Source organism: Fistularia commersonii, chromosome 20, assembly GCF_037954325.1.
Source record: "Fistularia commersonii isolate RoL2024-O1a breed Wild chromosome 20, RoL_Fcom_v1.0, whole genome shotgun sequence".
In the NCBI taxonomy this organism is placed as follows: Eukaryota; Metazoa; Chordata; class Actinopteri; order Syngnathiformes; family Fistulariidae; genus Fistularia; species Fistularia commersonii.
Window position 1 is genome coordinate 7,624,334 of NC_141303.1, and position 132,293 is coordinate 7,756,626.

General features: G+C 38.7%; 4 protein-coding genes and 1 long non-coding RNA gene across 13 annotated transcripts; 3 read left to right on the top strand and 2 right to left on the bottom strand.

Moving 5' to 3' along the window:
- Positions 1–2,451: 2,451 nt before the first annotated feature.
- acbd3 (acyl-Coenzyme A binding domain containing 3) lies at positions 2,452–10,804 on the top strand. The gene is made up of 8 exons (XM_086167213.1): positions 2,452–2,716; positions 4,347–4,488; positions 4,666–4,806; positions 4,996–5,154; positions 5,560–5,734; positions 7,159–7,399; positions 7,644–7,931; positions 8,575–10,804. The coding sequence occupies exons 1-8, from the start codon at positions 2,452–2,454 to the stop codon at positions 8,787–8,789; spliced, it is 1,626 nt and encodes a 541-aa protein (XP_086023339.1). The 3' UTR covers positions 8,790–10,804.
- Positions 10,805–12,400: 1,596 nt separating this feature from the next.
- On the top strand, positions 12,401–99,660 carry nhsl1b (NHS-like 1b). Of its 6 annotated transcripts, none has more exons than XM_086166931.1 (8): positions 12,401–12,915; positions 79,281–79,433; positions 82,099–82,223; positions 85,227–85,431; positions 87,893–88,024; positions 89,714–92,971; positions 93,920–94,052; positions 96,422–99,660. In XM_086166931.1, the coding sequence occupies exons 1-8, from the start codon at positions 12,597–12,599 to the stop codon at positions 97,095–97,097; spliced, it is 5,001 nt and encodes a 1,666-aa protein (XP_086023057.1). In that variant the 5' UTR covers positions 12,401–12,596; the 3' UTR covers positions 97,098–99,660. The 6 variants fall into 6 exon arrangements, with proteins under 6 accessions (XP_086023057.1, XP_086023060.1, XP_086023062.1 ...); XM_086166936.1 differs by lacking the exon at positions 12,401–12,915 and adding an exon at positions 54,736–54,965; XM_086166932.1 differs by lacking the exon at positions 12,401–12,915 and adding an exon at positions 60,833–61,145.
- A 1,566-nt stretch (positions 99,661–101,226) lies between these two features.
- On the bottom strand, positions 101,227–105,939 carry hebp2 (heme binding protein 2). The gene is made up of 4 exons (XM_086166938.1): positions 105,760–105,939; positions 105,073–105,208; positions 103,533–103,713; positions 101,227–102,840 (listed from the first exon to the last, which is right to left on the bottom strand). Exons 1-4 carry the CDS (start codon positions 105,832–105,834, stop codon positions 102,630–102,632), a joined length of 603 nt encoding a protein of 200 aa, XP_086023064.1. The 5' UTR covers positions 105,835–105,939; the 3' UTR covers positions 101,227–102,629.
- Positions 105,940–109,612: 3,673 nt separating this feature from the next.
- Positions 109,613–120,087, bottom strand: cmtr1 (cap methyltransferase 1). 4 transcript variants are annotated; one of them, XM_086167097.1, is made up of 25 exons: positions 119,939–119,955; positions 119,245–119,324; positions 118,824–118,919; positions 118,020–118,168; positions 117,667–117,825; positions 117,476–117,568; positions 117,309–117,380; positions 116,114–116,208; positions 115,695–115,767; positions 115,413–115,611; positions 115,229–115,347; positions 115,024–115,120; positions 114,673–114,805; positions 114,223–114,402; positions 114,088–114,144; positions 113,935–113,992; positions 113,759–113,827; positions 113,414–113,545; positions 113,017–113,139; positions 112,647–112,738; positions 111,919–111,987; positions 111,605–111,652; positions 111,395–111,507; positions 110,717–110,825; positions 109,613–110,589 (listed from the first exon to the last, which is right to left on the bottom strand). In XM_086167097.1, the coding sequence occupies exons 3-25, from the start codon at positions 118,912–118,914 to the stop codon at positions 110,454–110,456; spliced, it is 2,466 nt and encodes an 821-aa protein (XP_086023223.1). In that variant the 5' UTR covers positions 118,915–118,919; positions 119,245–119,324; positions 119,939–119,955; the 3' UTR covers positions 109,613–110,453. The 4 variants fall into 4 exon arrangements, with proteins under 4 accessions (XP_086023223.1, XP_086023221.1, XP_086023222.1 ...); XM_086167095.1 differs by lacking the exon at positions 119,245–119,324 and having other exon boundaries at positions 119,737–120,087; XM_086167096.1 differs by lacking the exon at positions 119,245–119,324 and having other exon boundaries at positions 119,939–120,073.
- Positions 120,088–122,426: 2,339 nt separating this feature from the next.
- LOC147222789 (uncharacterized) lies at positions 122,427–124,005 on the top strand. The gene is made up of 2 exons (XR_015107709.1): positions 122,427–122,643; positions 123,771–124,005. It is a non-coding gene; the product is annotated as an uncharacterized LOC147222789 (long non-coding RNA).
- Positions 124,006–132,293: the final 8,288 nt, after the last annotated feature.

The window sequence follows — 132,293 nt, forward strand, 5'->3', positions numbered from 1 at the left end:
TAAAAATGTGAGTTTTCTTGCCAAAACTGGCCCTGTGCAGGAAAGGGCACTTCCTCTCCCCAGTAGGGGACAACAACGTTGATCGCAATACACAAACCACAAAGTAGTTCAAAACTACAGAGGAATGGGCACTTGTCATTGAATGAGCAGCCCTTGGTTAATTCATGGAGGTTTGTGTCAAAATGTATGGAATACATAGGCAAACTCATTTGGCTTTGCCTATTTGCTCAATATTTTGTGGAATGATTTAAATACAAAATAATAAATCACATCTGTGCCTGTCTTGGATTTCATGTGATGACACAATTGCGAATAGAAAACATGAATTACTTTAACAATTCCAAGAGGGTGCAGAAACCTATTCTTTGCATGAATGAGATATAGATTAAACTGGTTTTTACCTTTTTTTTTCTGTGAGTGGCTTTAAAAGTCAAAGTTAAATTATTGTTCAGCCTGTCCTCCTGACAGGATTGCATAAGGAACCAAAACTTATAGGAAAACTTATATGGCTACTAACTGGTAGAAGGCTGTCTGTTGCCTGTAATGACTTGTCTTCTCAAAAACATTACTTTCCTTTGTTTTTGTTGTTGCTGTTATTATTCTCATGAATATGTGTTATTACTTTTTTCATTTTTGATTTATTACATTTTGGACTCTTAAAAGTGATCTGCAGCATGCCAACTGGGTATCTATAGTACATTTATAATTTATCCCTATATGGAAAAATTACATTGCAATGGTGTCAAGTCACATTCCTATTAGCTTATACTGTAGTAAAACTGCACTCACTGATGCATTTATGATGTGTTGTGAAAGTCCTCCACAGGTTGCTGTATCTGTTGGCTCAGACCAGACTGGAGTGTCATGCAAAAATCATGCTTGTGAAGTTTATTAAATAATCTGAAAAAAAAAACAAACAACTCTTATTTATGCCACAACACCCTTCAGTTAATGGTACATATATAACATGATTTTTTTTCATTTTACAATTACGAAAATGAATGAATTAAAATGAATTAATCGTCATCGATGCGGACAAAGAGGCCGAGAAAGTAACAGCTCAAAAACACCTTTGTTTCGCAACCTTTAATCCAGGAAAGGGGAGCACTTGTGTCATGTCATGAAAAAGCTAAATCCAAAACCACGGTCAATTTTTTTTCTCATCAGAATGTACCATTCTAATATTTCCCAGCTACATCTTCAGCCATTGCCAACGAAAACAATAAATTCAGCCTTGTGCAAACATTAGTTCACCATCTTTGGATTAACCGGCTTGTGACAGAGAATAAGTGTTTTGTTAAGATTAAATTAAGACAGTCCTAAGCTGATTAATGCAGATATCGTACCCTGGCTCTGCTGTCAAACATCAAACAGTGAAAGGCACTTGGGATTTTGTACGAGCCGTCTCCGGTGGGAAGCAGAAGACACAAACATAAACACATTGACACCTCTAAAGACTAACCACCATTTCACCTACAGTTTGACTTGACCAGTATACATTTGACTGACAGACAGGTAAATTATCCTCACAGGTTTGCAGGGATATGTTAAGTTCAAGCGTCTGCTTAGTTTAATTTATTCTTTGTGTATTACCCTAAAGCCTCACTGACCCACAGAAAAGAAGAGTGTATAAAGCCAAAGAAGTGTTAAAGCAAAACATATTTGAGCCTGACGATCAGCATATCTTATAAAACACAGCGGTGAAAGTACCTGCAAGTAGTGCAGGATAGTGAGGAAGAATTGGTCAGTCAGAGATTCCCTTTCCAAGACAGCAGCAGTGTCACTGTGGCAAAGCTTTGTCTAAAATATTGTGCTGTTCAAAGTAAACAATGTTGAGGCTTGCCCCGATTCGCAGAGAAATACAAAAATAATGATAGCTGCACATGCTTTTTTTGCTATAGATATTTTATTCAAGTATTTAAATTGATTTTTTTTCTAAACATTATGGGATGCACTATTTTCGTTGCTTGGGAGAACAACATATAAATAGGGCAATGAGTTTAAAATGGTTGAATTGCTCTATCCTATATTGCCTTTGAATTATAAATCTGGGGTACAATCCTGAAATAAGGAAATTTGCAATTTGCTGTAATGTTATCCCTGGAAATGAATCGGAAGAGGTGAAAATATTATGTTATTTGTCTATTCTGACTGTCTACTGAGTAAATAAGTGTTTACACAACACAGAACAATATGAAAATGATATCTATTGCTGAGCCCTTTTAAAAGTGTTTTTATAAACGATTTAACGGCATGCTGTCAAGAAATGGGAAGGGTGAGATATAATAATTTACGAGTTTTATTTAACATTTATCAAACAGATAGAGTTGGCGTGCACTCCCTCTTGGATACTACAACGTACGTCATTATTTACATGAAAAAAAGGTCTCCCGGAACTTCCGGTAAATCTAAACGGAAGTAGGTACGTGGCTGCTTCAGCTGACAGACTACATGATGGCGACAGAGGTTCAGAGCGGCGACCTCGACAGCGCTCCTTCCAGCCGGCTCGAAGTTTCCATCGATGGCCTCACCCTCAGTCCCGACCCGGAGGGCGAGCAGGCTCAAGTTGCGGAGCCGGAACCCGAAACCGAGGCACTGGACCCCGATACACGGGGTGTCTCTGAAGGCGATGGAGAGACTGACAAATCTGCCATAGAGAGGAAATGGGGCTTTCCTCTCCAGGAGCTCTACGGAATGGCCCTTAAATTTTTCAAAGGTATTATTGAATGGCTTTACCTCTACTGCGTTTACACAGAATATTCGCTGCCGGCTAGACACGTTCTGCATTTTTAAGGCGTCTTAGTCGCTGGCCGAAGCTAGCAGCTAGCTAACCCTAGCAGCTAGCTGTCACCTCGGGCCAACCGCAACATGGCTTTAGCCACATAGCTCATGAGTAGCCGAGACTGCTAACAAGCTTTGGCCACCGATAAGTCGCCAATGTTAGGTCTTTGTTTGCCATTTCCTGGTCATAACGCGTTTCCAACGAGCTGACAAGGGCAGCGTGTCATGTCTTGACGTCGTGCGTCTGCTTCATCATCCATCAATGTGCAACGATGGCTACCGACGTTGCTCCATAATGCCTGGTGCCGAAAGGGTCAAACACGCCCTGGTCTGGCGCTGCGGTGACTGAGGAAAGTTTGAGCGTGAAATGCAAGATGTATTTTTCTCTCTCGTTGACCTGCTGTGCGGGCGTAACTAGTTAAGTCCCTCCACTAAAGGATACCAACCTCTGCCCAAGCCTCTTGACAGGGGGACACTGACACGTTTTATACATGAACTACCTCAAAAAACCAGCAGTGATCCCCTTTGATTTGCGTCTATTCACATTTATACATTTGGTGATATCGAGTTAGAGGCCTCAGCTCTGAGAAACCTGACTTCATATTTGGTCAGTAATTCTTGACTGAAAAATCTACACAATATCACAGTCTAATATATTCAATCTGGACTGGGACCTGGGACTTAGTGTGAGCTTAAAGAAATATGATGTTTCGTTCAGAATTATTGTCACTGAAGCCAGAGTGTATCTTAATGGTCATTCAACTTTGCAGTGTGTCACATTTTCTCACAAAAAAGTTCAGTCTTGTAAGATCAGCACTTAAATCTGTGATCATACAGGGCATGGCTGGCTGTCAGAAATCTGTTTTGTATCGTTTGTTGTTAGGGTTGGGTTTAATGGCTTAACATGTTAACATAAATCTGCTTCATGAGTCACTGACTCCAACTCAGTCTAAGTCCTGCTACATAAGATTGTGTTGTCTTAATTCCTCTTAGTGAAATTCAAACTTGGTTAAAGCCAGGCGGAATGAGCACAGTAGTCAAGGTCTGGCTTTCTGTTTGAAAAAAGTTGAATTTAAGTCAAGATGCTGCATTTGAACAGTTATCGCAAACAAGATATTGAAGTGAATAACTGAGTGTCCTGAGCACAGAAAATGCCAAGTGTTATACTTTACATTCAGGTACAGATGAGTAGTCAGCCAGACATGTCCCTCAGTGGGTCATGTCTTGTTCAGGGAACAAGCTTGTTATTCAAGAAATTTAACAATGTAAAACATCTAAAGAAATGTGCTGATGAATAATGTAAGTCATTTGAGATATTTCTTTTAGTGGAATTTATATTTTCCCTCAACATTAGTTATGAAGTCATACAATGTCAGTAGTTTTAGAAGAACATTTTTCATTTCCATTGTTAATGGACTGGAACTAAAAATTGATATTCGGTATGCCACATCTGTTACAGCTACCACATCGTTCTCATACTCAGGCAAAAAGCCGAGGTGAAGTACTGGCAGGCGTCTTTGACTGCAAGACCTCTAACCAGACTATTTCTACATTGCTGTTTTCAGATAAAGATGGAAAGGCTTTCCACCCAACCTACGAGGAGAAGCTCCGGCTTGTGGCTCTGCACAAACAGGTCTTACTTGGTCCTTATAATCCCGATGCTTCTCCAGAGGTTGGCTTCTTTGATGTCCTAGGGAATGACCGCAGGTGACTTCTTTGACCGCGGGAGTGTGTGTATATGTGTGTGCCAGTTACATGTGACCTTTGAATGCTTGTTTGTTGTTGATGTATTAATGCTACAGGTAAAAAATTCTGTTATGATGAAACAATACACTATTTGTAAAAATAATCCTTTTGTGATGTCTTCATTTACTCTGTGCACAGGAAAGAGTGGGCCTCTTTAGGTAATATGGAGAGGGAGGAGGCCATGGTGGACTTCGTCAAAATGCTCAACAAATGCTGTAACCTCTTTGCACCATACATCACCTCACATAAGATAGAAAGAGAGGAACAGGAGAGGAAAAGGTATGGTGCTTGATGTAATGTTCAACAACTGGAATCCCTCACCCACAGTCTACTAATACAGACTTTGGTTGTATTTTCCCTATTTACTGCTTGAAATGCCATATCTAATTCTAATTTTTGCTTTATGATTATCCATCATAAATCTGTCAGGGTAAAAGGAAATATTCACTTTAATTTTGTATTATACAGGAAAGAAGAAGAGGAGCGTCAGCGACAAGAGGAGGAAGAAAGGGAGCGACAGCGACAAGAGGAGGAAAGACGTAGGCTTGAGGAGGAGGAACGACTGAGGAGGGAAGAAGAGGAAAGGAGACAGGCAGAGGAAGAAAGGCTACGAGTTGAACAGCAGAAGTTGGTTTGCATAACATATTCTGCCTGCAACATATTAATTTGGATTCAGAATTTATATATATATATATATATATGGGCACACGCAAATGAACTTTATACTGCAAACTTTCATTAATACTTTTTGTTAACTTCCAAACATGGATCGTTGTTTGGTTTAAATACGCTATTTGTTTTAAGATTTACATTGGTTTGCTCATTTTGTAAATGTAGCAGATAGCTGATGATCTCTTTTTGTCACTAAATTCACATGGTTGTCTCTTATCATAGTAGAAAAACAATAGGTTACTTTACTGAAACCTGGTTATAATCAAATTGAGTGACTTTTTTCCACACAGCTTTCCTGTGTCTCTTTTCCATTTCCTGTATTTGCATCCTCACTAAGTACATGTCTTTTCCACTTTCCAGACAACAGATAATGGCAGCCTTGAATGCCCAGACAGCCGTTCAGTTCCAACAGTATGCTGCCCAGCAGTACCCTAACAGCCCAGAGCAACAGATGGGCCTCATCCGTCAGCTCCAGGAGCAACACTATCAGCAGTACATGCAGCAGCTCTACCAGGTCCAGCTGGCCCAGCAACAGGTGGGCCGATCTTAGTGTCAGGGCGTTAGACATTTATGCCTGATGGGCTAAACGCACACACGCATGCACACACACGCACACGCAGAGCTTTCCTTGGAAGATGAACAGTAAATTAAAAATTCTAAGGCTATGAATGACTGTAAAGTGTCCTAGGGTAATTTATCAAAAAGATTTAGCTGCTCAAAATAGTTACTCTTTTCTAGCATTGTACATGTGATGATACATTGGTGGCCAACACAAATTAAAAAAATAGCTCGAATTGCATAAATCTGTTCTCAAACTGTTTGATTGTGTTCCCATTAAAACCCTTGGCATAACAAAATAGGTATTTGCAAGTTGCAAATACAAAACCTAGTTTCCTTAACAATACTGAGGGATTGTCCATTGTGGTGTAGCCTAGAATTGGAAATAAATAAAAGAATGCTACCCAGATTACTGTAATTTAGGAGAACCAAATCTTCTATCTTCAAAGTTACTGTTACTAGAGTATGCCCTGTTTATTTTGCTTCTCTCAATCCTAATTTGCTGTTGAATAAGCCTACAATTTAGTTTAACAGGGTCACACCAGATCACATCTGCCAGAGCAAATAAAATATGAGCTCTTACAGTTAACCTATAATTTGTCTTTTATCCAAACCTTTCATCTTCATTCTTATGACTAATAAGGCTAGAGGACAAATCCAGATTGCTGCGTTTGTTGTTTGCAGAGAACTCAGACAAGTTTAATGTACTTCTATGTTCCATAGAGGATCTTGTGTTTTGACAAAATTACTTTTTTCACTGTTGTTTTCTTAATTTCATGCGTTGATCAATTATCGTGTCGCAGATAAATGACAATCGATATGTCGTACATGGATATCCTTCTTAATTTTTTAATTGTATGTAACATCAAGACAAACTGATTACTGAATTGTTTTTTTTTTAAAGAGGGTGTTTTTCATTTCCTGTTTTGCATCAATCCACATCGGTCTAATAATACAGAAATAATAATAATTAATGTAACCGTATATAACGGCATCCATCAAAAGGACGGTACAAATAAGAGGAATTAAGAGTAGGACACAATTAATTCATTTATTATCTAATCCACCTGTCCTGTAGTCTATAACATGTTAAAGTTAGAATTATCAAATTAACCTATCTCACTGGGTTTGGGATGGTGGGATGAAACTCATACACATATGGAGAAAGGGTTCCTGTCATAATTGAACCAGGACCCTTCTTTTTGTGATGCGGGAATGCAAACCACTGCTTCTCTGTGTTGCCTAAGGAAAAAGAAACGTTTACCATAATTAGACAAGACTCAACAACACAACTTTTCTGAACCTGACTCAAGCTATGCACATCCTAATAGAAGCAGAATATTACTGGATCAGACATTCGGTGTGGGACACAATATCAAATAAATCTTTCTGTCTTTTCAGGCAGCTCTGCAGAAGCAGCAGCAGGCTGACTCTCTGCATGCCACCCTGGAAGCCGGTGGTTTCAACAGCAGCGAGCCCATTCCTGCCTCAGCAGCTGGACCAGTGTGTGCTGCCTCATCACCTGCTGGTGAGGAGGTCCCTACGGTTAATGGAGGCCACTCAGATTCACACTCGGAGGGCATTGACCGAGAGCCAGAATCTGAGCCTGCAGAGGAAGTCTCAGAGAATGGGCCTTTATTAGGTTTGTTGTCTATGTATATTTTTCTCATGTTACAAAATCCAACATAACAGAAAATCTATACTTTTCTACTTCTTCATTATCCAACTCTGTTGTCATATAACTAATAGATAAAGACAGCAGTAGAAAGTTTTTGAAGAAACGTTTAGACCAGGCTTGAAATCTGAATCTTGCCTGGTTTGTTCTTGTTATTTTCACCTTGAAGATGGGGAGGATTGCAAAATTTTGTCTTGTCCTTTGGTAACAGCTGACTCTCCGCCAGTCATAGCTGCACCCTCCATGTGGACACGTCCACAGATAAAGGACTTCAAGGAGAAAATCCGTCAGGATGCGGACAGTGTGATCACAGTAGGGCGTGGAGAGGTGGTGACCGTACGCGTCCCCACTCACGAGGAAGGCTCTTACCTATTCTGGGAATTTGCCACAGACTATTATGACATCGGTTTTGGCGTCTTCTTTGAATGGACAGATGCAGCCTCCGCTTCAGTCAGTGTTCATGTGTCAGAGTCTAGTGATGAAGATGAGGATGATGAAGGTGAGTTGTTACTGGAGGGTGTACCATAAAGTTCTTTCTTCTTTGGAAATATTGTAGGGTGTGACAGTAATACAGTAATACTGTCACACCCTGTGCTCTTTAAAGACGTTCCACTGGTTTTAAACCTGAATCTGTTTCGCTAACTTACATTTAGTTATGCAGTGGCAGTGATTCAGGACAGGCAAGGTGTTGAGACGTGCGTAAAAAAATGTATACAGGAGCACTTTGAAGATGTCCGCGCTTAATTGTACATGTAGAAAACTATGAACCATCCAATTGGATCACAAATATACAATTTATCGCAGGAAGTCTAAAAATGTATTAAATACCCAGTGCCCATTACTCGCATGCAAGGAAGATGTTACACATTCATTCAGTTTAGGTTGTTGTATAAGATTATCCAGAAATTGAGACATTAGCCTTGAGTATACAGCCAAGCCTTAAATGTCTCTCGAAAAGGGTCAAAAATGTTGCAGAGGAATGTGGACAGAATCAATAGAGTAATTCAACTCTCATAGCCTAGGAGGAATTAATTTTAGAGGTGATTGTAAATCTGACAAAAGCAGCTCAGAATGTATGCTGTTCAGATTGTGAATCTCATTGCTGCTGCTTTCTTTCAAATCTGGAATATTTGTGCATGCAGGCGATCCTCCCAATGAAGAGGAGAAGGCAAAGAAGGATGCAGGGAAGCCCCAGGTGGATGAGATTGTGCCGGTCTATCGGCGGGACTGTCATGAGGAGGTGTATGCTGGCAGCCACCAGTACCCCGGTCGTGGGGTCTACCTTCTAAAGTTTGACAACTCGTATTCACTTTGGCGTTCCAAGAGTGTTTACTACAGAGTCTACTACACCAGATAAGCCTAAATACAGACACAGGGGGGGGAGTTTGTAAGTCCAAATGTGTGCTTGTGAAGGCAGAGATTTGTGTGACATCAGTCTGTCTTTTTGAAGAAGGTGATAAAGGAGCTGTTCTGGAAACAACCACCAGAGGGAGACAAATCAACACTTATAAGGCCCTGGTCTGGAAACCGGACCTGTGAATGGAATTTGTGTGTATGTGTTTCCCACCATACACCCATGCTAAATCTTGCTGCCCTTGTACGAAAAGCATCTATTTCTGTTGTATAGTTCCCACCTGTCCTGGATACAGTCACATTGAACCAGGCTTTGGACTCTGTTCGCAACCTGTATTGTACCATCTTTCACCATCTCCTGTCATCGGCCAGCCCTACAATGTCCGGTGTAGCCTTGAGGCTGCTTCTTCCCTGAAAGACACTTTAATAACCATGAACAGAAATATGGAGAGTCTACTACACCAAACTAGTGTTTTTTTCTTTGGTGTTAATGTTTGTTGATTGCAGGAGGTCACTGATAACATTGAAAATCAAGGTAAACATACATTACTCTATGCCTTTGTTCCATAAAGAGCCTTTGATTTTCCTTCAGGTGTTACACAGAAAAAGAAGTATAGCAAGTCTTAATCTTCCTTCCTCAGATTGAAAGAGCCAGGTTTAAACTAGTGATATTTTTACTACTGGAAGAACATGAAGAAAGAAAGTCATTCCATAATGTCGAGTAAACTCAAAGTGATATCATGGGTATTAAGGCAGCATGCAAACTAACATACACATGGAAAGTATAACTGGAGGCCACTCAATTGCAAGCAGTAACAGTAAATTATTTATGGATTATAAAAAGCAATTGTGGCAAAAATAGTATTAATTTCTCCCAACAGAAAAGTGAATGTCATTCTTTGTTAACTTAATAATTTCAAGCAGCTACATCAGCTCCTCTCAACAATTTCATTAGATACAATTCACAGCAGGTCAAAGCTAAACATCGATGGTCCTGAACTTTATCTCAGCATTGCTGAAGTCCTCATTAAGACTGATAAGGAGAATTAATTTGTTTGGACAGATCAAATAGAAGGGAAGCCCCAAGTCATAACATTCTGTTACATATCTTCGGCCCTCAGACTTTGCAAATGCTTAATCCAAAACATTTTGATGCTGTTATTTTTTTTAAAACCATTTTTGTGTTCTTCCAAATTATCTCAGCCATAGCATAGTAAAAATACACGGAGCTTTTTTTCTGTGTCAAGGATGATGCTGTTGCACTATATTGTGTAAAGGTTTAAAAAGATCCTTTAGTTTAAAACATGAGTTTATTGGTTGCAACACTTAAGATTTCTCTTGTTCTGTGACACTTTGCTTTTCAAATGATTATCTGGTGATTGACCAACCCATAATCACCAGCAGCATATGAATTGTGGTCTGTGTGTGTTTGTTTCTGCGGAACATAGATGTCAAGCATTGGGTTTCACCTATCGTCTGTATGTGTACATTTTATTTGTATATGCAAACAAACATAACATTTAAAAATTGTCCAATTATTTAATTAGAGGTTGCTCCTACCTCCTACCCAATGATTTGTGCAAAGAAATGTCACTATCTTTGCCATGACAAGGCCATAAACTTCAAGAAAGTTCCCATTTCTTCTAATGCGTGAGATTATTGTATTTGTTTTTCTGAAGTTTCTAATTCTTTTTTTTCCACAAATGGTTTCATTTGACTTGTTCGAGCCTTGTCTGTAAATAATTCTATAAATGAGTTTATGTATGGGTTTTTAGATGTGGAAGAAGGATTTTGGAAATGAATGCACTGTAAAAATGGTGAAAGAGATATGTATACATTTTACCCCTAATGAAAGTCCAAAAACTCATCGGAGGTATAAAGCTGTAAGAATCTTGACATGACAGAAACAGAAAGCCAGATCTTTTTGTATTGTTTTGACTCGTTTGGATCTCTTTATGAGTTGGAAGATGTTCTTGGGCATATATTTAATCTTGATTAAACTTATGTTCATCTCTAAAATTGGAGTGTGACTTCACCTTCGTTGTTATTTTAATTTATTATCTCCTGGTTTGAATAAATTGTGTTTCAGATGAGCTCCCATAAATTTTGAATTAGCATATTACAACAGGAAGGAAATTGCTGGGGCAACTCCCTCAATGTCACAACAGGAATGGGTAGTTTGGTGTTAATAATTCCATATATTCCTAAACAAACACAGAAAAATGGCCTTGGACAATGGAACCAGTGGAGAATTTGTCATCCTCTTGCAGCTTTCCTGTTGAACACATTTTATGCTGAGGGAGGGGAAAAATGCGGATGTTACTCAAGTGCAGCAGGACAATCCACTTAATCTGTTGTTTTTCATTTTGCTCTGTAGATGTTGCAAAGTTCAGAGTAAAGGAACAACAGCTTGCATATCCAACGGACAGCTGTTCTCAGCCTACTGCTATCCACTACTGACCAAACATTGCTGCAGAGAACATGACAAGGTCAGGCTAATGTAAATGCAGGAGAAAACAGACGAGATGTTGCAATTATCCTGTTGTGCACGCTCGAGGACACCAGGGGGCATGTGAAATACAATACAGTATTGCAATTTTACTATTACAAAATAGTCCTGTACATAATTTATTGCAGATATTACGAACAAAATGTGGTTTGCATACTTCAGACTTCAGCAGACAGGATGAACGATATGCAATGGATGGGAGTTAACTGTGGAATTCAAAGAGAAACTGTGGAAATATAAAGGAGTGGACTGGACTCAGGCCCTGGACAAACGTACTACACACACGCTGGAAGCTCACTGCGTCGTGATATTTAAGTGCGAATATATTTACAAAATTTAAAAAAAAAAAGTTTCTTTTCAACTAAAAACACACCAATTGATCCTCTTTAATCGTTAGAATTCCTCTGGTATTTCACGAGTCACCAAATACAAATGTCAAACAAATTCAGACCTACTACTAGTAGCTAAATGAAATGCATGTTTTAGCGCCTGACCTGATTGAATCTGCGCTATATTGTTAGTTAGCTAATAGCTAACAATAAGCTAATTTAACGTCCCTGCTGCCGAGGAACCGACGATAACCCCAAACGGTAACCATTTATTAGACTATCAAAACAAACATTCGAACTTATTCCATAAAAACAATGTGGGCAAATGTTATATATTTACCGATTGGGATTGGGTAAAAATAATACTGTTGGCTTTTCTCAGAGGTCAGTCAAGAAGTATTTGTTGGTAAAATGCAATTTTACTACAATCTGTTGTTTTTCCTGATTTGTTTTTTTTCAAGGTTACTTTTCTCATAAACACACTGGGGTCGACACAAATTGTGCAAAACTGCCATTTTTAAACGGGAATCCCTGCCTTCGGGAGGGTTAATCCCCCGTTCCAGAGCTGAGGAAAATCCGGTCCTTGTTTTTGACGTCCCACTAAACCGTCTCATCGCGGAGGGAGGCAGGTAAACTTGTGTGTTTGGCTCCGGTTCCAGTTGCCACAGGTGGCTGTAGTATTTTCCGGGTTTTTAATTATACTTTTCCGTGTGTGTGTGTGTTTTTTCCCCTTTCGGTCAGCCTGCTCAGTTTAGCTGAATTTGAATAGACTTTGGGATGTAACGTCTGCAGTGTACAGCAGCACAAAGTCCCATGCTTTGAAAGACAAAAATATGGCGGGATGGAAGGATTGTCTTGACTCTCAAATAACCCCAGCCGCCGGGAGTTCATGCGTCTAAAGTTTGTTTTAAAGCCGTTTTTTTGGCGTGAACTGTTTTTTCTGTTCCGCTTAGGTCGTTTTTATTAGATAAACATGCCCTTTCATCAGAGGAGCATCGAGCCGCGGCGTGTTAGTAGGTTATCGGCGAGGGAGAGTTGGACGCCGAAGGAAGAAGCCGGCAGGCGTAGACTGCGAAAACACGTTTTATTCTCGTCTTTGGATGAAGTTAGCTGTCACACACTGACCAGCTTGATTCACCAACTCTCGGACCTCTCCCAACATGCCAGCGACATATTCCTGGGGATCGAGATGGAGGCAGGGATGGTGTTCAGGAGATCCTGCAGGATTCAGGGACGGCTGCAGGGTCTTCTGGGTGAAGTACATGAGCTCGACCCCAAGAAAGTCCAAATACGTAAGTCTAAATTGCATTACATGCTGGCAGCACTTTGCGTTTTCTCACAAGCACAACCTGTTTACGCCGGTGTTCAACCATAACCCAGTAGACGGGGATAACAGATTTGGGGAAGTTGTGATTTACTTTCAAACTTTCAAACTTGTCACATGCTTATTAAAAATGCATAAACCACAATGGACACACGGATTTTACACAGCAACACCACAAATGGATTTGGTGTTTCAGTTTTGCTCGCTTCAGATGAGATTTAATTTGATTTTAAACTTCATTGGCTGGTGTGTGTCTCACATCAGGTTATTTGTTATTGTGTTATTTCAGTCATGTCTATTTCAAGTAACAATCTCGAGGTGACACATCCTGTTTACACTCAGGATGAGCAAGGAGTGTCTCCTGAACACATGGCTGTGTTTGTCTTAATTTTGGCTTATGTTAATGGGGATGTTGTGTTGTCTGAAATGATGGATTTCCTCAACCTGCTCCCCATCAAAGGACATTGAGATAACAGAAGGCTAAGTGAACTTTATCGGCATTACCCCTTACTGTTTTCCACATACAAGATAACATAGTCAACACAGGGATAAATGGAAAATCAATTTCCCCCTTCATCACTTGTGTTGATTTGTGATTTGGTTCGCTTTCCCAAACCTCCTGTAGTTTCACAGTCGTAGTTAAATATTAACTCAGACCTTGAATCTAACTGTGGAGAGTGCCTCGCTTACTTAAAAGTTGAAAGACAGTTTTGTTGTTGTTTTTTTGTTCTCAGTTTTTGATACTGGTGCATTTCACACTTGTATCTACATGTGCCATACTAGCTCACAATGCCACTTCATACTTTTGCCTCCTAGCAGGTTATATTCCATGTAATAAAGGATAGCAAGTAAATTATCTGGCTCCATCACTTTACTTTTTTATCAAATTTTACTTATTTTTCACATCATGAAGTAAATGACAGGCCTACAGTTTTTTTCTGACTCATTGTTTTTTTTTCTTTCCCAGTCACTGCTCATTTTCCTGTCTGTTCACACTGTCGAGAGTCTGACTGTGACTCATACATACACATTCAATTCTAGTTGCAGGGAAATGATAGGAACAGCAGACAGTTGCTAGACACAGGCACATGTGATGTTTGATGAGCAAAATTGAACACACATACACAGACTGATAGACAACTAAGCAGCTCTCAAACCTTAACCAAACCCCAGTATCAGTGCATATCATAATTCATCTGCTCCTCCTAGCTCTATCTGTTGGTATTTTGATATAGTCCCGGGCGGGACTGAGTTCCTTTTTAAAGTTGTTCCAAAGAAGTGTAGCCGCCCAAGAAGACCAAGTGTGAAAGACATGTTTGGAATGCCTTGTGTTACGTATTGAGCATTTGTTAGCTCCCACATAGCCCCAAGGCCAACATGGGCTGAAAAGAAATTCTGACTTAACGTGCATTACATTAGTGTCAAATATTGATCTGGCTTAAATAATCCTGATGTTATTTTGAATTGATATACAAAGAAGTTCATGTTTAAACCCCGAACGGGCAAGCTCTTGTGCACATATAATAACATATTGTTGCCCTATTTCCTTAATTTTAGTTATTTTCTACACCTCTTCATTAACTTTGAATGAGACCACTCAAACTTTTAACTGTGTTTTATCAAATACTGATGGTAAAGATTCCTACTCTAACTGGGGCATGAACAAGGATCAGGTTGCTGTTGAGGGGGGAAAAGGGGGCCCCTGTAAGCTAAGTGACGGACATTGGGAGAGGGACATAGTAAGAGGAAGATTTTTGTCTTGATGTTTTCCTGCTCATGGAGTCAGAGGAGTCATCAGTACCAACAAGCTTGTGATAGGCAAATGAGATTCCGTCTTTGTGTGCCTTTTTATCATCACGTGCCACTGCTCCATTTGTGTGAAAGTTATGGTCATCACTCCAGAGAGCATAGGTCATTTCTTGAGCCTCAGAGGGGAACACCTGATACTCCAATAGTTTGAATAATCAATAGTTTGAATAAAGTCTAATTTGTCTAGCTTGGATTTTTACTACCAGGTAACATGGGTCTCCTCTGCACTCCATGGGTGTTCGATTCCTTTTGCCTCATTCTGGGGCACTTATAACATACACATAACTTAAAGGACAGTACACTCGTGATACAGAAGCAAGAAATGCATACAACCCACAGTCAAAGGATGCTGGAATATATGACACTTACTAACTGAATATGCAGTGGCAGGTGTTAACGATAGTTCACGTGGAAGATTAAATTCACACCACATATTTCTTCCCCAAATGAAAATTTGAAAAGGAAATAAATTACTTCCAGGAATGTTATCCACAGATTCTGTACCCAAATGGAAGCAAATGGAAGGCCTATAAGCTCTGCATTAACTACCAATGTACAAACATGAACATGCTGATATTGATGCATGTGTTTTTTAAAAACTTGAAAGAGCTCAACAGCAAGCCGAATATCGTTATTTTTACGCCATTGTTATACTTTATGTATACTACATAGAAAGGCAAACATGATGGTAGTTACTAACCAGAGCCAAAAATCAATTGAAACACATTTCGCTGTCATAAATAAGGACTCCTTTCTGGCAAATCTAGTTTGAAGTTGAACAGGGAGTATGCTATTTTAATGTTGAAAGTAGGTCAAACTTTAGTGAAGGTTAATTGGAGTTAGGGGACATAAGCCCCCCGCCCTTTCAGAAATCTAGATACGAACTAGCTACCCATGCAGACATCCATATGTACACACACACACACACACACACACACACACACACACACACAGTCACACAATCACAACAAAAATAAGACAAAAGGGAATGGACACGCGTTTCCAGTTGACTTGCTAACATCTCTATGCTGTCCATCTTTCTCTCACATATCCACACACACACAGACAAACTGCTGAAGCATTCCGACCTCTATCCTTGAGATATTTTTAGATGCATCTTTTTGCCCACTTGTCTTTTCTTTGAAGAATGTCATCATGCTCAGTCTGTGGTGACATACACATTTAGATTATCTTCTGATTATTGATGGAGTGTTTTTGAGTAACAACATTACTCAAGATACAAGTGGCATCCCTCATCACATAAAGTATAATAAAGCATAGTCATATATATATATATGACTATATATATATATATATATATATATATTACACCATTGGTGTTTATGTATTGATATTTCACACACATTTACCCTACCTTTCACCATTCACTGTGCTCACTATTCATTTAAGCCTGAAAGTGGTTCCCTTCATTCTCTCATAGAGAGCAGTCATCACACAGCCAGAATCCACAATTCTGTTCCCACATTGCTTGTTCCAACAGGAGGGCCTTGGTCTACCTCTTAAGGTTGATCTGGTCTCACAAGGGACAAAAAAGCCGGGTCAGGAGGAACAGTGAGCAAAAAGATAGAAAAGAATGGGAAGGTTAGAGTACTAGAAGAATATTACCACATATTAGGGATGCCACCCCCATATTAGGGGTGGCATGGCTGAGGGGGTTTAGAGTGGTCATCCTTGAAACCAAACATTCCTGGTTCGATTCCCGCACTCCTCCTTGCCTGTCGAAATGTTATTGAGCAAGACACTGATTCTCTGGTGCTGCTCAGTAGCTGCCTTGTACTCAAGATTTATTCATGATGGGTTTAATGCAGTGGTCACATTTTTAATTCGTATTATTAATTAGCATTATTAATTTGGGAAATTGAGAAAAACCTTTACATAAAGAAGAGCAGAAATGGCAAGAAGGGTTTTCTTTGTGAAAAAATGAAGAAAATGACTTCTGATAAATTTTGTCATCAGCAATAATTGATTCGTACAGTTTCCCACCAAAGACTTATTATGGAGTCTTCCCAAATGGTTGTGTGTAACAAGCCATCTGTTGTGTCAGGTGACCTCTCTCATGCCTCTTTGCAGACCCCTTATGTTCTAGGCACAGCTCTGAAGAGAGGCATAGTTGCTTTAGGGAGTTAAAAATATAATTGAAGAATTACCAAAGAATGCACTAGTTATTGGAAGCATAACCTCAGTATTTTGCATAATTGTACATATGCGCTACAAGCACTTGTATTTTGTTCAGTAACATGTACATTTTCTAATTGGGTAATTGTTGATCATCACTTTATTATTAGACTATAGTTGTTACTGCCTAACGAAGTTCATTGATGAATTGTGTATTTTGAAATGTGGATGTGCTAGACTGTTTATCTTTAATTCCCGTTTAGAGCAATGGTGTTGTACTGGCACAAAATGTTTGGACATCAGCGAGATCACATCAATTTGTAATTTGTGAACTGATGACCATGATATGGCAATTTGGCTGTTGTGAGTGCAGTATCAAGGAGCCATTATATTTGATCATCCATATTGTGACTACTGCTTTGAGGATATTAGGGAGACAGGGAGGGAAATCTCACTGGCTCCATTATCTGTGTTTTTATATCCTATCGGATAATGAACTGATTAGTTAAATAGATTTTTTTTGAGGAGTTGAACTAGCACTGTTCCATATTATCTCTTGACACTATTTTGCTCTACAAAGACCTACTGGTCTGGTCTTACTAAAAAAATACTCTTTTGGGCAGTTATCCTTTTCTTTGTCCATGTACACTTTAAAGGTTTGAAAACTCCTTTGTTTTCTTGTGCTTGAGTTCTCCCTTTATTCACAAAAAGTTTGATACCTGAACATTATTTCTGACAAATAACTTGGATTGTTAGATGACGATCAGTTAAGCAAAAAAGAGAAAGCCCACACCACTGACTTAATTAAGTCTTCTTTATGCCTTAAGAGGATCTGTTTGGATTAAAACGTTGTCTGCTAACTTATTAAAAGGACTTCTATCTGCAAGCTGAGACATTGTGTGGGATTATTCTTTTATCTAAAAGCTGAAAAAGCTTAAATAACCAGTGAGGGTTCAGAGTTCATGTTAGGTCGTGGATCAGATTTTACACGACTATTGTTTGGGCGGAAAAGTAAAAATAGCCAGATGTTCTCTTTCAAATGTATTTCCTTCGGAGAACTAAACACAAGCTAGACTGACAGGAGAGCTGATTCATTATTTTTGTGACTCATTTTTTGACCAGGCAAATGAAAAGTTTGCCAACAAGATGTGAGGAGGTATTTGTTCGTATTCTCCTTAAACACTTGGAAAGCTTTCACATATAGCTTGGGGATTTAACTGAATTTTCACCATCAAGCACCGATAGTCCCTCTTCTCTCTTGACTCAACTTCCCATCTCCTTCCCCTGTTTCAAAGTCTCTTCCCCCTCTGTCTCAGTCCCCATTCCTATATCTCGCACCCTCTCTGTGTTCCTGTTGATTCATATGGTTTCCAGGCCTTTTGCCTCATCTGTCCATCCTGTGCACTTTGATCTCAGTCCGTGCTGCCATGGTCACCACAACAAAGACAAGACACTCATACCCTTCATCTTTCATTCACCGTTTCTCTCTCTTCAGACCTCTCTTTTTATTCTTCAGTGAATTTGCTTTTATTATGTTTATGCATTAGGTTTTTAACATTCCCTTTTAAATGTCAGAGTAATCATTTTACAGGAGTAACACCAAGTAAAAGTGTATAAAATTTTTTAGGTCAATTTTGTTATCATATCCTGAAGGTGCATGAATGCTAACCACATATTGTATCATGCATATGACAGTTTTTAGTGTAGTGATATATTATTTCCATTCCGTTCTTATGGGAGCTGTGCTGGTCAAGGTATCATCATGTGATGGTTAAAATCACAGTTAAACCCCAGTCCTCATTATATGTGAATTTGCCCTTGAGAAGGACAATGACTGAACATGAAGTTGATCTACAGGGCAGCCTGGCATTGAACCTCGACTGTCATTGATTTTGTGTAATTATGTGTGCTTATGAAATATTTTTTCCAGTAATGTAGTGTGCAGTGTAGTGTGATTACTTGCTGTATGGAATATGTGAAAGGATAGTAGCTTCTAACTGAATGTATACATGTATATATACAGCATTGTAAGGTGTCTTACAAAGAAAATCAGAGACGATATTTGTGTCATATGCCCTTTTCCATGAAGACCTTTATGAAGAATTTCAATAATATTTTCTTTTCTAAATTCAGAACTTTATCAAAAAAATGATGGGGACCATGTCAATTCCTTTCGGACTGAAAAAAGTGAATATGCATGGCACAGCCATATTAAATTGGCATCTGAAATTAACTTTCTAAATCCCACCAAATGGGGTTCCAGGCAATAATAGCTCCTTGCCTTTTTGTGTCCTATTCATACCTGTTTCAGTGCCTTTAATTGCAATAAGAAGTTGTGATTACGTTTGTATAAACTCACAGAGGTTTTTATAAATTTAAAACAAAAGGATTTACATCGTAGATATTTTATGAACTTAATATGATATTTGATAGAACTATTAAGACATGTATGTTGCAGTGAATCCCATGAATATACAAGGCCTTGTTGGACTTTAGATGATTGAAGTCCATGCGTTTGCATCCCTTCTATGCCGTCAATAAAACATTTTTTCGCAAAAGAGCTAATCTGTAGGTGTAGGAAGACCTGATATTGCATCAACCCGATATTGTGATTTCAACTTTTAGTTATGTTTTTTTTTTTTTTACTCTCTTTCTCCTGAGAATCAAGTCAGCTATGCAACAAGAAATCAAGCTTTCTATGTAATAGTAAAGTAATGTGGATAGATTACTTGGTTATTTCAATCATGAAGATGACGTTATGTGACTGAAGCATAATTTTACAGTTACCACTTTGACATATATTTCACTTCTTGTGGTAGAGATGAATGATGTTGCAGTGAATAACAAGTTGCAGCATTTCGCAATAATAACATGCTTTGGCTGAGAATTATAACACAGGAGGGAATGCAAGCAAGCAGGCAAACAGATGTCTGTAGATATATACAGGAGCAGGTGGCAGTCAATTTTACAGGGACATAAAGGTTATTGTTGTCCTTGAACTACACCAAAGTACAATCAGGACCTACAGCCTCATGGAAAACACATGTATACTGAATTATATTAATACAGGTAAGATGTCACATCTGTCATTCTAACACTCAACCAATGACCAGATAGAAACACATAAGCAGACACGTCGTCACATGCAGTACATTTTACAGCATCCACATGAACTGCATTATGAGTCTGTGTTAGTGTCAGTGCCTTAAGGCTAGTGTGCAGCAACATACACTGAAGAAACAAGAAAACCTAAAATATAGTCCGCTGTGGACAAATGATTCCTCTTCTATGTATTTTTCTATATGTAATACATGCAACAGGCAATGAATGATTAGGAACTGAAATAGTTGTGCTAGAAAGAAGCTGTGGAAAGATGAGAATTTGGAGTGGATCTCCAGCTATATTTAGATTGGCAGATAATAACTTAGAAACAGCTGTTCCATATCAGGAATATTTTTCTTCTTGTAAACATTGGTGTTGTGCTGGATTTCCACAGCTGAACAAACTAGCTGCATATCAAGAGTTTGTTGACGGCTTTGTATTTTCACCATCCTCATTACTCATGTCATGAGGATTAGTTGCACTAATCAGTTGCACAAGTAAAGTTTATTATTATCATTGTTTGGATTTTTGAGCACTTTATTAATTTTTAACATAATTTGCTTAATGTATGTGCTTTTGCACCAAGTACTTTATGTTGAATATCAAACATATTCATTTATTGAAATGTCTTTTTGAAATGTCCCATGACAGAGCAACACTCAAGAACCAATTTCAGTGAAAAACATCTCTTTTTGGACCTTCAATGAATCTCATCTGATCCAAGTTAATTTAAAAGTCAGCAGTATACTGTTAGAGCACTGTGTATGCCTTTGCATCTCCATACAGAAGTAACTTTTAGTATGCATTGTAGATTGTATTACTGCATTAAGTAACTACTCACTGGCCACTTCATTACTGTTTGCTGATGTTAAACTGGGTAGGCCAGCCGTGTACTTTGGATTTTCAAGATAAAATAGCATATGCAGTTTGAAATCAAGCAGTGTTGTTTTTTGATAGAACTTTGATGAAACAATGGAAAACTGCCTAATTTGAGTTTGATTTAATTGTAGAAATTGTTGCTGATAAAGATGTTCACTTCCTGTCTTAGTCACTTTCCAGTCATCTGTGTCATAATGCAGAATCTGTCATCCTCAACTCCTGCCAGTCAAAGGGTCCATTGTCAGCATGTTGATTAGGCTTTTATTTATACTGTGTCTGAAAAACCCCAGTCCCTGCGGATGTCTACCACATTCTATTTAGACTTTTAGACTCCAGATACTCCTGAACAACAGGGTATGACAATTATGCAACAAACTGTTCCATGAGACAAATGTTGGGTTTTTGCATTGGATTGTCAAGACTTAACAATGTACTTTTATGGCAAATTGATGTTTGAATAATGATATACAGTGAACTACTATTTAGAGGAAGCCTTCATTGGCAACCACTTTTTTTCGATTTGATATTCACGTCTAACGATCGTAATATATTATAGTTTCAAAATGTGGATTGTCATATTTTTCATCAAGGTGTTGGTATGAGGCTGAATTTCAGTGTTTCTGTCAAGCACTCAACCAAACGGGTATTATTTTTTCCCAATTGTTTTTCTCTTGAAGCAATCATCTCTCCCCAAAATCTGCCTACTGACTACAATGTATTTTGCGTGTGTGCATGTGCGTGCAAGCAATTATATTTGTTAGTATCTCAAAAACTGAAAGATGCTGGCAATCACTATGAAGTATGACATACTCAACATAGGAATCCCTATTCACTTCTCAATCTTCTTTTGTAGCAGGTCTTTGTGTCTTTCACTCATCCATAGAAAGTCCAGTGTGTGCATCTGTGCGTGCATGTATACACATGCATTGCCATTATATGCATTAGAATTAAATTAGCCTGTTAAAGCTGAAAATTTTTCAGTTGTTATACATTTTTAGATACTTGTTATAAAAGGGGCATGTTAACTGTCCTGTCTTATGTGTAACACAATTGTTCATTGTTTGCATTTGTGCAGTGCACTTTATTTTTGTGACATAACTTTTCTCAAGTTCAACGGGTTGCTGTGGCGCAGGAGAAACAGTATGTGACCACTAATATCTGGGCTTGTAGTTCTATATTCACCCTCCTCTGTCTATTTGATGGTTGAACTGTCCTCTAACAGTGATCTGAGGCCCAGGTGTCCCTGGAGTTGCTGTCTCGCATATCACTGTAAATGTGAACAGACGATTGCAAGAGCCGTATCATAAACCACAGTCTTAGCCTTAGCCTGTAAATAATATTATGCCTTTCTTTCCCTGTTATACAGGAAGTGAAAATGTAACAGTCCCTAACAAAGAAGGTAATGCAAGATATGAAAGTAACCTGCATGGGGGTTTATTGTTGCCATACAGGGTATTAAGCAAAAAAGTAGCTTGAGGGGAAAACATCAGAAAGAAATCTGTCCAACTAACACGCATACGTACAGAAATATAAATAAATGCATACACACACATCAAACTTCTATTGTAGCATATTAATCCTTTTCCACATGAGTCATAATACATTTTACATTAATTCCATGAGGGCCAAGAGGAAACAATTTTATGACATCATATTGGACATGACATTTTGTTAAAAAGTATCTCTTTTTAAACATTGCAGCTCCTGCATGGATTACTATGCACTGCTATTAAGAAAGCTGTTATACTTTGTTGGGCTATAGGACTAGATGTTAATATCCCCAATAATCAGCACTTCCTTGATTTAAGTGGGGAATAAGTAATCCAGTTTGCAGCATGAGATGGCATGAAACATATAGGGCACAGAAGCATAGACTGTTTGCTTCATTTCAAATAGAGTTACCAAATATATTGTTCAAAGCTTTGTTAACATCAACATGGTGGTGAATGAGATCAAACCTTTCCAAAGCCAAAGCAGTTATATTGCATATAACCACTGTTAATGTGATAGACTGTATAATAGTTTCCTGTGGTATTAATACTTTGTCCCGCCCCTATTTGTGTTGGTCAAGTGTACACACATGTACTTGACTCACTAATCCTACGCATCTGTATAATTTAAGTGGTTTTCTAAATATCCAGCTGGTTTATGTCCAGATGTGGGCTTGCGTGTGTGTCATTGTATGTATTATTGTGTGTAAGTGCTTGTTTGCCTGTACGCATTTACATGTCACTGAAAAGAATAAGAGAGCACTTCTAGTGAAGCCCTGTCATACCACAAAGTAAGAGGGGATTTTTGGAGTCAGGGATGGGGATTAGGAGGAATATAATTTTATATGGCTACAGAATGGTTAATCTCCTAAATGCTGCTAAGAGTCTGCATGTCTATTCCTGCTCTTGCCCAGTAATGGAACAAGTCAAATGATGTCTCATTTGTGTATCTTTATGGGTTTAACCTGTTAGTTTATACTCAATATTGATAAAAATGTGGAATTACAGATTGTGGTAATTAAATGTTATTTCACTGTCGACATTTGAACTTTTATTTTGTAATAACTACTGAGTCATTTTAATCCACATTGTTTACAGGACAGTGTGATTGACTCTTGCTGGTCTGCAAACTCAGGTCAACACGGTTTCTGAAACATAAAACTTAATTCTTAGGACACAGATTTAACGTCACCCAATGTGCCTCACTGAATGGTATATCAACAATGCTTGTTTTGAGAGATTTGAACAACTTTTTAGGTCACAAATGTGAACGTCTACTTCAAGGCTTTTGGCGGCCTTGCCCAGGCATATTTACTGAGCTGTGCTTTTGACCTCCTTCTCTTTTTATTCTATCAGGGAGTTTATGTATATGTCCAAGTGTTAGGTGGTCTTAAGTGGTGCAGTTAGTCTAAGAGCCATCAAATTAGCTGTTTCCTCACCCCAGCTATTTGTTCACAACACGTTATGGCTCCCCAGTAATCATTCTTTATCAAATCATTCAAGACAGAGCTATGTGTACCAAGTATCTGCTGTATCCATCAATCACTTGTTGCCTTTGACACAATTGTTCAAATTCATCACCTACAGAACATTCACCATCCAAGTGCACAATTGAATTACCATTATGTGGAATTATACTTAATCAGTCTCCAATTGTCTTAATGGACTAAGTCATACATCTACTGTGTTGTATAACACTTTATTATGCTCTTAAGTAGAAAAGAAATATTTTATATGTTTAAAACAGTTTCGCTGTTTTATTGTTTTTTTTTATTTTAACAATTACATTCAAAATCTAGGGTTGCCGTCTGAGAGGTGGATGAAAAGCAACACTATGAATGAAAACCCGGTCACATCAAAGGTCCATTGTCATTCATAAAAACATAAATACATCTAAACAAAACATGCAATTACAAGAGGTGGTCTCATTTTTCCATTAATTGAGAATCTATTTTGATGAAGGGCTGTGCGAGTAAACTGATCTTATTGCCCAGGTGAATGATTATCCTCCGAAAAGAATCAGAAAGCAAGGGCTTAGGCTTCAGGATATAAAGCTGTGTCTGGCATTGTGTTACTGGGGTGTCAGGTAGCTCTTTTTGTCTGTCTGTCAGTGAGGCAAACAGGGCTGATATCACTGCATGGCAGTTTCACTGCCACTGGATCACAAACAATCTAATTCTTCATTTTGAGTGGAAGATATTTTGTCTGTGCTCAGTTTGTGTCATATTGCATTGCTTTTCTCAAGTTTCATGAATTTCAGATGGTCTTTTTGAAAATATTTTTGACCGCTTAACTCACTTGTTGTGTTGCATGTGCTGTATGGCAAGATGTTGCAGATGACGAATCTTACAAAAACACAGCTATCTCTTCAACACCTAAACCCATTAGATTCTGATTCTGAAGATGTCTTCATGTACTCAATGCACTGAACCATCATCTTAGGCAGGCGCACATGCGTGTGCGCATTCATGCTGGCACATGTGCGCACACACATATACAGACACACACAGACACATAGACGCACAACACACTCAAAAACACGCTTGCCCCCCCCCTTCTCTCTCTCCCATTCAAATTCACAAAAAAAAAACATTTGATCCGTTACCCTTATTCCTAAATGGGCAGCACCACATCAAAAGAGAAGACCCCCCCTTTCACTTAAGTGCCCTCAGTCTCAACAATATGGAGTACTGTCTGCTACAATAGTGTTGAATTCAACCCATCAACTCCCATCTCCCAATGCCTAGGCCTTACTTCCACTCTACCCCAACTGCCTTAGGCAACTACATAAACTGTCAGTCCCACAGTTCCTAGATGAAGATGAGAGTGAAACAGGTTAATAAGCCCAGTAAAGACTCTTACACTTTGGGGAATACGGCTCTTCTGGGTGCCCCCAGACTACAGAGCGTTTGGAGATTAGACTACGATTCTTTGTTCTTTGGAAGACTTTGGAACTAGTGCTCAGTCCACTTGGAAATGTCGTATCCCCTGGGGGTGGAGAGAAAAGAGAAATCCATCAATCTTGCTCTTTTATGAATAAACATCTTCTTTGTTCTGTCTCAAATTTGCCATTTGTTCTTTTCTATTTACCCCTCTTTCTCATGAGTTTCTTCAGTTTCTCCAAACATAAACATAGTTATCACTGTAAATCTAACTGAACAAGCTTGAATGGAACCTCTGCTCTTGGACCTTAGTTCTACTTTGGTATTGAACTCATTGAATCTTCTATACTCACCCATTATTTTCTTAATCTTTCCCCCTTGCCCCCTTCCTCCTCTTACTTTCTTTTTATACTTTTAGTCTGAGGTGAGTGCTGTTGAGGCTGACAAGTCAGGCAAGGCAATATACACCAGAGAGAGGAAAAAGAGGCTAATTCTTTCTGGCAGACCAGCTTAACTACACTCTTTCTCGCTCTCTCTCTCTCTCACACACACACACACACACACACACACACACACACACACACACACACAAGGAGATTCTTGGCCAGCCTTGAGCCCTCCCAGCAAGCTGACCATTATGCACCATTCACATCACACTGACTCCATAGAAAGGGTGTTTGCCAAGGAACGGAAGGAGAGGATAAGGTAGTTGAGGTGAGAGAAGGATAAAAAAGTAAGCAAGTTCTTTAAACAGCCTATAGGTGTGTATGGGTGGGATCCCTTAAATAGCTGGGTTATTCCATTTTTTATTGTACCATGACCTTAATTGATGAAGAGCGCAATGAAGTAGAAAACATACTATGTGACCATGTAATAGTGGTAAAGCCATTGCATTTGGTTTATTTTATTTATCTGTAGTTTTTATGCTTAGCACTTCAATGCTATGCATTTGTTTGAGCTCAACATTAATCATAGAAAAGGACAATCAGAACTTTCCGAATGATTTTCTTTGTTTGTGAGAGTGAGGGGATTTTTTAAGAAAAAGCATTATGTAGAGTTTCTTAAAACTGGAGGCAGAAGGTTGAGGAGAGCCCCAAAGTAAGTACATGTGTGTGTGTGCACGCGCACAGACACACACATACACATATACTCTCTGGTCTCTTCACCATATGGCAACCCAACCCAGTAGGCCTTTCATGTGGTTGTGGGCCGGGAAGAGATGGGAGGGGCGGTAATTTCAGGAGCAGGGAGATGACACAAGGTCTAAGCAGTTCTCCTCTTCCATCCTAGTTCTCTCATCCCTTTGTTTCTTGAGCAGTTCCCCAAGACTTAGTCAATTTGGGGTGCATATATTTTAAAGCATTTGAAGAAACACATGGATTTGTGGTTTTGGGTTTAACTCCGTTGATTTTCTGTTCTCTGCCAAAGTTTGGGTGGGGTGCTCTGGATGAAGTTGACTACATGTTGCCACATGTGCAGTTCAGCAATTAAAAGCTGTACCCCAATACTTTGCGGAAGCCTGATTAGTCCACACATGGAAACCAGTGATTTAATACAGTTGCATTGACTTCCATTAACCCTGGAATTACTTATGTAATGTGGATCTTGTCACTTGTCACTAATGGTCTATAGTGCTTACTCCCTGTGTCTGGCATTTTGTTTATAGACAAGAACATGAAACATAGTAATCCTGAAGTGAATCTTAATTGAGAACCAAGTAAAGCAAAATATCCAAAATTGATAATTTCAGCTATAATATCTAGATACTAATTTTGGCCTGTGATAAACATACAGTACCCACTGTATTGTATATTATAGTGCAGAATCATAGACAACACCAAAAATATGTCAGGTATTCACTGCTATATCTCTAAAATGCACAGATTGATTTTCTACTAATTTAGCATGAATTGCTCCCTTATATTTTCAAGCGTGCAGATTTAACGCACTGATTCAGTGTTTCAGCTTCAGATGACATGGAGTGTCAGAATGTTTTTCAAAAGATTTTCACAATGAAATTGTGTTCTGGTACAATATATCATTGAACCAGTGTTGCTGAATTATCTGTAAAAAATCAGAAATAAATTATAGTAAAACTGTATGCCACTTTCAACAGTACCTTAGCTACTTCAGTGGCTTGTAAACAGCTAAGTTTGTAGTGCTTAGGTATTGAACACACTAATGGCAAACTTGAAAAAATTGGTCATTATGCCCATTGTCAATATATAGATTTAAATACCCCCCCCCATTGGCCCCCCAGCTCTTCCAACCTGGAGGTCATGTCGTCTTTTAAGTTAATCTCTGAAAATTATCCTCTACGGAATTAGGTAACTATTCCTAGTTCTAGATTTCTTCTTTTTCTTTGGTGGTTTTATTCTCTCCTCCTGGGCCATGGTTTTTACATAGAAGCCCATTGTATGAGAACACCTAGACAGCTTGAAACTGCACATATATATTAAATTACACTCTGTGGGTTACTGGGAAATTCCAAATGAAATCAGGTCATATTTCAATATACACAAGTAAAAAGGTAAATGAAGGCATAGTGAATGTCTTATATTATTTCACTTTTACAGTTTACTAGCTTCCTCCCCTATCTGAGCTAAGTTTTTGACAGATGCCATGGACAATAAATGTAAACAGCAAAAAGCTTTACATTTTAGATGATACTGTAATCTGAGGTGGTGGGAGGCAGAGGAGCTAGATTCCTTAAAGTAGGAAAATGATACAGCTTCCCCTAGAAAGATGATTTTCACTCCAGAAAGTCTTTCATTGACTATTTGACACAATCACTCATCTCAATTATAGTTTTCTTAAAATTAATAGTCACATTTATGGAGTTAGTGATATGGTAATCAGTGATGTGCAGTGAGGTTCATGGTTGGTCAGGCACTGACGTCATCACAGTCAAATTCACAAACATATGAACAATATGGAGCAGCTTATTCACCATTTTACTGGCAGCAGTTGACGTGTTTTGTTTAAAATATCATATCAGCATTCTTTACACGTACTCGTAGCATAGAAAAAAAGCGCATGTAAAAAAACGTTATTATCTCTTACCTTTACTTATAAATGAAGTCCATGCGTTGCTCCTCCTGAAGCATCGATAACTTGCTTGTAGAAGTCTTCCATTTCTTTCTTCAGTTTTATAAGTCTGTCTCAATGGGAATCACTGCCAGTGAAGACAGTCATCCTTGATAGGTCCTGTTCTGACTGTATGTTTTGAGTATTTTTCCAAGTAGAATAAAACAAAACTCAGTCATATTTCATATTTATGATTGTGTGCCCACTTATTTCAGTGGTGACATTTCATGATAGAAATCATGGCTTTGTTAACTGTTACTGGGATCCCAAGATGTTTTCCAGACATATATATAATTAAATATACTCATCCACCAGGTGATAGACACAAATGTCCTCATGGTGCTATTAAACCAATTCATAATTGTTTTCCCTGCATTTCCTGCATTTTTATATATTCTATTTGTGAGCAAAAATGTGTATACCTCCATAATAGTATTTAATTTATGGCTGATTTGAAGACTTTATTTGCATGGCTCAACTTGCTATTATGTGGTTTTTGCATGAAATATTGACTTCGAGGAAAGGTCATGTCAGTTTCAACTAGAACCATTTATCTGCTCCAGGACAATCTCCTCTGCTCATTATGTATGTCATAGTGCATTTGTGTACAATTGTGTATCTTTGTATTCAAAGACATTCCATTGCATCCAGACATTGTCGTAAGCAAAAAGGTACATTTAATATTCCTGTAGATGTTGGGGCTTCTGTTTTGAAGGCTTAGTGCGATTTTTCTCTTTCTCATGTTTTTCATTTTATATTTATCAGGGGTTCTTTTCACATTTCCAAAGGAAAATATAATTTCTGCAATGTAGAAAGCCTGAAAGGAATAATAAAAATTTTCTGACAAAGGATCAACTCTAAAAGAGAAAAGATACTAGCATTTCTTAAAGTGAGGTCTTGTTGAAAGAAATTTAGTGCTCAGTACTTCTCATCTAAATTGAGAGATCTCAACAATTGTATGCCTTCATACACCTACAACACAAGTATCAAATGCATATTCAACATAAGACTTTCTGTGGTCACATAATGGTCTTTTTTAATGGAATTCAGACATGTTAGAATTAAAACTAGGAAATCTAGGGAATTGGAACTGTCTTCATTTTGTTGTGCATGTGTTTCTGTGCTGTTTTTCCCATCAGAAATTTTCTAGTAGAGGAAACTTTGGAAACGGATAGAGGAAGAAGGAAAGGAAATTCATGAGGAATGAAAAGAAGGAAATCCTTAGTCTGTGAAAGTGTGGGGAGAGTTTGTCTCCCTGCCTGCTGTTGTTCAGTTGAGTCAAAATTTTACATATACGCTTTAATTCTGACATATATTGTTATTCACTAAAGAGGAGTATTAATTTGGGTAAAAGTGTCCCTAAAAAGTCCCTATAAAAGTTGAATGTGGCAGTCATGCAATGGGTGTGTTACCTCGCAGAAGAAGTACAATGACCAGTGCAAGAATATCTTTGACGGATCATTTTCCTGATGGTAATATTTTCTTTTCAAACTGTGGGAAGTCTAATTCCCTCGAGATTTTCTTTATTGCAGGACTTGTCTATGTTATGACACACTAAGCTCATCAGCCAGACAGTTTTGATTTTTATATGAATTGGACTGAAACAGTATTAATTAGAGTATCATTTTAAAATGTCCCTGTTCCAAAGACTCCTCATCAAACAACATAGGATATCCTCACTCTCTCATTCCCCCTCTTATTGTCTTTATCATTACCAATACCTGCCTTGTGAAATTGTGGTTCAGTAAAACATTGCATCAGCATCCACTGACCTGCCTTATTGACGTCTCTGTTATTTTTGTTATTCACTGTGCTTGCATATAATGACTCATGTTGGAAAAATGTTTTTGACTAACCACACATCCACTGTGACACAACTTTTGTGTCCTTTTGTGTTGTTCATGGTTTTTGGAACTGATTTCAAGGCAGCCAATAGTACACCTTTATTCATTTTTATGTCTGATTTGACAACCATCCGTCACTTTTAATCAAAGAAGGGTCAGTCAGTTTTTCCCAGGTCTCTTGCTGAAAAACATCTTTGTGCACTTACCCATAATGGTTTTTTTTTTCTTTTGGAAAGAAGAGTTTATAAGTAAAGCCATCTCAATGACAGAGGACGAAAAAGTGGACGGCAGGAGTGTAGTATTTGAAGGCGACAATGATTTAAAACCTCATCAGAAGTATTTGACTCTACCACATTTCTGTACACACAAACATATGCATATCCATACAATTCATTTCTGAATTTGACATTCTTTTCATGTTCACATATCACACCATTTAACAAAAACCTTATCTGAGATCCAGTTCCCAGTATCCTGTAGGTGATTGCACTGTCAAATACATCCTGTTCTATATCCTGTCTGATGCCATCCTTTCTGCACCTTAGAACCTTTTCTCTACACTCAGACCTCAGAGGAAAATGATCACACTGCACAGCTGTCTCATGTAGTTGTATCCAAAAAACTTTTCTCTTTGACTGCTTCCTCAACCTATTGTATTCCCAGATGGGGATGTGACATGTATTTGTCACACTGTTGTTTCCTGCTTCATTGAAAAAAATAAAGCAGTATTGATGAATTGGCCTGTGGACAAGGGTACAAGGGTTGTCAAGTGGTTTTGCGGATGCCTTTCAAGGTATAAACCAGACAATATAAAAACATTATTGAAGCCATTTTTTTTTTGCATTTTCAATAACACAATATATAGATTTTTGTAAATATTGTAAAATTAAGGATTAGATCAAACATGTAATAATTGTTGTTCAAGCATTGTTGTTCAAGCATCCACATTGCCCAGGCAACAGCAGCCATTGGTCGATGTAGCAGTTGTATCACCATAGCAACCTTGAGGTTGGGGGGGTCACCAGTTAGGGGTCCTTTAGCATGCATCTCCCTCTTCACATACCCATCTTTTTTGGTACAGCCTTTCGATAGGCCATCGTGTGCATCGCCTTTGCATATGTACAGCAAGGCGATGCACAGTTAGGGGATGTGACTGTCAGTATATGAGGTGTTGTGATGTTAAAACTGCTATGGTCTTGTGTTAGGGCCACACTGCATTCTTCTTTTGTGACAGTAGTGAGGTGATCAGATAACATCATGCCAGTTAAAGACACAAGTATTTGGAGACTGGCGCAAAGGAGAAACCCCTATACAAGTAAGTGTGCTGATGTGTGTGTTCTTTTGTGTGATTGACACCAAAATTGAGTTTAAATTAAAGTTAAACTTTAAATTAGCCCTTTGACAGACTGATCTAAAAATGCAAAGGATTATATCATAGCTCCCAACACAGAAGCCAAATAAGAGGAAATAAACAATAACATCATCTGAAAAATGAGAATGGTGTGACCTTTTTGTAAAAGTGAATCATGTCAGGGTGAGAGCTGGAGCTAAAAGTTTGAATTAAGAAAAGGGGCAGGGGGTAATAGGCATACAAAGCATGTGCTTATCAGCAAATAGTCCAGTGCAGCCTGTGAGTGTGCAAGCTTTGTCAAAGCTGTTGAATTAGTGATGACTTGGTTAACGGCAGCAGAAGCCTAGGACTCAAAACTGAAGTGAATGTTGGTCAGGGGAGTGGATGGAAATTAACAGATAAATAAACAGTTGTTTCTGAGCAGGTAGATTTTTTTATCACTTTTATGTTTGATAGTGTGTGTGTGTGTGTGTGTGTGTGTGTGTGTGTGTGTGTGTGTGTGTGCGTGCGTGCGTGCATGTGTGTGTGTGTGTGTGTGTGTGTGTGTGCGTGCGTGCGTGCATGTGTGTGTGTGTGTGTGTGTGTGTGTGTGTGTGTGCGTGCGCGCGCTAACATGTCCTGTCTCCTCCAACTGAATTCTTGTTTTACTGCTGTTGACTTTCATATGAAGAAATAATTTACGATGGTGTTTGTCAGTACTGCGCAAGACAAAATAAAGTATGGAATAAATAAAAATTGGTGGTAATAGACTTGAAAATTCCATGGTTTGATCTATAGTCAGGTCAGTAACATATCATATATATCTACTATTTTTTTTGTAATTGTGTTATAGATAGACATATAGATGAAATGTCTGAACAAAGGTATTATAATTGGAACTATTACTGTTAAACACACACACACACACACACACACACACACACACAAACCATGAACAGTGACACAAGTTATGTTATTTTAGTTGTTTATGAAAACGTGTTGAGTATACAACTATCATCAATAAGGGCTTAAGTTGCAGACTCTCAAGTGTAATTTGAGAGTATTCCCATCCAAATTTGAGCAAGGGTTTAGAAACTACAGCTCTTTGATACGTAGCCGCCTGTTTTTCAAGGGTCCAAAAGTAATTGGACAATTGACTCAGAGGGCTGCAAAAAAAAATAACAAGACTGCATGGGCTCTTCCCTCGGTAACCTGTCATCAATTAAGCAGTTACAAAGTCTGGAGTTGATTCCCAGTGTGGCGTTTGTATTTGGATGCTGTTGCTGTGAACACGCAATATGCGGTCAAAGGAGCTCTCAATGGAGGTCAAACAGACCATCCTGAGGCTGAAAAAAGTCTTCCATCATAGAGATAGCCAAATCAACAGTTTGGTACATTCTGAGAAAAAAAGAGTGCACTGGTTAGCTTGGGAACTCAAAAAGGCCTGGATGTCCACAGAAGACAACAGTGGTGGCTGATGGCAGAATCCTTTCCATGGTTAAGAAAAACGCCTTCACAACATCCACTCAAGTGAAGAGCATTCTCCTGGAAATAGGTGTATCATAAAGACCGTAAAGAAAAGACTTTATGATGGTAAATACAAAGGATTCACCACAAGGTGCAAACCATTAATCAGCCTCAAAAATAGAAAGGCCTGAATTGACTTTGCCAAAAAACACCTGAAGAAGCCAGTCCAGTTCTGAAGCAGCTAAGTTGATTGGACGGCACCTCACAGTACAGATGGACAATGACCCAAAACATATAGCAAAAAGCAACCCAGAAGTTTTTTTAAAGCAAAGAAGTAGAATATCCTGCAATGTCAATGACCAGATCTCAACCCAATCGAGCATGCATTTTACTTGCTCAAGACAAAACTTAAGGCAGTAACACCCACAAACAAGCAACAAATGAAGAAAGCTGCAGTAAAGGCCTGGTAAAGCATCACAACCCAGTGTTTGGTGATTCTCAACAAAATATTGAAAAGAAACATTTTACTTAAAGTTATGTTTATTTGTCAAATTACCTTTGAGTCCTTGAAATTAGGGTTTCTATAAAAAAAAAAAACAATTCCTACATGTTCAATCATATAGTCTTTGTTCAACCCCTTGAATTAAACCTTACAGTCTGTACTTCAATTCCGCTTAGTTGTTTCATTTCAAATCCCATGTGGTGGCATGCAGAGCCCACAGCATGAAGATGGTGTCACTGTCCAAATATTTCTGGGCCTAACTATATATACAAGAGTGGTATCAATTTTTACATTATTACCAGAGCTGCAACGGTCTTAATGAACACAGTATTCTCTGCCTTTTTTTCAATCTACATTTATGTATTAATAATCTCCCCTCCTCCCTGTAGTATAATTATATTTGCAAATATCAAATATTCATTATTTGCTGCAATGTCAACAGAGTGTTTCCATAGTTGGCTGGTCGTCGTCATTAATTTAGTTAGTTGACTATCCATTATATCACAGTAATTTGAGTTTTAGGACTGAGATAAAATGTAGTATATAATATTCTCACCATCCCTTATTTCTTTGTTCAGATAATCAGATTGCAAATGATTTGATATTAAACAATATGCAAATCAATTCCACTGCTGTTTCTACTTTTCATTTGTATGTTAGGAACTTCAATATAAGAAAATGGTGCACAAATAGAATACATATGTAATTAATAATTCGACTAATTTGTCTGCTACTACATTGATTTTCTTACTGATTCCTTTTTACTTTCAGACCAAACTGCTTTGGTCTGCATTACCTCAGCCTTTTTTTTCTTATTCTGTAGTCTTATCTGCTCTTACACCCCTGTGACTCATATCGCTTCACTATTTCTTATGAAATGTTTGTGGCTACAACTGACATGTCTAACCAGTCTTAACAGCCATGTTGAAGTCAAGACTTCTTAACAGTTTATATTATTTAACCCTTGTGTTGTCTTACGGGTCAAAAGTGACCCACTACCATGTTTAGCTGTAGAAAAAACACCTCAACCTATTTTTTTCCAACTTGAAATTTTATGACTTTTCCTAAAGAGACCCCATAGTTAGAAAAGGTGATACTTCTTTTTTGTTCATGTTTCCATGTGGGCTGTACACCACTAGGGTACAAAGATTGTCTTATGGGTCATTTTTGACCCGTAGGACAAGGGGAGTAAACACAATGTTAAGATGGCATGAGGGTTAATAGGCATAAACAAAAAACAAAAGACAAGGGAAAATATTTTCAAATGTGGAAATTACCAAATAATAGTCATTGTACAGCATTGTTATGATAAATTGTCTACAATATTAAAATAAGTCATTATACTCAGACACACCCACACACTGTACCTCTAGCTTTATCTAGCTTAATGTTATCATATGATACTTTTGTATAAAGATAATGTTGATGACAAAATATTATTTATTAGCATGCTTATATTTAGAAAGAAAATTAGTGAGACATAAAAAAATTCCAAAATACATCTTTGGAATTAATAACACAGGTGCCACATTTGCATCCCAGCCCTCAGCAACAATTAACTTCGATAAATTGTTTTTAGTGTCTGATTACTTTGGAACTTGACTCGTTAAATGTTTTGATGGTTCTCATTCAGTTCTCAAATCGTTTATATATCATAACACGAGATCCACTTGGAATGAGTTGATTCAACTCTTCAGCTCATTGTGAAGGTGAGTGAGACAGGGAGCATGCCACGCAGAGACAACTATATTTAAAATACTTGCTTAACCATTCACTTCGCAATGTGAGTCAGTATTAGACCATGGTCTTGTGAGTTTATGACCAAACATTAAGACTGAGAAGACTGTCTGCTCTATAAACTGTTAAGAAAATAACACACATCACTCTATAAAATAATCAATTTATGGAAGAAGTTCTGTATATGCTTTTGAGTCAACAACTTCCAAGAGAATTGGTTGATATACTGTTAGATCTATTTGCCAGAATGTGCATTCATTTATCTATGTCTTCATCATCATCATGATTGATTTTGTTTTCTGAATTGCTTTTGGCAAATCACTGTGTCTCATGTAGCTGGGATCTTAGACTAAGGGGTTTTCCCTGACTTTCAGAAAGCTTAAACTGTAACCTCGGGGTGTTGGATTTTTCATGAGATTAAAGCAACAAAGTCTCAACTTCATCATTATGCTTAATCTGGTAAGCACTTACATCACGGGCCATTGCCTTTTGACAGTTACACACTGTTCCTTTGGTTTTGTACTTGAACACATTGGTAACTGATTTGCTTGCTACTCACAGCAAGAAGATATACCTGTACTTTGTGTCTATGAATATACAGAATAATAAACAGCATTTATAAGGTGATTTTTTTTGACCCACTCACCATCCAAATGTTTTTTTTAATAACACTTGATTGATGTAATTCATTGACACATACTGGGTATTCTGTATAGTCATCAGAAGCCGTTATCAGCTTAGTATTCAAGATTTTATGTAAAAATTTTTAAACCTTTCAACAATAAGTTGACAAACATGGTAAACAAACCATCAAATGTTTTCCACTAACAATATATTTACCTTCTAAAAAAACAAAAAAAATATTTATCCACACTTTTGCAAACTATGTTTGTGACAAAAGTAAGCTGTTAATCAATACATTTTTCAGGCTGTTTTAGGGGACTATCTCATTATTCCCAAGGTAACTTTGTTACCCCTGCACCATGAATGGCACCACACACATCTCCATTCTGAAACACTCAGAAATTATGATCTGCAGCAAATTACAGGTTTTATTGCAAGAAAGCACTCTTTTAATTGAAGTTTTCCTCAAGCACTCAGAGGAAACAGATACATTTTAATCTGCAAGGAGGCTCTAGAAGAGCAGGTGAAAAGAGCAGGTAATGGTTTTACATGAGATGCAGTGAAGAATGCCTGCTAGAGTTAGTTATTTCCTTATGAGTATTTTGTTTGGCTAGAAGCTGAAAATCTTTTCTAGTTGAATGGATATAAGGTGTGAAACATGAGTGCTGGAGGGTTTTTATCTGTACTCAGTTACTGTTTGAAAAACTTGCCTATATAGATGGACAAGTCATTATGAGGACAAGTAAAACTCATATCTTACCATGAAATGCACACCCAGAGAAACGGATGCCTATACATAGATACGCACATGTAAGTAAGTCAGTCGTGAACACAGCCTTTAGGCAGACATACATGGTGACAGAAGGAAAGTCCCTTTGTTCTGGATGCATTGTGGGTGGTTGGCCACAGCCAGTGGCCTTTGGCTTTAAGTCCTCAGTGGGCTGAGAGTTTGTGTTCCAGCCCCTCCACAGACTTACACAAAGAGAGGCTATGTTTTAGAAAGGAATCCTGGCATTATAAGATGAGAAGGAGCGAAGGCTAGGAGAAGATGTATTGCAATAGTGATTGTTGGGATTTGTGAGATTTGAGGAGGACAAATGGAGCAGGTTCATTAGAAAGCGAGAGAGAGACAGAGAGAGAACGAAAAGGAGAGAGAGAGAAAGAAGAAGGATAGAAGAAGGATGGGCAAAGACAGAGTGTGAAAGGAAGAAGGATTGAAACAGAATGTGGCCAGATGGAACTTTTCTCCAAAACTTCAAACAGCCTGTTCTATGCTATTTTAACAAGCTGCTGTATGTGTGTATGTATGTGTGCTTGTTTGCGTGATGCATCTGTGATGTTTCAATGAATGTGCTGTTCATCTGTGCTATGTGATTAATCATAGCACAACTAATTCTCAAATTGTCTGTGGAATCCCTTGTAGATGTGCTCCATGTTTAGGCTGTATATCAACCTTGTCTTTTAATGTCTTTGTGTGTGTGTGTGTGTGTGTGTGTGCGTGCGTGCATGTATGTGTGTGTGTGTATGTGTGTGTGCGCGCGCACCTGCGCCTGCATGCTTGACTGTGTGCACTCCCCTTTATAAAGTCTGTACTGGGCTGAGAAACCCAAAGCCCATCTGTAAATATTCAAAATGAATATGGCCAGCTGGTCTGACCTACAACAGCTGATCTAGATTCTGCCATTCAATCCCCTGCTAACTGTTGCACACATTTGGAGCTGTTCTTGGATCAGGAATAAGGCAGAGCCTTAAAAGCCTTAAACATAAAGAATATGCTTGCTTCTTTTGTAAATGGAGGCTGTTTTTTTCCATGTTTAAATTGGGTTTGTTGTGTTGTGCTATGATTCAGAATAAAGTGGGATGGGCTCAGAATAAAGAACAATTTGCTTTGTGCGTGTTTGTGTTGTGTGTGTGTGTGTGTGTGTGTGTTAGGGGGTGGGATTTGGGAGTGTCAGATGTGTTGTGAATGTCAGACAGCTACCAGCTGAGGAGGGCAAAACGCCAGCCTCAAAGTCAACCCCTATTGTTACACTAACGGTCAGCCTGCTGTCTGCTTAATCAGCATAATTCACTGTCTCTCTCCTCCTGTCTCTCTGTCCTTTATTTGTAATCTCAATCACTTTTTCTTTTCAGTTCAATTGTCTGAATTCTGTATTTTATCCAAAAACACGTTATCTTTTTAAAAATCTGTGTATATGTCAGTCTTTGCAGGAAATTAAAATATTATTGGGTTAATTTTGCTCAATGTATCCAAATCTTGCCTGAATCATAAATGAAATTACATAGATGTTTTTAGAAACTGAAAATAGCCTTACATCAAATTGATAGCAACATTGTAGCAAATTTAGTAAATAAAATGCATTTTTTAGGCTATTTTTATATATGTTTGAATTTTACTCATACAAATAATAAGCTTTTTAGTTATCTCCTGATAGCTTGTTAAATTTGTTTTTTACAATTGTACAGTTTTTTTTATTGTCATTGCTATTTTGCAGAAAATTAAGAAAAAAACTCACATTTAACAATTTTTCTTCAACCACACTTATTTTCCCAATTTTTTTTCCACACAGAAGGTCCCCTTGTCGATATGGAAGCAGGGTCCTTTGTGCTATGAGGCCGAACCGCTAACCACTGTGCAACCACACTGCCCGTCATGTAACCAGTACACGACAATTGATAAAATTAATAAGTGAATGAAAAAATTGGTGCCTCACAACATACACACCATACTAAATTAAATTATTGTAATGGAATCTGAAGGGCATACAGGAGCGTCGCAAGATTTGGAATTTTCCTCCACCACCAGTATTGCACACGTACAGAACATGCACGCACACATGCACAGAAACTTCCTGCACTGTGTGCATCTTGAAAAGTGCCATTCAGTTCGTGGCTGTAGGGCCACACACACATGCAGCACACCAAAAGACTGCTGCTACTGTTATTTCATCCTGGCTTTACATCCTGTGTTTTATTAGTTTTCCTTTCCCTGCATTCTACTTGTGCGCTTGTTAAAGTGTTTATATGTGTAAACACGTGGCACATAATCCTCCTTGTGCCAGTGTGCAACTTTTTACTTATTGATTACAGACATCTTATCGTTTTTAACTTTCTGCATTGGCGCAAGGTTTCATTCACATTTTCGCTTGTCTTTCTATTTTTCGCTGTTGCTTTGTTTATCTCCTCACATGAGTTTACTGTATTGTTACTTTTTGTCTGATAAGAGACCAGCCTCATTCAGAAGTAGAGATCAATGCAACTGCCAATCTTAACTCAAAGAAAGTAAGTTCTCCTAATAAGCTGGTACCAGCATAGTAACTTATACCATTGGTGCATTCACATTATTTTATTCCAAGATTACACAGGCCAGGATTACTCCTCAGACAGACACATTTAGTGAACTTCACATTTTAGGACATTAAGTGAGTGTTTGCCCTTTTGGCTCTGTTGCCTTGCCTATTCGGTTGTTGGCAGAGCAACAAAATATCAGCAACTTCAAAATATGTAAAACATGTGTTAATACATGCAGTGCACAGTCACCTGTATCTCAGGCATCATACTCCGTTATCCTCTAAACTCAGCACAAGTAACCCCATCAATAACAATGTCCTTTCCAACCCCTGCAAATGTTTTTTAGCTTTTCATTTTGAGTACATGCATTTTAACATTCATAATACCCTATAAAATATATTATACCGATTTGCAGATTGAATAAAACTACAAATAAATGCAATAAAATAACTCATTTGAATGAATTGGAATTAGTATAGACTATAATTCTGTTCCCATTTATTTTTTGTACTTTTTATTTACCAGTAGATATGCAGCAGCTTCTTCTCATGTTTTGTCATGGCAGCCTCTCCAAATGCACAATGGTTTGGCTTCGGGTCAAGTGTCAGCCATACCCTTTTGACCCACAATGTACTCTGTTACCCTCTATGTTGTTTTTTTGGGGACAGTTATGTGTGGAGTTACACATATGTGCCTTGGTATGCAAGAAGCTTTATGTCACGTAATCAAGCAGAATGAAAAACAAGTATGCTTAATGTTATTTGTGCTGCGGTAATATATATTTAGAATGTGTCTGTATTCCCGCATCATTGTTATTACAGCTACTGAGTTTGTTTATTTGTTAAACATAGCATTTCTCAATTATATTAGTTTATAGAACCCTCATCACAATGTTTTGGGAAAAATACTGTCATTGGAAGACACACCTCTCTCTGCCTCCGGCAGAGCTGTCCATATGATCCCATGAAACTGGTTCAGCCACATGTCAGGTGATTACACAAGCTCAGTGCAAACATTGTTGCAAAACACACATGCTACCTGGCAATTGCTTAAAAAAGGTACTGTGGACTGGCAGATTACATTAAGGATGCATGTAGTAATGCATCATCTGCATGAAAAGTCCCAAGCATATGCAAACTACATCTGGCCTCAGGTTTGCTGGACGAGCTCCCCCACTCAGGCATGACCGATCAGGAATGCATAGTCAACCACACCCTTGTCTTCTTTTCAACCACTGGACACAAGCCTCCTGGGTGTGTGAGCGTATGCTTGAGTATGCATATATGTGTGTGTGTGTGCGTGTGTTTGGGTGTTTGTGTGTGTGTGTGTTTGTGTGTTTGTGTGTGTGTGTGTGTGTGTGTGTGAGAGAGAGAGAGAGAAAGAGAATATGCTTCTCACATTACCAAAATTAATTTATCTTGTAACTTATAGTACCACTCCTTTCTCAAACGTTTCCTACTGTAACGCTCTTGCATCACCTCACTCCTCTTCAGTTTGTGCCTCTCAATTGCATGCTGCCCTTTTGTTTAAAGATCTTTTTGGTCAGTCGTATGCACTGAGATTTAGTCTTATATGAAGTTTTACACATAATACTCTTTTCAGGTCCTGCGCTGAATGTGGCTGTTGAACAGATGTGAAGCAAACAAACCCAGCCTATGTTTCCATTGTCAGTGTTTCTCTCTTTGTTCCTGAAATATGTATCTACAGGAATTTAGTTCAAACGTATCCAGCCTAGCATACAAACCCTGGACCATTCTTGCCTTTCCATGGCCACACTTACAGCCACACTTTGAGCATGGAGTCCACTGGTCCTTTTAGCCAGGGGCGAGATATCAAAGGTCGATACCTTTGCCAAGGGGAGCTTGAATTTTTTTCCCTAGCATAGTTGGTAACTTTATTTCAAGAGTAGTTCACACACACACACACACACACACACACACACACACACACACATGCACGCACACGTTGTTCTCAACTACAATGGTAGATGTTCAGTGGAGCACATGGTGGGCAGAATGATGGGATTTCCCTTCGTCCAGCTTGAATTGACAAGAGTGCACTCAAAGGGTTTTGTTAGACGGAGTCCCTGTTTACACGATCCGCTGTGTGTGGTTGTGATTTTGAAATGGAAGTTTTATCTGTTATATAGATTTCTATCTTTGCATATATGCACTTAGGTAATCTCACTGAGTCATTTTATCCCATAATTGTTTTTTCAATCTGAGTCTGATTATGAACGTAAACACTTTTCTGCCCCATTAATTTGACTAACTACTAGAGCGATAGCTCCCCCTTGTGGATAAAATAGTAAATACAAATGTAGGAACTAGCAAGGACGTATGGACGTCTGTTTTAATGGACAAAACTCAACATAATTATAATGCCCATATATCCAATATTTATCAATTGTCACTCAGAAAAGTCAATTTTACATTTTTATCCTAATTAAACTGCTATTTGATTTCGAAACAGCTGCATCAGAATAAAGTTTCTTTGATTGCAGAAATGGTTTGTTTACAAAGATGAGTATTATTGTGTGTATGTGTGTACCTTTGTGTTTCATAATAATGTAATGTAATGTAAATATACATCCCTAAACAATTATGCACAACTGCAAGGGATTCTACCGATAGGAGATGTTGGAATCAGCTGGGCTGTGATTAACCATGTAACACGGACGGACAAAATGTGCATTGAAAACATCACACACACACACAAACACACACACACACACACACACACACACACACACACACATACATACATATGCACAGATGTACAAGGTTTTACAACCATGCAGACAAAGAATTAGCTTTTTCGGATCGTTAAAAGAATACAAGCATTGCATGTTCATGGTTTCACACTTTAAAGTGTCTTGCTATGATGGTGTATAAACATAAAGATAGCTCCACAACCCCCAACACTGTCAAGCACCATACACGTTTCCATCTCTGCAACAGACCCCCTAGTGTATTCCTGTCAGTGGGAATGACACATCACTTTTGTGCAGAACCTCATGGGAGTCTGGCGCAGCTGCCCACTCTTTTACTTAATGCATCATGATTCAATTTAATGTTTGTCTTTTTCACCTGGTTTGTTTTGATGCTTTTTATATAACAATTATAGTAGAAGGAGAATATGATTGTGGAAGGGCTGACATACAACTAAATAACAATGTAAGATGTTGTACATTTCTATTTAATTTCAAAACATTTTTGGTATCTAAAATCCCCATGAAATGCAATTTGACTCCATTACCTTTCATAAGGACTGTTAGGCTCAAAAATACAAAATCAGTTATTTAGAAACCGAAGTGTCTCTGAAGAGTAGTATTTGATTTTGTGTTTGTTGTTTGTTGACCAAAGGTAATTCAAAAATTAAAAGATTACAACAATTTTCATCTTTTTATTGATTTTTATCAGTTTTATAAAATGGAAATTTATAACTACATAAACACAAAATAGTCATGGACGACTCAACCAGAAATCTCAGTATTGATAGTTATTTATTTGAGGATAAATGTTTTATTCTTTCAGAGACAGATGCCTTGTCTTGGATATTACTGTGTTTAAAATGTCTCAATTATTGTGTCCATAATGTTTTATGTGGTTTTTGAGAAGATATCCCTTATTTGCGAATTACATTGTATTCAACAGTTTTGGAGTTTCCTTTCCATGTTTATATTATATCTTTCTCCTCATACCCTTAAATCTTATCGAATTTCATGCTCTTAGCTTTTAAGTGATGCAGTAGCAGAAGTTAAGTCTTGTCTTTTGTTTGCTTTTTTGTCAAGAGTAAGAGAAATTCCTCCAACTGACATTTCCAGCTTGTAAAGCTCACTTCAACAGTAGTTTGTTTAAGGTCTGCTTTGTTTCAAGCCTCATCACAACAATCAGATGATATCATCACTTGTCAATGTTTTCCAGCAACGTGGCATGATGAAGCACTCTTAGTCCTTGTCTTTGTTCTGCAGAGGATCATGCTGTTTTTGTTTTCTGTCATGGAACTTAAAGTGTCATACCAGGAACAGCCTTTCTCTTAATGGATGGAGTAGAGCTTCCACAAGAAAATTGATATTTCATTTTAACAGATGATACAACTGTGTCTGTCTGTTTATATACAGTATTATGTATAGTCCAATTTCAAAGTAGGACTAGAGGACAAGAGAAAAAATAGAGAGAGATAGAGAGGCAGAGAGCCCTGATTCAACTAACATACACAGCATAGACATTTTTGTCGCTTTGTTTTCCACACAGAGTCAAGGAATCCTCGTCTGAAATGTAAATTGTAATATTTTGCAATCTGATGGGCCATTACTAAAGGAAACAGATGCAACACATTCATAAAACAATACAACCAATACAAATGAGAATGGAAAATTAAAACCCATCAAGCATCAAATCATTAACTAAAGATGAAGCACTGCATTCGTTCACTACTGGATGCTAATTCTTGTATTCAATGCTGTCTCTCGTTTGTGAATCAATACACGTTTCCCAGGATACAACTTCTTCTTCTCCTTTCGGCTTTTCCCTTCAGGGGTCACCGCAGTGAATCAACCTTCTCCATCAACCTTATTCTCTGTATCCTCCTCTTTCACAGCAACTACCTTCATTTTCTTTTTCGCGATGTCCATAAATCTTTTCTTTGGTCTTCCTCTAGACCTCCGGCCTGGTAGCTCCGATTCCTGTAGCTCTGCCTCCTGTCTTTTCGTCATTGTAACTGTTTCACGTACATACAGCATCGCTGGTCTCACCACTGTCTTGTACACCTTTCCTTTCACTCTGGCTGATAGTCTTTGATCGCATAGTACCCCTGACACTTTTCTCCACCCATATATCCCAAACATATATATTTTTGTCATTTCAGAAATGCACATATTGTTGTGTTTTCATCTTTATTTAGGCAGATTTTTATATTATTATATTTTATATTTTTATATTATAATAAAAAGTGATTGGGCTATCTTAATAATTTTAAATTCTGTGTGTAGCAAAAAATGACTAAACTAGGAGCCAAAATCTTCCAAAGGATGACACTGATTATCCTTTCGATACCGGAGGCAGCAAACCCCAAGCTGGTAAATGCCCATCACTAAACACTGATGTCATGTTGGACATATTGATGATATTCAATGCTGTTATGCCTCTGTGAGCAGGCTACAGGAATTGAAAATGAACAGCTAATAGGTGTAAGTCAGGGAAGGAGGGAATCAAGATGGCAACTTCTTATGCTGACCTTTGACTTTTCAATACCCTCTGGGAGTATTACACTTTAACAGCTTTTCTTCCAGAAAACATGAAATCAATGAAGCACTTTCCAATTTTCCCTCTGGTTTAGGAACCTCAACTTCATGTTGTATAGATGTGAAACAGCCAAATTTGCTTTTTTCATCAAAGTTCATTAAAATTGAATAGTCTTCATAATATTTAGTATAATAATGGTTTGTTCAATCCAGTATTAGTTAACTCCGCTCCTTTTATAACTGATTCCTTCGCCCTACACAGCAGAGAGCACTTCCACTTAATTGTCAGAAGGCTTATGACCCAAGGTAAATTTAGTGTGAACAAGGATGTCAAACATACACAATGTGTTTATTTCGATGAGTGGTTATTTTTTTGTGTCTTTCTGATGTTTTTGTGGTTTCAACCAGTTGTCCCTTGCATTGATGGTAGATTTCCTCTGAAAAGGGAAAAAGAAGGAGGTCAATGACCTGACGGAGCAGTGGGGGCTTAAAGTCTCGGTTTACACCACATTCTAACCACAAATGTTGGTTTATCTTTCAGTAGTGAAATGGATCCCCAACTGGGGATCCACAATAAAGAGTTAAGGACAAATCAGTGTCTAGACTTTTCAGTTTTAATCAAATTTTTGCCAGTGAAAAAAGGGACTGAAAGGAATTTTCAACAATACATGCAAGTTCAGGCACGCGTACCACACACACTCTGTTGCCACATTATTTGTATACATTTGAATTGCATTCGCTCATTTGCACATTATTTGCACATGCATTATAATGTGTCACACAAATATTTTATATATATACGTGTGTGTGTGTGCGTGTGTGTGTATTTTTTTTAAACATATATATCATTTATATACACTACATGGCCAAAAAATTCACTCACCTGTCTTGACTTGAATATGAACTTAAGTGACATGCCATTTCTAATCCATAGGGTTCAATACGACGTTGGTCCAACCTTTGCAGCTATAACAGCATCAACTCCTCTGGGAAGGCTGTCCACAATGTTCAGGAGTGTGTTTATGGGAAATTTTGACCATTCTTCCAGAAATGCGTTCGTGAGGCCACACACTGATGTTTGACGAGAAGGCCTGGCTCTCAGTCTCTGCTCTAATTCATCCCAAAGGTGTTCTATTGGGTTGAGGCCAGGACTCTGTGCTGGCCAGTCAAGTTCATCCACACCAGACTCCAAGACATTCATGTCTCTATGGACTTTTCTTTGTGCATTGGTGCACAGTCATGTTGGAAAAGGAAGGGGGCAGCTCCAAACTGTTCCCACAAAGTTGGGAGCATGGAATTGTGTAAAATGTTTTGGTATGCTGAAGCTTTCAGAGTTCCTTTCACTGGAATTAAGGGGCCAAGCCCAGCTCCTGAAAAACAACCCTACACCATAATCGCCCCCCCAGCCACTAAACCTTCACACTCAGCACAAGGCAGTCAAGACAAGTACCGTTCTACTGACAACCACCAAACCCAGACTCATCCATCAAATTGCAAGAGGGAGACGCATGATTCGTCACTCCAGAGACCACGTCTTCACTGCTCTAGTCAAGTGGCGGTGTGCTTTATACCACTGCATCCAACGGTTTGCATTACACTTGGTGATATGTGGCTTGGATGCGATTGCTTTGCCATTGATACCTATTCTTTGAAATTGTCTGTGCACTGTTCTTGAGCTAATCTGAAGGCCACGTGAAGTTTGAAGTTAGTGATTGACTCTGCAGAAAGTTGGCAACCTCTTTGCATTATGTGCCTCAGCATCCACTGACCCCGCTCCATCATTTTACGTGGCCTACCGCTTCGTGGCTGAGTTGCTGTCGTTCCCAAATACTTCCCTCTTCTTCTAATACAGCTGACAGGAAATTTCATAACTGGATTTGTTGCACAGGTGGCATCCAATCACAGTTCCACGCTGGAATTCACTGAGCTCCTGAGAGCGACCCATTCTCTCACAAATGTTTGTAAAAACACTCTGCATGCCTAGGTGCTTGATTTTATTAACCTGTGGCCATGGAAGCGATTGGAATACCTTGTTCCGATTATTTTGGTGGGTGATTGAATACTTTTGATTAAATAGTGAATATAGAATATAATGCTAGGCGCTTCCACCTCAGAGCAAGAAGGTCCTCACTTTGATTCTGAGAGGGCCTTTTATGTGTGGAATTTTCATGCTTCCTCCATGTCTTTGTTGGTTTGCATGAGTTTCTCTAGTTTCTAGAGTTTTCTGGTGCATTCAAAAACATGCAGTGGTCAATTGATGACTTGTGGATAGTTGTCTCTAGCCCTGTAATTGACTGGTCCAGCTTCTCACCTGACAATAGCTGGGTTAGGCCCCATTTCCCCGTAACCGGGAGTGCAGAATGAGCGGTACAGGTAATTTCTTTCACTTTAGATAAAATGTAGCATGACTATTATGAAAGTGATTCCAATTGCTTTCCAAATAATGCTTTAAAATTTTTGTGCTTTTGTCTGATTTCTTACTGCTCTGTCCAACATTTCAGGCCAGCAGTCAGCAAAATTTGTGAAGTCAATAGTTACTGATTGAATGCCAGTTTTCACTATGGAATTTAACAGTGGATTGGGATAAATGTTGTCTCTTTGTCTCATATAAGGAAGCAAGTTGGGAAATTATTGTAAGGGAAACAAACTGAAAGTTAGTTGGGGCAATAGAAGGTGTGTGGGAGGACAAAAAGTTGCAAATGGGAAGAAGTGTGGTTGCCATCTAGTCAATTTCATGGAAGGGAGGAGCAGAGTCAGGCATCACAGAAAACAGGACGGGAAGGAGGGAGGGAAGAATGAAGACACTGACTCCTATTTCAGTACCATGTCTGGGTGTAATTCTAACCCTTCACTCACAACACTCAGTCCATTCGCATAGTCACGGACTTGCTCTTGAGGACACACCAAGTTTAGAGGTAGATAGTCCTAACCAGCCTTACCGTGCTGTGTGAGTCTAGGTTAATCGCATATGCTAATTAGCTGGTCAGGGAGCCAGATAAATATCACTTGCAAAACCTGGAACTCTTTTTAGCACCATCAGTATGCTCGTCGCACGTCTTCTTTATTCACCATTGACAACTATGTGTCATGAACTGGGATCAAAATAGGTACAGTATTTCTGCTCAGAAAAGAGGGAAGGAAGAGAAAAAACAATTACAACAAAAAAGAGATGGCATGATTTTATAGCTGTGCTGTATAGCGGTATACTGGAGGATCATCATTGAAAATCTTACATGTGGATCTCTGATATGACCATTGGTGACAATGTGTAAGTAACTTCCTCAGGCTGGAAATAGCTGGTGGTTTCCAACACTAGACTGTAATACAACTAAGAACTTTCAAAGACTCAAATGCATGAAAATCAACTCTGTTTTGAAATTAATACATAAAATTTTTACTTAAAAGTGATGTGACCTGTAAAGCTTTCCCCTTTCAATCATTCAGCTATAAGGAAAATTGCAACCGATCTTGAGTATGCCTTTACAAGTGTGTTTGTCACAGAGAGCTGGTAATTTACCAGATTGCTGGATTGTGTAATTACCCCTTAGGATTTAGGAATCATGCCCAGAATCTTGAGGCACAAAGGAACATTGATGATATACTATGGTTTTTGGGTTGTGACACAGAGAGAAATTAAGAAGGAGGCGTCAGGAGTTAAAGCTGTTTGTCACAGCTGTTAAGAAATGAACATCCAATAGACGGCAGAATTTGGCAGCAAGTAATTTAATACTCAACATGCAATTGGAATGTCTGGGAATTGAAGCTATGTACCTTTAATGCCTATCTTGGACATGTCAAGAAGGAATATGGCCCTGGATTTGCCAGAATTCGACTCACTCTTCCTGAGGAAGGATGAAAGGGTAAATGAGATCTGCATCCTTTCAGAGAGAGAAATTTGCAGGATTGACTAGCTTGTTTTGATGTGTCCACTCTGTCTTGTCAGAGCAGACATCTTTTATAGTCAGAATGAGCTGCATGCTCCTCACAACCACCCATCATTGGCACATTCTCATGATTACTTTCAGACTGTTAATGAGGATGAAGAGGAGGAAGACAAATGGTTATACCGGCCACAACCTGAAAGAGGTGAGAATTCAGAAAGACAAAAATAGATAAGAAAGAAGAAATGATGGACTCTACCTTGTGAGTTGAATGAATTCACGTTCTCAAATGATTTATTTATTGATACATACCCATAAATCCTCAAGGATATATTACTTGGCTTATCTGCATCACATCCAGCCAACTTGTCAGAACTCTGAGCTCTTTTGAATGGATTGTTGTTCTTGCCCTGATGGAGGAAACCAGTGAATGAGTTGTTTGCATGCACAAGCAAAAAAGTGGGTCAATGTTGTTTTATGGCCCCTTGTTCTTAGTCTCTGCATCCTGAGACTTCCTTGTTGCCAAAGGAAGCATGTCAGAGGTGTGCATGGCCAGTGGGACACTTAAGGGGGCCAAAGGCCTCTATTTGTATGTGATATGCAAACAATGATGCCTAAGGAAGGATTTGGCTGATGTCATTGGCCCAGTGAGGTCAGAAACTGGTGGCGATGTGCATGCAGAATTGATGGAGGGTGAGAGATTGTGCGTGGTTTGAGAGTGTATATGTGTGTGTGTTTATGACATGGCTCAAATTAAACAGTGTAGGTGGAGTTTTACAGTATAGTTTTTACATAACAGAATTGACCCTTTAAATTCAAATTAGCCCAAGGTAAGACTACCATTTATGCTTCTCCCAATACAAGATACCATGTTTCATGGTTAAACTGATTATTTATTGATTGGTTTCAGTTACTTGTATTGTATCAATAAGGTATTAGTGACTGGTTGTAACAGGAACCTAACCTTTATATGTAAATAGCAAAAGATACTGACAAAGACCAACACTCTGCATCATTATATCTGGTCCATCATGTGGTTAATTTTGGAATTAATTTTACATTGATGGACTTGAATTACGGGAAAGTAGTGTAAATTGCCAAAACATTTGAAATCAAGCATATCAAACCCAAAATGTATTTAGGGGAGTTGACAGCTGGTGTGGCTTAAAGTTACTTATATCTGTAACCTCTGGTTGGATCTCATTCAGTTTTTAGCTAACTTTTACTGTTGTTGATCAGTTCATTGAAACTAACCAGTCTAGATGATAAATCACACCCAGCACTATATACCTAATTTACTAATTCAGCTGAGGAATTCATATACATTTTTTTATTCACAATTGGTTTTATATTCATCTTCACATGTGATGTCAAACGCTGTGACAGTTTGATATTTTTCATTTATAAAAATGAATAATGTTCCCATGAGCTACATATTTGCTGATATATTAAATTTTCAAAGTAGCAGTTAATGTCACTGTGCACAAACTTTATACCAATGTTCTTAATCTTCTGATTTAGAGTTTACATTTTTTCCTTTGCTGGATCTTGCCAAAGAGATTTTGAATGGAATTGCAAATGCATGTCAATATATCTGATTAATAATTTTCATTGTGTGGCCTTGCTGTAAATGGATAATTTTACAAACAGATGCTCAACTGCTGTTGTTTTGAACTGTATATCTCAATCCTTCCTTGTCACATGTCACCTCTGAACCAGCCCTTTCCCAAAACAGCTCAGGGCTTCACATGGCTAGAATGTTTTGAGACCCTGAGCGTCAAGGCAGCAGGACAAAAATAAAGGGTTATCTGTTTTGAAAGATCATCATTAATGCCAAAGCTTAGATGTTCACTATGTAAGTTTACATAAAGAATGTATAGATTTCAACAATCAAATCTTAATAAGATATCGTAACTGATTAATTAAATACAGTGGAAATATTTACCTGGGAATTATGCCACTTCTTCTCCCCCATCATGCATTTTTTGTGTCTTTCTTTTTTTGATATAATTCAGACCAAACATTTTTCCCTGATGATTATGGTCAAATTTACAGTCTGACAGGTTGCCATCATCATTGATTATCTTGAAGTCAAGAGGATTCAATGTTGATCCAATTTTATCCAACTTGATCCTGCACTTTATTTGATAATTGATCATTAATCATTCACTTGGAAAATCTTCAAATAAGGGGAGTATTTATTTATTATGTGACATTATCTAACACAATGTGTTAGACTGGATGCATAAACTGAATACACCCAAATCCATAATTACTTTAAATAACAGCAAGATTTCGAGATGATATGGTTTAAGTGATTAAATCAGGTCTAATATCTGATCAATGCTATTAGTACTCATTCTATTGGCTGTTGCTGTCAGTTTATTTTCTGCCCGTCATCCTTAAACCTTTTGCATACATTTTTTTCTTGTTGTTGACCAGAGCTAATGTCAGAGACAGGTCAACATAAAACCCCTACCATTTGTAGCATACACACACATTCTATGTATACTCTGTACCCTCCACACAGAGGAAACGTCTCATCGCAGTACATCTGTACTTTAAATCCAAAGTATTTATAACATCTGTATTATGCTTCCACATGGCTGTAAAAAGACACATGGGAAGTCTGTGTGTAAATATAGTCCTTAAATGAGAGGCTGTGGCTGCAACGACTACAATTTTGACGCAGTCTCTGGGTTAACTGGTTGGGTGATTGCCCTGGTTGCCAGAGTAACGGGTGTGTTAGCGAGTGCTTCCATTGACGTTCCATTTTGACCTTCTTATTGGAACAACTCTTAGCCAATCATGTGTAAGAGAGCCATCTGGTACATAAGCTGCTTGAAGCTATCTTGATAAAGGCTGAATGGAGCCTATATATGTATTTATATATATTTATGTATATATACATAAAAGATACACAAAAGCACAAGATTTCCTCAAGCCTGTTAAACAGTCTGATACTCAAATTTTGGAATAAAAATTCCCCAAAATTCCTATCTATATAATCTGACAACCTGTATCTTTTCTGTACGAATTCATCAGCACTCTCATTGGCTTATACCTTATTTGTAAAATTGAACTATTTTTCATTTCTGGGTTATAAATGTATAACTTAATGAAAATCTAGTGTTAGCCTAATTGTAATTTTTTTTGTATAATTTTGATATACATTTTTAAGAATGGCAACTCTAAGACACTTGAATAGTGGTCAACATCCACAACCCATCGTGGTGGCTGGGTGTGATATTCCATCATCATTTAGCTGTTAAAAAATGATGTTGCATTGATTGCATTGAAAAGTGCATTGATTGATATCTGACAAGTATTTCACTGACATATCAGTCAGTGAAATACTTGTCAGATTTTAGTTCAATACAATTCCAAGCACTGGACTCATTAAAAACAAACAAACAAAACCTCATATAAATACTGCAGATCGGGGAAGCAGTGCTTTGGCTCCAGAAAACCTTTCCCTACATTGTGCGACATAAATACTACTTACCGTACTCTCTTTCTAGCCTGTATGGCAGCTGGGAATTTATTCTTGATTTGACTGCTATACTGACTCCTGTATGTCTCATATATTTCACGCAAGTCAACATGTGAGTGACCTTGGCAAATCATTATGTTCTCTCTCTGTCTGGCAAGGGTCGCTGCATCTTGTAAACATGCAAGTTGAAGATTTGGAGATTTAGTATTTAGGAAGCACTTTGTATGTTTCCTCATGTCCTGTTCTATGATGGCACGGATGATTTTTTTGTGCCCACAATATTTAGGCCAACAGCATATTGACCTAAATATTTACCATACCTTGTCACTCAGTGATTTGGCAGCCACAACTACAATTTGGGCTCACAGCATAAATGTATTTGAATGAGCATTTTACAAGTTTAAGGCCACAGGGTTTTTTAGGACATATTTGTCAGTGTTAGATGCTTAGTGAAATTTGAGAGGATTCAGATGAGACCACAGTCTTACATAACAGCCTTGTTAGTAAGGCCTAGTGTGTGATGGACACATACATTCCACTCACAGACACTCATCAGAATGTAGTCCATGTGTAAATCCAGATTATCAGATGATAATTTGCTGTTGGGCAGGAGATGTGATGTAAAAACCAGCTAGGCCTCATTAAAAGGCAGACATGGAAATCTGGTGGTGTGGCCCACAGCCATAGCACACAAGCGCACCAACTGCACATTTGGTTTGAGGGAAATTATATTATATATAGTCTATAACAGTGTACAGCTACTTTATATATGTAGCCTTTTAATGTTTATTGACTTTCCTCTTGTTTTTGTTTCTCTCCTATGTGGCGATGCTGATCTGGCCTTCTTTAGGTGAGTTTTTTTTTCTCTGACCATCTTAACATATTTCAGTGCCGATCAGGCCTAATGTTTACAAAGAACACCTACAAAGAATGACACAATTTGCTTTTTTCTTTCTTTTTTTTTTCTTAATCACCTTACCTCTAATTTCCCATTATAATTTCATTTCTCACCTGTGTCACCCACCTTCTTTGGGACAATATCATAAACTATGTATCCTATTACATTGTACAATAATCTCTAATCCATGAATGTCATGATGAAAAGGGTGGTGGCAGATTATTTTTTTCGGTGTGACTCCAAATTTTGAGGGAATAAAGCTTTAGGATAATGTTGATAGGATGCACTTCTGTTGAGCCAATACTAGCCAAAAAGGAATTTTGAGGTGATGCTGAAGTGTCGTGTGATCACTATATTTTGAATGAAGTACAGGAAGGATGTGTTTTGTTTGTACCAACTTTTCTCATTTTTGCGTGTTGTGTTTGTAATCAGCAAGGCCTTGGGTTTAAGATGTTTTAGGCTTATCCTACTCTGACACAAATAACAGCACAGCGGCATCATGTTAGATTTTTATACTACTGTTTTATCAGAAACAGCATTCAGTATACTGAATGCTGTTATACTTACTGAAGTCAAAAATATTGTTTTTTCATTCGATGGTTTTTTGTGTTTGATATGGGCCCAATGTCAAAATTTCAGCCACATGATAGTTTTTTATCCACTGACAAGACTATATTTTAGAAAATTACTAGAGGTTTTAGTTGGACTGTGTCTGAATGTAGTCTTCTTATCCTGTACTTAAAATAAGAAACTGTCATTTAGGCCCAAAGGGTTCAAAAGTGTCTTTCTGAAAGACACTTTTAAAGCCTTGACTATGCACAAACCTCTATATCTAAACGCACTTAAGAATAATAATTTAAAGTAAATGACAATTAAATTTAAAAAAGAAAATTAAAATGCTATCAGAAGACCTAAAACACTGCACATAAAAAGGCATTATTAGAAATTGTAACGTAGTCATTACAACCAACATCCTTTTCGCACCAGTTTCTGGTCAAGCGATCATATCAGAACATGTCTGAAAACAACCATCATAAAGCTGGCACACAAACTAACGCTGCATTTTTTACCACCTGTTGATTGTCACATTGTCACTGTCACATTGCACTGCCTTTGCTCTCATGCTTTGATGCATCCTCATGGCTAAATATGCATACCATTCATACAATTCACTACCAAAAAACATGGTGAACATCATTAAGTTAATACCATATCTTTGTAGTAAGTCAAGGCTTTAATGACAATTCTAATATCACATATGTCTGTCTGTACAAACTAAGTGACCCTGATAAGTTATGTTTCCTATTTACCTCATGCTTTCTCTACCTTAATGTGTCTCTGAAGAGTCCAGAATGTCTTTGGTGCCCATTTTTGATGCATTAATTTTCACATTATTACACCTCTTTATGTATATATTGATAATGTTGCAAATATGCGTTTGGAACACTTCAACAACGTGTAAATATTCAATTTAAGCAATATGCAACAGTAATGGCCAAAATTGTTCTGGTTAGCTGCTGCAACTCACTACCCAAAGGCACATGTATTTCATCTTGAGTGCAGGATGTTTCCAGAGTCTGAGAGTAAGTCAGTGTTTCTATATCACTCCCCTTGGAAACTGCTGGTCATTTTGAAGTGGAGGGTTTGAGATGCACGAAGCTTTTAGCTTCTCCTGAAAACAGTTGAATTGTGGGGATTAAAGTGATTATATTTGATCAGGGCACAATGGATCAGCCTCAAGCTGGGGCCCCCCTGCCTCACCCTGAACTGCTGACTGTCCAGATTCTCAACAATTACAATCCTCTACCAGGCTTGACTCTTGTCTGTGTAATTTTTATTTTTCATTTGTTTGATCTAAAATTATATTGGTGATGTATTCGTTTGAAGACCAACGGCAGGGCTTGGGTGACAGCAGCTTTCAAAGGTTTAGATGAGGATGGGCTTCTCTTCATTGGATGGGTGGAGATACACAAACATAGCAAGTGAGTGAGAGGGAGGGGGAGCAGAGTGGAGGGGCCAAAACGCAGTGTGAAAGCCAGTGTGCTACCACTTGAAAGCGTGCCCATGTGTGTTTGTGCGATTGGAGAAAGCAAGACAGGGAGTTGGTAAGAGAAGCAACTAGAGATATTTCTTTATGTGCTAGAATCAGTGTTTCCTGAGTATGTATGCTTTGACTCATCAGTCTAGAGGAAGAGAGAGAGAGAGAGAGTAGAGGAGAACGGTGCAAGAAAGAGGAACAAGTGACGGGGAAATAGGACGGAAAGAGTTGGTATGTCTGGATGGATGGGGAGAAAAAGGAAGAGAAATGTTCTGTCTCAAAGGTAAGTGAGTGTCGCAAACCGTGAGGCTGGTTTGTACTAATGTATGAGGGACTTTCCCCTTAGACATTCTGAGACAAAGAAAAATTCAATCTCCCGTTTATGGAAAGTATTTCTGTCAGAGCATTTCCCTCTCCGCAATATAATTCTTCTGTGTTTTTTTCAGTGGAAGGCACAATCTGTGTATCTTAAATTATTTCTGCATTGTTCAGGTTCGTGGCTTGAATTCTACCACTACTTTTTTCAGACTGTGAAGTTTATGGCCACTCCTCCTCCTAGTCAAAGCTGTTTTTTTCCCTCCGACGTGCAATGTTATAACTATTTTTGCACACAGTATATTTTTTTTTTAACTAAAATATAATCACAGCTGGCTTACTGGCAATTATTCAGCTGCTGTCCTGCAGAGTGAAGCCATGTGTTGGCTTTGTTAGACTGAACAAATGAATTAGATGAATAGAAAATCTTTCTTTTCTGCTGAGAACCTTCATTCAGATTTTGTGTTTGTCACACATAGCGATCAGTGCAATGTTGAATTGCAGAATACTGTCCGAAAGCCTTGTTATTTTCACCCGTCGATTTTAGTTCTTTGTACCATCAAGCTTTTTAACTGGCGAGTGACTTGATAGACCATACAGCACTATTGATAGATAAAACAGACAACATAATTACAATATTGCTTATCAAAAATTATAATCCACTGTCCAAAACAGGTAGTTGGTTTCCCCAAAAAAAGTTACTGCCCATTATTACAGAAAACACTTAAAGATTTCTATTTTGAGCGTCTAGCACAATTTATTGTAGGAAAAAAATACCATGGTAAAATATTGAAAATATGTCCAGTTCTGATTTGATAAATATGCCTGGCCTCAAAAAAATACTTTAAATTAGGAGATTGTGATTATGTAACCATTTCTCTTTCTGTGGCTTGTATGGCTTCCAGAAATGAGGTAATGAAATGAAAAATCCAACTCTTGGATATGTCCCAAGTCATCAGCTGTATTCAGTAATTTATCCCTGACATATATTATTATGACTCTGTATTGTGTGGAACATGGACCAAAACAGATGTGGAAGACAAGAGTAAAATTTTTTGATATATTCAAGTGATGAATATCAAGTTTAACTTTATACTTAATCCCTCACATCATTCCAATGCATGTTTGCAGCAAAGTATTTTATTACATTACAATCCATAAAGCCCGTTTAACGACAAGTTTTTGTAAATGTAATCTGGCAATGAATACAGGAGTGCCAGTGACAAGCCGACCCTATTACTGTGCCTAACATCGGGCACTATGATTTTAACAGTTATGTAATTCTCTCATTTGCAAGTTACTGATTTTGTTATGATTGAACCATGTCCCCCTCACCTAACTTTGCAGATGTGACACATTTTCAGCCCACGTTCTTTCATAGAGTAGCTGTTTTGTCAATGCATTTTCACCCTGTCTCACAGAATGCGTCTCGCTTCAGCACAAGCCTGTTCTTGCTACTTTATCATAGCATTCTAACCCTATATGAGCATCCACAAAATGTTATTTTTTGGCAAAATAAATTTGAGGGGTGTAGGAGGCCACAGTGTAACAACCTTTGATATTATATATTTAGCATACAATATTGTCTGCTACCATTGGTGGATGTCAGTGAAAGTGTAATCAGATGCATACAATAATTGTAACTCATTCACTATCTCAAAACCACATCATCAGAATACCACTTTTTATCAGACTTTCTAGAATGCAGAATCCCTAATTCCAGTTCTCGTTCATGGGATGTCTGTTTGCTTCCTGCAGTCACGTGCAAGATCATGTTTTAAAACTGTGTTCTATTTAAAGATGCTATACCAGTTCTTAAGTTGAAAAACATACTGCACACCAAAATGTTTGCAGCCCGTGTGTATGTTTGTGTGTGTTTGTGTGTGTGCGTACTTCGCTCTTGTGTAACCTGCAAGTGTATAAATTGAATCACTGGAATATGTGTGTGCATAGGTTCTACACGCTATTGGAAGGACATCTGGAACCTTGTTAGTCAGTTTGCAGGCCAATGATCCATACCACCATGTGTGATCCTATATATAACCTCAACTCAGCAATGGCCTTTTACTTGGGATTCTCCCCATCTATACCTAACGAAAGATCAGATATGAATTTTGCTGCAAAAGTCCAAGGTAAAAACAATATATTAGGGTTTTATTGTCATGATACATGCCTCATAATTATTCTTATTTTTGTCATTTTTGTTTCTTCAGCAGCCATATTTGAAATTGGTTTTATATCAGTTCTTTATAGCATAATTTAGTATGTTCTTGAAATAAAGTTAACTGAAATGATTGCATCATGTTCTTATAACTGATGAATATTCCGGCTTACCCTAGTCATATCAGAATAAGGAGCACAAATGAAATGAATGATATCATACTTCATCCTGTTTAATGAAATCTTCTCTTTGGACAGCTTTGTTCATGTCAGGAATATTTGACTACTATTTTGGTAGAATAAAACTGCTAAATAATATGTGCCAAAATTGTTGTGTTTCTTACTTTAGACCCAGACACTGTTGTGTTTATATATCTAGTGTCTGCTGTGGAATGTTTGGTTGAACAATAAAAGTCTGGTTTGCATTTGTGCCATAATGGTTAGAGTAACTTTTATGGCTGCATTACAGAATTGCTGTAACAGTGGGTAGAGTTTCAGTGTTTACCAGCTACAGAGTCTCTGCCGCTCCCCTATTTAAAAGTAACATAGCAGAATTTTTTGTCTAGAGAGAGGTGGTGACCTTTTTACTCAAGTTTGACCTTACTACCCGCCCTCTGGCCCCATGGATAGTGTGCCGATCTCCACTAAAGATAAGGGCAGGAGAGGAGCATTTGAAAGTACTGACAATGAAGAAGGTGCATTGTTGTGGTAACTTGCTAAAAGAGTTACAGTTATCCCAACACAGGATATTATGAACTCTGTCCTGTCATTTTACTGTATCCTGTACTGTTCTGGAATAAGAGCACATTGCTACCTCAGGCAGGAAGTACTTTGTCGTCACAACTGGGAATTTAACTTTGGTTAAAGGATCTGAAATAGTTGCTCATAAGTACCATCTTTGTAGAACAGGATGAGATTTTTGTTTGTACACACAAGATGCTTTGGTTCCACTATGACTACTCCAGTGAGAATTTTATTTTCTGAGAAGAGATTACAAACAGTACTCGTTAAGACAGTTTAAAGATTTTAGAAGATTCTCAAACTGCACAAATGTGATTTGTATTTCAGTAAGGGATACGAAATGTGCAGAAAAAAATCAAACTGAAGGTATTTTTTAAGCTGAGAACTTTCCATTGAGAATGACAGCAACGTTTTTTGGGGCGTGGTTTGGAAAGACAATGGCTGACTAACTGTGAGAGCTTGAATGAGTTCTCTAAACAGAAGACCAACACAGCATGCAGGTTCTCCTATCTCCATTCACATTTATGTGTATCCATAGTTACCATCTTCCAAAGCCCAATAGCTTCCGCTTTGTCACTCTCCCCCACTGTTAACACACATATTGGAAAATTTGTGAGGATCTGTGAGTAGTCCAGATAAAAATTAACCAGTGTACACTATTGGCACTGTCTCAACTGTAACCCAGCATGCTGTTTGATATTAACTTATACAACTTTAATGAACATATGTTAAAATACACACTTGACTGCTTGTCCCCATTTACAGGCTGTGACAGTCTGACCATCATGTCAAATATGGCTGAGTATGGACTGGTTGTATTTTCACTTGACATTGTCACCAACACATAGCATTCACTACCTGCTTGTCCCTTCACATCTGCTTGATTGTACAGTACATTCTGTCATATTGTTTTCTCTTTGCACCTACTTTGTGTATGTTATTATTGATTTTATGCAACAATTATATTTAGTCACATGGCTCGCTAACTGGACTGTACATATTGACACTCTGTTTTTGTGTCTCTGTATTCTTTGCATTATCTTGACCTTTGGCTTGTCCATGTTGGCTGACAAACCATGTTGCAGAAATGATAACCATCAGTAATGGCCTTGGCTATGTATTGAGGCTTTGTAAGGATAATAACTTAAGAGAAACACACAGAAAAATATCCCCTTGTGTGCTATCTCGCTATGAAAATAATATGCACTTTTTAAGTATTTTATGTCTCAAATTTAGTGTGATTGACCACCAGAGGGAGACCTTTACCTTCCAACGAAAGGGCTGTTTTGCAGTTGTACAGACTTTCCAGTCCTGTCATTACAATTCTTGATTCTGGCATCTCTTCCCATCTCGCCTGCACGCAAAGGCCAGCACTGGCTTTAGCCACTGACAACCTGAGTGAAAATACTGTGTTTAATGTTTTAGAACCAGTCTCCTGAATTGAACTACCTTATGATTTCCAGCTTTTGAAATTTGTATTTGAATTTTGAATGGTTTATTGTTCCCTTTTGGAACAAGGTAGCAGTTAGTGTCTGGCTCAGCATCACTTAAAGATGCTAGCAGGAGCTCAGGAATCAAACCAGGAAGTTTCAGTTCCAAGATGACAGCTCTTGCCCCCTGCCCCCCCGCCCCCTCCACAAACATGTACTATGTCTATGTATCTCCTGCATGGACCAATTATATCCTTCACTGTTTTCCTAATTTGAGAATATCAATATTTTTTTCATCAACCTTGTACCTACGTTGATTAAGGATCATATCCACCCTTACCTATAACTTCATACTAGTTGCAATTACAGTTACCCTACCAGTGGATCTGACCCATCTTTGTATGTGCTGGTTCATTTTATCTAGTGTCAGCTGTCTGCTGTCTGCTGTTCTGTCTGTCCATGGCAGGTATTATTGTAAGTCTGTCCTGGCCTTTTATCGTGCACGACCACACGATCAGTTGTCCTCAAAGCTGACAATTGGCAAACAATGCCTGGTATTTTAAAGTTTTATAGATCTGAACAATAAAGGTAAAGTGGTTGATTATCTACAGCATAGCGTCCATCTGTGTTGTATGTGTATATGTCTGTCACAATCAGAGACTAGGCCAGGAGGCTGGATAATCTGGGTTTACAGATTAGAACAGCAGTGTTGAGAGTCAGAGACACATAGGAGGAGGAGGCACTAAGAGCCAAAGCCATGTGGAATGGAGAATGCTGGTGCTCTGTCTTTTTGGACAGAGGAAGAGGATGGATGATGCTGCGAACTTGTATGATTACTCATTTGGAGGAACAAATGTCATAGAATCTGAATAACTCGTTTTACTTATTTGCTCACCATATTTGTGTGTGTTGGCCCTTTATACACACATTAAGGGTTGCTTAATTTTTTGCTGATGACATTTCCTTTTGACATGTCCAGGTCACCTCGACAGTTAGCACAGCTTCTTTTAAACTTTAATTTTGGCTCTTTAAGGTATTTGGATTTTTTTTCTCTCTTTGCGGTAATTTTTGAAAGATCAACTTTCTGATTTTGCAAACAAACTCAGCCACCTTTTTATCACACAGGAGTTTTAATAGCCAAATGCCACATCGGTTTGGTGGAATATTTGTTTAAGGGTTAAATCTTGACATGTCGCTTTGTGCACAGCCTTCTTTTGTCAGGTAAATCAATGCAAATCAATAGGATCCCCTGAGAAGGAGAGGGAGGACAAAAACAGGAGGAGGAGACAGAGGAGGAGATAGAGGGGGAATTGGGGTTCCCTGCTGGATGTAAAAAACTTTAGCCTCCACTCTCACCAAAACCCTTCATGAGCACTCCTCTATCTCACAACCTGAAGAGAGAAGACTGCAAGAAGGGGGTGTTGGGGGTTTTCTTGAAAGACTAGAGGGGGTTGTGGGTGGTTGGTTGGGTGGGTGGATGGGGGTGTTAAGATCTTAGCTTGGGATGATCACATACATGCACTGCCTGTCCTTGGAGGCAGCAGACGGCTGCTGGGACAGAGCCTGCTATGTGGACCATTCCGGTGAAAGACAAACTGCACTCTCTTTCCAACTGGCCAACAACATGGGGAACAGCCTCCAACCAGAGGCCTTCAAAAGCCCCAGGCCCATCAGGAGCGAGGGCTGCCTACGCAAACGGCTACTTTCTGTGTCGAAGGTCCATCAGAAACAGGACTCTCTCTGGACACCAAAACCGTTACTGGGACCAGTAGCGACAAGTTCACCAGGAAAGACACAAACCTATCAGGATGGCAAAGGTACAAAATTTGGGTCTGAAAATATTTTGTGAAAAAAAGTTTGTAAGGTTTAACTTTTTGAGTTGCTTTGATTTTTTTAATCGGTATTGAATATTTAAGCTCAAGTTATTTTTTCTAATATACCCTGGGTTATTGACTAGATTTGAAAATAGCTTTCTCTTTCAGCGGGACACATTAGACATTTCAGCTTCAACTTTACTGAATACGCGGTGATAAATATCCCTCTAGTCTTGGTGGAGAAATAGGTACCTCAATGTTTTGTACCCCATTCACCTGGTCATTTGTAGGAACTGATTATGCTGTATGTCACAGTTGCAGAGATTCACAACACATGTAGATGAGCTTTTCCCAAGCCTGTCTTTGTCTCTTCCTATTAGGTGATTTTCATCATGCCTTTTACTGAAAGATCTCTGCCATCTGTCCTTGTGTGCGTGTGTGTGTGTTTGTGCATATGTGTGTGTGTTTGTACATTTTGCCAAGACACCCATGTGACATCAATGCAGATTGTGGCTTTATGACCTCTGAGACCTTTACTCTTTGGCATGGTGGTGGAGGTCCTCAAGCACAAGCTGGTTGTGCTGAGCAAAAGATCCCATGAATAATATCACCAATGGCTGAAAACGTGACCTGCCATCCACATTTATTATTGTTTAGGTTTGCATTAGGTTCTCCCATAATAACAAAATTTATTATAATTATGTTTAGTCTTGCATGGACATAGATTTATGTATCTGCCCATTGTTGCACAAATTATATGCATGTTTTGTCAGTTTGGCCTGTTAGTATCCATTTTCATTTGAACAATTTCCTTATGCATGCGTGTATGTTTATAGACCATGCTTCACTCACTATTAGAACCACCAAACGTAATAGTAGATTCTCCCTTGGGTAGCCACCCGTGGGAAAAGAGACAATAGTTCACAGCTGGAGTTGATGCCCTGGGTCTTTAGGAAGTATGACTAAAATGACATTATGGGGTTGATGGAGCCTTTTCTGATGAGGTTGCAGAGGTGACCCACTTTCACTTCAGCAACTGCATAAAGGAGGCATCATCAAGATCAGAGGTGAAGGGTAAAAGAGATGATAAGGAAAATCTGTTTGACTCATGTTCTAAATGTGTTTTGTTTTTTTTTTATTTTTTTTATTTTTAATGGCGTTTTCAACGGTTAATCGATTAAAAAATGTCAAGTTCAGTTGATCAATAGATTTGTGAAAATTTACAGGCATAAACAGCTTTATTTGTAGTTATCCCATTTGAATTTTTTCTTTATACTTCGTCAGGACATGCCTGTCCAAGTAGGAATCCTTTATTATTGTATGCTTTTAGTATTACAGAATCCAAGCAAATCCAGCAAATTATCTGGGTTTGTCCTCATGCCCACTTGGCTAACTGGTCATGACAGCTCAAGATGTGGCTGCCATTTCTCGTGTGAGTTCTTTTGGTTGAATTGACCACTGCAGTCACAATTCATGCTCTGCTGATCAGACCACTCATCACGATGTCATTGTGTGCTTTTGTTTGTGTCTACCAACTTGTGGTTTAAACTAGTTTTTGCTCCATTGCATGGGTTTGATTGTATTTACCCTCCCGTTTCATTGTTTTTAACATAAATCTTTGTTTTTGACACTACTTTCTGCAGATGATTTAGTTAGCTAAGGAGTGGAGCAGGTGTTCCATGAGGTCTTCTATAATCCTTCAGTGGCAAGGCACGTTCAGCTTTTACCTAATCACTAGGCTCCCAGGGGAAACACCTGAGAGGCAAATTAAATAGAATGTCCATATTTATGGTGGCCTTTCAGGTGAAAAATGGTTATGGTTATATAACTGGAGGGGTAGGAATGAGGAGGAGGTGTTTTTTGGCATAAGCTCTTTGTCAGTTCTTAATTTAATTTGTAATAATCTTTAATTTGCACTTGCATCAAGAAAAGAAAATCAATTTACTGTAACTTCCCTTCTACTGTCCTTATAAAGATGATGTAAAACAAAAAGCATGCAGGCATAATATTGCTAGTTTCTCTCCTCTGTATTTTTAAGTAAGTCATGTCACTTTAAAAAACACATCATTCTACTTTTCTGTTTGTTTTTATTGTGATAATCATGACACACCAGCGATTTAACTAAGTTTTTTTCAATGGGAAGAAAGTCAATTTACTGCCCTTTACATAGATAAGGTCCATGCAAAGCTCTTTGTCTTTTTTTTCCCTCTGACTCAGGCATTTGAAGTGAACTATCATTCAGAAAAAAACACAATGCAGGTCTTAAGTTGGCTTATAGGACATGCGCGCGTCCGCACATACACACACACACAAAGAGGCATAGGAGAGAGGAAGACTCGTTTACTTTTAATCCTGAATGTGAATGAAAGCACCCAGCAGAAGTTAGTGTGAGTACAATGGCATAGAGAGCATGACACACAGCGTAATGAGATGGGAAAAAGGAGTCAGCCGCCCCCCCATACACACACACACACATGTTCGTGTATTTTCGGGAATAGGAGGTCATGGGTTTAGTCAGGGTTATTCAACTGTAAAATTGGTTAAGTCTATTATTTTGCCCCAAAAGTTCTGTCCGTCCAAATACTTTTTCTCTCCGTTCTTTTCTTTAAGTCTTTAACTCTGTTTGTGTTTATGTGAATGTTTGCATGCCCATTTTCTTATCCACTCTATCCAAAACACAAATGGTCCAAATCCAAATCAAATCTTCTATGCTGGAATTGTTACTTTGAATAGAAAATTGAAGAGGGACAGGGTAATCATAAGGAATTTGCAAGCTGTGAGTCCAACAGATGGGGAAGTCTCAGCTCATTAAGCGTAATAGGTAAAAGCTGCCTGGTGCCTTAGTAACAAGGTGCTTGTCCATCATGTTTTGCTTAAGTCTAATCATGTAATCTCTGACATTATTGGTAGGTAATTGCGTTACATTGAGTTCTGTCTGGTGTGGGCCCCTTGGTGACTGTGCCTATTAATCTTAAAATGCAAGTCAAAGCTGAAAGAGCATATTTGGTAGATCCATCTTTTTGGCATGAGTGGAATTACTAACCATTAATTGGATGGATAATTAGAAAATTTGTTCCAGATATGACACCCCTGAGATTTTCCCTCATACATTGGTCTTAGAGCTGTGTAATTAATCACAATATTGTGAAAATCACAGTATGACCAGAAGAATATCATGCTTTGAAGATATATATTTTCACAGACTTGATTGAACGAAATTGTGAATCTGTGATAATTTTTCTGTTAGTAATGCGAATATAGCACATAACTTTGTCATTTCATTAATCCACTCTAGTTTTGACATTTATAGAAATAAAAACACGAAAAAACAAACAAACAAAAACAGAAGTCACGCAGCAGTGTCAAACAGCCCAGTGGTGTTATGTATAACGTTGAAGGAATAATTGAATTTGTCTGTCCTCAGCTGGCTTTCCATTTGGGGGATAGAAAGCAGTGGAGGGAGAAAAGATTTGTGTCTGGGGAATGATAAACCAGGGATCAGGTGTATAAAACCATTACAGCGCACATGTGTCCAGCTGAGTTTTAACAACTGGGTTGATTATCACATAAGGACTTAAATGCTCCAGCTTGCCAAGTGAAGGAAGTCAAAAGGAGACTTACCATTATTGAAAAATGTAATTGCGGTACATTGCTTTCCACTCCTATTCTACAATAATGTATTACTTCAAGTGTTGTTTTTGTGATCTTACATTTATGATACTTAGATTTATTGTTCTGCCCCTGTTTCCTGTTGGCATTGGAGACCTTCTTAAGGTTTGACATTCTTACCTGTGATTGGAGATAAACTTCAACAGGCTTGTGTAGGTTGTGTCTCTCTCTCCTTTTTGGCTAATGTAATTGGATTCTTTGTTGGCCTTTCTATCTAACTGAGATGTTGCAATCACTCAAAAGGTGGTCCAAAAAGGGAAATAGGGTAACAAACTGCTTGTTGCTCAGGGGTACTTAGATAATTTTCAATGAACTACTCAACTTTCAATCTTCAAGCCATGGTTTGAACCAGATTGTTCTTAATTTTGACATATGTGTGTAAACAGATTACTGCATGCTTCATTCCAGATCACTAGTTATTTTGATACTCAAACACTCGCTAAACAGAAAAAAATACTTGTGTGGTGAATGCATATTTAAAAATTTAATAATGCCAAACAGACCTTGAAACCAAAGGCAATTTCAAACATTAATTTGAGCTGTGCCTTCACTTTAACCACAGCTTTTTACCCTTGCCTTTGGCTTCAGTTTAAAATTGCTCTCATTGTTTGTAAGATAATTGAATTGAAAAATCTAATTGTAGAACAGTGCAGGATAAGTAAGTTTAAGCATTTGATTGATCTGCCAACCTCAGCCACAGCTCATTTACTAAATGAGTGTTGCCTTTAGAGAGAGCTTTTCACCAACCCCATGCTGCTCAAGTCTGATCCTCTGAAGTTTTCCGCTTCTTTTGGAGTAGTGACCAGCCAGCTCTGTACATGCTGTGCACATATCTACATCCCTTATTTCCACTGAGTAACTCACATAAAGCTAGCTTCAAATACATGGCAGCTTTGGTTTGGGTATAAAAACAAATAAGATACCAAAATTCTAAATAGATCAGTTCACAAATCAACATAAAATTACTAGAACATTATTCTATGATCATTTATTAACTAAAATTCACCTAATCTGAGGATTTTCTACACCTATTAGTATTAGAAATGTGCCATATCTAAGAGAAGAGTCAAGTTTTATGATTTGAAAAAAAAAATTGATTAATTGCTTGAAATGTAAAAACTGTCTGCATGTGGACAAACCTCAAAACCCAAGTAAACAAATGCTGGTCATAGTGATCAAGTGATCATATACATTTTAATAAATCACATGACTATTCCAAGCACCCCACTAATTTAAGAATAAAGGGCCCTCAACCCGCTCTGACCTGGCCCTTCCTTTGTCACTCCACCTTGTAGCGCCTGGGCACTGAATGTTCCAATCTGCTGGAGGTTCTATTAATCCTCAGAAAGCAAAGCAAAGCTTCTGAAAAGCTCATGTCCTCTAATGGGGACTTGTTATAAAAATGAACTAGAACATAGGAGGAAGAGGAGGGAAAGTGACTTTTTGAGGCTCTTTCAATCCCTCCTGTTTATAAGTATTCCTCACTATGGCAACATTTTTAAGGGGGTCAAACTCTGCAAACATTGATTATTTGGTTACAAAAAGAATATATATGGACATTTCTAAAATCTTACGTTGCTCTCCTTTTTTGAAAAAGAAAAAAAAAAAAGATGTTTATTTAGATTAGGAATTCTGAGACTTGTTTTCAGAGGCCATTGCTGGATAATAACTAAAACCAAATCCAAATGTTTCTGTTGTTACCAATTTTCTCCACAAGGTGGCAGTGCATCACAAACAAGCAGAAAGATGAGTAAAGCTGTCTCCATCCATTGTAACGGTCTGTAAGCTATAACTATCTCACCGATGTAACATATCAATAGCATTATAAAGATTAATAAATGAAATTAGATCTTAATGAATTTCCCTCCACCCAGAGACACATTTGTCTGCTTCAAAGAATCACAATTTTTGATACTTAAATCAGTCTAGAATACGGGGCCTTAAATTTGGGGCTATTTGATCTGGGAGTAAGCCTTTCCCCAGAGATTCATTAAGGAGGTCCCACTTACTGCATTCAAGAGAGGACTGCTCTCCATTTATGCCTTGATTTCTCCTTTATTGCTCAGATGGGATGCTGGGAAGGATGGCTGGGAAGGGGGTGATTTATTAAATAATGGAGTGAGGAGGAGCTGTGATGGAAGAGAGCTGGTTAGGGGTTAAGTGGCCTTAAATCCTGCTTCTTTCCCAGACAAGGTTTCACCATAGGATTATCACAAGAGGCAACCCCACTTGATCACATGTATATGGACCTGGTGTGATGTGCAATTCTACACCTCACAAGACAGATAACCCTACCGATCAAATGTATGTTTTCATGAGTTTGTGGGTCTGGATGTGTCTTTTACTTAAGGAACAGATACACATCAGTTTTGGAGCATTAAGCCCGTCATCAGACATTTTTAAACCTCTCTGCCCTTAAACCTGGGATTAAAATTCATTGCAATTCGACAGAAGGGAAGTACCAGTGCATCCTATCATTCTTGATGGTTAGTTAAGATGATACTACCACATCTGGAAAATATTTGTTCCTAAAAAAGATTGTTTTGGACAGCACAGGTTATCTATGAAATTCTTTTCAGCTCCTGTGACCTCAAACAGTCCCTGTAGGGAATCTACATCACTCTTCTCTGTATGAGTCTTATAAATAGTGCATTCATTTAATTAGTCAAGTATTGAATAGTAATGGACCTCAAAGAATTGCAGTGAATGGCAATGGACCTCCCATATGAGCATTTTCTAGTTGTAATCTGTTTGTGTGGTCAATAAGGATTCCATATCAGATTGAATGTTAAAACTTAGCAGGAAGTCTTGTTTTATATTTACATTCATATGCCACCCTCATGTGTACATGCGATCCTGTAATACTGTTTCTGTATTACCGTAAATTATAACTGAGTTATGGTATCCCAGATGTTGGAATGTGTCCACTCTGGTGACTCTGTCAGATCTGCCACAGTTACTAGCATGTTTTTCCACCAAAATAGATTACATAGAAATGCAACCAGCTGAAGTCAACCATATCTTTAATGTAGACACACAAAATGAAATTTCAGTCGACAAAGGGGGTTTTAGGCCTTTAAGTTTTTTTTTTAACCTGTGAAACTGGTGTCAATTGTAGGCCTCACTGTTAGAAGCTCACACAGTGGAGATGTAATTGGATCAATATGACGATAAGCCTAATTAGCAAAGCCAGATCTAGTGATGCGTTGTAAACAGATTGGTTTATACCATTAATCAATGCCATCCACCAGTACTAGCATCCCACATTTAAAACTAGCCTTTTGTCCATGTTGTTGCCTCAAGGCTTATAGTCTGTCTCGCTTCCTGAATTTGTGGTCACTGGTCAATTGAACATATTTCTCATTTTGATTGGATGGTGTGGTGTCTACCCCTTCCCCCCGACCACTGTTGTTGCATGTGAGAAGTTAGGTGTAAAATGGAAAATAGGTCAAATGGTGTAGTGTCATTTTGTTGTAATAGCTGAGGAAGTGCACACATTATTGTTGATATGGCTTTAACCTACTTCATATCAATACACTACCATGTGCACATTAAATATACACATTTTACAATGGATGAAAGACATTGTAACCCCAGGTGGCTTGTTGGTATTGAGCAACTTGAAGCACTCAACCTAAATTAGCTCAGCATCTCTGTGCCTCGAAGTCTCAATCAGACAAGACCCTCTTGATGGTAATATGATCATCGTACTGATGTAGAACTGAATACATGCTTTTAATTTTTTACTACATGTAGCCCTTTCAGGCTATGCTTTTTTGAACAATCAAGTTACTGTTTTGTCTTTGTTAACCATTCACAATTGTAACTACAGCTAATGTAATAATATTTATTATATTTCTTTGAGAAACCAAAGTTATGTTCCGCCTGCTATATAGTCATTGCTTTCATTAGTCAATTATTCATCACAAATTAAATTAAATATCTGCAATCAAGGTATATTCATTCTCATAACTTTACAAGTTGTGTTAGTATGGTTGTTTGCAAATGTCAAAATAAATGGTATTTTACGTGTGAACAAATCATATTAATGACTGAGCAGAGGAAACATGCACATGCACACACAAACACACACACGCACACACACAAACATGCAGATACAAGCTCAGATGAGAAGAAAGCAGACAGCTTGGTGTTGAAATATAGAGCAGGAAAACAGTGTGGCACCCAACATGAAGTTTCTGCAGATGTGTAAGTCATAGATAAGTCATATAAGTCATATTAGTCTGCAGATAAGTCATATTTATGTTTACATGTTGGGCTGAAGGTTTACAGTAAATGAAGTTCTGTGCTGTCCTACAATGTATTTGAATGTTTTTGTACAAAAAAAGTCAATTTGGGTATTTTAAAATGTTAAGTGTTTCACATTTTAATTAAGAATGAGGTATTTTGTTTATATACCGTATGTTTTAGAAACAGTTGCAGGTACACACTCCGAAATATACAACCATGTATCTGAAAGTATGGATAATGCTGTCCTAGCAAAGTCAAAATCATGCAAAAGAGTGATGAAGCATCCTGTCAGGATGCCCGTCACACACATAAATTGCACATGAACACATCTGTCTCTTGTGATCACTAATTTCCAACTAGTCTGGGGAGCTAGAAGAGCAAAGGATCAATATGAGAGGAGACAGCATGTCTGGATCACAGTAATGACTCATTGTTTTCTGTGGAGCACATTTGGTTTTTCTTTATGTTACATTTGCATTGGCTAAATAGGGCATTCCTATTTCTAGTAGTAATTAAATATGATACATTTGCCATTGTAATAGACTCACAGGGACTCAGAGGCTCAGAGACTGTTATTCAGCTGAAATCTTGAGATAACGTAATCTTTCCATTGTTCTTGCTCTCACATGGTTTTTGTGGATTTTACATATTGCTGGATCATCTTCCTTCAAATAACTAGTGTTATTTTTCTCAGTGGCAGGTCTAAAAAACATAAAAGCGCATTGTCATGTGTCATTGTTACCAGAGTGACAGGGTGTCCCCTTAGCAAAGCACAAGATGCACTTTACATGCGTCACATCAGGACACGTACTCTATGTTCAAATTGCCAAACACAAGTTGCTCTTGAAACAAGTTCCAACTACATGCCTTTAACTGCAATTCTTTTAAGTTCTTGTGGTTTACAAATGCCAGAGCATGAAGGAATCACAAATTGCCGTAGCATTCTGAAGAACTCTCTGAGAAGTCAGAATTAAAAGCTTTTGTTACACTGGTCATCACAAAGAGAAATACTGAAGTCTTGATCTTTTGTTCTAAAAATACATGTCATGGAGAAACAGTGATCCATGTTCCTTTTTTCAGATTTGCATATGACAAATGAAAGAAGTAACATACTGTAAGGCAAGAAATGGATATGTTGTTTAACAAATTTGTTCGTACAGACTGTGTCCTATTCGAGCAAACAGTGGCATTGATGATCCAGATTGCAAATGTGCATGCATAAAAACTGTGTTCCGGTTTTTAAAGTGAAGCTTTTGCACATGTTTTCCCATCATGTAGTCTCTTGCAATTTCAATGGGTGTCAGTAACTCAACAGTCAGCCTTTCTGCTTGCAGTGTCCAGCACTGAAGGGACAACTTTTGTTTAGAATTTTTTCAGTAAGGGCAAAAACATGTTGAAAATGTGAATTTGAATTATGTAGCGTGAACTTGGGATTTTTGAGATAAAGGACATGTTGCTGCACACAATAAGTTTGCCTGTTATAGTGTAGGAGGAAGTATTGCCAAGTCAATAACAAGATTATTTCAATTCTTATTTGTGATGTTGTTCTTATGAAGGTATTGTAAGTATTATGCATTGCCTTTTCAAGACATTTTTGAATCACATTCTATCTCACATTCTATCTACTCACATTGTACATTATTCTGAATTTGTAAAAGAAGTTACACTGTTGAACAGACAATGTAAATATTACTGTCACCAAACCAAGGTTAGAGTAATAACCTACACATGCTGAAGCACTAATACGCATAAAAAATGCAATACAAGGATGTATTTGGTTGCCTGCTTGTGTGTGTGTGTGTGTGTGTGTGTGTGTGTGTGTGTGTGTGTGTGTGTGTGTGTGTGTGTGTGTGTGTGTGTGTGTGTGTGTGTGTGTGTGTGTGTGTGCGCGTGTGTGTGCGCGTGCATGCTCAGGGTTTAGTTTGCAGTTTGTCACATGGATTTGAAGGGCATTCTCATGGATCACAAAGAAGTAGTGGAGGCCTTTCAGTGAGAAGAATACCCAACCCTTTTTCTTCTCTTGCTGTCTCTCGCTTTTGCTCTCTCCAATTCTGTCATGCAGACACTCACACACAGTAGACTAACCACAGATGCATTTGTGTGTGTTTTTTTAATTCTTAGGGGGGTATGAAGTTCCTGGACAGCTCAGCATCTAATAAGCCCATTTTTGTTTAAGTAATAATTCACATGTGCTATAAGGAACAAAAGTCACATCAGCCTTGATATCTAACATTCACCAGTGGAGTAACACCAACTCTTAGGGTACAGTGTTCTGCATGATGTGTGTAAAGGGCACTGTAAGCGTGTGCCAAAGATAGGTGTCAGTTATCTGTTTTCGTTTCTTAGCAGGTGAAAGTGCTCATAACAAATAAGTGGGTCGTTCCAGCATGGAAGGATTGTCAGTCTGTATCTGTTTTACGTGTTTGTCCCTGTGTGAGGGAATCCCAGCTGCTTCAATGGAGTAGGTCAGACGGAAAGACTAGAAGAGGGGTTGGGTAGAGTGGGTTACCCGGGAACCTCTGTGGAATAGAAGAAAGACAGGAGACATTTAAAGGTACAAGGCAGACGAATGGGCTGAGAGGGAGACAACAGGAGATAAGTGTCAAAAGAAGGTCATTCAGTAGTGAGGGGGTTCGAGCAGTGTAATGCATAGAGGTGCAATAGACGGCAAGATGGGAACTTTACCCCTGTGCTAAAATCATTAGTGGCAGAAAAACAGTTGTTAAAGTGTTTACTCAGCCTAGCCTTCAGTCATATGCATCTGTCTGTTTGTTGTGTTTTAGAGAGTAACAGTGTTTGTTCAGGAGTTTGTGGTTTAACTTTACTTACAACTACGTTTTTTTTAGGAGTAATGTCATTCACAGCAACATAAGAAAAAACACGTTTATTACCTTTTACATTTTTGTGTTTGAAAGGTTTGCTGTGATTTTGTAGTAGTTAGTAGTTGTATGTATCAATAAGAAAAGTAAAGAATTGAAGAGTTCTGTTTGGATAGTTTACTCATGAATAAATGTATACATGGAAACAAGTTTATACTGAAAATCTAATGTTATTATTCAGTCTTAACCTTCAACTTGCCATACTGCACAACACGAATTGCCCTTGCTTGCTATTGGCTGATAGATTATTCATGCCTTGCTCCACATCTCACGAAAGACCAAAGAGATTGCTTTCCTATTGACCCCTGAGGCTTTGGTTTCATTCACAGAGTTGCAGGACTGAATAAATAGAGAAGCAGCTAGAAGACAGAAGATAGCAAGATATCTACGAATAAATAGGCAGCAGTTTGTGTGCATTTATGCATGAAAGACATACCTGCCTTGTTTTCTGAATCTCCAGTCGTCCTGCTTATCTCCCCCTAGCAAGATGTTTTTGGAGGGGAAGAGCATACATTGGCAGTGCCTGGACCATATAATTTAAAAACAAAAATTGGTAAACATATGCAAATAAGAGGGTGGGCTTTGAAATCAGTGTAGTTTGGATAAAATTAGCATTACCCAATGTGAAAAGGTTCATTTATGAGAAGAAATGCGTTCTAGTATTAGGGGGTTAGCAATAGAAGATGAAAGTGCAAGGAAAGATTTCACATTAGCAGATAAGCTCGTGTTAAAGGTTTTTGGGGGTCAGCTTAGGTCTCTGCTCTTAAATCCATTTACAAAAATAATACCTGAAATCTTTTAAGTGAAGAAGAATGTGGATGCATCCCTGCAATTGCCAAATAGAAGTGGTTTTCTGTCATGAATTTGAATGTCTGGCAAATATGGCTGTTTTAAGAATAGATGGCAAAGACAAGGACAGCTGCCTGACTCCCTTAACACAATGTTCATTATGAATTATCACTTGACAATATGTATCCTGGAAGTTTTATTGCCATATGTAGGGCTTCAAGAATTATTTAGCAATAATGTCTCCCCTTTTTTTCCTTTTCACCTCCATGTTTAGATGGACAGCATTTGGTTTCTAAAGACATTCAATACATGAATGTTACAAGCATTTGATTATATACTTGATTATATATTCGCGATGTAGATCATTGCAGATTGTAAATACACTGGACAATAAAGTAGAGTTCTAAGGTCAATTGAAAATAGACATTTATTATAATTGTTACTATTTCTGTGTCAATCTAAAAACATAAAATGTATTGAAAGAATGGATGTGAAATGGTCCACCCATCAATATCACTCATTTTACTCTTTGGTTTTTCAAGGCCTGAGCTTAATTCAAACAATGGGGTACTTCCCTCATATGCTACAGTCAGTATGGACTAATGAAAGATTTATATATTTTGGGAGATAAAAGCAGATTTCAGATAGAGTGTCAGGATGCATGAACGTATGGATAAATGGATTGATAGCCCTAATCCTGGACATGGCCTAGATTTAGAGCCCTCCTTAAGCATATGAAGTTATTGAGCTGTCTGACGTTTGTGTCTGTGCACACTTTCATGAGTGTCTGCGTGTGTGTGTTTGTTCAGAGAACAATGGGCACTCTAATGAGAGCTGCTGAGTAGCCACGTGTCTGCATAAATGATCCTAGTACTTACTGTATTCATGCCAAACAGTTTGGTTCAAGCCAAATGGCAGTAAATAACATTAAGAGAAGGGCATTCATCACAGATAGTCAGGAGTGTCCAAAACCTCTTCGCTTGTTTTATGTCACTTTAAGCTCCATATTAATTTAGTATCAATTGTATTTAACATGGAAAAGCAGAATAATGTTACATTCGAAAATCTGAAATCAGTAAATATTTGGCAGATTTGCTCTATGAATTCAAGAATAGATCAATAATTTTTTTAGATACTTTTTTGCAAGTTTAATATATGATACATTTGAAGGAACCAAATATCAAATATACTGTTGTATTCATTATCAAATCAAAAGTCCAGTTTCAGTCCTGAAAATTCTATCTTAAATGAATGCAAACTAAGAAATTATATATTCTTTTTTATCATTTGCAATTTATTTAATTTGGAGTACCTTAATTCATTTTAAGTAATATTTTTTATATTTATTAAATTAATTTTTCCGTCAGTCACAGCTGAATATTCAATGTAATCAGAAACTAGTTTCCAATGTTGAAATACTGACAAATATATCATCACACAGTAAACTGAAGAAACAAAGCAATCGACAAAACATATGGAGTACAAAAGCAGCTATTTTCTGCATGTCCTTGTGATGCTTTTGAGAGAATAACCTGAAATGTTATGATCAAATGATCTATGTTAATGGAATGGAAGCAGGGAGGGAAGCGGGTAAAATGTTTTTACCCGCAAATTCAAGGATCATTTGCAGTTCCATTCAAGCTCTTGTTGCTGGCCCTGCCCTCCCTCCTCTTTGCACACACCCCCTCCCTTCCCTCTTCTATCATTTGGGCTGAAAAGAAATACGGGTTTTGAGGGGGGAGGCCAGTTCTTGTGGATGTGTGCACACATTTGTTCATAGACGTGTGTGTGTGTGTGTGTGTGTGTGTGTGTGTGTGTGTGTGTGTGTGTGTGTGTGTGTGTGTGTGTGTGTGTGTGTGTGTGTGTGTGTGTGATAGATTTTGTGTGGAGTGGACAATAGAAGGGATTGTATGTGATCTATATTCATGAGGCACAGATTCAGCGGCCATGTGGGCACATAACACGCAGAGAATGAAAGAAAGGGGTTAAAGTATATGAGGCGTATATAGGAAAGCATTTTATTTATATCAAGATAATTACAACTGCATTTTCAGCAATGAATGAATTCAGATAAATTGCAAACGTGATGTAAAGCTTTGTCGCCACTCGATATTGATCTTGCAATTTTTAGTCAGCACAAGCCGATGCCAAATTAGATCACAAGATATCAATTTCAGTCCACTAATTTCACCCCTTGTTAAACTTCAATGTTTTTTTCTTTTTTTTTCACAAATAAGACATTTAAGCTGTTTCCCATGTAAGTAACACTTACAAACAACAACAACAACAACAAATGAAGGTTGTAAGAAAAGGCCGCGTGAGGGTAGGTTAAAGTTTAATAAACTAAACACTAAATATTCCCATGAGTGCAATGACAGACTCAATTTAGTGATTGTTGTTGCATGAATTGTTTCGTAGGAGGACACAAAAGATATGCAAACAATATTACTGTTCACAGCACATTATTGGGAGTGTGTCTCTCAGTTAAAATTAAGCTTGGTAAACTTTCAGCTATATTCTGAACCCAACAGAGCAGAGAAGAAAGCTGGCATCGAGAGAGACGGCACGAGAAAAGTGATGATGAGACATTAAGGGGGAGGCAGCCAGAACTCCTTGGTAACCAAAGCACAGAGGAACAGAGGGGCCGGTCCTACACCCCTCCCGCTGTGTGTGTTTTGTGTGTTTGTGTGTGTGTCTCAGAGGGCTGGACTGCCTGAGGGAGGAGATGGGGGATTGACTGTGTGTGAAGAGAGATATGGGTAGAGTCTCATTGTCAGTATGGTTGACGCTCACATTCTCAGCAAACTCAGTACATGGTGAGAGTGTGAGAAGTGTTAGGCCGATGCCCGCATTACTATATCCTTTTTTCTCAATCCTATTACCAGGAGTTTGTAACATTTTGTGCCTCTTTTTTTGTAAAAACAAAACACCTCAACGGAATAATGGTGTTTATCGGGACCTCATTAAAATCTGTCATTAAATACTTCAAGAGAAAAGGTAAGAGATTCATTTGTTTTATCAGACTAAAACATAACTTGTGAGTTTATTTTACTGCAGTTTTTCAAGTCAAGAAATTGATTCCTTTCACATCTTACTGGTTTACATGGAAACTGTCCAGCAGGTTTTTTCTTCGTACATCATTTGTAATATTGCACACATAATTGTATAACTTATCGTGCATTGGCTTATAAATATAGGCGTGGTATCTCCAGTATTCCACTTGTACCTCCACTTATCACAGGGACAACCCTCTGTTGCTCCCTGTTACCAGGTAACCACTGGATTAGACTTCACAACTAAACAGTTAAGTTCTAGTATTTAGAACTAGATAACCAAAAAGCATTGAATAAATGGCATTTGGAAGCAGTTATTGGATATATTTTCCTTTGTTTTCCTTGTTCTCTGCTCTATTTTGAAGATGTTTATCAGAGTAAGATTTTTTTTGCTTAATTTGACCATGTCTTAAGCATGTGTTGTATGTATAAAGACATGGTTAGTGCAGGCCAAGCTGCTTGCAATTTCTCTAATCTTAAGTGTATTTATAGCTTATCTGTGTACTAAAGTCAGTGCAGAGTTGATACGGTTGATCATTAGCTCAGCATTTGTGTACTTCTTTCATGTTATCTCTCTGTCATGCACATTTCTGCATGAATTTGACTTTGTCCAGTTCTTTCTATTTAATGGTTAACATTCCCTCCTTACTGAGTGTGTCTCGATCCAATTGATTTGAAATATTTGTTTCATCCATCACTCAACAAAATTGATTTTATAAAGTGCAGAACACAATTTCACAAACAAGGTTATAAGTCAAGTCTTTTAAGACTCAAGAATATTCAAAGACAACACATTTGCCCAAGATAACTAGAATTGGAAAATCGGAATAGTTTATATGTCAATGACCACAATTTTAAGTCTATTTTAAGTCTATGAGACCACAATTTTAAGTCTATTTATTTATTTAAGTCTATTTTATTGGTCACCATCTGTGTGTGGGTAGATGGATTTTCCATATTATTAACATGAAACAGTTTTGTTGTTTGTTGTGTGGGTGTTTTTTTGTGTTTGTGCGGGTGTGCGCCTGCAAGTGTGGTTGTCCTTCAGTGCCCATTTGTGCTCAGTTTGTGTTTGATAGTAGGAGAGCAGGATATCAATGGACAACAGGATTTAGCAGACTTTTGGAAGACTTTCGCGCCACACTCCATCATAGACACTCTGTATGGTGGTGTGTGTGTATACATAGGGTAATGTACTATTGAAAGGGCTGATGTGTGGACTGATGCAGAGACACAATGACTGCTTTGTGTCCCAAGTCCCCTTGTCCATGGTGAGCCTATAAGGTGACTTAGGCCTATTCATACCCAGTACTCAGTGAGGAGGGAAGGGCTACCTGATTGTCCCTTTGAGGAATATTGATCCTCATTTAGCCAGTAAAGCTCAGTTTCGACCAGTGGTCCTTCTCATCAAATACTGTATAACTTGGTGTGCGTTGTGCCTACATACTCTGTATGTTGTGTCCATAATTTCTGAAGCAGAAGCAGGCCGAGATAAAAAGCATGTTACATATGGAGGTTTTGGTTTGTTTCTTTGCATAACTCTCTGGCCTTGGCTTATGTAGATGTCAGGCTCAAGATGTGTTCGAATTGATTATTGTCACCCAAGTAAGCACATCGCCTACAGGATAGTATATGCAACGGCATTGGTTCTAACAGTCTGGAGCTATCACAGTGCTTGGACGTATGGTTGTTGGATTTTGAAGCGTAAACATTTTTCCAAAGCCTACAGTCTACTTGTGGTGTAGATAGTTTTATTATTGTAAGAGTTTTGAAAGTAATGACTGACATGTAGTATACAAGACATCAGGGATATGTGAATGAAAAAATGGTGTAGGTTATGAGAAAAGATATAAACAAACATAATAACTCATATTCTCTCCTCAAGAGCGCAATCAGTTAAGAGCCTTCAATTCCTAGGGAGCAGTAAAGAACAGATGTTAAGGAGCTATTACACATGAGCAGCAGGACTTTCCAAGCATCTCAACCACGTTTTTGGCTGCATGTCAGCAATTCCTATTAAATTTTATACTAGCCAATTGACTGTTGTCGTATTTATATCTTAAGGCAATGTGTTTGTGTAAGTAAATCCTGCTTTTGAAATGAACAGTATTGAGCATATCATATTGTGTTATAGCCATCAATGTCTTGAACTTATTTTTAAGACATATTTCCTGATTTAGGCCTCTGCCCTGTTAGAGATGTCTTTTCTCCCCCACCAACATATACACATGTATACATACAAACACCACACAGCACTTTGCATCCTACTATGGTTCATTTGCACCCGTGAAGAATGATACAATACACACTCTCCTGTCCCCTTTCATGACCGTCCCCCTCCTACTTGGTTGTTCTTGCTCTGTCGTAATCTAATTGGTGGGGCCAGTTGTTTTGGTCAGGAGAGGGGCACACACACAGTGTCCTTGAGTAAGATTGAACTTTATACATGGAGATAATCCTAAACTCACGATCTCCAACTTTGGCATGGATTCGCTCACTTGGTAAGTCTAGTGTGAGGATTTACTCCATACGTGTTGTGGACAGAGTAATGAATGACAGCAGTGTGAAATCGACTTTAGTCTGTACCAAGTCAGTTGTGGAAAGGTACCAAAAGACATGTATCATGTGATTAATAGAGTCCATAAAATTTGGTGAAGTGCTCAATGAAAACAAAGATGATTGAGTCAACATGCTTGTTTTGTTTGTCTTGAAAGAGAGGTTATCTTTCATCTTAATTATTTGTTTTTTGACGTGTTATCTGAATTTGAAGGGCATCAAATTTTTTAAAATATCTATTTTACAAATATTAACGTATTATATATATATATATATAAAGATATATATATATATATATATGTATATGAGTACGTATGTTTTTTGACTACTTTCTTGTGGTCAGACATCTATGATGTTCTGATATATGTTAGATAAATTAAGTAGATTGTGAAAATAATATTTTTCTGTGTTTTGTTGTCGATTGGTCAGTTTCCTCTCATGTTCGCTTTGGTGATGGGTGGCCTACTGTGGAATGTCCCAGGTCTGTGGCATGTTAATGGTGCCAATATTGACACCTTGATCCAAGGCACTTCGCTCTCCCCTCCTCCATAACACCCAATATAAACAAAAACTGTCAGTAAATGGTGTTTTGTAGGAAATATTTGAATTTATTTGGGTTGACTGGCTCAACTGAAGTAAACCAAAAAAACAAAAATCACGGTGTTCCTCCCCTTTGTAGCATCACAGGCTTTTTTCTCAACAAAAATCATTTGAAAAGCTCATTTATTTGCACCTTCCTTTGATGTGATATCGCAGATTCTCCTGTCACAATGTGGTTCAAACCTAAAAGAGTCTCAAACAAACCCCCAACAGACACAAAAACAATTCCTTTTTTCATACTGTGTCATATCAATGTACTGCAAATATCAAATATACCGTAGTTCACTGGACATCTACAAAGTAAAAACAAACAAGCCCTATAAAAGTCTTTTCTCCTGCAGCTGTGTCTAACCTAGATGAGGAGAGCAAGTGGACAGTGCACTACACAGCTCCATGGCACCAGCAGGAGAACGTGTTCTTACCCGGGAGCAGACCACCCTGTGTTGAAGACCTCCACCGCCAGGCCAAAGTTAACCTGAAGACTGCATTGCGAGGTAAGCAAAAAAAACATTCTTTCATTATCTATACTGGTCATTCTGCAGTCAGGGTTGTGTTGGGACTGCGGCTATTCCCATTTTTATTGGGCAAGATGAGGGTAAACTTTATACCAGTCACCAGTCTATCACAGGCCCACATAGAGACATACTATGTAATCATTCCCATTCTCATTCACATGTCTGGGCAATTTAGGGTCTCCAATAAACCTGCTGCCTGTTTTTCGGACTTTGTGATCAAACAGGAGAACCCAGAGGAAACCCTCACAAACCCTGGGAGGATGTGCAAACTTTGCACAGACTGTCAGAATCCGACCAGGAACTAACTTTTTTTGAGGTGGAGGTGGTAACCGCTGCACTACCATGACACCCACAAAGTAAACATGTAAAACAAAATTGGAATTTTTAGCTAATGTTGACTTTCACCTTCATGTCAGTATGAAATGTAACCTTCAACTGGAGCCAAATACCCTGTATGTGTGAAAATCCTGGGTCAATAAAGCTGATTCTCATTCTTTATATTTAGTATTCCATATCAAAAGTGCACTTAGTTTGACAATTTTTCTTCACAAAAATTAGCTTATAGGTGTTTGTTGAGTTGGGTTCATAAACTGGTGGGTGTGTAACAGAGTAGGTATACAAACCACATTGGTCTTCTGTGGCAGCACATAAAGGCCTGAAGATAAAGGGAGAGAGATAAATGGGGAGTGGTTGTAATCTAATGCTTACTGTGTACAAGTGAGTCACCTGTTCTGGAACAAAGCCTGTAGTGTTTTATCTTTCTCATTGTTTGACCCTTGTGCACATCACTCCCTGAAAAATTGATGTTGCATGGCACTCAATAACCATGTGGGATTAAGTCAATCCCCCTGATCTTGCCACCAAATTTATCATTTTGACTCAACCAAACTAGCCCTAGGGGCCCAAACTAAAAGCAGACAGGTGTCCTATGAGAACCCCTTTGCTGTCTATTTAACATGTGTGTTTCACATTTTAGATTCTTGTGTCCTTTAAAGATGATCAGTATGGATTTAACACACCATTCCTGGATTGTTACGATTTATGGAGTACACTTAGACATTTTATAGAGTAAATTTGGATTATTTAACACATGATACCTGCTCAACACATGGACCTGCTTAATTCCATACCATTGATATGAATTACTATAAGCCAAGACTATTTTACAAAGTATTGTGAATAATGTTTGAATCCAAACATTTTATTATTGTGTACTGTAAAGCACACTTTTTAGAGATATTTTTAATAACACTAATAGTGTTAACACCTCTTTTCCCTGTCATCCTCCTCATTAACATCATGCATTAATAATCTTCTCTCCCACAGTGGTTACCAACCCTAACTTTGCCTACCCTAGTGGCAGCTATTAATTGTCAGTATTATACATGCACTCATGTGTTGCTCCATGGAAGATGACAATTGCATATGGGGACTGATGGTGCATTAAAGGGATTGAAAGCTGCTCGTATGTTCCAGCAAGGATTCAAACGATGCAGAATAATGAGATGAAGCATGATACAGTTCATTATTTTGTTTTTCTTTAGCCTGCAGACTTAGGAGTAATTTAAGATAAGCTATACAATCATTGAATGAGGAATTAATTTGTAGACAATTATGAAGAGAAACAAAGAGAGATGATGTACCAAATTTCCCCAGAGAAAAAGAGGGGTGGAGGGATACAGACAGTTCTGCCATCTGGGTGTGACAGAATGAAACTGATATCCCCCTCCTCTGCTTACATGCACACATTCATTTATAAAGTCTGTTATAATCACACATAAATGTACTCACACAGTGTCACACATACAAACCCATCACAGCAGGTAGTGACAAGAGGAAGTGTGAGGAGCACTTGGCAGAATCCATTTGGGATTGCATAGCTCTTACTGGAACACATATACTAATCTGTGTGTGTGTGTGTGTGTGTGTGTGTGTGTGTGTGTGTGTGTGTGTGTGTGTGTGTGTGTGTGTGTGTGTGTGTGTGTGTTATAGTTGATATAGTATGGTTGCAGTTGATTCGTTTGTGAAAAAAGCAAAAAAGCCTATATGAAAAAGCATTTCTGCACCACAGTTTAAACTGGAGAAGTCTGTGTGAACTGTTGTAGTGATTAGTGTAGTGTTAAAATTACACAAAGACACACACCGTCTGGCACTTATCCTACACTCAGGGTTGGGGGGGGATACTGGAGCTTATCCCAGCTGTCATCATGCAAGAGGTGGGGTACACCCTGGAATGATCGCAGTCAAACGCCAGGCCACATATACAGACCCAAGTTTTTTCCCTACATGTTTTTGGACTGTGAGAGGAAACTGGAGAAAACCCACACATGCACACTCCACACAGAAGGTCAGAATCAAACTAGGGTCCTTCGTACTATGAGGCCAAAGCACTAACCACCGCACCACTGTACATGTATACATACATGTATGTATGTTTTTTTTTGTACCACTTGTGAACATTTTATAATTCGCTGTTTTTTGTACTTTTATTGTGTTTATCAAATCAAGTTTCATTCAGGTTTGTCATTACAATTGATATCTGTTGAGGTTCTAGATATTTTTATTCACTGAATAAGAAAAGGTCACAGCAATCATGATTCATTTCAGTCTTTAACATGTTTCCTCCTCCTCTGTCTATCTCTAGAATGTGACAAGTTGAGGAAAGATGGTTTCCGGAGCTCCCAGTACTACTCACAGGCCCCCATCTTTTCTGATTCACTCCAGTCAACCAGCAGCTTGCAGGATGATGAGGATGATGACCATGACAAGGTAACATACTTACAAAAATGCTCATATTCTGAAATTCTACATTTAAACACTTAAAAAGTCTATTAATCAGATGCAGAACATGGTGATTATCAGGTTTAATACATTCATTCATTCATTATCAATACTGCTTTTTGTGCGGTCAGAGTTGCAGGGCGGCCGAAGCGTATTTCAGCTATCATTGAGTCAGAGATAGGGCTACCCAGGACCCATCACAGGGCCACATACAGAGACAAACAACAGACCGCTCCCTCATTCACACATCTGAGCAATTAAGGGTATTCCATTAGTCCACTGCATGTTTTTGGACTGTGGTAGGCAAACGGATAACCTGGAAGAAACCTATGTTGACACCCTGGAGACATGCAAATTCCACACAAAAAGGTCCCCTCATAGCTGTAGGGGTCACTGTGCTGTTCCACCATGCTACCCTGTGCTGGGGCAATAATTGTATGGAAAAAGTGCCCAAAGTGCTGTAGAAAGTGGAATCTGCTTTCTTGATAGCTGTCCCATACTGGTATGCTCACACAATGGTGGTGATTTTTGACTGTGCCAGTCTGCCCTCCAGTGGTTGGATGAGTGAAATCATGTTGAATCGGGAAGAGCATTTTTTTGTGTTCCCATGGTTATTGTTTTTCATTCAGCCATTGTCTATGCTGCTTATCCTGCACACAGGATTGCACTGGGAGTCTGTCATACACTTCTCTGGGCAATTTAGAGTCTCCTATTATTACACTGCATGGTTTTGGGGTCGTGGGCGAGAACCAGAGAATTCCGCATAGAAAGGCCTCAGTTTGATTTAAACAAGAAACCTTTCTGTGCTAACCAACATGTCCAGTTTTGGTTTTACCTGTTTAATATTATGGTATTCAACCCAAATCCCTTTATCTACACCGTCATATGTGATACACAATATTGCTACACAGCTACACAAGCTACACAATATTGTTTTTAAGAGATACCCTTAAATAGCAACTGCTAAACAGGCAAGAATTACAAGAATCTCAGAAGTCCAGTTTACAGGATATCACCCCCTGTATCTTCCATCCTGCTAGAAATTTGGAAAGCAGAACAACCTTAGAATAGAGCAGCTAAGTTGGGTAACATAAAGGGTCAATTTGTAAATGGACCACTATTGTGTTGTCACAGCCAAGAATAGAAAAATAGCAGAGAAAATACTACCCACATTGACTGCTGCCAGCAATACCTCACAGAGCTGTAAACATTGTCTGGCATTTTGGAAGCTGTTCCTCCTGTGCATATATGACATCATTTAAAAACCAAGGGGCTTGATATGTGATTATGTTTCACAGTTTGGACTTCAGAGTCATGATTACATAGAGATGTGCAATGCAAAAATATATTGGAGGACTTTGAATGTGGCATGAATGCAGACCTGTATGTATAATTTTCTGCTGCACTAGCTGGCATTATGTTACACTAATAATAGCTAGCAATGTTGTAATGCTTGAGGGAAATAGAGAAAACGTAAATGTATAACTTGTCTGACATGTGGATTCAAGATTTACTCACTGATACTGTTTCCTAAACTTGTTGATGACCCTGTAACAAAACAGGCTGTTGACACATTGAGTAAAATACAAGAACAGACTAGCAGCAGGCAAAACCTATTATTCATTATACGTCTGTCTGGCAGTATTGGCATTAGGTGAGGTAAAAAGTCTTCTTCATATTTATTTTTCTCATCTTCTTCATTATCGCTCCTCTTTGTTCATCATGACCCTCTTTTCTTCATTTCTTTTAGTTTTACTGTTTACCCCTTTCCTCCTTTTACTTATTGCATACTGACTCTTGTTTGAGAAAAACAAATCTGTGTCCTGTTTTCCTTCCTTTTCCTGTCCTCTTCTTTAGTCTTTGTCTTCCTTCCCCTATCTTTCCAATCTTTTCCTGTTATTTTGAGTCTTACTTAACAACCTGAAAGGAAGAATCGTGTCTCCTGCATAAGCAACATTACTATAAAATAATAAGCAGTGTTTGCTTCCAATTCCATGTTGGCTTGTTTTTTTCTACATTCAGCCTTCCTTTCTACATGATTTTGTTCCCATTTTATCCATCCATCCATCCATCCATCCATCCATCCATCCATCCATCCATCCATCCATCCATCCATCCATCCATCCATCCATCCATCCATCCATCCATCTGTCCTTGCAACCACATCCAGCCCTTCTGAAAGCACTTGGATGTTTGAAATGAAGACAAATTTAGAATAACTGATAGAGCAAGATTACGGATCATCTGGAAAATGTATTTTCCAGATGATCATGTGTTTTGGCCCTATCCCTCAGTTAGAGCCTTGAAGATGGATCTTTGCTGGGTCTTCCAGCATGACAACAACCCAAAACACACAGCCAGGGCAACTAAGGAGTGGCTCCATAAGAAGCATCTCAAGGTCCTGGAGTGGCCTAGCCACTCTCCAGACCTGAATCCAAAAGAAAATCTTTGGAGGGAGCTGAAAGTCCATATTACTGTGCGACTGCCCAATATCTGAAGGATCTGGTAAAGATCTGCATGGAGTGGACCACTCTTGCTGCAGTGTGTGCAAACTTGGTCAAGAACTACAGAAAACCTCTGATCTCTGTAATTGCCAACAAAGGTTTCTGTACCAAATATTAAGTTCTGTTTTTCTGATATATCAAATACTCATGTCATGCAATAAAAGCGTATTAATTACTTAAATCAAACAATGCGTTTTTCTGGATTTTTATGTTTTAGATTCCGTCACTCACAGTTGAAGAGTACCTATTAAAAATTACAGACCTTTATATGCTTTGCAAGTGGGAAAAGGTGAAAAATCAGCAGTGTATCAAATACTTGTTCTCCCCACTGTATGTTGAGTTTTATGTCACTTACCTGTCATCCTGTTTTTCCTTTCTACAATTACAGTATCTATCCCTGCTTACTCTATTTTGTTTTATCATACTCTTGCCTATTGTCTGTTCATAATTTTATATCCCAACCCTTGTCATTTTCTTTCACATCTAGTCCACGGTTTCATCTTTGGAGGATGATAAATCTCAGATCTCCATGAGGCCCCAGAGCTCACAGGGAGGAGGCGATAAAGGAGAGGGCACAGATGTTGATGGACAAGCAGTATGGACCAAAGTCACACCCCTTCCCACCCCTGAGGAGAAGATGAGGCAGACGGCCCAGGCTGTGCCAACAGACATAGTTGCCATAAATGTCACAGGTATGACCTCTTGATAAAACTTCCACCAGCAACTCCCATCAGTGCGTAGTGCATTAACTAAGCTATAGTTGAAAGAACCAAGTATAGAGTTCAATCAGCCCCAATAGATCAGTTTTTCCACTACTTTCCTGCACATTTTCCTTAGGCTATCACTGGGATCATACATTGTGTTAAATGAATTCAGTGAATTTCAAGACTGCTGTTTTGAATTGTCACTGGATTTTAGTTAGAGGTTGAGAAGTAGATCAGAATCTGTTAAGCCTTCCCTCAAGACTGAAATCAGATATCTGTTCAAAAATCACTATTTTATACTACACCATGTGATTATATCCCTCTTTCTTCTCAGACATGACATAACAGGAAATGGGAAACAGTGAATAATTCAAACAGAATTGTTCTCCGTCTTGTTCTTCAATGAAATGTCAGACATTTCTTTAATTCAACCTTTAATTACTAGTCCGCAAAAGACCATTAACTTATTGTATTAACATGTCTGTAGGGTGGAGAACTATGTGTCACAGATGTCTGCTTTTCCTTTACTTTTGTCAAATACTACTCCTTCCAAAATGCTTCCCGGAAAATGACATGCGCCTTCCTTAATGCATTTTTGAGTGAGCGATAGTTTGTGAAAATCATCTGACAGTATATCCAAGGGAGAGGGATTTTACTGACATTTTGTCAGGTCAAAGCAATTTTGACTGATGGAAACACCCAACACAGTAGAAAGTAGCAACACAATCACCTTGTTAGCAAGACACATTTTGCAGCGCTACGAGTCTAAAACAAGTGCATACAGAATGAATATAAATGCCATGCTGTTTCTGGAGTGCAATATATTAAAAGTGAAGCAAATGTAATTTTTCAGTCAAACATGAACTTACCATTGATGGAAATTAATTTGGAAATATATGTAAATTATGTTCAAACTTTGTGAGACCATAGTAACTCATTGTCAACCTCTAAAATGTAGTCTTGTCAAAGTAAATAATGCTGTAATAGAGACATCATATCCTCATAAATTTGTAGATAATAATCCTCACAGTTCACTACAATGTTATCTCTTGAAACTCTTTCTTACTTTTGAGACATAATATTCAATTTAGCCAAATTATTTAAGTGTTGTCCTTGTTTATAATGTCTTAGGATGATCACATAGCGTTTGATATAGTTTTTACTTTTAATTGGTTTCATTTAATTTTTCAATAGTGTACCTCATTATTTGCTCCGAAACTGGTGCATTTTAAATTATCATTCCTTTACTTATCAATAAGTTTTGTGATTGTTTTTTTATGTATTTGCTTGTTTTATGTTAACCCTCTCAGGCTCAAATTAAGTTGTGGCGTAATTAGCTAAGTAGCATTTAGCTGTCGCAAATCTGCAACATCTGCCTGGAGAGGGTTAATTAAACATAGTAAATGTGCACACAGTACTTTCTGATTCCAAATACATCAACCAGCCACAGTAAAATGGTGTTATTTCAGCCAACTGTTACTCTAATGTGAACCATTATTCAAATATTATGTTAACTGCATTATGTGTAAATTGTACCATTTACTTCTGGTGCTTAAATATGTCTGCATTACCCTGTAATACCCTGGTTGAGACCTAGAAGGAGTCATATCATCTTAATCTTACAACACTGGCTTAAAAAAACCTCTGACTGAAACTGGCTACTTTTGTTCTCTTCGACTAAAAAACTATTTTTGCACTTGAGATCAGGTGTTTCATAATTTGTCCAATTTGCTTGGAAATTTTGACAGTGAAAAGGTCTATGGGACTGTTGTTTTCAAACTTAAAACTCATAGCCTTTTCACTGTGGTTCCTTAATATGAGCATGTATTTGAATACTGTCACATCTGCAGTGCATATTGTAATTCACTCAAATTTCATATAATACATAACCAAACACTGTAAAGACAATGGGAAATTGAGTTTTCTGTTTAAGTTTAAGCCTGGGTTTTAAAAAAAGCATTTTGGACAAGTTTATGAACATGCACAACACAATCTCTCTAACCTTTTTTGCCCACGGTTAGATAATACATCCCTGAAATGTTTAACCTCACGCTCAGCTATTTTCGCTTTAGAATTTGACTTGTATGTCCACACTTACATTAAAGACTATAGACTTCAGTTTTTGGAAAATGATAGGTACATATTGTCTGATTTCTGAGGGATCTGCTTTACACTGTAATGCAATAAGCAGCCCTGACAGGATTAATCTCAGATAAATTGTAATTAAATATTCTAATTAATAGTAACCACTGGAGAAGACAACAAATGTTTTTTTCTTCCCAATGAAATTTGGATGTATTATCCCATACAGTTCCCTGGCCTGTTTACGTTGCATGCTCAGCCCAAAATTAAGAAACTTCTTGCACGTTATTGAGGTTTTTCCTTCTACTAACCGACTACTGTTTGCCTGTTTGTCCGCCTGCCTTGCTCTCGCCCTCTTGGCTACCAGGGTCAGGGTTTGACCGACAGGCAAGCATCCGGCGTTCCCTCATTAATACTGACACCGTGTCCCGTCGCCCCAAGAAGGTCAAACGCAGAAAGACTATATCAGGGCTGCCTGACAACTTCAACCAGGAGCTAGGTATGGAACATTGTGGAACTAAATGTTGCCCCCTGCTGTCCACAGGCATGAACCAACATAATGGAGAGCTACACTTTGCCTAATCATTCTTTTCTTCCATACTTTCTGTGAATGTACTTTTCTAACTCATATTTATACATGAAGGTGAGAATGAAATCACCACAGCTATCGGTCTGGAATATTCATGTTCCAGATAAGAATTATGGATGCATGTGCACAGTTGTTACTTACCGTTTCAGCTTTACATGCCAAAACATTTCCTTTCCATCTTAATTTAAAACACCCAAACCTAGGAAATACTCACAATATTTTCAGTCCTGTTTGGTGGTTTTATTTGGGGTATTATTTCCCCTGTAGAGTTGTCTCCAATTGGGAACTTTTCTTGTTTACCAATATTGTAATTTGATTGCAGGAATTTCTTTGTCTTACATCGATGTATGATCAATAATCCTTGGGGGGCATCTGTTTGTAGTACTATTTCTATGCTTTGTGTTTGTGCCTTTGTCTTGTGACCATGGAAAAATGTCAGCATCTAGGTCTTACCACCATAAATCCCAGAAATGTAGTTGAAAAGCAGTACCTATGAGGCCTCACAAGGTGTCATCATCTACAGTTTTCAGTAACAAAATTTAAGAGCTTTTTTCCCACACAAATGGGGATAAAATAACAAAGGTATAGGTTTCGGGTACCGACATATAGTTTTCAGACTGTGCTGGTAGTGTTGTGAACACTAAGCTCACTAAGATTGTACTATCCAGTTACACGAATGTTAGCTGTTTGGTGGTAGCAGTTATTAGAGGGAATGTCATCTTACTCGTTGTCAAGATCACCATGGCTGATAGAGGAAAGGAGCTTTGAGGTCTGGGAAATGCCCAGTTGACAACAGCTGCTGAATGACATGATTACTGGGCTGGGGTAATTGTCCCAGTGCTTCATCCCTCCCTCTCCTTGGACTAGAGCTGCCTGCGAAGTAGACCTGCAGCTTAATCTATCGCAGCAGCAGCCAAGCTGTCACTCCAGCTTTTAGCAAAGGAGGAAGAGACTGGTTTAGAGAGGGCGAGAAAAGAAATAGTGTTTTGGAATACAAGCATCAACAGGGGAACAACCACAGTTGGGTAATACACTAGATATTCTTTCCTATATCACAGTCCATTATTTAAATTGCTTGTTCATTGGCCGGTATGTTCTGCATTTGTTTGTTTTTTATTTCTGTGTCCTTGTCTGTATGTCTGTCTAAACTCTGCTCTGTAGGGCTATGCATGACAATGCAATGTTTTTGGTAACAAGGTTTTTTTTTGTTTTTTTTTGTATCTGCGTCTGTATATGCATTGACCACTTCATGCCCCATTAACTGCAGTCTGAGTACCCATGGGACATTTTTCTTTTCAGACAGTGAGACGGAGGGGAAGCGTATTAGAGTCTCTTTTTCTTCACTCTGTCACCCCTCATATCCTTTGGTCATTAATGAAGAAGGCCAGAAGTTATTAGTGCACAAGACAAGGTTACAGCTAATCAAATTAATCTTCTGTCCTGTGGCCAGTTATGTAAGAGTCAAGAAAATTGCACAGAAGGTCTGTTGCTGTAGAAGGGAAAATTTACAGTTGATAGAAGGGAAAACATTTTTCTGATCATTTATTTGTTTACAATTATTTGGACTATTTCAGTTTCTCTCCTCTTTTTTTTTTACAGTAGCGAAAGGACGTGGTGGAGAGCTTCGGCCTCATTCCATGTTCATCCCAGGACAGTACTCTACCATGGGCCGAGTTGGGAGTGTGAACTCAATGATCAGACGGTCTCAGACTCGAGACTCAAGCTCCCAGACAGAAGAAATCAAGATTGTACCTCCATCTATGAGAAGAATTCGAGCTCAGAGAGGACAGGGAATTGCTGCTCAAATGGCAGGAATTTCAGCTTCTTCATCAACAGGAAGTATATCCATCTCCAGTAGTGACAGCTCTGGGATTTTGATGATGTCACATCAGTTTAATGGAGACCCTTCCCGCTTTCACAGTCTACCTAGACAGGGTGCCAGGGTCTCCCTCAGTGCTGATCCCATCTATAGCAGTACCCCAATCAAGCCAGAGGAGAAAAATACACCTCAGAGACAAATTGGAAAGCTTCAGGTGGATGATACCGTGGTGCACATGAGGAATGCCCCAAGGACGGGCACTTTGCCAAGGCCAAAGTCTCAGGAATTAAGGGCGACACAATCCAGTGATTGGGGTGATGGTCTAGCTCGTGTGGTGTCCCCACATGCAGCCTACTCCACCTCATTCATCCCCAATGCTACTCTGTCAAGTTCCTCAGAGGTCATTATGCTTCACACCTCAGGACAGCACTCCCTTCCCCCAACCTCAGTGTATCCAGTAGGTCGACTGCTGAGTTTAGCCTCCTCCTCAACCAACAATGACTCCTCAACCTCGAACTCTACAGTATTCACCCACAGTTTGACCTGTCCTTCCTTGGTCACTTCCACTCTCACTCAAACACCACATGATGATGATCGGATCTCAACAGCACCAGCCAGTGAGTCAGGGCATTCAGATGGGAGTGTACATACTCATAGCACCTTAGCGCCTACACCACCATCTTGTTTAACAGAAGAGCAATGGATCTATGACACACCAGAAAATGTAGTTGTCCCACATCGCACTATGACCTCTAGTTGTTCAACTCCTATTAACCAGCTGTATAGCAGCCTGGAACTGTCGTCCAGGACAACTACTGATTCAAGCTCACTGTATTCCCAGGACAACGATGGATATTACACCTCCATGCACCTTGACTCAGGCTTACGCTCACGCAGCCATGGCAGCGGGCATGGAGCAGCAGCCGCACGTGCCACCAGACACAGCATGTACGAGTGCCGTGAAATGACCAATCAGGAAGAGTCTGGAAGCCTGTATAGTGATCGCTCTTTAAGCCGGAGCATCAGCCTTCGTAAGGCCAAAAAGCCTCCACTGCCTCCGGCTCGCACAGACTCCCTCAGGCGAAAGCCCAATGCAAAAAAGCCCCTAGGTGGTGTAAGTGCCATCAGCGGTGATAATGAGTCAAGCAATGCCATGCTCAATGAGACTCTGATTGCCAGCTTACAGCAGAGTCTGCAGATAGGTCTGAGAGGTGGGAAAGGGAAAGGTGCCTCTCCGTCTTCTCCTTCTCACAGTCCTTGTAGCGACTATGATGATCCTTGGGTTTTACGGCCTCAAAGTCAAAGTAGCATCAGTGCAGGGAGCTCTGCGGCATCATTGGTGGCTAATACGAACTGCGGCAGTGTCTCCAATGCGTACTCTCTATGCCATGTGACACCTGCTCACAGTGAAACAAGCAGTTTGCGCTCTGACTATGCCGATTCGTGGGGCTACTATATGGATTATCCTCGTCACCATGGTGATCAGAGGGCACAGACCCCGCTGGCTCATGGTACAGATAACGTGTCAGCTGAGCCTCCACCAGATGAACTACAGAATGGAAGTGAAATTCACAGCGACAGCCGGGAGTCTAGACATCAAGGCCAGGTAGGAGCAGTGGAAGTGAAGCCCAAAACAACCAGCTCCTCCCCTGAAAGGGTACACAGACTGACTTCACCATCTAGTGGCTACTCCAGCCAGTCCAACACTCCCACAGCTGGAACACCAGTGCCCTCAATCGTCAGGTCTATGTCTCCCTCAGGCAGTCGGCCCAAGCCTAAAGTGCCTGAGAGGAAGTCCTCTCTCCTTTCCTCTGTTTCTATGTCTTCTTCTTCAACCTCCCTTTCTTCCAACACATCAGACTCACTAAAGAGCTTGGGGCCTCCTCCCCCACCACTGCCATCATCCTCCACTCCAAACACCCCTTTGAGCCCACCTCCACGTTTCCCACCCCCTCTTCCACCAAATCCTAATTTAGATCACACCCCTTCCCTATCAGCCCCCCCATTACCCACAACTCCACAGGGCTCAACACTGAACCCAGTCCCCGCTTGCTCCAGCTCTCCAGAATTCCCTCCTCCTCCATCACCTGAAACTCTGATCCACCCTATTTCATCCTTAAATGGGAGCTTTAGCCTTCCACCTCCACCTCCACCTCCACCACTACCAGTTTTTGTCCCACAAACTTCCTCCCCATCAGCCGTAAAGACAGACAAGACCATATCCAACAGCTGTGCTATCTCACCTAAGCCTCTGATCACCCCATTTGCCCTGCAAAGTGTTCAACTTCGCTCAGTTAAGCGAGCAGAGAAGGAAATCAATAGCAAAACAGACACTGACAAAGCTCAGGAGATAGAGGCAGACACTGTTAAGCCCCAAACCCAGGAGCAGCCAACTGTGTTACCTGTGTTGAACTGCTGTCCTGAAGACAATTCACATAACTACAAACCAACATCTGTGTCAACGATCCTTGAAGAATTATCATTAGACTGCAGTATCACAGATGACACATTTGCCTGTGCTGTCCTGAGAGGAAAACTTGAAGATGAAAGTTACTTCTCTTTAAATGAAGAAGGAAAAGATGTAGAGCAGAGTGTATTACAGAGTCCCATGCTGATCTCCCACAGCTCTCCTATCAAACACAACTCCCCAGCAGTCTTCAAGAAACCAAATGTATCTTTGGTACCTCAGCTAAACCCCCAACCAGTCCAAGAATTTCCATCTCAATATGAAGATATAAACAGCATGTTCAAAGCAGAAGATCAACTGGATGGTCTAATACCATATGTAAATGAAGCTGAAACAGAGAAACAACAGGAGGAGGATGAAGAAACTTTAGAGAGCCCCGAGCCCCACGCAGAGAAGAGTGAGATATCTAAAGAAATCCAAAGTGAGTCTCAAAGCCCTGCGTCAGCCTGCAAGGACACAGGCCTTGACCATGACCTGTATATAAATGGAAGGTCTCATGAAGAGGATGACGAGGAAGGAGATGGAACAAGCAGCACGACAGGATCAATCAGCTCCAAAGATGATGACACGGGTGGGCTTTTAAGGATTATTCAAATTCATTGTTTGTTACTTCCCATCAGAATTAGAAATGTATATAATTTATGATAATGAAACAGACTAACTGCTTCGGTCAGAGCCAACACTTACTCATTTCTTCAGCCCATTACCATAAGTGTGTATTGTTAATTGTTCCATTGCTGGGTGCCAGCACTGAAGCCAGCTGATCAGGCAGCTGTGAAATTGTTTTTTTCCACCAAAGTGATGGAGCCAAATTGGAAAACACAAACTTTAAATGTTTGAAAAGTGGAGAAAGCACTTCAAACGGTTTATCACTGGGATAGTGGCTCCGTCCTCATATATTCCTCCGTCTTCTACTCATTCCTCTCTTTCGGCCAGTGTGCCTTTATTTTCCTTCAATGCCCCTTTTTCTGCCTGCTTATGCCTCACCTACCGCTATAAACCTAACTTCTATCTGTTTCCTACTGAATTTCTCTGCTGTTTGCTGTTAATCTGCCAGTTTATTTCGCGCCTCTCATTCTGTCCCACTCTCTATATATCCCTTCTTAAGGTAAGGGAGGGGGGCCAGTGTCCCAGGGAATATGCTTTTCGTGGATGAAGGGAGAGGGGGAGGGGCTCCATCTTATCAGAGGGAGAGGAACAAATCTGGTAAGGGGATGAAGGGGAGGATGGGTAGAGCGTTAAGTGAGAGTGCTTGCAGAGGCACAGGCAGCGGGAGCAGAAATGAGAGTGTGTTGGTTGCGAGAAATGAGGAAACCTTACCGAGAGAAGAAGGAAGGGAAATCAATAGACAGAAAGAGAATGTAAGAGGACAGTCAGGTTCCTCCTCTGTACTACTTCATATTTCATAGGCTGTCAAGTTAATGCAACGCGATACACGCGACTCCATGCGCGGTGTTGCGTAAACTGTAAGTCTATGCGTTTTCCGTATATAGGTAACTAATGTGTTTCACTATCTCAGGTGAAGTGTTCGACTCCAGTACGGCGGAATCATCTCCTGCTCTGCTGACAAACGGGGCTTCAGATGGGAATATGGTGACCCCAACTCCTACCAGGACCAGAACTACAGAGGACCTCTTTGCTGCCATTCACAGGTAATATGATTCACTTGTTTCTTACATGTCTTGTCACTTCCTTCATCTTTTTCGGCTCCAACTTTGCACTGACTGTGTCTGACACCTCAATTCACACACTTGATGGACAAGGTTTTCAGCGAGTTCATTTACCACAGTAAATGGTTGTCAGAATGGCATTTCCCCTTTCTCATACTTTGACCGCAGATCCTTAACTCCAACCAGATTCCCCTTCTGTTTATCATTTTATTATTTCTCTGTTTCTATCACTCTACTTTTAATCTCCTGTCGTCAACTACTCAGTTATGGCTTCACCCGGACTCTCCCGTCTGTAAGCAAACATATCTGTCAAATAGCAGTTTTCCTGAGTCTTCCCACTCTCCGGTGCTTGCTTTTTGGTTCCTGATCACTGAAGGGACATGGAAAGGCAACTATTCAGAAAGCTTGGTCATTCAGTAGTCAAATGTTTATCAAGACATCTTTGTAAGTGTAGTCACATTAACATTAGTCATTTTCAGATGGAGAAAACTGCTGTGGCTTCATTCATAATTAAACTACTCAATACCCTCTGGGCTTAATCTAGGTTAGAGGCCACCAGGGAGCGGCTTTCAGATTTTTTTATTCTGTTCTTTCTTTCTCAAATGCGCTGCTCTTGTGCTCTGTAGTCTGGCATATATCACATACGTGCCTCAGAGGGAGAGCATACATAAATTTCTCATGCGGCTTTGCGGTTTGTTTCACGGTCACGTGCAGTGGCGCTCTGACTTCTTCTGAGCGCCGCAGGATTTCATATCACAGGATTTTATTTATTTTATTTTGCTGGTGACATAATGTTTTATTTTCTCTGTATGAATACATGCGTCACACATGAAAGTGATTCATTATGTGAGGCTAAAGGGACATGAAGATTGTATTTTTTATTTTACACCCATTCTCGATATAGAACAAATAACAGCTTGTAGTTGTTTTTGAATTAATAGATGCATGTGATGCCATTTTTTTTTTCCAATAACATTGTAATTTTCTTTGTACATTTAGAACCTTTCAATAATGATGCTGTTCACCCAAATAATTTTTACATTGTCTTTCACCTTTCAAATACCCTGTTAATTTCACCCACATATTCTGTGTCATCCACTATAGAATGACAGTAGCAGAAAAGTAATGCTTGCCTTTGGGGAGATCCTCCAAACAAACACAATACTCTGAAGTGAATGAAATCAATGATGAATCAGTCTTTTATAGCTGTGGGAGCTTTGGATGTGGACAGTGTCACCGCCTTTCATGTATTACTGCTTGTGTGTCTTGTTAGTTGTATTTATATTTGTTTCTGCGAGGCTGGCACGGATTTGTCTGCTCAGTGAATTCAGGTGTGCGCCTGTATTCACTTTTAAGGAAACTCTTATGTAACGCAGTTGGGTTAATGTGTTGACGAAGGAGCCCAGACAGTCTGATCCCAGTCTGAGGTTGAATTTTAGGCTCTCAGTTTGTTATCCATTAGTCATGCCTTTTCACCCGACCTGAGGATCAAGGATTGTTCCTTGCTATCCTTCAATCCCCACACACGTAGATTTTTCATTTCTGTGTGTATTCTTTCTTCCCTTCCGCTGCTCCTTTCTTCTCTCTGCAGAAGGGCAGGCATTTGGTAGGTACACCTTTCTGGAGAAGTGAGGAGTGGCAAGTAGCCCCTGGTAGTCTCACTGTTTAGTGCTGTGTTTTGGAGCTGGGGTTACACAGAGTGTAAGCTGTGTGTTGCAGTCATGTGGAGATACCGCCGCTGAGCAAAGGCTGAATTGTCCTCGTGCAATTCAAACTGCTTTGGGCACCTAATGCAGCTAGTGTTTTTGAATAATTTTGTTTTAATGTATCCGAACTATCATGCAGAAGTGCAGTTTCTGCATTTTTTTTCTCAACAAGAACTCATAACTTGTCGTAATCACCCCATAGTTCTTTTTATTCTTGGGCATCTGTGTTGTTTTTTGCCTTAGTCTTTACTTGATTGAATTCATGGTTATGATGGAAGATTGCTAGGGGAAGATCTGACATATGGCAAATTTGGGACAAAGAACTGAGCCATGTAGGCCAAGTGATCTAAGTATTATTTTTGTGAAAAGTCCCGTCCCTGAAATAATAAAAAGCTTGGGCTGAGATTATGCTTGTGAAATTTCAAGTATTGTAGCTTTACTTTTATTTGAATAATTTAATTTGCCCTACTTTCTTGACAAAACTGTCCCCAACTCTCACATCCCCTCTGGTAGTTATGCAACTTATATGTTACATTTCCAGTTTTTTTTTTTTCATAAATTAATTAATCTGCTTGCATTCACTCAGTCTGGGGAACTTGTACAAGCATGTCATTAATCTCATTATATGCAAATTACTTTCCACAGGTCCAAGCGCAAGGTCCTCGGCCGCAGGGAGTCTGAGGAGGACAAGTCCCGGTCTGGAAGCCACCCGCAGTCTCCACCTGCCACCCCGACAGGTGTCTCAGCAGGCCCGGTGTCATCCTTGCCCCGTCAGACGGGCTCCATTCAGCGAAACCTCCGCAAGTCCTCCACCAGCAGTGACACCTTCAAGGCTCTTCTCCTCAAGAAGGGGAGCCGGTCCGAGACCAGCTTCAGAATGTCTGCGACCGAGATGCTCCGCTCTACCGATCCCCGTTTCCAGCGGACTCGCTCAGAGTCAGCGTTGGATCCCCCTGCTTCTTCACCCTCCTCGCCAACAACACCGCGAAGTCCCTGTGCCTCTCCCAGCCGTAGCAAGAGGGCAACGGATGAGTGGAATCGGTATGAAGCCTTGGCTCTGGCCTCACCTGTTTCCTCACCCTTCTCAATGAGTGGGACAAAGTACGGGCGCTCACGCACACCACCCTCTGCTGCCAGCAGCAAGTATAACGCACGCAGCCGAATCCTCAGCAGCCCGATGACAGTTATTTGTGAGCGTGAGGGTGAATTTGGTGAAAGCGAGTATGGCGACACTACTGAAAACCTGTCTGGACCTGTGGCTCAGACTCTCTCCCAACTCAAGGACTCAAACGGCACTTTTTCAGAGGAGAGCAGAAGTTAAAAACTGCAGGCAACAGTACACAGATCCGTGGAGCTGAACGCTGTCACTGTAGCCGGGTAGGGAACAGGAAGAGAAGCTGACGCCAGCTGGAGACTTTTGAGACTTCCCTGAGCCCCGACCCAAGTAAGAGAGAAGCCCTGTTGGGTCCTGACATGAGGTCAGAGGTCATCCATCCCGGCACGGGCTGTTCTTAATCTGAAGTGGAGAACTGGTTCTGCCGCAGATTTTCAGGACTGTTGTGATTTTTTTCAGTCTCCTTTGTTTGGCAACTCACCCTTTGTGTTAAGAGAATAGTCTTTCTTTTAAAGCTGGTGTTCCTAGTTTGTTTTCATTCATTTACTGTCGTTGACTTCACCCAGTCAGAGCTTCTACCAGCTCTCATAATACAGAGGAAACCCCTTTAGTGGGCGAAGCGAGATGGCAAATTGAGGTGCATTGAAGGAATAGAAAAGTCGCAAGTTGTTTGCTAATTTTTGCTGCTGTGGTGCTAGGTTGCTGGGCAGATGGAAAGAGTGGAATGTAAAGCGTGCGCTTTGTCAATCATTTTGGCTTCTGCTTCGCTCCTGTTGATCCTGGAAAGTGTTTGAGAGCACCATGGCTTGCAACTGTTGGTTTCAAACAGCCCCATTGTATTGTGAGAATTTAAGGACGTGGTACAAAAGACAACTCCACGGTACTAGTTCTACTACAATTCTTGCCAGGTTTTTACTTTCTGCCCTTTCTGCACGCTGATTAGTTTGCAGATCTGGTGTGTTCTGTGGTCAGTAGATGTTGCAGAGGGTTCAGCGCTGCCACCTGATGACAGGACAGGAAGTGAATTATATTTGGGTATTCAATTACTCATTCAAAACAGCAAATACTCTGGAATGGCTCATAAATTCTCGATTCAATGAAAGGTAGCCTGTAGGTTTTGCACTGTGCCCAGGTCTTTTCTTTATTTGTGTATGTTATAAAGAATATTTTAATAAAACAAGTGATGTCATGACTTGTGTTTTGGGAGTAAATATGAATCTATTCATGTAAAGACATATATGGAAATGTAGTTTTCTGATCTGGTCTTTTAGTAATTAACTTGGTTACCAAAGAGCTGAGAAATTAGCTGTAGCTGGTGTTAAATCTAGACATGAATACAATCAGAGTGGGATGTCAGAGGATTCAGCCATTGGTAAGTTTTTTGAGTTCCTGCTCGAGTTACAACCCGCTCGGCCTGAAATAACTTCTATGCTGTTGAACTTTCTTCTAAGTTTACCCTAATGCAGTTTTATATTGTGTATGTAAATACATAGAACACTTGAGGTAGCGTTTCCTTTTTTTCAATGACTTTGTACATTTTTAGATTCCTCTGTTTGAAGGAAAGAAGTTTTACTTTTTGTAGATTATTTATTTGCTCAAACTTGTGAACTGGTGTGCTCAGGTCTGTTGTCTTCAGAGTATAATGAGTGCCAACTCAAAAGGCATGAAAATGAAGCAAATAAAATGGTTAGAATTTGGGACTAAGTGTGTGACACAGCAGGGGAAAGAAACCGGCTTTTCAGCCCACACTTTTGTGACATTTGTTACTATTTTAATTCCCAGCTTCCCCAACTTTCAAACAAACAATAAATAAGTAAAAAGGAAATCTGACATTTTTTATTGTGACAAATTGATAGCGTTGGAAAATATTTGCGCATTCATGTAAATGCATGTATTCGTAACTTTCCAAACACTCTTCCTAAACATATTATATCTTCAAGTTGATTTTTCACCAGCAGTTTCCTGAATACCAGCAAATAAATGATGATGTAAAAAGTGTCACAGCAGCAGGGATTTTTCTGCTGGCTATTTGCAGTAGTTTTTTTTTTCTCTTCCCTCCTTTGTCAACGTTACACCAGGACAGTAATGAAGGGTCATATATGTCATTTTGCCACCTTCATCATAATTTCCTTAACTGAGGAACCAATTAGGGTTCTTCAAAGGGAGTGTGCTTTTGAGGTGAAACTTGCAAAGTAACCATGAAGGGAAAGACTTGTCTGTGTTGCTGCTAAGTTCAAACATAAAAGCTCTTGAACTACTTGCCACTTTTTAAATAGGGCCCACACCTCCATGTATCATATAGATAAAGAAAGCCTGAAGTGCTTCAATTTCTCGCTACTTCTGTGTGGTACTTATAAAGATACTGTTATTTTCACACTGCAGGGCTGGGGTGCAATGCACCATCGGGTCAGTAAACAAGGTGATGTTTGCAAAGCAATGCAATCTCTGCTTCAAAAAAGTCATGTTTATGCTCCAGTCTTTTACTGCCCTACATCTCAAGTCATGTAAGTCCCACAAAATGAATGTGGCCATCAGAGTAGCGCACAAAGGCGAGACTTCTAACCCCCCCCAGTAGCCATAACTGTTGTTTGATCACCTGTGACTAGAATGTGATTGAGCACCAGAGGCCCTGGTCTTGTCCCGTGACAGCATCATCTCAATTCCATCCTGTAAAAAGACACAAAGACGTAGAAAGAGAGTGAGTGAAAATGAATGCAAGTTGCTAACACCCTTGTGTATGTCTGTGTAATAAAATAAGATATTGAAATACGGGATCTCGGTTTCATTCCTGTTTTATAGCAGCGTCTGTGATTCATGGTCTCCTTCCAACCCTGCCCCTAAATTACCACCTCATTAGCTCCATCACCATGGCACCCACACTCGTCTGTCATCCGTAAAACTCCACAGGCCATCGTTTGCCCTTCGTCCCCTTTTCTGTTGGGTCATCAGTTATCAGGGCACGGCCTGAATGAGAGTCTCAACCTGTAATAGAAGCATCCTGACGCGGCTGTCTCTGAAACCCTCAATATTCTCTGTTGGTCCTTGCTGAAATTCTAATGCTGAGTTTGTTCACAGGGGCATAAAAAGCTGACACACTCAGTCTTTTGAATGAGTCACTGTCCCCTCTGATTCAGCAGCGTCACTTTTCCTCCATCCTCTTGGCTGCTAAACAGCAATCAATACAAACTCCTCCCAGCCATAATCACATTATTGACACTTGAGAACCCCATCCCCAGCCCCCCAGCGGTCAGGTGACCTGTGGACACCATCGTCGCAGGTCACCAGTGACAAATGCAATGGATCAGCAGTATCGACTTGAACGCAGAACAAAGTACAGTATGAACTACAAGCGTGTTTGTCGTGACTCAGCTATTTCAACAGGTGCTGTTTTATTGGTTTATAACATGTGTTTCCTCTAACTTTCAAAGCTATGTCTCCAATCTCATGACCCCATGTTAACTGTCACTGATATGATTTGCAGTCACTTGATTTTAAATTCAAAGTTTGCAATCAGAATGTTTGTTCTCTTTCTCAAGTACTGATGGGGACTCTTATTTTAAACCTTTCTATTTGAAAGTTATTCTCATCCCATTTTTCTGTTAGCTTCAAAAGAAAGATGTAATGTAAAAGGCATACATTATGGATGAGATAAACATGCTCGTGGTTACGCGGGTAAATGGACCAGAGTATTTTAACTAATGCAATTGGAAATCATAGAATTTTCTTTAAAGGGAAACATCAAGAACTTCATCAAGAGGTTCATAAATCTAAGTTTGGGAACCTTGAGAAAAATATCAAGGGATCAATGTGATATGCCTCAGCAACATACTTTATAACCGTTGCAAAGGGATGGCATTCCAAAAAAGAAAGAAAATTCAATTTTTATCATGACAAAAAAAAAACTAACACTATAGATTGGCGTATGAACACTATACCACACTGCAGGTAATAATATGGGATGAGGGAACTTGAAGCACCAATAGAAAAAGAAAAAGACCCTTCGTAGTTTCCAAGACTTTCTATTTGAACATGTGTGTGTGTGTGTGTGTGTGTGTGTGTGTGTGTGTGTGTGTGTGTGTGTGTGTGTGCGGGTACGCATTGGATAAAAATTGTGCTGAACGCCTGAACATGATATCAGGTGAAGATCTGATGTAAAGAAAAGAGATGACTCACCAGAGATCAACCTTAAGCCAAAGAGAAGGCGAGAGGATAAAGGACAGGATTTCTGTTGCCAATGAAGCAGAAAAGGATGAGCAGAGAAGCCTGGATGTTAAGGTGTCACAGTGACACTTTCAGGGTTTGCAATGTGTTTTACAGTTGATTATAAAGACCAACGTGAGAAAAAAATGAAAACATTTTAATCACAGACCACCAGGTATTAATAAAATCATTTTTGCATTCTTAATCAATGCTTTCACAGATTTCAAGTAGTATGTGCCACGAATCACACTGCAGTGTTTCTGTCCCTTCTTGAAAAGACAGAAAAACTTTGTCAATAATAAATCACATGGAAAACTTACAACACTAAAGCTATCAATCTGAGATTTAAGAATGATAACAAATGTCTACAAATGTAAACCCGAGTATCACATACACATAGATGAGATTTAAAATTAGAAATGATGGCTTGCATTTATATTGATGCATTTAATTCTGCATGGCACAGAAGGTAGAGCAACAGTCCTTAGAACTGAACATTCCTGGTTCGATTCCTGACTCCTAGTGCAAAGAAGGTGTTTCCCCATAAGTTTTAAGAAAGTTTAAATTATTATACTGGCCAGGCTGGCAGTTTCCCAGTGGCTGTGCAGCAGAGGAAGCTGCAGGAAGATTGAGCAGGTGACACACAAACTTAAAGGACATTTTCCCCCATTTCCTGAAAAAGCTGTAGTTCAGCCTTTCGTCTGACTAGCTCTGAAGGAACCCCCCACTGATGTGATCTCATATGAAGGCTTTGCTTAATGCAAAAACATGTGTTCAGATGATGTTGATTAAACAGTCTTTTTGGTTCTTTCAAAACTGAGCAGCAGAGAAATACTGACATAAAATACTGGGATAAAAGTAAGACTTGAGGAAAAATCTGAGTATGAAAATGTCTAAATTCAAACTGCTGAAGCTTTACTTTCAGGATTTAGCCTGAAACCCCCTTAAATGTTCATCTCTTTAAGGCTGATGAACTTTTAAGCTTGAAGTTCCTGAACAACTTCCACATGAAATAGTACAATATTCAATACAAATAAAGTATTCGCCAAGCACTATCCCCTTATGTGTGAGTAAACATTATTGTTATGATTTTCTGGCAAGTTAATGCTCTTTCTTACAACACTTAATTTAAAAAGTCAAATATTTTCCTTCAAACTATGTTTTACCTGCATTTCTGCACATCATTTTATTATAGTCACATTTGGGTGAAAACAAAGTGCAAGTTGCTACATTTTAGTTGATATTTTCCCTTAAATGACGGAACTGCAATCAGAAATGTAGTTTTAGTGTGTTTCTATTTGAATAAGATGCAGCAACGGTTGTAGGATGGGACATGATGTAGCTCCATCTGCTGGAAAAAAAATCCCAAATAGAAAAGAAAGAATTACAATCAGATGATTCGCTGACACAAACGTTTAGATATTTCTTCGTTTGTGACTCTTAAGGCTTCAATGGTCATACATATTATCTCTCATGTCAAATGTGTTGGATCTTTTTGTGATTTAGTCCCGATGTGATTTCATTTCGCTGCAACAACCTCTAAACCCCCTTCTGCTGCTGCTGTGGCTGCTCCCCGCCTGGCCGGAGGACCCAGATCTCGTTCTTGCGGTTGGTCAGTTTAAAGGGGCTGTCGTAGCCGACGCTGTAGAAAGGCTGCTCCACATACTGGACGCCATCCCTCTTCAGGCTTTCCAGGAGTTTCACCATCTCTTCATGTTTGATGGTCTCGCTGGAGAAACCGCCATAAGTCCTGGATACACCGCGAAGAGGAGCATAAAGGGAAATATTTCATGAGAATTATTAAATAAAATCAATAAAAGTACAGTCAGCTTTCACTAGATGTTAAATCAATACACCAGTGAAAATGTACAGTCTTTAGGTCATCGTTTCATCATTTTCAGGCAACTTTTGTGTATTTCTCTTTTTTTAAATTGTCTGAAATACATTTACTTACATAACTTTTACTTTTAAGATAAAGAGACATCCTAACTAAAATTCCCCACAGACACAGCTTGTTGTTGGTGACTTGTTGCGGTGCTTACTTTTGAAGGAGACCCACATTTTGGTATGAATTTAGTTGTTGTAGAAGATTCCCAAACAGTTTATATTTTAAAGAACAAATCCATAATCAGCATCCAATACAGTCTATGTCAAGGAAAAAAATTTTTTTTTTCAATATCTATTATAATTTTATCTTTTTTTTTTGAACAACTTTGTTCACATTAGTCAATCTGAAGATTCAATAAAGCCTCACTGATCTCAACTGAAATCATCAAATTTTATTCCTGTTTTCAATTATGGGTTTATAGTCAGCTACCTAATAAAGAATATTAAACATAAAAATTTTAATTGATTTTAACAAAACATAAGATCCATGTCTGAAAGGTGTTACACAGGGTTTTCATTACTAACAAAACTAAGTTACAGTGTCAAGAGATTCACCTGACATATGCTGTGAATTCCTTCCGCTGCTCCACAAACACCTCGGGGTCTTTGGGCTCGGGGGGGCTCTCCTGCAGCTCCTCTGGGATGTAGAAGGACACGGTGTACTGGGACTCACTTGCTGGTTCGGCCCCAGCATCCACGCGGCACGTCACTGGGGCAGTCATCTCTACTTTCGCCTCTGAGGAAGAACACAGTTAGAAATAAAAAAACAAAAGCTGATGAGTGATCAACATTTATGGATTATGGATTATATAGAGCACATACTTTATCACAATATGGCAAACCAGCCTATGCAACAAGTATGCACAACACCTGAACAGATGGTGCTCAGAATAACAACAGGATTAAATGCCCCCTCGTCACACTGCAAACCTCTTTAGTCACCAACACAAACAATAGCTTCTTCCTCTTATTTCGGCTTTTCCCTTCAGGGGTCGCCACAGCGAATCAACCCTCTCCATCTAACCCTATTCTCTGTATCCTCCTCTCACACACCAACTACCTTCATATCCTCTCTCACTACCTCCATAAATCAATAAGCAATCATCATAAATAAAACTCAAGCAGCGCAAAAAGTGCCAAGCAGAAATATTGGTGAACTTCGCCTTACTTTAATCTACTTTAATCGATCAAATAGGTTCTAAATGAGGTGCTTCATAATTCGACTTGCAGACACTTGCGGTGTCTGTCGGAACGAAGGCTGAACTATGGATCAGGTTATATCAAAATCATCGAGCTGTGATGTCACTGATGTTTTTGTTGTATTTATTTATCTATCTATCTATTTAATTATTTCACTTTTATTTTTAACAGAAAATACTGATCTTTACTTCTAGTGTCTACCCCCCACATCACTGTTTCTGCTGGTCTTTATCTTGTATGTTTTTGACTCCATATATTTTTCTTACTTTTAATTTTCAAAAGTTTTCAAATTGACTGCTGACAGCTTTTCATGGTAAGAGACAATTTTTTTTCAAAAAATATCTCCAAAAACATTGTTTAGAAATCAGCGCAATATGGTGAGCATTTACCAGATTTAGTAATTTTTTTTAATATTTTTTATATGCATTCAAATGTCAATTGCCAGAAATCTTTGATGACAAACTAAATGATCATTTTCCAATATTCCCTAATTATTTGGAAATTAGATTTCTTTAAATCAAACCTTTATAGAATGAAACTATTTTACGTAATGCCATGTATCTGACCTGTCATTTTCAAATAAAAACATACTCTTGCAATCTAAATTATAATAGAAGATCATATATATCATAATTTCATAATATTATCATGATAGAATATTGTATAAATTATATAATATTTTAGTATTATAGTATAATTATAGTACAGTATATAGTATAGTATAGTATAGTATAGTATTATAGTAAAATATTATGTATTATGACACATACTAAATATCAGGCTCTTGAATAGTGTGATACGGTTTAGTTGTGTACTCTAGTGATTCCCAGCAAGTAGTTTTCCCTGTGTGGAGTGGAGTGTGTGTGTGTGTGTACAGATTTTCTTAAACACCCACGTTTTTTATTGTTGCCTTGAATATAGCTAAAGAGGCGACGGAAGCCAGTCTTCGTGGCTGCGTCCCACTCCATCCCACTGACTGAGGTGCTCATCCACTTAGTAGTATGGTATGTGCGAACCTCATAGTCGTCTGCCTGCAAAAATACACACACACACACACACACACACACACACACACACACACACACACACACACACACACACACACACACAAAGTTACCCCCGTGTCACTGACCTGTTCGACATTAGGAAAATTCCAATGCCAAATTGCAATGGTTGTGCAAGAGAGGAAATTTGTTAATTGTGTAACAAAAAAAGAAGTCATCAAACTGGGCTCAGGTCGCAACTAGATTATCTGCTGTTCATGTAAAGGGCCTAACAACATATATTATGATCAACTATACACCCAGATACAGGTATGAATTATTTGACATTTACTCAAAATTTCAATACATCAAATGAAACAATACTTTGAAATGTAACAAAATGGATTAACACTAGTTCATGAGAATGTAATAAGTTAATGTAAAACACATAGGTTGTAAAAGACCAGAAGAGTATTACCAGACGATGATCAGTGAAGATGTCAAGCCAATATTATGCAAAACTTTACACGTCAATGAAATGCAACTAAACTACAGTTAAACGACAAGAGACAAGAATCAGACCCAGGAAACGTTCTTACTTTTTTGTCTTCAGCGGTAAACTTGGGAGTCTGTAATCCAGAGGAAAAAAAGACTTGTCCCAAAGTTTTCAGCATTTCTGCAGAGCAGGTGTTCGGAGATAACAGGGCCTGTCAAGCAACTTCTCGGAATCTTGCAGTAAATAACCAAAACACGGAAACGCCTCTCCGTTAGGCAACACTGAACCACGTGACTTCAGTCACGTGTGCGGATATATTGGGTCCTTCAAAAACCGATTACTAAATCAACTCAATTATTATCTATTTTTCAATCAATATTGATTTGATTTTTTTTTTGTTCAGACCTTAATTTCAATATTTCATGTCCATCATGTTGTGAATTAATTAAGGCTGAAAGAACAAAATACCTGTTCTGGTGTGCTTCCCGCGCATGGCGTCATTTCCGGTTTCGACAAGCTGCGATCTGATTCGCTGACTGGTTTCTCCTCTCAAAATAAGAGCCCCTACCTTGAGGTTGTGTTTTTACTTTATTTAACCTACAAAACATGAACAAACAAAAATCTAAATACATTGATAACATCTAGACTACATGAGGGAATATCATTCATATTTTTTTTTGTTGCTTTTGGGTATTTAATAAGTTCTAAAGATTTTTTTATAGAATTAAAAAAATAATTTTTTGAAGAAAGTCAAATTAGGGGGACATGTTTGCATTATGTGTTTGTGTATGAAAACCTTGGCTATATATAAAATAACATTGACATGGAAGTTCAACTTTTTTGGTAGGAAGAATATATGGTCAGTGGTTTCAATATCATTTTCACATTATAAACAGTTATCTTCAATATTAGAGTGTATCTCAGTAATTATTTAGATTGTTGATGTTAATTTTCAAGTGTTTTTCTTTTGCCTTCGGGGGTACCTTAGGGGGAGGTGCTGATTCTCTTTCTTTTTCTGTTCAAGAAGGTTTTTATAAACCGTCAGGCCCCCCTCGACTGTACTTGCAAACTGCAACGAACGAAGCATGTGGGGGTCCCATTCTTGAGTGACTCGCTGAAGGTCTCTGGCCATTCCGACCAGAGTTGTTAATCGCTTGAGAGTTAAGCCAACCTCCTCTTCTTCCTGAATCCCTGGCTCCCTTTGTTCCTCTTCCTCTTCCTCTTCCTCGCTTGCTGACTTCGTCATCTCCATGAGGTCTTCATCTGTCAACGGCTGTGAGTGGGCATCAATCTGCTCATTAATATCCTCATGAGCCATGTTGTTGAAACTATCTCCGCCAAGACGTTTCGCCAACTTCACAACCTTATGAACCGCGGAATGATAAACCTCTTCAGGGCTGAATCCCTTATAGTCGTGGACAACTTCTGGCCACAATTTCCTCCAGCTGGCATTTAAAGTTGCACTCTTAATCTCTTTTATGGCCTTTTGAATATTTAGAAGACACGATGCAATGGTGTATTGACACCAGTACGCCTTTGGCGAGAAGTCTTCGTCCGAGTCAATAGCATCAACGAGGTTTTGCAGGGCGCTGCCCGTATAAAGTGCCTTAAACGCGCGGATAATGCCTTGATCCATTGGCTGAATCAGTGATTTGGTGTTCGGGGGCAAAAACTCTATCTGCACACCATCATACGATAGATCAACTGCGTGGCCTCCAGCATTGTCCACGAGCAGAACCACTTTGAATTTGAGGCCTTTCTCTGCCAGATAAAGCTTCACCTCCGGGATAAAGCACTGATGGAACCAATCAGTCATTAGGACCTTCCTGATCCAGGCGTTAGGGTTGTGCATCCAGTAAACTGGCAACATATTCTTATTCTTGCTTTTGAGAGCCCTCGGGTTTTTTGACTTATAAATAAGACCTGGCTTGATCATAAAACCCGCAGCGTTCCCACACATAATTAAAGTGACACAATCTTTTTGGGCCTTGCCTTTGGGGGCTTTGGCTTCGTCCTTCATAGAAAAAGTGCAAGATGGCATCCGTTTCTAGAATAGGCCCGTCTCGTCCATGTTGAAGACTTGTTCGGGCCTAGAGCCCCCTTCCTCGACGATTGTTTTAAATGTGTTGTTCACGTAATCTTCCGCTCTAGCTTTATCTGCAGAGGGCGTTTTACCATGCAGAGGAACGCGTTTAAGTCCAAAGCGCTGCTGAAACTTATCAAACCAGCCCTTGCTGGCACTGAATGGGGTGTGTTTGGTGGAAGAAGCACTCGATGCTCCTGCTTCTGTATGGTCGTCCTCTTCTTTGCAACGATTGTCACTTCTTTCAACAAAATTATCATGAAGTATCTTGGCCTTTGTGCGGATGGTGTTGGTATCCAGTGAGATATTCTTGCTCCTGCAGTCGCTGATCCACAGGGCCAATGCAGACTCCATCCTTACTATAGCCTTATTGCGGGACGTTACCACCCTCTTTGCAGTCTTGTTCAAAGACACTGCTGCTGTTGTCCTGATATTCTTTTCGTCCTTCTTTATATACCGGACAGAAGATTCATTAATGTCATAATGGCGGCCTACAGCAGCAAAGCTTCTGCCTTCTTTCAACATGTCGAGAAGTTGCACTTTTTCTACGATGGTTAGCATCTTCCTCTGCCGCTTAGGTTCAGTGCCAGGTAGCTTAGAAGGCGCAGAACGTTTAGGCTTCATAATAGGGGTTAAAATAAATGAATAACTTTCCAAAAAGCAACAGCGCAGAGTAGTACTACGACTATCGATCGCACTTCGATGTGGAATGGACACGGTAAGATGCTGAACGCAATGCTATGAGCAGGGAAGCAGAGAATGATGCTACGGTCGCTGAGCGAATCAGAGCCCAGGATACAGAACTCCATACTCTGGGTGGTCGCCACCCTAAAAAAAACTCGCTTTATCATAAAATTTATTGAAATGATGAATATATAACGATACATTTATATCGCAAAAATCCGTGGCACAGCGAAAAATCCGTGATGTAGAAAAAAAAAAGAAAATGAAATCCGCGATACAGCAAGACCGCGAAAGATGAACCGCCACTTGGCATGGGACTGCTGCCAGTAGTCCTCTATTTGTTGATTGATTGTTTATCAAATGTATTAAGACATATTTTTTTATTTTTACGCCCAGAGAATAAATCTCGTTAAAACACATTTTCATAATAGAGTTACCACATTTTCTTCCCAGAATTAGTCCTTGGATTGCTAGTGAAGGCAGTGGTGGTTATACAACTTGGTGTCATTGTGTTTGTTTGTCCTACTTTAAGGGTCAACAGCAGGTAAAGCAACCTCTGCTTCCCTTTCAAGACTTCTGCTTTGATTCACAAGGGGAGGGTGAAAGGACATTCCTGACCCCTATTTCTTGTTTTGTTTACACATCGTAATGAAGTGAAGAAAGAATAATAATGCTTGTGTCAGATCTATTATTTAGTGCCTCACATCCAGCTCCATGGGTGAAGCTCATTTATAGTTCTGGAGCATGTTTAGATCGAAAAACACTTAAATTGGTGAAACACGTACAGAATGATTTCAGAAGATAAATCCTTCGAAGCATGATCTTAAGATTTGCTGAAATTATTTAGCTACCCAGGACTAGTGATACACACCACTGACTTTTAAAGAATTTGTCATTCATTGTATGATGTAGTAATCAACACATTAAAACATGGCATTACAAGACAGGGTTTTTATATGAAACATTATCAGCAAGAAGGAGAAGAATCAGCCACTTGTTAAACTTAAAGAGACAAGCAGCAAAACGGCGCAATAAAGGTTTATTGTTTATGCACCTTTTTCATTTTCAAGTTTCTATAGTTATTGAGCATTTAAGTTTTACAAAAACTTTACCATGAATGACCTTCTGAAACTGCAGAGGGTTGTTGTATGTTCAATGGTCTTCTGTAGTCAGATATGCACAAAACCCATTCAAAGGAAGAGCAGTTCCAATTTATTTACTGCACTTTCTGCTATTTACATTGACATAATTCATAACTTTGAAAGAAGAAAAACACTTTTGAAATAGTCAAAGAACAACAAAGACTAATAATGAACAACTGAAAAAAGGACCCCCCCCAACCTTTAAGTGACACAACTGCAATTAAAAAAAAAACAAAAACATCACACCTATAAGTGTTTTGATAGTGTGTGGTTGCAGAAGTGAGACAGCGAGACTCATGTCGAATGAGATGGCGCAGTTTATGTGTGCACTGAAGCGAGCAAGGCAGGTTTATAGATGAGGATTCACAGTTTGACATTTGGAACTCGACTTTATGGCAGATGCATTTCTCAGTGAATTGCCAATGTGACATAACTGTGTGTGTGTGTGTATGTGCACGCTTAAGTACGGTTGAGTAAAATTTGAGATACAAGACCATGCATTTCACATTATCTTTGTACGCAGTATTTTCATTACAGTCAAACTGGTTTGTCTAATCTCTCTCCCTCTCTCAGAAAGACACCAAATATCATCTTTAGAGAGGTTAACTTTTCTGACTTCAGCTCCTGAAATGCAATTCCCTTTTTATGGTATGCTGAGTTGATTACAAGGATTATCTTTGCTTTTAAACAGTCATGAAGCAGTTTAGTACGTGATATTTACTTGGACTACAAAAAGGGATTAAACAACTTAAATCAGATGTGATGCCTTCCATATAATAATCCCTCTTTTCTTTTCATAAATATCAAACAACTAAACTGCTATTGAGAAGATGCCATCGTTTTAAAAGTTAGTGCATCAAGGTAAAATTGTCACTGTTGGCAAGTGTTCTAGGGCTGGTAATTCGAGCGGATGAAGGTAAGAACATCATCTTTGGAAAGTTTCTCTGGATCCACTCGGGTTTGAGAGTCATGAACTATGACCCCATCTACCCACGCCCAGAAGAGACGCTCTGAGTGGCAGACACTGAGGATGACAAGACAAAGAATGACTCAGCATCAAATGTTCCCATAATACTGAATTCACCAAAGTACAACTGACACAAATAAGCTTATAATTACTACTACTACTAATAATAATAATATATGCATACTGGAAGGGTGAAGCAGAGTTAGTTGGCATGTCATATGTAGATTCCTTGGTCATCTTGTTGAAGAAGAATTTCTTCTTGTGGCTTTTACTGTATGCCATCATCCAAGGCTCTAAAATTGACAGTCAGAAAAAGGATAAATATCTGGTCATTAACATTTGTTTATAATACAGTCATTAAGACCAGGAGATTTCTTCATCCATTTTTTTTGGTTTGTCTGAGGGGGAATCGCTGTATTGTGCAATTTTCTATTTCTGTTTTTACATATTTTTGGGTAACAAATCATGCTATTATGTCAAGTCATTAACTGCTACACAAAATGTGAAGAGGAAGCATTTCTGTCTATATGTGTAGCAACATCAACACATACTTATGTCTAAAGGTTACTCTAATATCTAGTGGGAATAAGGTCATGATGGGGGAACATTTTGGCAGTTAAGAAAAGTCTCAGAAAATACTGGACATATTCCAATTACTTTACCAAATATCATTAATTCATTCATTATCTACTGCTTATCCTGCACTTAGGGTCGTGGGGACGCTGGAGCTCAGCTACCATTGGGCAAGAAGCCAAGTGACAGTAAATCATGGACTGGTCGGCAATCGACCGCTGCGCCACATATAGAGACAATCATTTGAATTTAGTCACACAGGGGGATCTTCCAGAAAACAAAGACAAACCATTGATGGTCTTGATAATATAGAGGCCTGTTGGAAGGAAGTGTCTGTCGTCCCTGCCAGTGTAGGACAGACGTGGGACTCCTCCTGAACTCTTCGTTACCTTCATTTCTAGTCTAAAAACACAAAGGACAAAATCCCAAATATAACGTCAATATTCATAGGAGATCTTAAATTCTAGTTAACTGTATGAAACCTGCCTCTCTTCCATACCTGACAAAGATTTTCTCCATTTCCTCCAACCTGTAAACCTCCTTCACTCTGTTCCGTTGACACAAAGCAGGATGTTGCAATAGAATAGCATTACAATCAGTTTGACAGTTTATAACCACAATCACCCTTCAACTTTGATCACAGTGGCCATTAAAAGTGTCATACTGACTCGAGGAGTATCCTTGCTTGATGGAAACTTAAAATGCCAATCTCATCTCAAAATTTTTTATGACAGGGGTTATTTTTAAAAAGCTGAGCTCACAGTTTGACTCAAATCACTGCATTCTTACAACATGGCTGTTTCAAAATGATACCTGATCGGGTTCATGTCGGGTCGGCTTGGTTTGGCCACTGCCTTCACAAATTTCTCAGCCATCTGGATCCTTGACAAAAAGAGGCTAATTTAGTGCCTTGAGGATCAAGACCTTTTCAATCACTAGAGGTTTATTTAGGACTGGGGTCTAGATGTGATTGACTTCAGTTCTACAGTTACATAAAATCAGAAGGTGCATTACAACATAAATAAAGCCAGTTAACTTATCAAAAGTGATGCAAATCACTCAAGTTCTCTGGCTTCCAGACAGAGGGATGGATATGCCATCCATGATGGGGTTGTGGATTATCACAATGTCTGTTAAGGACGGATGATTACAAAAGCTGTTGGCAGGAATTCAAACTTTTTGAAAATCTGGATCCTAATTTCCCTCACATCATTTCACAAAATTAATTACCCCGTAAACCTAGTATTTTTTTTTAAACCTACCAACCTTTGGTGACTGTTGTTATAATGGGAAAGTTTTACTGTTAGTGTCTTTGCATCTACCTGACTATTGTAAAGTGATTTTCCCAAAAAGTAGAATATACTTTACAGACATGTAACATTATTTTTTGTCATTCTCGCTCTATAGGGATAAACAAAGATATCTAAACCTGGTTCCACCACATGTGATGTTAGATATAACTAGATAATGATATATCTTGTACGATGTGAAAGATCAGACACAATGGGAGACTTCAACATACGAATAGGGGCAAGAGGTACCGTTGGTTGAAGTGCTGATCTCGTACATCAGTGCCATTTATTATGAGCGCATCCATAACATGAACAGCATTTATTCGCCGTTGAGCTTTTCCCTGTGTATCGAGCAGACAGCCAGTCAGATAAAACAACGCTTCAAATAATCTATTTTGAAAGAAATAATGCATAACTTTACATCCTAACTTTGATTCTTAGAGCCTATTGCAGTAAAATTTGTTGTACCTTCCACCCATATATCTGGTGTGAAATTATGACACCATTGCTTGAACATTTGAGCAACAATAAACAAACTAAAGCCAAGTGTAAAGAGTTTCTAACACTGGTAATGATATTTCATCAGTTTAGTCGAATAATTCTCTTCTGCCAAGCTCACCTCGCCTTTCAGCTCTTGGACAATCTCCACACTCAGAAGAGTATCTCTTGGCAGCTCTAGTTTGAACTCTAGTTTTCTCCAGCGCATAGGCATTTTTCCATCCCATGTGTAAATCTGAGACTTCTGCCATTGAAAATATCAGTAAAAGATAAGAAAAATATGTGAAAACACTTCATCAAAAACAGAGAGCATCACACTAGATCCCTTTCATACATACAGACCAAATTCTCAAGGGCGAATGGGTTTGCCTAACAAAACGTTAAGAGGAAAGGGTAACATTTTTTTTTAATCAGACATAAAACGGACCATCACAAATTACTTTTTATGTTTGCAAAAACATAAGAAATGAGAGTGTGGAGCACTGGACTGCAGCAGAGCAATGCCTGTCTAGACTCACCCCCAATGCTAACAGGAAGATCTGCTCTCCCCCTCCCACAATGCACCGGTGGTCCAGAACGGAGCGCAGCTTTTCCAGAGTGCTGGAGTTCAGCGGTGTGATTTTGCTCTGGAACGACTCCAGGTCAGAATTCTGGCGCGTCCGTTGAGATCAGAGGCAGAGAGAAGTCATATTTAGGGACGGACCAATGTTTACAACAAATCAGGACTGATTGACTCATGATATGCATATCTCTGTGATTCAGCAGAGTTAACATCTGTTTACAACTGCAGTCTCATCCTCTTAAGAAACAAGGATGGTTTTACTTCCATTCAGTTTTCTCTGATCCCAGAAAAGTAAACTGACCTTGATCAGTTCATAGAATTTGGACTTTGGGTCTGATGAAGCAGGAGTAACTCTGGCCTTGTCCGGAACCTGGAAATGGAAGATCTAGATTTTTATGGGGCAATTAAATCAAATAAGACTCTGCCTGATAAAAAAGAAACGTATGAGCATTAATGTAATCAGTCTTCCGCACTTACCCCCCAGAGCTTCAAACACTCCTTCCGTAAGTCTGCTTGTCTCAGCTCTGACAGACTCCTAGAATGAAGATCATACACCCAGTCAAGTACATACAGAAACATGACCACTCACTTTTAAAAAGTGATAGCTGCTAATGAAGGGCATGTACTCACAAATCTACAACAAAAGCGTGGATCTTAGCCAGGGCCTTGATCTGGACTGCACAGAAGCTGCAGCAAAAATACATGAAACAGCAGTCAGTCAGTGTTGTAAATGCAAAGATAAAAAGGGAAGATGCTTCACTCTACCTCTCATTGGAGTTGATCATAAACTGGTAGAAGTCACTGTCTTCCTTGATGATGTGCAAGGGAACCACTTCTAAAACATCCATGTCTGTATTTTTCAACTGATTCAGCTTCAGGTTGACTCTGAACATGTACTCCCTGACGGCATCTGAACCAGGCTTCAAACCTCGACACACGACGTACCTGTGGGCGACATTTACAGATTCATGAGACAGCCCTCTCTCCTTTGTTTATTTCTAATACACTAATGTTAAACAACGTGTAGTGGAAATGCCTTTAGAATTACTGATGTTTAGTCCGACTTGGTTTAACTCAGTACTTTCCACTTAGTGGTCGTTGCTGTGTTGGTTACAGACTAGTAATTCTGATTATTCATGAGAATTCAGACACAACCCACTCAATCAACTTTCATTATGTCAGTATGCAGAGCATCTTCCCACAGATGTGTCATACCTTTCAGAGTTGGCAGGCCGGCTGGTGACAGGTTTGAAGAGAGACACCCTGTCAAAGCAGAGGTAAAGCAGGTAGACCAGGCCCACGCTGAACGGGGTGAATAGGTCAAACGTCTTACAAACAAAATGGCCACCTGGAGAGGTCAAAGAAATTCTGTGATAATGCAGCTGTAATGACAGATATTTGATGGAGTAAAGCAGATTCTACAGAAAAATGTGGATCTCAAACAGTAGGGACCAATCTAATTTTTAATCAAATCATTATCATTTACTTTAGGACTTTGCGTGGATATGGTTCATTTTAAAAATGTAGAATTCAGCAAATGGGAAGGTGTAAAGAAGACACGAGTACCTGTCCTGAGTGTAGAGAGGGCAGTGAGGAACTGACAGAGTAACAGCTGTTTGCTTAAGATCTCCTGGATGTTTTCTTGTCCTTCCACAGAAAAACCCTGACAGTCATACAGATATGCATTAAAACCAAAGAGTCCGGAAAATTAGGAATATTTCTTCTAAATGAATAATCTACCATCAAAAATTTAAAAAGAGTAAGATCTCACCCCATCTGCCATCAGGAAGTGCAGCCCTCTTCTCTCTGTGTTCTCCAGCACAAAGTTTCTAAATGCAGTTACATTTTCAGGCCGAGTGATGTCACCGTCTCCATCCACGCCCCCTTCACCTGCATAACACAGAGCTAAATTGCTGATCTCCTCATGTGGACACATCAAATATTTGTGAACATACCATAATATGGCTCAAATAACTCGCTCGGCGCAGCATAGAAGTCCTCTAATTTGAAGTCACAGGGTCCTTTCAGGGTCATGCCGAAACCCTTGGAGTGCCAGCGTCTTTTCCACAGTATGTATTCTGAAAAGCCTCCAGGTCCCGCACAGACATCCCCGAAGTACAGAAGCTCACCCACACGGTCTTTTGTCAGAGACGTCTAAGCAATGAGAGCCATATTGTTATAAAAAAAGGGCCAAAACAGATTCAGTATGACATAGAGGAGAGCTGTGATTAACTCACCCCATGTGAATCCTTTGGGTTGGTGAACATATAGTCAAAGCAGTGATCAATGTTGGCCATTTTCATAGCTGCTCTATACACAGTGAACACAACACAGAGATTTCACTTAGCGGCCAGCTTAATAACTTGTTAAAACCCCCATTACTATATCGGGAGCCATATAATATTTGTTACTGTCATTAGTTCAACCAATAAAAAATAAATAAATCACAATTTTTAATAGAAAGCAAAAACTACCTAATTCTTAATTTTCAGCTGTTATTGTGTATGATTCCATGAAATTGACACTGTTCCCACTATTTAAACATCTGCGTTTTTAACGGCAAATAAACAGCAAATAAAATCAAACACTCCAAAAAACTCAGCAGACAGTCCAGAGTCACTTTAAGCCAAAACATGGTGACTTGCTCAAGATCAACCTGTTGAGGAAGATTCCTCCTCTGATGGTCTCATAAGGGTTGGATCGTGTCCGTGCTCTCCTCATCTCCTCACCCTCGAGGCTGTCAAACACTGTCTGAATACAGAAACACAGATTGGAAAACCATCAATAATGCAAGGTTATTACTGTTGAACAAGAACCCTCAGATGTTCTATTGCTATTCTCCACTGGGGGAAAATCTTATTTTCTCAACAGTAATTTAGTTCTAAGCTGCTGAAGCATTTTTTTTATTCTCTGAGAAAACACAATCTAGCTTTGTTATATGGAGGTCCCATTATAGACAGTTAATGAACATCTTTGACTTTATTTTGTAATAAAGACCAACATGTGACAAATACTTTATTTGCTTTGAAGGGAGGACAAAGTAATATTTTCCCTGATAAAGCTTCCTGCTTTATAAACCTGAAACCACAAGATTATTCTGGAAATACTTTACTTTACAATTTAGTGTGGTAGTGTTGACGCTTTCCAATGATCTTTGTGTTTATCAAATATAATTTGGCCACGGCACTTTGTTGATAAAACAGCCATGCTAGCGTCACAATAGAAATACAGATTTTTACTGACAGATTTTACAGAAATAAATCACAATGAAATATTTGCATTATATTCTGTATGGACAGAATATTACATTAATTTTCACATATACACAATAAATTCAGATAAAGTGATATTAAAGATGATATTCATTTTTTTTAGTTCAGTTCCCCAGTAATTCTACTGAATAAAATATGGAAAATAAAAACAATAATAACTTAAAAATATGAATAAAAAATTGCCTATCACCATCACCTTACATCAAACTGAGAACATTTCTGTATGGATATTAACAGGTGTTATATTTGATTAGCAAGAAAATAGCAAAGTGGATTCGTGATCCAACATTAAATTATAACTACTACCCAGATATAGACCCGCACCTTAAGAACCCCCCTGTTTCTCCGTGTCCCTTCCCATGCTTGTTTCTAAGCTGAACATGCGTGATATGATTTGACAGAAGAAAAATTATTACTTTGATGACTGAGTAGTATTTAATTATTCAACAGTCAAAAAAAGATAATAGAGTGAGAAAACATGCAACATTAAAAAACTACAAAGTACTGTATCTTGGCCAACTAAGGAATTTCACCCCTTCATTCCAACAAATATAGAGTCTGTTTGCCTTTTTGACTCACCTTGCACCTTAGAAGAGTGTGCAGGAGATCTTCGGTGCAAAACTCTGTTTCATCCTCAATTTTCAGTTTTCGCTGTGGCAAAACATATGCCTTAGAAATAGAATACATAAGGAAAGCAAAGGACAAAGTACTGAGTGCATGTCGATCTTGTCCCAACAAGCATTTACCTGCCCTGTTGTCATCCAGTCGCTTAGCTCATCTGCGTCTGGAGTCTCTGTGGTACATTCTGGAAACCACTCAACTTTTTCAATAGCACTGGGCTGGGACATGACAAGACCATGTCAATACTCTACCATAATGTGAATGACAATGATTACTTAACTACTGACTGAAAATATTGTAGAAATGTACTACATACCTCCGGTTCATCTCTCCAGTCAACGTTCAGTTCTCCCTGGAAGCCCTGCAAAGTGAGACCTAAACCTCTTCTTCCTCTTTGAGTTGAGGCCTCGACAATTTCCTTGCGTCCCTGGCCAAACTTCCCCAGACCCTCGCCCTCACGAAACCCCATCTTTGCCTAAAAGTTCAAAAGAGAATTGGGAAGTGAGAGAGAAATATGTAACTTGTGTCTCTACTGAACTGATTCTAAAGTAAAATTAATTTCTCTGTATTTCACATTACCCGGTACAATGACAATAAAGATTTTCTATAATCTTGTGTGGAATTCATTCCACTGCAAAATTGGATTAGTGAGTGGGTTAATAATATTACCATGAGTTTCTGTGATACACTGTTATACATAGAGAACTTGGAAGTTTGTGAGGAGGAGTCCGTGTCCTGGGAACTGAAGGACACCGAGGGCATGGAAAACCCTGGCCTGTGATCCTCCTGGTCACTGAAAGATTCATTTTGGCTGGAGTCTGGACAGAACGAACACAAATACAAACAGATATGACCGATGTAGATACAGATTCAAATCCATAAAGCTAATCTTGCCTGTCTGATAATTTTGATTAAATATAAACTGAAACTAAAGACTTATGACAGCAATGATTTGAGTTACCCTTGAAAAGGTAAGAGCTAGCACAGGGAATGGAGTTGAGGTAAAATCAAGGGATTGGTCACATTTAAACTGTGTCTACATCGATTTAGTCTTCAAATTGTTTGTACAAAGATCCTAAAAAAAAATCCTTAAAAAAACTACCAACAATGTCAGAACTTGAAAATTACAGGGATAAAGATGCTGCTTATTATTCTGATGTCATGACACATCTTTCAACATTTATCTAGACAGAATGGTTTCTCTTATAACAAGTGCCATACCCAGCAGGAGTTGGCCCATAAAACAGCACTCGCCATTGATTTTTCTTTTAAAAGATAAATAATGGAATATTTAAGCATTAGGCAATAGAGTTGGAAATAGGAAATCAGCCGCTCCCTAGTGCTGCTCAGTAGATGCCTTCTGCTCATGGCTCATCTATGATGGGCTAAATGCAGTGGTCAAATTTCGTTGATGTCGTGCTCAATGTATAACTGAATGTGACAATAAAGGTCTTTATTCTCTTCTTTATCTACCTTGTCTGGATAGTCTTGACTCTTCATCGGAACTGCTGTCATCACGGCGCTTTTTTGTTGGAGGCGACGTTCCATCGTGTCTCCTCTTCATGATGGCTGTAACAGTTTATAAAAGAATTAAAGATCCAATTATACAGAATTAATCAACTTCATATAATTAAACGGTAAAATGTGGTTATACAATTGTCAGTTTTATATCTAATATCAACATCAATATAGGTTTGTAAGTGAATCAACCAGTTTCGACATTTCAAATATTGAGATCACTGCAGTTATTCCATTCAGACTGACACACTAAAATTATACCTATAAATAAAATCAATATTTTTTACAATAGATGACTTGGTGGAACCAGGAAATTAAAAAAATACATTTTATGTGAGGTGGGTTGAGATATTGATGGCGAATCAAGGACAATTACTTAGGTAGAGCCTCTGTTGATATGAGTAGCTGTGCTGGTAGTTCCCTGCCTTGATAATGAATCCAATTGGAAAAGACTATCTGTCAGTGAGACAGAGTGAAGGATCGAGAAATTGATGTGATAGGGGTCAAGTTAGCCAGCAGATTGTTTTCCTTTGGTATTCCACAAAAAATCGGAATAATGAATTGTGCAGAAAATATATTGGCAAAATGTGCAGACTTGGGTGCCATGCAACACTTAAATAATCATACAAAATGTGGAAACATGCAATCTTCTACCTTACTATTATTAGTATTATTATTATCATATTACAAACACAGCATTTTCAGAAAATTGTTATACTTGTTTATTCCCATGGTGCATTACCAATTCATTCGTATGAGGTCTGTATGTCTAATTACATGACACTGTTTTAACAACCATAGCATGAACTTGATTACTAGTACTGTGACGGAAATCTTAATTCAACTTGCAGCATATACGAATCTTTACCTTTTAATGTTGTGTTTAGCAGTAGTCTCACAGTAAAATTAGTTAAAGGTGGCCCATGCCTCCGTGCAAGATATATTTTAGTAAATTAAAACTACTTGTTAAAGGCGGACAGATTCGAATCAGGTTTCAGTTTTTTTTTTTTGAGATACCAAACTGCGCAGCTTCAACTGTTAGCTAGTTAACTTAGCTAGCAAGTTTTTACCGACACAGAGGAAAGAGTTCACTCTCCTGCGGTGAAACGGAGAATCATATGACGTTAAATCCGCATTACATCCAATAGTTCATAGGTCAGTTTTATTTGTTGGAAAGTTTAACGACAGGCTAGTTTGATTTAGCGCATGTTTTCTTTTTGAGCTCGGAGGGGTCCTTCAGTCTTTGCGAGACGTACTAATGACGTAACGGCTGGCTGAACGAGTGCCTGTATTTGTGTTAACAGTGTTTTGGCTTTGAATATTTCAAAGTTATACACCAAATCACCGTATCGAAGTGGTTGAAATTTAAAAATATATATTGATGCGAATATCACTGCATTAGTTTACCAAAGAGATCAAGAAAAGTCTGACATGTTTTCTGGAGGGGTGTCCTTGCACTGTGAAGGTAAAGCTGTGATGATACTTTGGGTAACTGTGAAAGAAAATATGCTTAAAATATGATATGCAACGTTTGCTATGATATCTCCTAGTAAATATGTCTGTGGAAGTACAGTAATCTATTACATTTACCATTTTTTCTAGAATCATAGCAAAAAGCAAAGCGGATCAATGAATAAAGGAAGATAGACAGACATAAAGTAACAATAAAAAGAACCTGGAATATCACATAATTGTGAGTGATGTCAACTTAAAGACAAACTTGAAAACAGTTGTAAAAGTAGCACTGAACTTTAGCAAACTGGTAAAAAAAAAACTTTTAATTGCATTGTTTTCAGTGTAATTAAGTAACCGGCCTTTTGTCAAAGCAATCTTGTCTGTTGCATTGAGTTAATCTGTTCCCGGCATGCAAGTCACCAAATGCCTAAACAAACGAACTGTTTGATATTATATATTAAGATTGTACATCAGAGAACTTGATGATAGTCAGGGCAAGGATATGGAGAATAAGGTGAGATGGAGGAGCTGATTCACTGCTGTGATCCTTGAAGGGAGCAGCTGAAAGGAAAAGAACTCCAGGATTGTACATCAGGATTGTACACAGGATTGTCACATGAGTGTGAGAAATGACCATCAACTTTTCTGACAACAGACGATCTGTGCTGAAAATCTGTTTTTCCAAGCTGAATCAGAACAAACCACTGTTTTCTTTGGTATTCTTTGCATGCTCTTCTTTAGTGACACAATTTAGAAGGAGCATGTCAAGGCATTGCATGTCACCATTATTAGTCTGTAAAATCCTTCTAAGAAGTTCAGCCTTTTTGTGACCCATTGCACATAACCAAGAGAGCTATCACGCAAACGTTACTCAAATTATTGTTCAAATGCCAACAACTATTTTGAGTATTTAATAAATGATTGCATTCTGAAAGAATAACATACATGGTTACCCAATTCACTCTTTTACTACTACTAGCTAATTATTGCAGTTGTTTGCAGTTGTTTGCAACCAGCAGCTGTCTGTTTGTTTGTTTGTTTGTTTGTTTGTTTTTTGCAAATATGACAATGTAATAACTAGAATTGATATGTCTAAATGGCCCACATCTGTGAATGAAAGACTGAATGGTTTTATGTTTCCATATGTGGCCCTGTGATGGACTGGCAACTGGCTGAACTTGTACTCTGGCAAGAATAAAATGTGAAATTGTCACAATCTATTTTTGTGTCTTATGTTAGACCAAATAGTGGAATGTTATACTAATAAATGGCAGCACCCTTATAACTTAACCAATTATAAATAGAATCATGATCATACTTTACAGAGAGATAGTGTGTTGTCTAGCCAGAATTCTAATTTATTGTTTGGCTTTTTTCAAAAATGTAGTACAAGGTCAAGCAACCATTTCCTATGAATATTTAGAATTAAGTGCTTTGTTGAATTTCAACTGTTCAATGGTTTATCTGCTTGTTTTCATAAAGAGCCCTGATTTTACAGAGCATACAAAAGAGGCCTTTATTTGCACATTTTTACTTCTTCTTTTGGACTCCGGTATATTCTATGTTGTTTTTTTTTCACAGTGCAACTCACATTTTTTGATAATATAAATATCTGAACTGGTCAAACAAATGACAACCTTTCTGCCACTGTTAATGTTTGTGACGATGTGTTTCAATTTCCACCCATTAAAAAGCAACCGTGGTGGTTGGGACTTAAGTACGCATTAAACGGCACACTTAATTGATGATATACGTAGATGTTTTGCGTCATCCCACATGCACTACAATCCTCTGTGTTGTTGCTCCAAAAATATTTACGATTCAGTTAAACCTAATTGCCACCCTATTTAGTAATGACCTCACGGATGTCATTCAAGAGTTGCTGTGTCACCAGGTGTGATGGAGCTAATTGTCCCAAATCTCCTATATAATTAGCAGGAAGTGCACAGAGGAGGTATACTGACCTCCATGTCTTCAGTAGATCAGCTAATCCCCTGTTAACACACACACACACACACACACACACACACAACACCAATGCAGACAAACACATGACCAGATTACACAATGCTGAAAAGGCTTTATAAACCACCTGTAGGGACCAGATTGCCTTCAGGGAGATCATCACAGTGCAGGTGTGTTGGTGTAACTGAGCCAGGGACCTGGGAGCCTTTTAGAGAAACCAAGGGAGAGGGGACTTTGTGGTTGAGTTGCCAAGCTATAAGTCCTGAGGGTGGTCTCAGAGGTGACACTACAGAAGACAACAACCATGTTTTTTCGCATCCCTCGACTCACTCCAGGATATATTCGATATCTCCAGGTGGGTAAAAATGTCTAGATCTTTATTTTTTGTGAAGATCAGTTACAAAATGGTGTTTCTCAGTACACATGCTTCATTGTTGTAAAAAACCAAACCAGCTACCGATTTTGTGTCAAATGGGTTCTCATGTATCATTTCTCAAGCGCCTATTCGCGTGCACGAGTCATGGCAGGATTTAGAACAGAGGATTACAGCAGCCTGTCTTTGAATGGATTTGAAGCTGAGGTTCCCCGGGGTTGGACAAATGCCCTCTAATTGGATCTGCTGGGGAAAACATGACATTCATGTTCCCAATTTTCCTTGTGGATACACTCTAGTGACAAGTGTTGATCAGTGTAAAATAATGTCACAGTTACCAATTACACAAATTATTTGAGTGGACTTAATGTAAATGATTAGTAATTGCTTTTTTCTGCAAAAAAATAGTTATGTATTTCCATTAATCTAAAACATTTCATTCACTGCCTTATACTAATATTGGTGTTATTACACTGCCAACATTTTCAGTATTGTTTTAAAGACCGACAGAATTATGGTCCGTTCCTCATTGCAATTGCATGTACATACAAACAATATCTTGTGTTTTTTTGTATTTTTTTCACATAAAAAAACTTTTATCTTCAAAATGCTTTCCTGATAAAATACAAACAGCTGCTATGGTTTAACAGACATGCATTTTCTCATAATCTATTTTTTCCCACTGTGTTGAAAAGCAGTTTATTAGAATTGTTTTCAAACTTAATGAGGGAACACTTAATTTGTTGGTAGAATAATCAGATTCATAAAGAAAGACAGTTCTCACAGGACAGTGGCCAACACATACTGAACTAACTTAGTTTATATCAGGCTTTGGAAGATTTTTATGGATTGACTCAAACCTCTGAGACTTCAACCAGGAACAAAAATATTGAATGGTGTGGCTGAATTGTTAATTAATAGTGGAAGAAAAACAATAAGGATTTCTTCTCATTGGAAGACCATTGCTGCTATGAGACAGGTGGCATTTTAAAACCTCTCCTATAGCCAGAGCCAGTGGGGAAGTGTCCAAATTAGTCTCTTGGTCAACCTCGTCCCTGGTGATGAATCTGCCTAGGCTTCTTGGTATTGAGACCCCTGCTCTTTTTCAGACTCAGGCAGCACAGACTGTGCTGCAGACCACAGAGGGCCCTGTGATGTCACGCATGGCTGTCCTCCTGGGCTTTATGGGAATTGGCATGTCTGGCTACAGCTCCCGGCAACTCACGCAGAACTTCAAGCCTGCAAGTCATCTCTTCAGATGAGACAGATGGAAGAACTGTGACAGACACAGACACACACACACACACACACACACACACACACACACACACACACACACACACATATGCATGCACACAAAAAGCAAAAACAAACAAAAATAACAACAAAAAAAGAAAAAGATTGATGTAAGTGATGCTATCATATTTCTGTTGTTTTTCTCTGGGCAGACCCATAATCCCTTCAGTGTGGTTCCAGTTTTACATTGCTTGCATTCTGGATTTCATTATGTTTTTGTTGCGTTTGAGTTAGAATTCTTGCCTTAAGGCTCTACTAATGCAGTAAAAGAAATACTCCCTGTGTAAATGCTACCTCTCCTTTCAAGCATGCTTTTTTCCCTTGCAGCTTTTGATGTGTCTACTGGCTGATGTAGCGCTTTGAACCACCATCCCCTCTTTATCCCGTGCCTTATCATGGGAGAATTCAGCCAGATCTGATCTTTCAAACTAGATCAATGATTTGAATAGGTAGAATTTTGAAAGTCTCCAATTTTGGACGTGTACACTGATCCCAGCAAATTCCTCAGTCTTTAATTCAAAAATTAGTTTTCCATTGCTCGTCGATTAGATAAAACAGAACGCATTTGCTCTTTTCTTGATTGCACAAGGACTTGGGGAAAGATATCAAACAAGAAGCATCTGTAATTCTGAGAATCAAGGCATTTATTTATTTTTTTCCCACTTTGATTCTAATTCATTCTTTATTCTGGAGTTAAAAGTATGACTCCTTAACTTTGGTTGCTCTTTCCCTTGTGTGAATGTAAATATAAAAGACAGAGGAAGCCTCTGACTCTTAGGTGCTGAACTCTGAAAGAGACACATAAAAAATATTCCCAGGGCAGTACGATGAGAAAGGAGTTTTTTTTTCTTTTTTATATTACCGCTACTTTGCACTTTTTTTGTGTACATAACACATAATAATGTACATATCACTCTGATGCTGAATGAGATTAGTAGTTTGTGACATTGGGTGCTTCCAGCTTGTGTTGTGAGCTGGACTGGAGGAAATCTGGCTGGACCGATATATAGACCTGTGGATTGTTGTCAAAGGTAGAACCCAGGACAGCCATTCTGGAGTTCACCTGGAACAATGTGTGAATCCACCCGGATCTCTTCCAGTTGCACACCACTGTCCGACAAGATGAAAATAGAGGAATGACCGGTAAGGTCTCTTAAAATAGATAGAATTTTTCTTGGAATGTCTTTGTGACTGTTGTTCTTTGTAACGGAAAAAAAAATTGACAGCATATGAATGTATCAACGATGGGGAATGAAAATTAGCAGGGCCTAAAAACATGGTGTACAGATGTCCTGATCAGCTGATTCAAGCAAGGAGAGATTATAAACATTAACTGAATGTATAAAAGAGGCTTAGAAGGTGAAACAGGCGACAAGGTGAATGCAATGATACTGAGATCCCACATTGATCCTATTACCATGCAAGTCATTTTTAGACCGGCTTATGCTTACATATGAAAGGTCACTGACCCTGAAATGAAGACGCGTGTGAAAAAGCTAGTGTTTGTATCTGTACTCAAAGAAAGTTATGGGGATTCTGATCCAGAGACATAAAGCCGGACCGCAGCTTACTGGTAATGCCGCAAATGATTGCATATAAGCTGTTTATATTGTCAAGTTTATTTTGTAGGCTGTGTAAAATTGTTTTTGTTGTACGAAGACATCAAATTCCCTATTTCCTCTGTAAATCAAAGGTCATTATTTGAATTAAACATGAAAACTGTCAACAATTAAATTTTTGATTCAGTATAGCAAAATGCACATCACTGTCTCACGGACATGGATTTCTTCTTTTTCTTTTCCTTTCGGCTGCTCCACACCACACCGAGCAGGCGCACACACAGCACAAAGCAGGAGATAGGAAGTGCAGTGAACAAACCTTCAAGAGACACAGTGGAAAAAATATTTACCAGAGATGATAAGAAAGGCGGTGAGTGATGGATGGAGATAATGAGACAAATGAAAGTCACCCAAAAGCTAAAACGAGGAGATGTGACAAAGTGTATGTAGTGTTTGGCTTCACTGTGACTACGGTGGGAGATGAGGAAACACCGTTGTGTTTACAGTTTCTAAAATTTTTGGCAGCAGACAGCATGAAGTAAAATAAATTAAGGCATCAGTAAAGACACTACACCCCTAGAACGCTGATAAGCTGCTTGAGTTTTCTTCAGCGAAAACTGAAAGTTATTCTTTGTTGCAAGTTGATATATACTTCTTACTTTTTATTTTCTTCAATGTGAACAAGGATACAATGTTGTGCAGAGGTGACCGTGTAGCAATTTTAATAAATTGTTATATGCACAAGTGGCGGAGAGTGTGTGTGTGGGGGGGTGCTCTCTTCTTCCTTGGTGGGGAGAAACAGAATATAAGTGAGAAGCACTGATCTAACCCCATTCTCTCTATCAAAATGAAATACATTACACTTACAATTGCTAACTGACCGTCAATAGTCTTTTGGGAAATGTTCCCATTTTTACATTATGCAGGTTAAGTTGCTAAAAAGAAATAATATGTGCAAAATGTAGAAATTAAGTACATTTCAAATTACAAAAAGTAAAATTAAAAGAAATTAAAGTATACAAAACAAAGAAAACCTGAATAAAAATCATATATTAATATCAGTACATCATTGTTCACTCCATCACCTATCATTTTGTGTGACAATGTTTTCAAGGAACAGTGTTACACAAATATTGAAATGATCCATTACATGTTCATTGCACTGCAGTGAATAACCAATAAAATGTGGTTTCTGTTTCTTGGTGTGTTGTAATTTCACTGCCAGGGGGCCCGTGAATAAAACAGTTCTGGATTTAATCATACAAGACTTTGACCCCAGTCAGTCTCACATAAGAAATCTGAGGACTTAAGACTCAAATGGCTAAAATCACAAAACGCTTGCACCTCCACTGTGTCTTTAACAGCGATCTTTCTACTTGGATTCCAACTTATAGAGTATATATATATATATAAAATGTAAATAGTACAAAAGGAATTTCTCCTATGGAGACTGATAAAGTTTATCTTACATTTGTGGAATTGAGTCATGTAATGGGGCATATATAGGTTTATACTTCTGCCCACTTGATTTTGAGCATGTTAGGAGAATAAAATGTACATGTTATGTATCTATCTCTCTATCTACTCCCCCTCTTTTCTTTAAAGTGTTATATTGTATATTGTTCAATCGCTGTATTCATTTATCAACTGACCCTTCATTTAAAAATTTACCAATTTTTTGATTTGTCTATGTATTAAATATAGGCTTGAGGTATAACATAGCCAATTACTTATGTGTATCAAATCACATATATGAGGTAAATTGGTAATTCAGATGGGAAAAATAACAGTCTTAATAATCAACATCTGCTGTTCCTCAAGATGATGAATTAATAGACAACTGTAACAATGGCTAAAAAATAAGTATTTCAAAACCTGTTAAAAGGTTAAATTACCCTGCATACCCTGTATGGGTGATTAAATCAACCAAAAGTCTCTACAAATCCAGTTGAAGTGTTCTGAAAATACCATCAGTTTTCTTTGACACTGTAGAAATCCTTTTTTTGTTCACTAGATGTCAGCATATTTCTGCCCTCTTTCCAGCAGAATTCACAAGTCCTTGTTATTGTGGTAGGACAGTGGATCACCCCTGGGCATCGCCTGACTGACCCCTCGCAGCTTACGCATGCTGTTTACATTACATGTAAAGTGGCATTTGAAACTAGAATTAAAAAGATTTTCCTCTATCTAAACATATAGGAATATTGTTTCCCACACTGATTCACCCAGGCTGGGCTCACCAGCCAAGATGGTTTCTGCACTTTATAGCAGAAACCAAGTTCTGGCCCAGTTATGCATCAAAGCAGCTTAGGAATAAGTCCAGATCTATCCAAAGAAGATCCAGGGTCAGAATTACAGCTGTGCAGCACTTTAATGGGAGGTCGATGATGACCTCTACAAAGACAATGTTTTTGAATAATCATAATGTTCAAACACCTTCACTTTGACAATCAACAGCTTCATTTGTAGGCAACCGTGGTAGTAAGAGTAGCATACCTGTTTCTTCATCAAGTTTCTAGCCTCTAGGGAATATACAGAAAGATGGACAGTCAGACAACCAGACCAACACACACACATACACACAAATGCATGCATGCTCGCACAGACACACACGCACACACACACACACACAGTGGTCCATTGTGCCGTCCCTGCCCCCCCCCCCACCCCCCTGCCCAGGAAGCTTGTGTTACAGTTCCTTAGAGCAACAAAGAGCCAAATGTCTTTACAACCAAAGAGATAGATGAGAAGGAGTGAATCCATTGGGTCTTTTAGCAGAACCGAGGCTAAATCCGTTTAGTTTCCTGCTAACTGTATCAGGTGAGACAAGGTGCCAAGAGAAAGGTGATATGTGCATTGAAGACACATGTGAAGGGGAATCAAGTCCTCAGATTTGTTTTTGGTTTCACAAAGAAACTCATAGGATCTTGTTCATTATATAACCAACAATTTAGGGGGAGCTGAAAAGGGTTCCAAAAAAAAGAAAAATCTTGTTTTGACAGGAGTGAGATCATGGTTAGTGATTCAAAGAAGACCACCAAAAAGTGTTCTTTGATTTTTAAGCAATATTTTTTTTAATTCCACTAGTGTTGTAAATAACCACTTTGACATACATATTGCCAAAAGATTCATCCAGGGCTACACATGATGAAATATTTTTTGAAAATTTTATAAACAAATCTGCTTGTTTTGTTACTCATCTGGACTATCACTCATCGCACACTGTCGTTATTCTATTAACTTTTGAAAATATTACTGTCTTTTTGCGTTTTCGTTGAAAATATATCCAAGTACCGGTAGATCTATGTCAAGTTTCATCCTGATGTAATGAGATCACTTTACATCATTTCAGTAAGGATAAAAGTTATCCTTACTGAAATTATAACATTTTGTGACTAGGAAAAAAAATACAAATTGCTCTTCAAAATGTAAGGAAATATCTCAAAACTAGTAATCTTCAGTAAGAAGACCGCATCATTTGTAGATTTGAATACCATACCACAGAATTACTGCTATTCTTTCATAATACTTCCTTTTCTATTCATTTATTTGATTTATTTTCCAATGTTTTTTTTTCAACTATATGTCTCTCAATCTTCTCATAAAGATGCCCATCTAAATAAACTGTTCCTTCATTGCCCTGACATAATAACACATTTATATTATTGTTCGAGTGGTGCAATGGATGTACTTTGATAGTTGCATATGTGTGTAAGGACATGTGTGCTCGCCTGTCCTCAGTGACACAGCACATCCCTCCTCTCAGTACAAGAACAGCTTAGCCTTGTTGTGCTCTCCATCCTGAGCTCATTAAAACACTTGTGTGTTTCATGTGCAGGAACGACTCCTTTATTTTGGTCACTCGATTTCCTCTGGGATCAATAAAATATTTCTGATTCTGATTTGGATTCTGATTGCATGCAAACACAAGTGGACATTCTGAAATATGCAAATGCAGGCACACATCCCCATGCACACACGCACGCACACACACACACACACACACACACACACACACACACACACACACACAATAAGTTGTCCTATAGTCCTTCTATAGTTTAAGTCAGTTTTTAAAAGTTATGGTACCCTAAAAATACCATATAGGTGTAAACAGTACATTTGTTCAGTCAAAAATCTTGGTAAAATGTATATGATTGCTAATTTTTCTCCTACATTGATGTAATTATAGAAATACCTGCATAAATTCAGTGTTACAGGTATATGCATGTGTTGCAGGCACCTTTCAGTGACAGAATAGAATACATTCATTTGGCAGATGCTTTTATCCAAAGTGACTTACAGTGGTGACGGCGTGGATTGAACGCAGCACGTCATATATACGAAGCCTGCGCTCTCCCACTGAGCTACACGTACACAGTGACAGAAGAAATCACCTCTTTGGGCTTCTGCTCAGCCCTCACACTGTGTTCAACAAACTGGACCAATCACCGTAATGTTAGTGGTATTGTCATCTGAGGCCTCCAGCCTGCATGCCTCCAACTCCTGCGACATTTATACCAACCTTGAATCGTACCTTGAATCGTGTTTCGTATCCACACAGGATGTGCCTGCTGTATGCTTGGAATATGGGACGAACAGAGCTGAGAGTTCTACCACCAGATTTGTACTTTAGTTACAGATTCTTGGGACGGGCCCTGATGGGCATCTATCTCCAGCCGATGAGATAGTCCTGTAGACAACAGCCTCCGAATTACCTCATCCCCCATTGCTGATCATGGCTCACAGCTAAGATCTTGTAGCACTCCTCCATTTATACTACCATCACACCGTTTTCTCTTTTCTTTCCTGGACCACATTTTTGGAGAAGATCCTCATTCAAGGTCTGACCGTCATGACCATTGTAAGCCTAAAATGTCCCGATGTTTTAGACTGCTGATAGTCTTGTCCACCGCGTGCCTTGCACGTCACACACTGACCTGGAAATAAATGGACTATGTATGATTTCGGTTGAGTTGACAAATCACTACATGTATGGCCAAACAGGGCTCTGAATGTTAAGAAGGAAGTGTGTATGCCAAGAGACATCTGTTGTATTTTAGGTTCGCTTTGCTGGATCAATGAGGTGTGACATAAATGCACTGTGATTTATAGAGATGGACTAATGAGATTTTGCAAAGCAAGTATACATCTTTGACAACATTCTGTAGGATAATATACCTTTTTGTCATTTGAAAACTAACGGTGAACCCTTTTTTTCCCCCATGGAAACATTTATAAAAGATAAGGATTAACAATTCTTAGCCTGTTTGCTTAAGGGCCTATTGGGAAAAAAAACTGCGGTCCAACTGTGAAGAAGCACGTACTTTCCTCTTGCTCTTTTCCTTAAGCTGCACTAATGACTCAGCAATCTCCGGTTTATTCAAACTACCTACTTAACAGATTCAATGTGTTTCTCAAATGTTTTGCTTTTCCGTCAGGAAAGCTCGACAGCTTTAGCTTTGACCACTGACATCTTAATTTTTTTAATGCACATCACAGTGTCTCTGTTTACGCAAAACAGATTAAATAATAAGAGTACAAATGTTGTGTCTCCAACTAATGAGTAACGTCTGTATGTATTGCAGATGTTGAGCTAAAATTATATAATTTGATTAACTGAGTACTGGTATAGCTGTTTGGTGTGATTTTGATTGTCTCGAATAAAACTATTACAGTTTGAATTTTTACACAGTAACCAAACACTTGCAAAATGAAGGCAGCCTAAAAAATGTCATAACGCCACTTTAAGACACCTTTAAGACCAGATGTCAACTGTTCATTAACGCCAAGCTCACTAAAGCGTCTGTGGGGACCTTCTTTAGCGCTAGCCTGCAAAGATAATTAAAACTTTAATCTGTCGTCTTGGCTAACAAGGTTTGACGTAGTTCCATGGGTCAGCATGAGAGAACCGCATCCAATCAGCTGACGCTTTCTATGCCCCACACACACACACACACACGTGACATGGGGATAGACAGATTTTGTCCTTTTGCTAAATCTTGCGTTTCACACCCCACCCCTCTTCACACACACACAAAAACACACACATTCTACTGCATCATTTCTTCGACTACGGTTCACGTCTGCTGTATACATGTCCATGAACAGCCAATTGGACAGCCCTGTCAAGTTTAGATTTGTATTTTAAGTTGCACGGAGGTTCTATGTGAGACATTTGAAAGCAGTCCAATTATCCCAGCTGTGTCCACCTTGACTTTTCAACCCTGTCACTTTATCAGCAGGTCAAAGCTGATGACGTAGTAACTTACATTTTCCTCACAAGCACACATTATGAGGGAAAACAGACACATGTATTCACCAAATGTGATATAAGTTACAGTGAAACATGATTGGATACCTGAGTTTTAGGGAACGTTGTTTGTTTTGTGCTGTTACTTCTTTAAGGAGCAAAAAAGAATCACTTTGTGTCTGACTATATTATTAGGCAGGGAAATGTATTCATTTGATGCCAAGTAACAAGTAGTGTAACAAATCTATGTTATATATCTGTATACCACTTGAACCCGTGGCAATGTGCAGTTTCAGTAGCTATAATTTCACTATATTGTAATGTTGTACAAATAATGAGCAAATCAATTCAATGGCCACAAATAAATTACTGCAGAAGCACTGAGGATAAATATACTGCAATAGTAACTCTGAAAAAAAAATCAGGGTATTGAATAGCATTCACAAGGAATATTTGCCCTTGTATTTACAGAACATTAAAAATATTTACCCTAACAACCATATTAGGCAATCCAGTAGGGTGTT

Excerpts from the sequence above, each read along its gene's own strand:
- acbd3 (XM_086167213.1), top strand. The coding sequence starts at position 2,452 with ATGATGGCGACAGAGGTTCAGAGCGGCGACCTCGACAGCGCTCCTTCC. Across the intron at positions 2,717-4,346 it reads GGCCCTTAAATTTTTCAAAG|ATAAAGATGGAAAGGCTTTC; the intron begins GTATTATTGAAT and ends TGCTGTTTTCAG. Across the intron at positions 5,155-5,559 it reads CTACGAGTTGAACAGCAGAA|ACAACAGATAATGGCAGCCT; the intron begins GTTGGTTTGCAT and ends TCCACTTTCCAG.
- hebp2 (XM_086166938.1), bottom strand. The coding sequence starts at position 105,834 with ATGCTGAAAACTTTGGGACAAGTCTTTTTTTCCTCTGGATTACAGACT. Across the intron at positions 105,209-105,759 it reads TTACCGCTGAAGACAAAAAA|GCAGACGACTATGAGGTTCG; the intron begins GTAAGAACGTTT and ends GTATTTTTGCAG. Across the intron at positions 103,714-105,072 it reads TCAAGGCAACAATAAAAAAC|AGGCGAAAGTAGAGATGACT; the intron begins GTGGGTGTTTAA and ends GTTCTTCCTCAG.
- nhsl1b (XM_086166931.1), top strand. The coding sequence starts at position 12,597 with ATGCCCTTTCATCAGAGGAGCATCGAGCCGCGGCGTGTTAGTAGGTTA. Across the intron at positions 79,434-82,098 it reads CCTGAAGACTGCATTGCGAG|AATGTGACAAGTTGAGGAAA; the intron begins GTAAGCAAAAAA and ends GTCTATCTCTAG. Across the intron at positions 88,025-89,713 it reads CAACTTCAACCAGGAGCTAG|TAGCGAAAGGACGTGGTGGA; the intron begins GTATGGAACATT and ends TTTTTTTTACAG.
- cmtr1 (XM_086167095.1), bottom strand. The coding sequence starts at position 118,914 with ATGAAGAGGAGACACGATGGAACGTCGCCTCCAACAAAAAAGCGCCGT. Across the intron at positions 111,988-112,646 it reads GATCAGCACTTCAACCAACG|GATCCAGATGGCTGAGAAAT; the intron begins GTACCTCTTGCC and ends CTTTTTGTCAAG. Across the intron at positions 111,508-111,604 it reads ATGGAGAAAATCTTTGTCAG|ACTAGAAATGAAGGTAACGA; the intron begins GTATGGAAGAGA and ends TTGTGTTTTTAG.